The sequence below is a fragment of the Staurois parvus genome, unplaced genomic scaffold (genome assembly GCF_062004578.1).
Source record: "Staurois parvus isolate SC_StPar_1 unplaced genomic scaffold, SC_StPar_1.0 ptg000669l, whole genome shotgun sequence".
Taxonomy (NCBI): domain Eukaryota; kingdom Metazoa; phylum Chordata; class Amphibia; order Anura; family Ranidae; genus Staurois; species Staurois parvus.
In genome coordinates, this window is record NW_028318465.1 from 1363956 (window position 1) to 1508134 (window position 144179).

At 41.8% G+C, this 144179-nt stretch overlaps 2 protein-coding genes across 2 annotated transcripts; both read right to left on the reverse strand.

The window, feature by feature from the left end:
• Positions 1–10480: 10480 nt before the first annotated feature.
• LOC149447809 (thiol S-methyltransferase TMT1A-like) lies at positions 10481–33568 on the reverse strand. Its single transcript, XM_089652023.1, has 4 exons — positions 33446–33568; positions 33262–33314; positions 18019–18214; positions 10481–10720 (listed from the first exon to the last, which is right to left on the reverse strand). Exons 1-4 carry the CDS (start codon positions 33566–33568, stop codon positions 10481–10483), a joined length of 612 nt encoding a protein of 203 aa, XP_089508149.1.
• A 21971-nt stretch (positions 33569–55539) lies between these two features.
• On the reverse strand, positions 55540–109086 carry LOC149447810 (thiol S-methyltransferase TMT1A-like). Its single transcript, XM_089652028.1, has 2 exons — positions 108542–109086; positions 55540–55858 (listed from the first exon to the last, which is right to left on the reverse strand). The coding sequence occupies exons 1-2, from the start codon at positions 109037–109039 to the stop codon at positions 55619–55621; spliced, it is 738 nt and encodes a 245-aa protein (XP_089508154.1). The 5' UTR covers positions 109040–109086; the 3' UTR covers positions 55540–55618.
• Between the last annotated feature and the right edge of the window lie 35093 nt (positions 109087–144179).

Consider the following 144179-nt stretch of genomic DNA (forward strand, 5'->3'; position numbering starts at 1 on the left):
GGAAGAGTTTACTCTGTATGTGGACCTGACAGTGGCACCCAGAGATGAGCAGAGGGAAGTAAAGCTGTTTTATTACTTGATTGGGGAAAAAGGCAGAGAACTAGCCGAGACCCTGCTCACAGACAGCATGGCACTGACAGACATACTGCAAGCATTTGATAAGCACGGTGACCCCAAAAAGAATGAGACGGTGGAGAGATACAAGTTCTTCTCAAGGAATCAGGAGATTGGGGACAGTGTGGACAGATATGTGACAGAGCTGAGGAGACTGGCTGCAACCTGTGGATTTGGGGACATCAGGGACTCCCTTATCCGAGACAGGATAGTGTGTGGCATCAGAGACTCTCACCTCAGAGAAAGATTACTGAGGGAGGAAGAGCTGGCGCTGGAGAAATGTATACAAATCTGCAGGGCTGCAGAGCTGACTAAAGACAGGCTGAAGATGATGGAGGGCACCAGTGATGCCTCAGTACATGCAGTATCTGTGAAAGGCAGAGCAAGGTCCAGGCTCCCTGTGAGCTCAGTCCAGTGTAAATACTGTGGCAAAAGACATGAAAGAGACAAAGAGAAATGTCTAGCGTATGGGGAGTCCTGCAGGACTTGTGGCAAGATGAACCACTTTTCAGCTGTGTGCAGATTCAAAACCAGCAAACAGTACAGACAAGTCCACACAGTGACCCAGGACACAGACGAGGACAGCACAGAGGGCATCACATGGCTGCAGCTGCAGTCTGCAACAGAGAACGTCAATGTAGTCAAACAGCCAGTAGCCAATGATGCAAAGCAGCTCTTTGCCATATTTATGGTGGATGAACAGCCCATAAGATTTCAGCTGGATTGTGGAGCAAGTTGCAATGTCATTCCATTTACTCTGCTTAACAAACAGGTTCCCATTGAGCCCACTGATAAGGTACTGGTCATGTACAACAAAAGTGTTCTGAAACCCATGGGAACATGCAAGCTAAAATTAAGAAATCCACGTAACAGAAAGAGCTACAGAGTGGAGTTTACTGTGTTGCACGAGGACGATCACATTCCTTTGCTGGGAGTTAAAGCAGTTCAGGCTATGGACTTAATAAAGGTGCAGTCCCATAACATCATGGCTCTGGAAGTTTCTGACAATACTCAAAATCCTACACAAAAGGCAGAATACATTTTGGATTTTCACCACATAAAAACAGAGTATGCTGATTTATTTGAAGGTGATGGGTGCCTGGAAGGTAAATACAAACTAGAAATTGATCACACAATACAGCCTACCAGACTGCCTACAAGAAGAGTACCTGTAGCCTTAATGCAACCGCTTAAAGAGGAACTGCAGGATTTGCACAGCAGAGGTATGATAGCACCAGTACAGGAAAGCACAGACTGGATAAGCAGTTTGGTGATAGTGAAAAAACCATCAGGCAAGTTAAGAATATGCATTGATCCTAAGCCACTGAACAAGGCCCTTAAAAGAAATCACTATCCAATGCCAACAATAGAAGATATTCTACCAGATCTATCAAAGGCTAAAATATTTTCGGTATGTGATGTGAAAAATGGGTTCTGGCACGTGGAACTGGATAAAGAATCAAGTTTATTAACAGCATTTTCTTCCCCATTTGGACGCTATAAGTGGCTTAGAATGCCAATGGGAGTAAGCCCAGCTCCAGAAGTGTTCCAACAAAAATTGATGCAAGCTTTGGAAGGACTGTCTGGAGTAAAAATAATAGCAGACGATATACTAATAGTTGGGGAAGGTGATGATCTAGAATCCGCAACAAAGGATCACGATAAAAAGATGATACAATTCTTAGACAGATGTAGAAAAAAACAAATCAAACTGAACCTGGAAAAATTCAAACTAAAAATGACAGAAGTACCATATATTGGACATCTTCTTACCTCAAATGGTGTTAAAGTCGATCCAGAGAAGGTGAGGGCGATACAGGACATGCCGACACCTACAGATATACGTGGAGTACAACGATTCCTGGGCATGGTGAATTATCTTTCCAAATTTTGCAAGCATTTATCAGACATGTGTGAGCCACTGAGACAGCTAACTCACAAAGACGTACTCTGGGAATGGACAGAAAGCCATGAAACTGCTTTTCAGTCAGTGAAAAATGCTATTGCAGACGCAGCAACGCTAAAATATTTTGATCCAGATCAAGCAGCGGTAGTACAATGTGATGCCTCAGAAACCGGCCTTGGAGCCACACTAATGCAGGATAAACAGCCAATCACATATGCAAGCAGAGCGTTAACTCTAACAGAGCAAGGATATGCTCAAATCGAGAAGGAACTACTAGCGGTAGTATTTGGGTTAGAGAAATTTCACCAGTACACCTACGGTCGACAAGTGGTGGTGCATTCAGATCACAAGCCTTTAGAAAGTATTACAAAGAAGCCACTACTGAATGTCCCAAAAAGACTGCAGCGTATGCTGTTAAGGCTTCAGAAATATGATTTTAACATTTGTTACTGTCCAGGGAAGGATTTACTGATTGCAGATGCCCTAAGCAGAGCTTACTTACCCATCACAAATTAAAAAGAAAAAGACATTGAAAGCATCAACATGTGTGAATATCTGTCTGTCTCAAAAGACAGACTGAAACAAATACAGACCTGCACAGCGGAAGATAAAACTCTACAGATCCTATCGACTGTCATCTTGAAGGGATGGCCAAAACACAAGCAGCATGCTCCAATGGAGGTTTCTCCATTTTTTCACATAAGAGATGAACTCTCTGTGCAGCATGGAATCATCTTTAAAGGAGAAAGAGCTGTCATACCAACATCCCTTAGAAGAGACATTATAGAAAGATTGCACTCGACTCACTTAGGTGTAGAAGGATGTCTACGTCGTGCACGAGAATATGTTTATTGGCCTGGAATGAATGACCACATAAAAAACTTTATAGCACAGTGTGAAATATGTGCATCGTGCAATGATAAGCAACTGAAAGAGACATTGCAACCACATACAATTCCAAACAGACCATGGTCAAAAGTAGGAACAGATCTGTTCACGTGGAACGACAAGGAATATCTGGTAACTGTGGACTATTTTTCCAACTTCTGGGAGATAGACTACTTACAGGACACAAGGGCCAAAACAGTAATTAAAAAACTCAAGGCCCATTTTGCCAGATATGGCATTCCGGATATTGTGTTCTCTGACAACGCCGCTCAATTTACATCGGAAGAATTCAAAAAATTCAGGGAGAGGTGGGAATTTGAGCACCAGACATCATCTCCTGGATATCCGCAGAGTAATGGTAAAGCTGAGTCAGCAGTAAAAACAGCCAAAAGACTCATGCAAAAGGCAAAACAGGCAGGTACAGAGATATACCTGTCTATACTGGACCACAGAAACACACCCACACAAGGCCTAGACACCAGTCCAGCACAGCGGCTTATGAGTAGACGTACAAGGACTCTCCTACCAACTGCAGGTCAACTACTAAAGCCAAAGCTTGTGGGCAATGTTAAAGCCAAACTAACGAAGAATCAAGATAGGCAAGCTTTCTATTATAATAAATCTGCAAAAGATCTGCCTGTTCTCCAGAGCAATGACAATGTACGGATTCAGCCAATAGGGAAATATGACAAACACTGGAAAAAAGCGAAGGTTGTACAGAAATTGGGACCACGGTCCTATGAAATTATAACAGAGGAAGGAAGAAGATGGAGGAGAAATCGGAGACATCTGAGACAAACACAAGAAGGAGATGATACAGGGCCCTGGGAACAGTATATGGACACTCAAAGCGATGAGACTATGAATACCAGCAACAAAGAAACAGGAACTGCTGAGGAGCATAGGGAGGTCTCTAGGCAGAGAGAGACAGTCCCAGAAAATAGACTGCCAGAATCAGAAGAAACCTCATATGTTACGCGAGCTGGCAGAACAATCAGAAAGCCGGCTCACCTCAAGGATTATATCTAATTTATAGCTATGTTCTACTTCACCATTTTGTGTTTGTTATATTTCATTGTTCTTTTATTTAAAAGAGAAAGGATGTAGCAATATGTTATATGCTGTGTATGGCCTCTAGGGGTCTCACTACTTAGATACTGGTACAACTGTGTTATTGCCTCTCTTTGGTTGTAGTTCTAGGGCAGACACATGTATAATGGCAGCTAGAAGCACCTAATAAAATGTCTCCTGTTAACTACAGTGTGTGAGCATCTGAGCAGGATCCACTAACAGAACAATGAGTACACTTTTTTAAGCTCTTAAATGGGACAGAGGATGGGAAGAGGACTGAAATCATATGTGGACCAACACAGCCAAAAGTTCCACCCAGGTACAAGTGGTGGTATGACTTATAAGGTACATCTTCACTGGTACCTAGTCCCTCTGACAATCTCTTACATGATCAAGACTGGTTCCCTCTTGTGCTTTAGACGTTTAGGCTGCCCATTTAGGCATATTTGGTGGGCTTGTCCAAGAGTGAAAAGAGTTTGATTTAATGTCTTGACTTGGTTGTAAAGATCTCTGTGACAGACCCAACAGGGACAGGGGCTTTTGGAGGGAACTAGGGGCTAGCCTTCTACCCACTAGCCCATAGATGAGACCGCAGATTTTGTCTGCTTCTCCCGGGCAGAGCATGGAAAAGAGCTCAGTTCAGCCTCTGATAACATGGAGAGCGCGGATCAGTCTGTGATGATGGATAATAACATGATGAACACTGAGAGGGTGGCTTAGATGAATTCTCGGCATAAAGACAATAAAGCTTCCCATCTGGAGTGGATGGAAAGGTGTAATATTATTCTTGGACAGGTTAATGGTCAGAGGAAATATGGTGGCTCTCTTGCAGACTGGGTTGGAGAAGCTCCTCCAGTTGGGACAGAAATATTTATCAACAATCTTCCTCAAAAAAAATCTATGAAGATAAATGGGACCATTTTGTTTTTCACATTTTCCGTGTCACGTGTAGGTGTGTCACATTTAGATCCCAGAGAGGATCAGATCACTTTGGATTCATCACAATATATATTTATGTAATTACAGTATTATGGTTTATATATTTTTTGATTTTGCATTATGCAATAGCTCTACACCAATATATTTATTTATGAAGATAAATCAATTTCACTTTTTCAGAGTGCTGGAACATTGTATGAGTTTTGTCCCATGATGACTTTTCTAGTGGACAGATTGTACAAATGAAATGCAAATACCTGAAAGACAGTATGTGCAAAGTACTTTGTATGTCCAGGGGTGTGGGCTTGTTGCCGGGCTGTCTAGAGTAGGCTCCTGGCTGGCTGTTGATTAGCTTACTGTTAATTAGATCACTGTCATTGTTATCTGCTAGCTGTTAATTAGATCACTGTTTGATTAGATCACAATTAGATGTTAGTCACTAGCTGTTGATTACCTTACTGTTAATTAGATCACTGTTAGCTGTTCATTAGATGTACTGATGCTGTTACTGTTTACAGTTTGCATTGTTTAGGATAATGTGATCAACCTCTTTCCTGATTCTGTGTGGTATACATTATGTGTGAACTGACAGTAAAGAGAGTTCCTTGTTGCACCTAAGCTAGTGTCCTCTAGTTCTTGGGAGCGGTGAGGAAGCATTTCTCTGACAGAAGCACCCAGTTGGGGTGCCAGGTGGTCCATCACAATCTCTATGAAATCCTTCTAAATGAATGAACCTGGGGAATGCTTCAACACCCAGTTCTAACTAATCTCTAAAAGGGAAATCACTGGAGATGTGCACAACGGAAAAAAGGTTTTCCTTCGGATTAGTTCATTAAGTTAATAATTTTGTTTTTTAGAATGATTCATTTTCGGAATTTGTTTTGTATATTCAGATACTGTAGTTATTTTTTAATCGATTTGAAAAATATTTGAATTTCGGGATATGGCTATATTTGTTCTTATTTATTCTATTCTGTTTTATTTTATTCTATTCTGTTTTATTCTCTTCTATTTTTTTCTATTGTATTCTATTTGATTCCATTTTATTATTTTCTATTCTGCTTTGTTCTATTCTATTCTGTTTTATTCTATTTTATTATTTAATATTGCATTTTATTTTCTATTCTATTATTTTTTGTTCTATTATATTCTATTCTGTTTTATTCTATTCTACTCATCAAAAACTCAGCGCACTGCAGGAAATATGCAGCAAAAATGCAAATGTGCTTTTGCAGCTTTTTTTTTAATAGAGCAGTGTGAAAACAATCTGCATAAGAATCATCATCTTATTTCACTTTTATACCTTACTACATTTATTGCAATATGTTTCCATTTAGAATTCAAATACATTTTTGAATTTGAATTCATTTGCAAATTTGGATAAAAGGGAAATCACTAGAGATGTGCATGACGGAAAAATAAGGTTTTGCTTCTGATTAGTTTGTTGAGTTAATAATTTGGTTTTTATAGAAAGATTGATTTTCGGTAATTGTTTTGAATATTCGGATTCTGTAGTTATTTTTGAATCGATTTAAATACTATTTGAATTTCAGGAGATGGCTGTATTTGTTCTATTTTACTCTATTCTGTTTTACTTTATTCTATTCTGTTATGTTCTATTCTATTCTCTTATATTATTTTATATTGTATTGTATACTAATTGATTCTATTCTGTTTTATTTTATTATATTCATTTTTATTCTATTCATTTTTATTCTATTCTATTCTTTTCTATTATATTCTGTTTGATTATATTCTATTCTTTTCTGTTGTATTCTATTCTATTGTGTTTTATTATATTCTGTTGTGCTCTCTTGCTTTATTCTATTTTATTCACTTTTATAACATTCTCTTCTCTTCTTTTCTTGTCTGTTTTAGTCTATTCTATTATTTTGTATCCTTTTTTTTTGTTCTATTCTATTTTTATTATATGCTATTTTTTAATTCTTCTCATGAAAAACACAACGCACCACAGCAAACACGCAGCAAAAAATGCATATGTGCTTTTGCCGCAGTTTTTCAATGGAGCAGTGTGAAAGCAGTCTAAGTAAGAATCATCATCTTATTTCACTTTTATACTCTACTGCATTTATTTCAATATGTTTCTATTCAGAATTCGAATTCATTTTCAGATTTGAATAATTTGTTATTTCATTAAGTTATTTTGGTTCGAGTTAATTTATTTTGGACTCATTAAAATCTGTTACTATTGTGATTCGGAAATTCAGATACATCCAAATAACAAAAATTTTGTCTGAATTCCGATTCGTAACAAAACAAATCACATAAGCCTAGAAATCACATGCATGGAAAACCTAGAGTGTCCCCTTTGTAGAAGAAAAGCATCAGGTTTCAAAAGCCATGAGCTTTGAAAAATTAACTGCTTTATTCTCCTAACCCCCCCCCCCCCCCCACTGTACTTTTGTCTTCCATAGGGGGTGAGGAAAGTCCAGACTGTATACCTTTCCTATCCCTTTCCCTCCCTAGTCCTACCCCATCCTCTTCCCTGAAACCAGCAGCAGACCCTCAGTCCACTTATCTCCTTTCTCTTACCCTAGGTTCACACCTATGCGTTTTCTGCAGTGTTTTGCAGAAACGCAGTGCAGTCCATTTAACATGATTTCCTATGGGCCATGTTCACACCTGTGTGTATTCAGCCGGTGCGTTTTTTGTAAAGAATCAGGGACTTTTTTTAACACAAACGTTGCATTTTTGGTTTATGTAGACTTCAATGGGAATGCTACAGAAAAGCATGTATTGCATTTTTGCTGCGTTTTGCATTTAATATCTGCCTAGCGACAAGAAGAAAAAAAAGAAAAACTCAAAACGCATCAAAAACGCAATGCAAAAATGCATCAAACACAAGCTGCATAGGTGTGAACCTAGACTAGGAGCATCTAATTTCTGCGATTATTAGGATCCTTTCACACGGGCGTTCTGTTTTTTTCATCAGTTAAGTCATGGTTTTTTCAAAGAAATAAATGGATCAGTTTACATCAGTTCTGCATCAGTTTCTCATCATTTTCTCATCCGTTTTTGCATCAGTTTTTGCATCCTTTACCAATGCAAAAACAGATGCAAAAATGGACCGAATGTCCGTTTACATCCATTTTTTGTCCGTTCCGTTTTTTTTTACGGAAGAAACACAGGGTTTTTTTCATTCAAAGAAATGGATGTTTACGGATACAGACATTAACAGATGTAAATAGAGGATCATCCGTTTACATCCGCTAGTCCATAGAAATACATGGGTGTCCGACTTTCATCCATAAACGGACAGATGAAGAATGGACATGCGGAATGCCCGTGTGAAAGGGGCCTTACAGTGTAAGATTACTGTGTATAAGACAAAGTCCTCATGCTTTGTAGTATGGTTAGACATAATATATACGTGTGAATTTCTTCCCTGGAATTATAATGTTCTTTGAAAAAATCCAATGCAAAATTATTGCATGAAAACGTCTGTCAGTCACATGTGCAATAATTAAAACAGATATACATTTGTATGTGGGCACTCCTTCTCCTTAATATACTAACCTGTGCAAGTCTGAACCAGGAACAAAAATGATCTTAGAGTAAACAACAGTTTATTTTAGATAGCTGCTTTAGAACATCAGTAACATTTGCATTTTTACCAGTTTCTAGTGTCAAATGCTCAAAAACATAATTGTTTATTTGCTATACTTCCGTTTCAGATAGACTTGGAAAAGGTAAAAATCTATTGCTGCTGTCCATAATTTCACATCTCACTTCATATCCCTCAGACAGCAAGATAGGAAACAAGGTAAGTCCTCATGCACACTGGATGTTTTTACAGTGGCTGTTTTTGGCTTTTGACATTTTTTTCTACAGCTAGTAAACCCCCCAGCATGTTATCCTATGTGTCCATGCACACATAGACGGTAATCAACGTTTTTTGGCAGGGGCGTTTTTTGGCTGGAAAAAAAAAACAGGACTAGTGGGTTTCTAGAGGAGTTTTGTAGCTGTAAAAACGCTCTAACACTGCAAAACGTGGTAGAATGCTGCAAACTACCGTTTTTGGAATTTTTTTGACTAAAAAAAAATTAATTTTTTGGTCAAAGAAACTGCAAATGCTAAAAAATGCACATGCCTAAAAACACAGGAAAATGTGGCTAAACGCTAAAAAAACCCTGAAAAATGTTTTTAATGTGACTTTACACAATTAACGTTACCAGTGTTATTAAAACGTCCAGTGTGCATGAGGACATAGCAGTCACCAGCAACTGGGGCAGGACAACACAGACAAACATAATAAGCGAACATAGATTTTAACCCTTCCCCATTTCATTAAAACATATGGCTTGTTGCAGTTTGTTCCCCCATTGGAGAGATTTTCTATCACTTCCTGTCTCATCAGGATGGGAGCGGAACATTCCCCAGTGGCACCAGAGCATAGTGAAAACTTAACAGGTCTTCTATGCCTTCCCCTCTTTATATTTTTATGACGGGCTTTTTCACTTTTACATTTGAAAAGGTGTTTGCAAGTGTATTGGAACTCACTTTTGGATATTTTGGGCATAGCAGTGTTTTAACATTTAATCCAGTATATTAAAATGCAAGCAAAAAAGCATCTGAGTGCATATTAAAACATATTACAGCAAGCTAAAACCAGGGGCAGACTGACCATTTGGAAACTCGGGCACTGCCCGAGGGCCTGGGGTCAGTAGGGGGCCCCATGAGATGCCCCTGGTACCTTTTTCATAGGCTTTTTTGAGTTTGGGCAAGGACACAGGGGCCCCATGATCCCCTATTGCCCGGGGGCCCCATGAGTTGTCAGTCCGCCCCTGGCTAAAACACATATAAAATAAGTGAAAGTCTCTCTAAAAACATATATGGTGATGTGTGTATTCTGCAATATAAAAATGGGCCTGAAGAAGAGGTCAATTTTTACTTAGTTGCTGCATCCCTTCCGAATGTGGAGCCATGTATAAGGCTAGGTTCACACCTATGCAGTTTGGGTTTGACCCGTTTCTGCATTGCGTTTTGCATTGCGTTTTTGCACCTGAGTTTTTGATGCGTTTTTGCCCCGTTTTGAGTTTTTTTCCATTTTTAAAAAAATTTTCTTGTTGCTAGGCAGATTTAAAATGCAAAACACATCAAAAACTTATAAAACAAAGCAGCAAAAACACACTACATGCTTTTCTGCAGCGTTTTCATTGAAGTCTATAGAACCAAACACGTAATTTTTTGCGTTAAAAAAAGTCCCTTACCCTTTCCAAAAAACGCATCGGGTGAAAATGCGGAAATGTGAACATGTCCCATAGGAAATCATGTTAAATGGATTGTAGCGCGTTTCTGCAAAATGCATAGGTGTAAACCTAGAGCAGGGGTAGGAAACCTGCGGCTCTCCAGCTGTTGTGGAACTACATTTCCCATGAGGCATTGCAACATTACAAAACTGACAGTTACAGCTATGACTTGCAGAGGCATGATGGAATTTGTAGTCCTGCAACAGCTGGAGAGCCGCAGGTTGCCTACCCCTGACCTAGGGTAAAGCTCTTGCCTGACTTCAACTCCATTAAAAATGTGCTTTATATGACTTTATTTGACAGCATATCCAATAATATGAGGGTTAACAAGTTTCAAAAACGTAGGGGCATATATATGGCGTAGGTTCAGCTCTGAAAAGTTGGCATCTTCCAGGTCCTTCCATGTGGTTTTCCGTATATTGCAACCATCCACAATCAGCTGCCAGGTTGGATTCATGACCTTCTGAAAAAAACTTGTCCAACTGGACTCATCTGTGGAGGCTACGTGTTCAATGAAGTAGAAAGCTCCACCCTGGAAAATGAGAGGTGAGATTATATTTATATGAATGTAGAAAAGCTAACCTGACACATTGCAATCATCCTGTTTTGCATTCTTCATATTAACCTCTTCATGATGGAGGGCAAAACAAATCTTAATGCCTGAACACAGTTTTGCAACTGTGACCTATGTTTGTAAAACTGTATATATCATAGCAACTACTTAGTGTACCCAGGTGAATTATACCTTGTTTTTTTTTAGGGCAAACAGGGCTATCATTTGGTGGTAAATGGTAATAGAAATCTGTTTTTTTATTATCAAAGGAAAACTGGCACAAAATATAATTTTTTTTATTTAGCAGTATATTTCTTGCTATTACCACAACCTATCATGAAAGAACAACTCAAAAGAAACTCTCCTGCTCCTGATGATCGTAGCAATAACAATTATGTGTATGTTATTTGCTGTTTGGACCCTTAGTATGGCCCAGAAATAAACAATCATACCTAAAAGGCACAGACTCTGACACTAACTGGCACTGATACTATATTAGAAATACTGATTTTTTTACCCCCAACTAAAATACACTAATCATGACTTTTGACCCTGATGCTAACCCTGACACCGATCTAGATCAAACCCTGACGTAGTTATTTCATGTTTATTTATAAACAGACTTTTTGGTTTAAACCGAGAGAGAGGGAAAGAGAGAGAAAAAGAGTGAGCAAGAGGGAAAGAAAAAAAGAGAGAAAGGAAGGAGAGAAACAGGAGACAGAGAGAAAGAGATACGTATAGAAAGAAAGAAGGAAGGAGGGAAAGAAAGAGGGAAGGAAGGAGGGAAACAGGAGACAGAGAGAGCGAAAAAAAGATGTATAGAAAGAGAAATAAAAAAAAAAGAGGGAAAGAAGGAAAGAGGGGGAAAAAAAGAAGGAAGGAGGGAAATAGGAGACAGAGGGAGAGAGAGACATATAGGAGGGAAAGAAAGGAGGGAAAGAAAGGAGAGAAACAGGAGACAGAGAGAGAAAGAGAGACGTATAGAAAGAAGGAAGGAGAGAAAGAGGGAAAGGAGGCAGGGAGAGAGAGAGAAAGAAAAAGACGTATAGAAGGAGGGTAAGAAAGAAAGGAAGGAGAGAAAAAGAAGACAGAGAAAGAAAGATGTATAGAAAGAGGAAAGGAGGGAAAGAGGGTAAAAAATGAAGGAGAAAAAGAAATAGAAAGGAGAGAGAAAGAAAGGAGAGAAAAGGGAGACAGAGGAAGAAAGAAAGAGAAACAGGAGACAGCAAGAGAGAGAAAGAGAGAAAAAATTAGAGAAGCAGGAGAAAGAGAAAGAAAGGAGACAAACAGGAGACAGAGAGAGGAAGAAAGAGAAAGAAAAGAGAGAAACAGGAGACAGCGAGAGAGAGAAAGTGAGAACTATCAAAAAGAGAGAGAAAAAAGAGAGCAAGAAAAAGATGAGATGAGGGAGGGGGCCACTGGAGGAGATGAGGGTGGGCCGCTGGAGGAGATGAAGGAGGGGGCCACTGGAGGACCAAGAGAGAGAGAAAGAAAGAGAGACATATAGAAGGAGGGAAAGAAAGAGGGGAAGAAGGAGGGAAAGAGAGGGGAAGAAGGAGGGAAAGAAAGAAAGGAGAGAAACAGGAGACAGAGAGAGACATATAGAAAGAAGGAAGGAGAGAAAGAAGGAAAGAGGGAAAGAGAGGGGAAAAAAGGAAAGAGGGAAAGAAAGAAGGAAGGAATGAGGAAAAAAGGAGACAGAGAAAGAGGGAAAGAAAAAGAGACATATAGAAGGAGGGTAAGAAAGGAAGGAGAGAAACAGGAGACAGAGAGAGTGAAAGGAAGAGAGAGAAAGGAAGAGACATATAGAAAGAGAGGAGGGAAAGAAGGAAGGAGAGAAACAGGAGACAGAGAGGAAGAAAGAAAGGAGAGAAACAGGAGACAGCAAGAGAGAGAACTATAAAAAAGAAAAAAATTAGAGAAACGGGAGACAGAGAGAGAGGAAGAAAGAGAGAGAAAGGAGAGAGAAAGAAAGGAGAGAAACAGACAGCGAGAGAAAGAGAGAGAGAACTATCAAAAAGGAAAAAAGAAAAAAAGAAAGAGATGACATAAGGGGGGGACCCGCTGGAGGAGATGAGGGATTGGGCCGCTGAAGGAGATGGAGGGGTCTGTTGAAGGAGATGGAGGGGGCTACTGGAGGAGATGAGAGAGGGGCCCGCTGGAGGAGATGAGGGAGGAGGGGTGGCCACGGGGGGGAGCATATAGGAGCCAACCTAATGCAGGAGATTGATAGCAGAGGCAGCTAGCCTCACATAGAGGAAGCGAGAAATGCACGGTCCTCTATGTGCTGCCCAGCCACCTCTCCTATGCAGGCAGCCCCGGCCTACCGGGCAAATACCTGCCAAGTTCCTTCAAAAACTATGTGCAAGTGTATCTAGAATTGATGCTGTTTCGAAGGCACCACTGCATCCGAAGCTTTGCATTGCACTTGGTGATGTAAGGCTTAGATGCTGCTGCTCGGCCATGGAAACCCATTCCATGAAGCTCTCTATGCACTGTTGTTGTGCTAATCTGAAGGCCACATGAAGTTTGGATGTCTTTAGCTATTGACTCTGCAGACAGTTGGCAACTTCTGCGCACTGTGCACTTCAGCATGCGCTGTCCCCGCTCTGTCATGTTACGTGGTCTTCCACTTTGTGGCTAAGTTGCTGTTGTTCCCAGTTGCTTCCACTTTGTTATAATATCACTAACAGTTGACTGTGGAATATTTAGTAGCAAGGAAATTGCACAGCTGGCAACCTATCACGGTACCATGCTTGAATTTACTGAGCTCCTGAGAGCAACCCATTCTTTCACAAATGTTTGTAGAAGCAGTCTGCATGCCTAGGTGCTGAATGGGTTGTTTTAACAATATACAGTACTTTTGTTTTAACACGTAATGGTTCACATACTGTACACTTTAACCACTTGCGTACATATACTGTGGTTGGGAGGCACCTGCAGGCAAAATCATGTACATGTACATCATTTAGCTTGCTCTGGACACATTTGATTGCGGATCCCGGTACTTGGGATCCAGTGATCATGTGATTGCTTTGAGGTCACAGTATCAGTGTCAACAAAGCTGTGTTCATTCATAACAACTGTGTTTCCTAGGTTTTGATTGGCCCACAGCTGTCACATGGTACCTGGGCCAGTCACACTGTACCATGTGATTAGCTGTAGCCAAACACAGATCACTAGTGATCACGGCTGTCATGAATGTAACCTATTCATGACAGTTGAAAAATTTGCTGTTACTATGATCTTCATTGGTAAAGTGGTATAAAGAACAAAAAATCCACAATCACCCCCTCAGAAAAAATAATAGTAAAAAAATAGTAAAAAATGGAAAACAAAATGTTAAAAGAAAAAAAAATATATATTTTTTTAAACATACTGTCACCAGTCAGTGTCCCTGATTACCACCACATATGGCATATCATGAGGCTGTACTGCACTGATGACATTATGTAAAAAAAAATTGTGAAAAAATGTTTTTATTCAATTCATTTTCAAAAAAATTGTGACAAAAAATTACAACTTAAAAAACTTGCCATGCCTCCTACTAAATACCTTAGGCTGTGTACTTTCCAAAAGTGGGTAATTTGAGGGGAATTTGTACTGTCCTATCATTTTAGGGCCTGAGGCTGTCCGTACATCAGAACTGATCAATTTTCAAATATACTGTATATACCAGGGGTAGGCAACCTGCGGCTCTCCAGCTGTTGCAGAACTACAAGTTCCATCATGGCGCTGCAAGTCATACCTGTAACTGTCAGTTTTGTAATGTTGCAATGCCTCATGGGAAATGTAGTTCCACGACAGCTAGAGAGCCGCAGGTTGCCTACCCCTGGTATACAGTTGTGGCCAAAATTATTCAACCCCCAATGCTGTAAAGGGGTTTAGGGACTATAGTGTACATTTGGAATTGTATTCAGAATCAAATCCTACAAGGACGTTGTAACTACCCAAATGCAACTAAAATGACATCAATTGTTTATGTAATACAGTAGTAAATGGTTCTTATGTGGTTTCTTCATTGCCACAATTATTCAACCCCTTAAAGACTACCACTCTGAAGAACAGAGGTTCATACAGGTGCTTTCCATCAGGTATTGAAAACACCTGTGGATGTCACCGAGCAGCAATCAAGCATAATAAGCACCAATTAGGCAGCTTTAAAATGACTGTGATACTCAGCTCCTTCTAGACATTTACTGGTGTGGTTACAAACATGGTGAAGGCAAGAGAATGGTCCAGGAAGACAAGAGAAGAGGTGATTTCTCTTCACAGGAAGGGCAATGGCTATAAGAAGATTGCAAAGATGTTAAACATACCAAGAGACACCTTAGGAAGCATCATTCGCAAATTCAAGGCAAAGGGCACTGTTGAAACGCTACCTGGTCGTGGCAGAAAGAAGATGCTGACTTCGACTGCTGTGCGCTACCTGAAGCGTAGAGTGGAGAGAAGTCCCCGTGTGACTGCTGAGGAACTGAGAAAAGATTTGTCAGATGTGGGTACAGAAGTTTCAGCCCAGACAATAAGACGCACACTGCGTAATGAAGGCCTCCGTGCCAGAACTCCCAGGCGTACCCCCTTGCTGTCTCCAAAGAATAAGAAGAGTCGACTGCAGTATGCCAAAAGCCATGTGGACAAACCACAAAAGTTGTGGGATAGTGTTCTGTGGACTGATGAAACAAAATTAGAACTGTTTGGGCCCATGGATCAACGCTATGTTTGGAGGAGGAAGAACAAGGCCTATGATGAAAAGAACACCTTGCCTACTGTGAAGCATGGTGGAGGGTCAATCATGCTTTGGGGCTGTTTTGCTTCTGCAGGTACAGGGAAGCTTCAGCGTGTGCAAGGTACCATGAATTCTCTTCAGTACCAGGAGATATTGGATGGAAACGTGATGCAGTCCGTCACACACCTGAGGCTTGGGAGACGTTGGACCTTTCAACAGGACAATGATCCCAAGCATACCTCCAAGTCCACTAGAGCATGGTTGCAGAGGAAAGGCTGGAACATTTTGGAGTGGCCATCGCAGTCACCAGACTTAAATCCGATTGAGAACCTCTGGTGGGACTTAAAGAAAGCAGTTGCAGTGCGCAAGCCTAAGAATGTGACTGAACTGGAGGCCTTTGCCCATGAAGAATGGGCGAAGATACCCGTAGATCGCTGCAAGACACTTGTGTCAAGCTATGCTTCACGTTTAAAAGCTGTTATAACTGTAAAAGGATGCTGTACTAAGTACTAAGATTGAATGTCACTTGGGGGTTGAATAAAACTGATAATGCTGTGAGCACAGAAAAGACATTTGTGGTTATTTCATTATAACTGTTATGTTATATTTGTCTGACCTACAAGTGCCTCTTTAATGTAAATGTAAGCAAGATGACTGAATGATCAAAAGCAATGTCAAACTGGCCAAAACACTCAATTTCAGTGGGGGTTGAATAATTTTGGCCACAACTGTATACCATAGGTTGTAGATGCTATAACATGCAAACCAATTAGTATACACTTATTGGGATTTTTTTTACCAAAGACATTTTGGACTAAATTTATGATGAGATTTGATTTTATTGGATATGTTTTATAACAGAAAGTTGAAAGAATAATTTTTTTTCAAAACTTTCAGGGTTTTTTTTGTTTATATCAGAAAACATAAAAAAAACCCAGTGGTGATAAAATACCACCAAAAGAAAGCTCTATTTGTGTAAAAAAAAAATGATAAAAATGTCCTTTTTGTACAGTATTATATGACTGCGCAATTGCCAGTTAAAGTAATGCAGTGCTGAATAGCAAACAAAATGCTCTGTTCATATAAGGGGGTAAAATCTGCTGGAGCTCAAGTGGTTATTATGTCCAGTTTTCATAAATGTAGTCATATGGTTAAAATAAAGATACTTATTCTGGTGTAATAGCGATTGTTAATCAAGCCTACTGTCTCTTCTGGATACCTAAGCTGTTCAAGCCTAGTTTTGTTCTATCAAGAGCGATATAACTGGGAGCCTGAAGGGCACTCTGGATTGCAAGTAAGTGGCAAACATACACCCACATCTTGTTAAATGACAGTCAACCTAACTATACTGTAGATACATGTTAATCTGTTGGTTATTTCTTTGATATCTCCCTCTTTTTTTTGTAGTTTGTGACCCCAATAATTTTTATTTGGTTTGGCTCCCCACGTTTGTTTTGGCAAAGTTCTGGATCCCTGCAGATGTGGTTCCCAAATCTGTCAACCTGGGTGCAATAACAAAAATGTTAGGGTTCTGTTTTAGGGGTTATAACCCACAAAATGCACACAGTGAAGTTAGAATTTGCTGTATAACCTCAAAGGATAGTGTGACTACAATAACACAAATTTCCACTTTGTATTTATTCCACTTTAATTTTGCAATAAAACCATACCAGCAACAAAGCCAAAACTGAACTGTCATTTATAGCACAGGATGACCTGACCATATTCAGTGCAGAATGTTCTGTATCAGTAACACTATAACAATGTTTCCTGTTTCTGCCATTCTAAAGTTAAAGCAAATAAATGGTAATCTGTAATCCCATCCATAGTATGTCCACATTCATAGCCGTGCAGTGTGATAACTAAGCTGGCCATACATGGGTAGTTATTAGGGTTGAACCAATGATCGTTTTTGACTCTACTGGGGATAAATATTGAAGGAGCAGAATGGAAAAGTTTTCTCAAACTATAGAAATTCGTACAGTGTGTGTGGTTTTCATTAAGGAAATTCTAAAATTCAAATACAGGTGTACCTCGGTTTACCTATTTAATTCGTTCTGCGGGACCTTTCATATTGCAAAAAATTTGTAAACGTAAATGTGGTTTGCCATAGGAATGCATTGAAAACCAATCAATCCATTCTGGAGGTCAGAAAAAAGTAAAAAAAAAGGCTTTTATCTGTTCAAAACTCTTTTTAAAGTGCACTATAAAGTGCACTTTAAAGACATAGTACTGTACAGGGACATGATTAAAAATTAATTTGTAAATGCATTGAAAACCAATTAATCCATTCTGGAGGTCAGAAAAAGTAAAACGTTTTTATTTGTTTAAAACTTTTTTTACTTTACTGTAGAAACGGAGCTTAAATATTTACTGGGGAATTTCCTGTTCTAAGATCAACAAAAACATGCAATTCCTTGTGACAAAAAAAATTGTGAAATTAAATCTAAAGCAAGCAGGGTGTTGCCTATAGCAACCAGTCAAGTATTAATGATATTGTGTATCCTGTGCTAGATTGATAATTGCTGGAATGTGATAATAAAAAACTCACCGGCCTGAGGACTCTCTGCACCTCCTTCAGTACTGCTGGCGTGTTTGGCACAAAACAAGTCAACAGGGTACATACAACCACATCCATTGAGGCATCAGCCACTGATGTCATGTTGTCCACTGATGCAACCAGAAATCCTTCATATTTTAGGTGGTCGTTCTCTACTTGGCTTTTGCTGAGAAATTTTTGGAAGTTTGGGTTATGATTAGAGATGAGCGAATTATTCAAAAATTCGATTCGGCCGATTCGCCGAATTTCAGGAAGTAATTCGATTTGATGCGAATTAATTCGCTACGAAGTTAACTTATAAAAAGGGTTTCTAGGCTTCAGAAAGCCTTTAAATTAGTGCAGAACACTGTACCTTTAATTTAAATGCCCTTGGAGATGAGGAAGGAGAAGGAGAAGGAGAAGGATGAGAAGAAGGAGAAGGAGAAGGATGAGAAGAAGGAGAAGGAGAAGGATGAGAAGAAGGAGAAGGATGAGAAGAAGGAGAAGGATGAGAAGAAGGAGAAGGAGAAGGATGAGAAGAAGGAGAAGGATGAGGAGAAGGATGAGAAGAAGGAGAAGGATGAGAAGAAGGAGAAGGAGAAGGAGAAGGATGAGAAGAAGGAGAAGGATGAGAAGAAGGAGAAGGAGAAGGAGAAGGATGAGAAGAAGGAGAAGGAGAAGGATGAGAAGATGGAGAAGGAGAAGGATGAGAAGATGGAGAAGGAGAAGGATGAGAAGAAGAAGGATGAGAAGAAGGAGAAGGATGAGAAGAAGGATGAGAAGAAGGAGAAGGATGAGAAGAAGGAGAAGGATGAGAAGAAGGATGAGAAGAAGGAGAAGGATGAGAAGAAGGAGAAGGAGAAGGATGAGAAGAAGGAGAAGGAGAAGGATGAGAAGAAGGAGAAGGAGAAGGATGAGAAGAAGGAGAAGGATGAGAAGAAGGAGAAGGATGAGAAGAAGGAGAAGGAGAAGGATGAGAAGAAGGAGAAGGATGAGAAGAAGGATGAGAAGAAGGAGAAGGATGAGAAGAAGGATGAGAAGAAGGAGAAGGATGAGAAGAAGGACAAGGATGAGAAGAAGGATGAGAAGAAGGAGAAGGATGAGGAGAAGGATGAGAAGAAGGATGAGAAGAAGGAGAAGGATGAGAAGAAGGAGAAGGAGAAGGATGAGAAGAAGGAGAAGGAGAAGGATGAGAAGAAGGAGAAGGATGAGAAGAAGGAGAAGGATGAGAAGAAGGAGAAGGATGAGAAGAAGGATGAGAAGAAGGATGAGAAGAAGGATGAGAAGAAGGAGAAGGATGAGAAGAAGGATGAGAAGAAGGAGAACCGCTGTATGGAGTGAATGTCACAGAACTGTCAGAAATAGCCTATTTCTGACAGTTCTGTGACATTCACTCCATACAGCGGTTGAAACATTGTATCTATTTGTTTCCATAAATGGAACCATTTATGGAAACAAATAGATACAATGTTTCAACCGCTGTATGGAGGGAATGTCACAGAACTGTCAGAAATAGGCTATTTCTGACAGTTCTGTGACATTCACTCCATACAGCGGTTGAAACATTGTATCTATTTGTTTCCATAAATGGAACCATTTATGGAAACAAATAGATACAATGTTTCAACCGCTGTATGGAGGGAATGTCACAGAACTGTCAGAAATAGGCTATTTCTGACAGTTCTGTGACATTCCCTCCATACAGCGGGTGTGAATAGGCATGCCATCCAATTTGGCAAATCGCAATACGCTTTGTGTACCAATTTTGGTGTGTTGGTAACTTCACCTAGAAAGCCGCAGCAGGTGGCATGAAGGGGTTGCGGTCGTGATGCGGTGCAGCGCTTGCACAGAAAACACTGCAAATTTCACATCGCATCTGTGTGAAACCAGAATGTGCCAATATGTGGCTTGACAAAGTACAGTGGTCAGTGCAGATTATTTTCAATCCATGTTTTTTGACACTTTTCATTCACTGGTTTAACTCAGGTGATCGTTAATCACAATTATCTCCGGAGATCACATGCAGCCCCTCAACCATCTACACATATCTCTGGAAATCTATACAGATCTCCTTGAAAAAATGTCTCCTCTCTTCTTCGGAAAACAATTGTCCTCCACCTCATAAACAGGGGGACAGAGAAGACTTCTCCTTGATAACTAAAATCAGATTAATTATCTGTGCTTAATAAACATACACCAATACTGCAAATGCATTGTACTGTCCAAGGCATTGCACACTAACGCATTGCACACTAGAAATGTCAAATGCGTTAGTGTGTACAGTGCATGAGTGTAAAATGCTTTAGTGCACACTGCAGTGTACAACGCATTGCACACTGTAATACACTGTACAATGTAATACCGTGTACACCCACACATTGTAGACTGTAATGCACTGTACACTGTCATGCAGGATGGAGCAACGCATTGCACACTGTGATACCGTGTACACCCACACATTGTAGACTGTAATACACTGTACAATGTAATACCGTGTACACCCACACATTGTAGACTGTAATGCACTGTACACTATCATGCAGGATGGAGCTACGCATTGCACACTGTGATACCGTGTACACCCACACATTGTAGACTGTGATGCACTGTACACTGTCATGCAGGATAGAGAACGCATTGCACACTGTGATAACGTGTACACCCACACATTGTAGACTGTGATGCACTGTACACTGTCATGCAGAATCCAGCAACGCATTGCACACTGTAATACCATGTACACCAACACATTGTAGAATGTAATGCATTATACGCAGTATACATGTCCAGATATTCAAAGATTAGCCATGAAGGCCTAGCTGGTTTCCTATTTGGCGACCGCAGATAGCCGAATAACGCTACACTACATCCAGGCAGCTCTGGGAGGGCGTCATATGACATCCTGGCAGAACGCGCTCTCCATGATTGCTGTGTCCTAAGGACACAGCTGATCACGTCATATGGTAAAAGCCAATCACAGCGGCTTTTTACCATGTGATCAGCCACGTCCAATGACACGCTGATCACAGGGAAATGCATTTGCCGGGTCTTGGCTGCACTTTCCTCACACTGTCAGAATGTTTGGAAAGTACTGCCAAGAACCAGCAGTTATCAGAGCAGGGGTCGGCCCCGATGATCAGTGCCCACCAGTGCCACCCAACAGTTCCGCCCACCTGTGGCCAGCAGTGCCACCCACCAGTGCTGCCTCATCAACGCACATCAGTGTTGCTAAATTACCGGTTTACCAAATGTTATAATATAAACAGACTTTTATTCATTATGAGCTATTTTGTTGTTTATCGAGCAAAAAGTAAAACACACAGCAGCAAGTCAATACCACCCAAAGAAAGCTCTATTTGTCTGAAAAAAATTATCTAAATTTAAGATGGGTACAATGTGGCATGACCGCACAATTGTCATTCAAAGGGTAACAGTGCAGAAAGATGAAAATTGGCCAGGACAGGAAGGGGGTAGGAGTACCCAGTAGGCAAGTGGTTAATATCATTGACCCATCAATACCCAGGAGCTAATGTACAGATAAGTAGCATGTGCACCAAGTGAGATTCTGCAAGGCCCCACCCAAAAAAATTGCAATTACCTGTCCCTCACATGTTATTAACATATTTGCAATGGCCACACTTACTTTACATATAAGAATCATCTCCTCAGTTGAAAACTGTGCTCTCGCCATGTCCAAATGCCACTAGAGTTCTCAAAATATACAACACACAGCAAACCGCCAACCACTCCTCATCCACTGACACTCCCCACAACCACTTGCAGGTGCGCGCGCACGTGATGACGGACTTCTGGGAGGACAGCCGCTCGTGCGCCATGGGGTACACCTGTTTGGCGCTTATTCGTATGCGATCGCGTAATTTTGTACCCTATCGCGCATTTGTATGCGCGGCTATGATAGCTTTCGTGAATGTGTGTTACTTAGTGATTTGTTTAACCTTGGCTAATATATATTGGTTTCCAAAGGCCAAAACTCAACACAGTGTGGACTATTTTATAACTGTAAATCGAATTGTAGAACACCTGTAGCTGGCTGCACAGTGAATGTGACGTATTCATTGGTACATAATATTGTGGTGCAAACTGGTTCTTTTTTTTTTGTTTTGTTTTTGAAAAAGCCAGTTTGCAGCCACTTGTATATTCACACTCTTATATAATCTACTCAAATGTAGCTTGTAAGTATACAAAGTAACTATTAAGGTTGGTCATATATTGAACATAAAATAAACACAAAAACAACAGTCCAACATTTATTAATCAAATATATCTTCATTTATTTGGTCAGCAGGAACAAGTAGGTACAGTCAATATCTTGGTGAGTCACAAAAAGAATAGCATTGATGTGGCGAAAATAAAACACTCCTGCTCATAAGAGCTTACAATCTAAAGATACTTCTAGTGAACTGTGTGTGCTCAGGTTATAGCAGGAAACAAAGGGGAAGATGAATCAAGTAACATTTTCATGCACATAAGATTTACTTACACAATCACTTAGTATGAAGATCCATTCACAAAAAAAGTCTACACATCAAAATATAAAGAAAACAAAGCATGTGAAAAAAACCCCTCCCACCTCTACAAATCCCCTACACATACATTTGTCAGCAGGTTTGTCAGAAAAATGCATTGGAGTCTAAATAAGCAAGCAAAATTAAAACAAGAGCAGATTTTAAACAAAACGATTGACATGTGTGAGGCTTTCAATGCAAAGAGAAAAAACAATCATTGTGCAATAACACACAAACACTTTACAAGGCCAAAAATATGCAAACATTTCCAGCCCACTTCCAAACACAGCCTGAGTGGTGTCTGGGGCAATTCAGCACAAAATCTCTTCTTCCCCCAAACCACACCATGCAAGAACTTTAGTCACAAACCACACGGCCTAGTAACAGGCCAAATTACTCACTACTGCACATCTTTATATAAGCTAGGTTGTATTTGGAGCGCCAAACAAGGCCCCACCCCCAATGAAGCCACACCCACCACTGACCTTAAGTTGGTCAGTGAAAGTGTTTTCACCTGATGAATCCTCTTCCTACCTGCATTAACCCTTGGTATACAGGCCCCACAAATCAGAAAGAAATATACAGTGAAATGTACGTGTGCAGCATACCACAGAACATTGAGCAGGGATGTGAAAGGGAACCCCAATTGGAACCTTTATTGCTACTATGGTCACAATTCCCTCCAGATTCTCGCATGAGTTAAGACCGTCACATGACCACATCTTGTATGCAATACTGAAAATGACAAATCGATTTGACTAGTATGGTGAATTTCCCATCAATTGGCAAAACACTCCAGAAATCAAACATCACCAAACATTACACTCTGGGCAAAGCTGATTTACAAATCATGCAACTTACAGTAAAGTTGACCATTTCAATGCAATTTTCAAAGACATCTGACACAGATCTCTATGCAAATTGCCACTAAAGTAGAACATGTACTACTTAAGAAATCAGTGTTTGAAACGCACCCATATGGTCGCTCTAATACAGTGTTTCTCAACTCCAGTCCTCATGGACCCCCAACAGGTCATGTTTTCAGGATTTCCCTCAGATGAAACAGCTGTGGTAATTACTAAGGCAGTGAAACTGATCAAATCACCTGTGCAAAATAATGGAAATCCTGAAAACATGACCTGTTGGGGGTCCATGAGGACTGGAGTTGAGAAACACTGCTCTAATAGCAGACAATAGGGTGCGACTTTGCAGACGATTTACAACTTGCATGTTGTGCAAATCACATGCCAAGTCCCACTCAATGTGCACGCTATTGGAGCGTTCATATTGTTGTGGTTCAAACTTGGTTGGAGCCGCAAGTAATAATAGAGTAATGAATACACTACTTTTCATGCAATTTGCTGAGAGATCGGTGTCGGATGTCTTGCAAATTGCACTTGAAATCACCATGTACCCCGACTTTGAAATCATGCAACTTCTATGCAAGTGACATGATGTGACTGTGGTGTCAATAACACCACCTAGAAATCTGCTTTAATGTGACCCGGTGGCCCCCAGTCACATTGTTTGGGATTGCCATGCAATTGGCATGACAGGCGACTTGCAAATCGTAGACTAAGTCGCACCCTATTGGCCACTGTAGGCTCTGTTCACATCCAATTGGATTGTGAACTCGTGCAACTTCACTGTAAGTTGGGCAATTACCGCATCGGATTAGATGTGACAGTGGTGTTGGCCCCCAGTAACATTGTGTGCAATTTGCCATGCAAAGAGCAAGCTGCTGGCCATGCCAATCACATGACAAGTCACATCCAGGGTGTGCAATTTTAGGTGCGATTTGTGCATTGACATCGTACCTGATATTGGATATAATGAATGTGAATGTGAGTGTATTAACATACGCCATTTGTTGCAGCGAGAGTTCAAAGGTATTTGAGAATTGTGGCCATTTATTAGCAATTTAACATCTAGACTCAAATAGAAATCGCAATGCTACACACAATTGAAAACACAACTAGTTAGTAATTCTCTAGAAAACACAGTAAAATTGGCAACTTAAAGAGTAATTTTCAATTGCATATAGTGTGAGCGAAGCAGGAAAATCAACAAAGGAAATAAATCTTTTAAGGCGTGCGGTACCTGCCTGCTGGGATAAGGGTCTGCTATGCATTTGGGGGAAAAATGCACGCCAGGATTTGTGACAAGTTTGATGTGTGGATTCACCAACCAAGTCTTTTCTCTCTCGCTCACTCTTCTGAATGTCTCTCTTTATCACTCTTCAGTATGTATATCTCACTCACTCTTCTTCGTCTCACTGGCTCGCTCTTCTCTCTCTCTGTCAGCTCTTTGCTTGCCAAATCCTTCTCAAAAGTGGGTGGAGTGTAAACCATCATTATCAAATCTATTAGTGCTCCAGGCCCTTACCTTATCCCATTGTATGACATTCACATAAGGTGCAGCTTTGAAGGTGTTTCAACAGACAAGGCCTCATTCTAATTCACATTTTAGGAATCATTTAGACAGAAAGCAAAGATGTTGCCAGAACATCTATTTGAAGACAGCCACACACGGAGATCATGCTACTTCCTTGCTGTGGTTGGGATTCAAACCGACAACCCTAGAGTTGTGAGGCAGTAGTGCTAACCACTAATCCACGGAGCTACATTGCTAATCCAGCCTGTATTTCTGTGCTGTGAATCAATCCTAGGTCCCTGGGCAAGGTCAGTGTAACTACCAGATATCTCCAATGTGACACAAATGTTGTGCTATGTTGCCAATTCAGATGTATGTTGGTTCTATGTATCCCAATACAAAGGATTGCAATACTAATACAGGCGTACCTCGGTTTACCAACGCCTCAGGGAACATCATATTTGGGGTACAAATGCCAAACCATTTCAGTTCATTGTTCTGTTTACAAATGTTTGAATAATTTGGTATGGGCATGTGGCCTGGTATGGTTCAGGAGGGGGGGGGGGCGCTCGCTCGCCCCCCCCCCCCCCCTTTCCTGACCTGCCGGGCTGCATGCTCAGATAAGTATGTGTTATGGATTTTGGGGGGTACCCCATGCTGTTTTTTATTTAATTTCAGCGTGGAGTTACCCCTTAACATCCATACAAGACCCGAAGGGCTTAGTATGGATGGGAGGGAATACCCCACACCGGTTATTTAAAACACTGTTTATAAATCCCTGCAATACTTTGACATTCAACTGTCAGTGGGGAACTCCGCCGACAGCTGAAACATGAGCGCTGCATTGGTTTTCACTACTAAAACGCCGCATGAGTTGATAACATATCATGCGGGATTGTAGGAGCGACAGCCATGTGTTAATGTTTCAGCTGTCAGCGGGGTTCCCCACTGACAGCTGAATGTAAAATAATTCCCTTTATTGCAGAAATAATTTAAAAAAAAAGCGTGGGGTCCCCCCTCCCATCTGTACCAAGCCCTTCGGATCTGGTATGGATATTAAGGGGGAACTCCACGCTGAAATTTAAAAAAAAACAGCGTGGGTCCCCCTCAATATCCATACCAGACCCTTATCCGAGCATGCAGCCCGGCAGGTCAGAAAAGGGGGGGGACCCTGTACTGTGTTTTTTTTACACCACACTTTTTTTTTTTGTGAAGGAGTCTGCGGGAGCATGTACCGCAGACTCCTTCACGTAGGGGGGGGGGCGGGATCTGGGGGCCCCCTTGTTAAAGGGGGCTTCCAGATTCTGATAAGCCCCCTGCCCGCAGACCCCCACAACCACCGGCCAGGGTTGTGGGGAAGAGGCCCTTGTCCTCATCAACATGGGGACAAGGTGCTTTGGGGGGGGAGCCCCCCCTGCCCCAAAGCACCCCCCCATGTTGAGGGCATGTGGCCTGGTATGGTTCAGGTTTTCTGACCTGCCGGGCTGCATGCTCGGATAAGGGTCTGGTATGGATATTGAGGGGGACCCACGCTGTTTTTTTTTTAAATTTCAGCGTGGAGTTCCCCCTTAATATCCATACCAGACCTGAAGGGCTTGGTAAGGATGAGAGGGGGGACCCACGCTGTTTTTTTTTTTTTTTTTTTTTTTTTTTATTGCGGACCTTTATTTTTACATTCAGCTGTCAAAATAAATATTATCTAGACCTTTGAAATAAGTAAAATCATTACAGAAATAATTATAAAGTATAAGAAACAAAAATAGAATCACTAGAACTAAGGAAATCTAGTTAGATTACATGAAGATATGCCGAGTGCTGTTTATTAAACACAATAGTCACGACCGAGTGTCGGCTGTCAGAGGAATCCACAGTAAGATTCACTATTAGTCAGTGGCTAAAAAGCAAACGCCCATGGCAGAAGTCTAAAATGTGTTCTGCACATGCTCAGTTGTATCTGCCAAAGACACTGCACGGGCGTCTAGATTTTTACTGTGTCGATTTCCTTCAAAAAAATGATTTTTAACACATTCTTAATTTTTTTTGAAATAGCAGATATTGTTTAAAGTGAAGTCCTGATATTTGGCAAAGCAAATTTCTAAGTGAACATGTCTCTGCAGTGATTTTTCATGGTGTTAGACTTGCTTCTTAGCAAGTCTGCTTTGTGAGTCTGATTTCGGGCGTGTGTCTTTTTGTGAATTAGATTGGACATCTGCTTATGGGCTCTGGTCAATAGTGAATTAGGTTGCAGGGTAAAAAATAGACAGACGCCCATGAAAATTGGGCTTAAGCCCATGAATATGCGCCCATGCCCAATAGTGAATCAGGGCCTTGGTGTCATCTGTTGCCAGGGTTGTGACAGGGGGGGCCTGGTTCTGCGTATAAAGAGAGAGGCAAGTGCGTGCAGGGATGATGATAGTAAGTTGTTGTAGGCAGATGTGGCCAGGTCTGGGCAGGACAGGGGTGCAATTTTATCATAAAGGCACTCAGTAGCAGAGTAAAGAAGGGAAGGGCTGAGGTGGTGGAGATTTCTACGGGTAACTGTTTGCTGGTTGGAGGCATGGAAGGTAGGAGACTGGGAGACTGTAAAGCTAATAAGTTGTGATCAGAGAGAGGAAAAGGGGTGTTAGAGAAGTTATAGGGAGTACAAAGGTGGTATAATACAAGGTCGAAGGTGTTGCCATTAGAATGGGTGGTGGTTTTTGTCCATTGTGTTAGGTTAAAAGTGGAGGTTAGGTTGAGTGGTTGAGGTGGCTGAGGTGTTAACATTGACTGGGATGTTAAGGTCACCGAGGATGATGGCAGGCACCTCCAGAGGAGAGAAAGTATGGTAGCCATGCAGAGAAGTCATCAAGAAAGCGTGAAACTGGGCCAGGAGGCCGGTAGATGACTGCGATCCTCAGACAAACAGGATAAAAGAGGAATACAGTGCACTTCAAAAGAGCAGAGGGACAGAGAGGGAACTATAGGGAGAACCTGGAACATGCTTTGTGGGGAAAGAAGTCTGACTCTGCACCCCTTTTGTCCACTGGGTCTGGACGAGTGAGTCCACAGGAGGCCACCATGTGAGAGTGCAGCTGAAGAGACAGTTGGATTCCTGGAACCAAATTTCGGTAATAGCAAGTAGGTTGAGAGAGTGGAAGAGGAAGAGTTCATTGATAGTAGAAGGTTTCTTAGAGATTGAGCAGGCATTCCAGAGGGCACATAAGAGGGAGGGGCTGGCACGTGGAAGCAAGGGAATTGAGATAAGAGAGTGAGGGTTGCGGCTTCTGCCAGAGAAGGGAGACTGTTGCATCTGTGGGTGGAAGTTTGATGGTGGAGGGTCAGGGTTTGAGGCGATGTCTTTGGAAGTTAGTAGTAGTCGGAGGGTGAGGAAGGTGAGGTGGTTGTGGGATTTATATGAGGGCAAATTCTGCAGTGATTTTGGACTGGTGACATTCTTTGAGCTAAGAGAGAGCAGGAGATAAGTACAATGATATTGAGAGGGCAAAAGTGAGGGTGAAATGTACAGGTTGTGTGGTGGGGAGGAGGGGTAAAGAAGAGAGAGTTTGAAGAGAGAAGGCATTATAGCAAAAAAGAAAGTAAAAGCATATTGGAGAGTGAGGAGAAACAACAAGGGAAGGCTGAGGGAAAGAGATAAGAGAGGAAAGAGCACTTGCAGACTACTGAAGGTGGAGCACTAATGTTTGTACTTGCCTTAGTTAAGGTGCTGTGTTGAAAGTGCCGTATTGAAAGTGCCGCAATGGCACTTTGCGCAAGGAATGTCTAGCCGGTCCCCTCTCCAGCCATCTCAAGGACTGTACTGAATTTATACTTGGATGGACGTTAAGCAATTTTTCAATTAAGAACTAATAAATGACACATGGAGGAGGTTTTCTGCCCTTAACAAATTGCAAGCAGGATAGACACAGGATAAGGCAAGGTGTTTGATCTCAGCTAAGGCACTGTGAGAGTAAGTTAATGTAATAAACAGACAAGTACAGACAGCAGTTACAATAAGTCTTACAAAGCAGATGATTTCAGTCATGCAAAATAGCTTAGCGTTTGAGAAAGGAGTGGAGTCAGTGGTTACCTGGAGGAGCAGAGGAGAAATTAGAGGATGTTGAGATGTTTCCTTGTTCCCTTGTTCAAAGTACCAAGCACTTGACGCTGGAATGGCACTTTGCGCAATAAATGTCCAGCCTGTCCCCTTGCCATCCATCCCAAGGACTGTACTGTGATGTATTGTATTATAGTTAGGTTGCTGGTTTGGTTTTGCTTCAGTGTCATCTTTATTTTCACTTTTTTCTCATGGTTTGTTGGTGTTGGCTTGGTGTTGAGTGCATTAACCTCTTTACGCTGACACCTCCCATCCCTTTAAGGGGTCTCTGATGTCAGTAGTTGGGGCGGGATTTATGATCATGTGACCACCATGATTGACTGTCACAGCGGTCACATGATCGGAAAGCTTCCGATCACAAGTAGCGATTAGGAGCTTTCCTTTAGGCAGTGGTAATGCTCTGCACAGTTTGTTTACATTTTGGTATGCAAATTTGTGGCCTCTAGGCATCAAGGCCCAGCCTCTGAGAGGTGGCATATTTGCATACCCTCAGCGCCAAGGAGTTAATAAACTTTTTTTAATCTTACTCAGTTACAGTGAACCGGTCATCCCTGCTGCATCTGGATACCTGCACTTGTATCCCTTACACCCTGTCCCTAGCTGGCAGAATACAAGTCTAACCATGTAAAAAAATGAAGTGTTATACTTACCTATCTTGTGGGTGCTCAGTTAAAGTGTCTCTAAACCCACAACAGTAAAATCAGTCTGTATATTCATAAAGCATGCTTGGTATACTCACTGTAGAACCTAAGGGGTTATTCCTCTGCATTGTGTAAAAATGCTGTTTGATCCTGTCTTCTTTGATCCTCCCCTTCTATTGTCTCCCTCTTATCTCCTGATAAGACGTATTGTGTGGAGACACTGCACATGCTCAGTTTGGTGTGTTGGTGTGTATTGCTAGAGAGGTTTTTTTTTTTTCCCTTGGGAGAGTGCATGTGATCAGCACAGGGCCAATCATCTGTCAAGACAGAGGTCAGGGGTCCTGCATCCTCCTAGAGAAAACTCCTCCTACAAGCTGTAAGCAGTGCTCTGCTGAACACTGATAGGAGTCACAAGACTGCTCTTACTGCTGATGAGAAAAGGTAATTAGCAGTTCATATTTACTAAAATAATTGCATTTCCATGTTGTGTGTACTGTGGGAGACCAGATATAGTGAATGCAGGGTCCTGGGTTTAGTAACACTTTAAATCTTCACTGTCTTCATGAGCTCTGAGTGACAATGCTATCCATTGCTTTTGGCAAATGCCAGATAGCTTGTCTCTTGCTGGTAGCTTTGTTTAACCCTGCCAACCCCACGACAGGGTACAGTATTTATAATGTGGTGGTGATAGGAGCCACAGGGTGCAGGGGGAGACTTGCTTTGCAGCACAGAGACAATGCTTATGTAGCACTACCCCCACAAGAGCCACTGAATTAGATGGGTCCTCTGTTCTTTACCTTGACCTTCCCAAGGTCCTCAGCTCCTCTGACACGCTAGGGTAAATATAAAAGCATGTAAATACAGTAAAGGCCGGTGCACACTACAAAAATGCACTCCGGATGCATTCTGGATACGTTTTTGCTTACAGTTCACGCCAAACACGGTTCCTGTGCAGTTTTGAAGCAGTTTGCTATGTTCCAGTATGGTTCTGTGCAGAAAAAATGCAACATGTTCTACTTTTTTTTTCCTTCATCAGAAACTGACTGGAACTGACTGCACTAGTGTGAACTAGGGCCATTGGAATACATGGAAAACACTGCGCATGCGTTTTTCATGCAGAAAAAAAGCGCAATGAGGGCATCTAGTGTGAACTAGCCCTGAAGCATGACAAATAATACCTATTACTCACTAGTAGTGCAATATCAAAAGCAGGCACCAAGCCAGTTAGCAAAGGTAATCTTAATGTATTATCACTCAGTAAAGTTGATAACCAAGCAAATACAAATAAAGTGGCAATTGTGGTAACACACTTTAGCATGCAAAACTGCAATGGCCATTAAGGCCAGTAAAGGCTAAGCATAAAATGACACGTCACGCCCAAGTCAGCATAAACAGGAGCAACACCACCTGAACTGCAACAGTAAGCAGGGAATTGCTGGGACTATACTGCCAGTGTACATTGATGGTGACTATGCTAGGCCTAAACCAACCGGGTAAGCACTGTCTATAGAAATTAAGGAAATGGGAGAAGGGAATAAAGGGGTCTTGCAGGATGGTTTTATGGGAGGGCAGTTCTTTATGTTGTTCTTCTGCCAGCTATCCTTGGAGCCCTTTAAGAAGCATTTGTGCACTTAAGTGTTAGTAAACCAGCATGTGGTGAAAGTGCAGTAAAGATACAGTAAAGGTGCGATATAGATACAGTAAAGGTGAGGTATAGTTTCAGTATTGGTGCAGTATACTTTTTTTTTTTTTTATATTAACAATTATTATTGGTTTTCACGGAAATATACAAACATCACGTTTGAAAGAAATATAACAGGAAAAGGTACATCGATGGTAGAGAACTGCATTGGTACAGGACATATAATGTCACAAAATAACAGTGTAGAGGTTAAGACCGTACGTTTTGGACAGGTAAAGAAGAAATAAAGGTATCCCATGGGTTCCATACTGCCTCAAACACAGCAATTGAACAAGTATGTAGGGCAGTCAAATATTCCATCTGTCTTACATCAGCAATAATTTTAAACAAAATCAGCATCGAAGGGGGTATAGAGGATAGTCAACACATAGGAATGCTTCTCCTGGCCACGGTCAGAACATGCACGGAGAGTTTCCTGGATGATTTGGGTAGGCCCAGGAATGGTAGGCTTAGTAAAAAATATAAAGGTTCGAAGGGGTGAGAGGTATGCAATAGCAATTGTAACAAGGATAGAACCTCTTCCCAAAAAGGAGTAATGGATCTGCATGTCCAAAAAATATGGTAGAGAGAGCCAAAGTCCTTACCACAGTGCCAGCAGGCAGAAGCAGCATTCGGGTTATAATCATGGAGAACTTCAGGCATTTTATACCACAACATCATAATCTTGTATGTATTTTCCTTAAAGACCACACAAACAGAAGATCTAGGTGCGTTTTCCCAAATTTTCTTCCACATTATCAGATCAATGTCACATTGTATAAACTGGGACCACTTGCGCATGTAAAGATGAGTGTCATTAGATAAGGGGGAAGCATCCATAAGGAGTCTATAAGTATTAGAAATAATACCCCTTTGGTGTGGACCCTGTATACATAGACGTTCAAAGGGAGTAGGCTTCCTAAGGATCAATGAGGGTGATAGGGTAGAAAAAAAGTGGCGTATCTGAAGATAGACATATAAGTGTTGAGATGGTAGGAGGGCTTTTTTCTGGAGATGCGAGAATGAATGTAGCTTCCGAGTCACCGGGTGCACCAAGTGACGCAGTTGGAAAAGGTTGGCTGCGACCCAAGGGGACACCCGGGACACGGCCGTACTATCCGGGAGATTGGGGTTGTAAAGGATATTGGTCAGTGGAGAACAGTCAGAGGCCAGTTCAAATTTAGCCTTACATTTCTGCCAAACAGTCAGGGAAAAATGCATGGGACCAAGGAAGAGATGACGAAAAGATGAGACATCCACTGCCGAGGTCGACCAAAGGCGGGAGCAAGGATGGGTCAGAGATAACTGCAAGGATTCAATCTCAGTCCATATATTGGGAGGATAGTGAGTGGACCATGACGTGAGAAAACGAAGAGGAGTAGCATAGTTATTATATCCGTTGCACCTAAGCCCCCTCTAGAACGCAGAGAAAGTAGTACAGAACGTGCGATTCTATGCTGTTTGTTGTGCCAAATGAAATCTAAAAGGGATTTCTGGAGGGAATGAAATTTGGACATAGGGGCGGGAACAGGGAGGGTCACGATAAAATATAGGAGTTTAGGCAACAGTCATTTTTAGTACATTGATGCGTCCAAGGAAAGAAATGGGTAGGGAATCGCAGAATTTCAAAAAGCAGGAAATAAGTGCAGTATACTTTAATGTCATGCCTCCAGTAACTCAGTCCCTACTAGTAGTATGAACAATGGGCAGTGAGCCCTCTCACCAGTCCCTGCAGTGCAGCTAATAGCTTGCATTGTAGACGAGGATGCCCTCAGTCTCTCGGCAGAATGCCTCTGGTGATCAGTGGTGGGAAGTAAAATGGGAGAGGATGCTCCATTCTCCCTGAGGCAACAGTGCAGATGTGATCTCTGGGGTCTGTGCTTCGCTAACCTGCGTGTCTCCACCCCCAGGTCTCAGTTTCTGGTTGTGGTCACTCACCTTGTGGATGATCCGTGTGCACCAGGACAAATGTGCACATCTTGGCTCTTGTGCTGCAAAGAGAAAAAGGCTTCCAGTCTAGGCACTCTCCAGTTTCAGTAAGTGTTAAAGGAGGCAAACAGGAGTGCAGGACACATCATTGAAGGATCACATACTAGCCTTTCTATGAAGTAGAAATACTTACCTTGGAGGATTTTCTACTACAAGCTTGGTTTATTTCAGTTCTGGTGAGTGCATAGTGGTGGAGGATTTCACGGATGTCTTCTTTTCCACATTGGGATTTCACTTCACTATGACTGCGATTCATACTAATTGTGGGTGCAGTTTTAATACTATGGAGCACTTTATGCACTGATGGACATTTGACTGAGGACTTTTATATATATTTACTTTGGCCTTTAAAGTATTTTTTATTTATTTATTACATTTTTTATTATTGCACATTTATATTGTTTTTGGTGTGTAACAACACACAGTGGTTGCAAAAGTATTAGATTGCATATGAATTGTATGATTTTTAGTCACATAGCTCAGCACTTTTATTTGCTTAGTCTGGTAAAAGCTGTTCCACCACTCCCCTTCCTCCTCAATGTCCTATGGGAACTGTATTGTAAAGATCCATAAATCCCATTCTGTGACTGATGTTTAAGACTAAAATTCCCATGATCTTTAGTGTTCTATATAGGTTTTCCTGGCTATAGTTCTCCCTCTGCTGACTGGAGGTACAATACAACATGTCTCCTTCATGTTTTTGTTGTCCAGCACTTGGCTACACTTACACACAATTGTAAATGACTTATACTCTGAGATGTAAACAGCTTTTCTACTAGAAATTGTTAATTTTTAAAACTATCTTTTAATGAGAGCTTTCTTTTGAGTTTAGAAACTGTACAGATTTGCATGTATTGGGACAAATAATGCAACAGAGTTGATATACTAAAACTGTAGAGTGCAAAATCTGGTGCAGCTGTGCATGGTAGCCAATCATCTTCTAATTTCGGCTTGTTTTATTAAGCTTTGACAAAAACCTGCAAGTTGATTGATTTCTGTGCAAAGCTGAACCAGATTTTGCAATGCCCAGTTTTAGTTATGCAACCCCAATATGTTTTGTGCATTCTGGTATGCTAAAAAGACTCAGGCTTTACCCATTCAAGGAAAAGTGACAGATTTTGTTTACAACTCATCATCCTACCATCTTATACTTACCTTTTCATTGCTCCTCTGAACTGTTAATCTGTGGTCCTAGTGCTAACCTCAGTGTCAGATGAAGTTTACAAAAGCTTAATGACTTCACTCTCATTGTTGATATAGAGTGTTTACCCTGTTAATTTAATGCTCATACCCAAGAGCTACATCCTGGAAGGTCACATGCTCTGCCATTATAATATTAATTAAAAAATAAATAAATAAAGACTTTACTTTCAAGCAGCACAACTCGGTTTTATGATATAACTAAATTGGGTTTCTGGATTAGAAAGATAGTGACCTTTTCACAGGTTTATGATTGCTAAATTTCAGAATGACTTTGTTTCCTATTGTGCGCATTTGATACTCACACAGTAAATGCAAATGTAATCTAAATAATCTAATGTTACATAGTTACATAGTCTGGTTTAAAAAAGACACCATCTAGTTCAACCAATGAAAGGGAAAAAATGTATACAGTCCTACTTACACAATCCTATTCCCACAGTTCATCCAGAGGAAAGCAAAAAGCCCAATAAAGCTTGATCCAATTTGCTCCATTAGTGGAAAAAAATTCTTCCTGATCCCTCAAGAGGCAATTGGATATTCCCTGGATCAACTTTACCTATAAATATTAATATCCAATATTAATATCCAATTATATTGTGTATATATAGGAAAGAATCCAGGACATTTTTAAAACAATCTACTGAGCTGGCCAGAACCAGCTCTTGAGGGAGTCTATTCCACATTTTCACAGCTCTTACTGTAAAGAACCCTTTCCGTGTTTGGAGATTACATCTCTTTTCCTCCAGACCTAAAGAGTGCCCCCTTGTCCTCGGTGTAGAGTTATTCACTTTAAGGTCATCACAGAGTTCACTATATGGACCACTTATGTATTTATAAATTTTGATCATATCCCCCCTTAATCCCCTCTTCTCAAGAGAGAATAAATTCAGTTCCTCTAATCTTTCCTTATAGCTGAGCACCTCCATGCCTCTTATCAGTTTGGTTGCCCTTCTCTGTACTTTATCCAGTTCCTTGATAACCTTTTTGTGAATTGGTGCCCAAAACTGAACTGCATATTCCAGATTAGGTATAACTAATGATTTGTACAGAGGTAATATGATATCTCTCTCTCTGGAGTCTATACCTCTTTTAATACAAGAGAAGATTTTGCTCGCTTTGGAAACCGCAGCTTGGCATTGCATGCCATTATTAAGCTTGTGATCTACCAGAACCCCCAGATCCTTCTCCATCATTGATTCCCCCAGTTGTACTCCCCCTAGTATGTATGATGCATGTGTACTTTTAGCCCCCAAGTGCATAACCTTACATTTATCAATATTAAACCTCATTTGCCACATAGTTGTCCAATTAAACAGTGCATTGAGGTCAGCTTGTAAGATGAGGACATCCTATAAGGATGTTATTCCACTGCACAGCTTGGTGTCATCTGCAAAGACTAAAATGGTATTTTTAATCCCAGACCCTATATCATTTATAAATATATTAAAAAGTAAGGGGTCCCAACACTGATTCTTGGGGTACACCACTGACAACCCTAGACCATTCAGAGTATGAATTATTAATGACTACTCTCTGACTACGATCTTTTAGCCAGTTTTCTATCCATTTGCATACAGATTTTTCCAAGCCCGTAGACTTTACCTCACATATTAGCTGTGTGTGGGGAACTGTGTCAAACGCTTTTGCAAAATCCAAGTATACCACGTCCACCGCCATCCCTCTGTCCAAGGTTTTGCTCAACTCATAAAAAGAAATCAGATTTGTTTGACAACTTCTGTCTCTCATGAATCCATGCTGTCTGTTGCTTGCTTAAAATATTTTTTCCAGCAAGACCTCATCTATTTGGTCTTTTTATTAAACTCTCCAGTATCTTCCCAACTATAGAAGTTAAACTAACAGGTCTATAATTACTTGGTAAAGACTTTGATCCCTTCTTAAATACAGACACCACATTGGCCTTATGCCAATCCAGTGGTACTATGCCAGTCATTAAAGAGTCTTTAAATATTAGAAACAATGGCTTTGAAATGACAGAGCTCAATTCTGACCCAGGTGCTTTATTCACCTTTATTCTGTCTAAATATTTCTGGACCATATAAATTTTGAGCCATTTAAAATATATATAAAAAGGTATATTGCTGCACCTCCCAATCAAACATCAATAAAGATTAATATAACTTATTAATGTTTATTCACTGTCTGTGATATATGGACTTTTAAAAATATTTTATATTATGTGTGGTTTATTACTTATAGAGATGTGATTACTGGTTTGAATAATTGACTGGGAGGTGCAGCAATATACTTTTTATATATGTTTATTTGTATTGGTTGTGGGAACACCATTTCATTGCTAGCAGCTACTCTAAGCACATACACTTATGGTTCATTAACCACTTCCCGTCCGGCCCATGTATATAAACGGCTGGACAGAAGCAGTGCAGGGGCAGGTGGCTGTTTATAAATGTCCTCCCCGCTTCCCTGCTTGTGCGAGCTCCCTGGGAGCACGCAGCACGCAGGTATTTATTACATACCTTCTTCAGCTCTGTGTATACAAAGGAACATGGGGGAGCTCATGTCCATAATCGGCATGGTATTGACACAGCTCCAGATGATCCACAATGGCTCAAAATTATATAGTGAATGTATCCCGCGCCTCTATTAGAATCAGTACATAATCATATATATTAATTCAATCCAATATGCATATCAATAAAATATTAATATGTTATTAAACACTTCAAGTCTGGACATTTTTACCCCCTTCCTGTCCAGGCCAGTTTTCAGCTTTCAGTGATATCACACTTTGACAATTGCGCGGTCACGCAACACTGTACCCATATGAATTGTTTAGCATTTTTTTTGAGACAGAAGAAAACTTTATTTTGGTGGTATTTATTTACCACTGGGATTTTTTTTTTGCTATATAAATGAAAAAGTCCATAAATGTTTTTTGTATAAAATTTTGCAAATAAATAATCTTTCTTCATAAATCTTGGCCAAAATTTATTCGGTTGTCTTTTTAGTAAAAAAAAAAAAACCCAAATTAGTTTATAACCAAAAATTATAATTTAAAAACTTTTTTACATTTTTATTTTTTTTATATTATTTATGTTTTTTTAACCACTTGAGCCCCAGAGGATTTACCCCCCTTAATGACCAGGCCTTTTTTTGCTGTTTGGCGCTGCACTAATTCAAATGATAATTGCGCGGTCATGCAATGCTGTACCCAAACAAAATTTACGTCCTTTTCTTCACACAAATGGAGCTTTCTTTTGGTGGTATTTGATCACCTGTGCGCTTTTTATTTTCGGCGCTATAAACAAAAAAAACACGAAAATCTTGAAAAAAAAACAATTTTTTCTACTTTCAGCTATAAAAAATATATCGTAAACTCAAAGTTAGTCATAAATTGCAGCCAAAATGTATTCTGCTACATGTTTTTGGTAAAAAAAATCCCAATAAGTGTATATTGATTGCTTTGTGTGAACGTTATAGCGTCTACAAACTATGGTATAGATACTGTAATTTATGCCTTTTTTTGCTATACAGCGCTGCACTAATTCAAATGATAATTGCGCGGTCATGCAATGCTGTACCCAATCGAAATTTACGTCCTTTTTTTCACACAAATAGAGCTTTCTTTTGGTGGTATTTGATCACCTGTGCGCTTTTTATTTTTGGCGCTATAAACAAAAAAACACGAAAATCTTGAAAAAAAAACAATTTTTTCTACTTTCAGCTATAAAAAATATATCGTAAACTCAAAGTTAGTCATAAATTTCAGCCAAAATGTATTCTGCTACATGTTTTTGGTAAAAAAAATCCCAATAAGTGTATATTGATTGCTTTGTGTGAACATTATAGCGTCTACAAACTATGGTATAGATACTGTAATTTATGCCTTTTTTTGCTATACAGCGCTGCACTAATTCAAATGATAATTGCGCGGTCATGCAATGCTGTACCCAATCGAAATTTACGTCCTTTTTTTCACACAAATAGAGCTTTCTTTTGGTGGTATTTGATCACCTGTGCGCTTTTTATTTTTGGCGCTATAAACAAAAAAACACGAAAATCTTGAAAAAAAAACAATTTTTTCTACTTTCAGCTATAAAAAATATATCGTAAACTCAAAGTTAGTCATAAATTTCAGCCAAAATGTATTCTGCTACATGTTTTTGGTAAAAAAAATCCCAATAAGTGTATATTGATTGCTTTGTGTGAACGTTATAGCGTCTACAAACTATGGTATAGATACTGTAATTTATGCCTTTTTTTGCTATACAGCGCTGCACTAATTCAAATGATAATTGCGCGGTCATGCAATGCTGTACCCAATCGAAATTTACGTCCTTTTTTTCACACAAATAGAGCTTTCTTTTGGTGGTATTTGATCACCTGTGCGCTTTTTATTTTTGGCGCTATAAACAAAAAAACACGAAAATCTTGAAAAAAAAACAATTTTTCTACTTTCAGCTATAAAAAATATATCGTAAACTCAAAGTTAGTCATAAATTTAAGCCAAAATGTATTCTGCTACATGTTTTTGGTAAAAAAAATCCCAATAAGTGTATATTGATTGCTTTGTGTGAACGTTATAGCGTCTACAAACTATGGTATAGATAATTTGAAATTTACACAGCTTTTACTTTCTGACCGCCCATCACATCTCTTGAGGTGCTAAAATACCAGGATAGAACAAACACCCCCAAATGACCCCTTTTTGGAAAGCAGACACCCTAAGCTATCTGCTGAGAGACATATTGTGTCCATGGAAGATTTATTTTTTTTCCACAAGTTTCTGGAAAATGACAAAAACTTTTTTTTTGTTTTTTTTTTTACACAAAATTGTCATTTAAATGATTTATTTCTTGCACAAGCCATGGGTATATGTGGAATTATACCCCAAAATACATTCTGCTACTTCTACCGAGTATGAGGATACCACACATGTGACACTTTTTGGGAGCCTAGCCACATACAGGAGCCTGAAATCCAATGAGCACTTTGAAAGCCTGAAAGTGCGTAACTTCTTCATTTCACTTCCCCACTACCTATCACAGTTTTGGAGGCCCTGACATGCCAGGATAGCACCAAACCCCCCCAAATGACCCCTTTTTAGAAAGTAGACACTCCAAGGAATTTAAAAAGAGGCATGGTAAGTATTTTGCAGATCTAATTTTTTCTCACAAGGTTTTGAAATATAAAAAAGAAAAGAAAAAATATATTTTTATTTTCTTTCTTCATTTTCCAAAAACTTGTGGTAAAAAAATAAATTCTTCTATTGATTCAACATGCCTCTCAGCAAATAGTTTGGGGTGTCTACTTTCCAAAAAGGGGTCATTTTGAGGGGTGGGGGCATTTTATGCCCAGCATTAGAGGTTTAGGCCACACATCACTCACTCTTCTAACCACCTGAAGACCAAGCCTTTTCTGACACTTTTTGTTCACATTAAAAAAATCTGTATTTTTGCTAGGAAATTAAAGTGAACCCCCAAACATTATATATTTTCTTAGAGCAGACACCCTAGTAAATAAAATGGTGGGTGGTGCAATTTTTTATCTCACATATTACTTACACAGCGATTTTTCAAACGCAATTTTTTTGAAAAATATACACTTTTTTAATTTTAATGCACAAAATTACAATATATTGGCCAATTATTTGGTATGATATAAAAGATGATGCTATGCTGAGTAAATAGATACCAAACATGACATGCTTTAAAATTACGCATGCCCTGTGCAATGGCGACAAACTGCATACATTTTTAATTTCTATAGGCAACGCTTTAAAAGCCTTTACAAGCTACCATTTTAGATTTACAGAGGAGGTCTAGAGCTATAATTACTGCCCTTGTTCTGACGTTCGTGGCGATACCTCACATGCATGGTGCAATTGCTGTTTCCATACTGGGAAAGGGTCAACGCTCACGACCGCAGGTGTGCGCGTGCGCGGATGGGCGAGGGTCCTTTTTTTTTTTCTTTTTTTTTTTTTTCTTTTTTTCTGATTTATTTAATTATTTTTACACTGTCCCTTTAATTTATTTATTTTTTAATCACTTTTAATGCTATCTCAGGGAGGGGGAGGGGGGGCATTTTCTCCCGCTGCTTGTAAAGGCAATTCTGCAGCTAATTAACCACTAGGAATGCTTTTACATGAAAGCCCATTGCCGGCTGAAAAAAATAAAACCAGGATGATGCCTGCAGCTGCAGGCATCACCCTGGTATAACCATTCAAAGTCCAGTGATGTACCAATACGTCACTGGTCCTTGTTGGGTGTATATGCTATGTTCTTTTTTTCTTTATGCAGCCTGTGGGCTGAATGAAAAAAAAGAGAAGAAATCTCTGCCAGAAAAAGTGCGTGGTATGCCCACCATTAGAAACCTCCCTCAATCCACCCACTTCTAATGGTGGGCACATATGAAATGTGCCAACAAATATAAAATATATATGCCGAAGCATGGGGGCCATCCACCCACTGGCCACCCCAGGCCCCCATGCTTTGGCATACATTCTCTTTTTTTTAACTGCGGATGAAAAATCTCATCCGACAGCACTGCACACACCTACTTATGTCTATTCTGAAAGCAAGACCCTGTTGCTGTCATAATAAACAGGTCAGTGCTGCAGTTTGACGTTCCTGCAAAGAAATCAACAATGGTTAACAATAAAACATAAACTCAATAAAACAACTTTATAAGGAAAAGTGTGTGGTGGTATGCCCACCATTAGAAACCTCCCTCAATCCACCCACTTCTAATGGTGGGCACACATGAAATGTGCCAACAAATATAAAATATATATGCCGAAGCATAGGGGCCATCCACCCACTGGCCACCCCAGGCCCCCATGCTTTGGCATATATTCTCTTTTTTTTAACTGCGGATGAAAAATCTCATCCAACAGCACTGCACACACCTACTTATGTCTATTCTGAAAGCAAGACCCTGTTGCTGTCAGAATAAACAGGTCAGTGCTGCAGTTTGACGTTCCTGCAAAGAAATCAACAATGGTTAACAATAAAACATAAACTCAATAAAACAACTTTATAAGGAAAAGTGTGTGGTGGTATGCCCACCATTAGAAACCTCCCTCAATCCACCCACTTCTAATGGTGGGCACATATGAAATGTGCCAACAAATATAAAATATATATGCCGAAGCATAGGGGCCATCCACCCACTGGCCACCCCAGGCCCCCATGCTTTGGCATATATTCTGTTTTTTATAACTGCGGATGAAAAATCTCATCCAACAGCGCTGCCCACTCTGACTTATGTCTATTCTGAGAGCAAGTTCCTGTTGCTGTCAGAATAAACAGGTCAACGCTGCAGCTGAAAGCATTCCTGCAAACAGAAATGGTTAACAATAAAACAACAATAAACCAGTGAAAGTCGAACAATCACAAAAATGACAACAACAAAAAAAACTATAACTATTTTTGGTTTTTATATTTTTTTATTTTTTTGGGGGGTATTTGTACTTTTATTTATTTTTTTTATTTTTTTAACTTTTTTTTTCCAAACTTCAAACATTTAAACAGCTGGTAGGGTCTCTCCAAATGCGATAGCCAGTTTCCTGACTACCTAACATCTTTTGAGACCCTGTGTAAATGTGCCCTGATCTGTGCCGTGCTGTACCCTATACTAATAGTTCACTAGTGTATGGTAGAGGCGGAAGCAGGGCTTGATGCAGAGGCCAGGTTGGCCAGGACAGGAGGGACAACAATAGCGGCTGTCACGCCTAATTCCACGTTTGCTGCAGACACGACATCTTTTTTGGGGTCTTCTTTGGGTTGGGGTACCAGGAATGGTATCGAGAAAATGTCTCTCATGCAGACGGCTAACTGCATCTGGGAGAGGGATTTGGGGCGCAGCACCTTCTGGATACAAAAGGGCCCTGATGTTCTCTAACTGGAAATTTAGGTATGATCCACTATGTCCAGTTGCTTTATAGAGAACAAAAGCATTATATAGAGCCAATTGAAATAAATAAACTGACACTTTTATGTACCAGCGTTTGGATTTTCGGGAAACTAAATACGGCTGCATCATCTGGTCATTGAAGTCCACCCCTCCCATGTTAAGGTTATAATCGTGGACACAGAGGGGCTTCTCAACAACACCAGCTGCCGTGGTAATTTGGACGGTCGTATCTGCGTGAATGGAAGACAGGAGGTAAACATCCCGTTTGTCCTTCCACTTCACTGCGAGCAATTCTTCATTTCTCAAGCAGGCTTTTTCCCCCTTTTTAAGACGGGTATTTACAAGCCGTTGGGGGAAGCCTCGGCGATTAGATCGCACAGTGCCACATGTGCAAATTCCCAAATTGAACAAATGTCTAAATAGTGGCACGCTTGAATAAAAATTGTCCACGTATAAGTGGTACCCCATATGGAAATAGGATGACGCCAAGTCCCAAACTATCTTGCCACTGCTCCCCATGTAGTCTGGGCATCCGGGGGGCTCCAAGTAACTATCTTTTCCCTCGTAAATCCGAAACTTACATGTATAGCCTGTTGCCCTCTCACAGGTCTTATACATCTTGATCCCATATCTGGCACGCTTGCTGGGGAGATATTGTTTGATTACAAGGCGGCCAGAATATTGAATGAGGGACTCATCGATGCAGATGTTTTTCTGGGGAGTATACACATCTGCAAATTTTTGGTTAAAGTGATTTACGAGGGGCCGAATTTTGTGGAGCCGGTCAAATTCAGGGTCACCCTGAGGACGACTGAGTGAGTTGTCGTAGAAGTGCATAAAACGCCTTATCGTCTCATATCTATGCCTGGCCATGGCAGCAGAGAACACGGACATGTGAACAAGAGGGTCGGTGGACCAATACAACCGCAATTGATTTTTATCATTAATGCCCATGTTGAGGGTTAGGCCCAAAAAAACTTTAAATTCGGAAACCGTAATGGGTTTCCATGCGAATGGTCTGGCAAGGTTTGAATTTGGGTTGGCGGCGATAAATTGGCGTGCATATAAATTGCTTTGATCCACAATCAATGCATAAAGATCTTCTGTGAAAAACAGCTCAAAAAAATTAAGGGGAGTATTTAAATTTGCTGTTTCCACCTGAATTCCGGGTTGGGCAGTGAATGGGGGAAGTACGGGTGCTGCAGAATTTGTGGGCTGCCAATCGGGATTTGCAAGCACATCCGGAAGGACACTAGGGGCTCTACGGGCCTGTCTGCGAATTCTTGGTGGCCGCGGGACACTACTTGTGCTCGCCACCGCACCAGCTTGTACTGCACTTATGGTACTCGCCATGTCACCAAGTGATACTGCAGTGCTGGTATGCCTACGACCAGGACGTACTAGGCCGCTGGTGCTCGCCAGTTCACCAAAAGATACTGCGGCACTAGTACTGGCACTCTGCTGCATATGAGAGTCATCATGCATTTGTACCACCTCAGCAACCTGTGAATGGGATCGGGTACGCCTGACCTTAGCAGGGACCACTTCCTCGTCGTCTGAGCTAGCTGTCAGGGTGCTGCTGCTGTCTATAGGTTCGTATTCTGAGCCTGGTTCTGCCAGTGAGTTTTCCCCTTCGCTCTCACTTGACATGCTCAGAATCCTATAGGCCTCTTCACTAGTGTACCTTTGCTTAGACATTTTGGCCACTAAATTTACAGGTACCTAGTGCGACTCACGGGAAAAAGAGCGCCTGGCTGTCAGGGACTGCTTGAACCGCTACAAAAAATTTACCGACAAGTGCTAACAGATATCAGGCCTGATTCTGTGAACACTGCGGTTTTGTGTGTAATATGTATCAAGTGACAGTTATCTACTGACACTGCACTTGCCGGGGGAGAAGGGGGGGCGTAGGGGCTAAACGCAGGTGCTGGCAGGTGTTGGGGCTGATCCCGCTAACACTGCGTTTTTGGGGATACTAAAGTAATGTGAATGCTGGTATAGCGCTGATCTGATCAAAGATATTGATCCAATCAGACACTATACTAGCAATGAAGGTTTAGCGTGCAAGTAAGCGTGTTCCTGGCAATCAAGGGGTCAAATGTGATTATTTGTGTACTAGCGGGCAAACTGGTGCTATCTGGGAGGGGCGCTAAAACTATCGGAAGTCACCAGTACCAAGTCACCAGTACCAATACAGTGATCAGTAAAAATCTGTTCACTGTAATCAATGACACTGGTGACAGGGCAGTGAAGGGGTTAACTGGGGGGGGGGGCGATCAAGGGGTTAAATGGGATTACTGATGTACTGGCGGGTAAACTGGCGCTATCTGGGAGGGGCGCTAACACTATTGGAAGTCGCCAGCGACACTGATACAGTGATCAGTAAAAATTGGTTCACTGATCAGTGACACTGGTGACAGGGCAGTGAAGGGGTCAACTCAGGGGGGGGGGGGGGGCGCGATCAAGGGGTTAGACGGGACTACTGGTGTATTAGCGGGCAATCTGGCGCTATCTGGGAGGGGCGCTAACACTAACGGAAGTCGCCTGCGACACTGATACAGTGATCAGTAAAAATTGGTTCACTGATCAGTGACACTGGTGACAGGGCAGTGAAGGGGTCAACTCAGGGAGGGGGGGGGCGATCAAGGGGTTAGACGGGACTACTGGTGTATTAGCGGGCAATCTGGCGCTATCTGGGAGGGGCGCTAACACTAACGGAAGTCGCCAGCGACACTGATACAGTGATCAGTAAAAATTGGTTCACTGATCAGTGACACTGGTGAGAGGGCAGTGAAGGGGTCAACTCAGGGGGGGGGGGCGATCAAGGGGTTAGACGGGACTACTGGTGTATTAGTGGGCAATCTGGCGCTATATGGGAGGGGCGCTAACACTATCGGAAGTCGCCAGCGACACTGATACAGTGATCAGTAAAAATCGCTTCACTGATCAGTGACACTGGTGACAGGGCAGTTAAGGGGTTAACTGGGGGGGTGGGGGGGGAATTAAGGGGTTAAATGGCTTTATTGGTGTACTGGGGGGCAAACTGGCGCTATCTGGGAGGGGCGCTAGCACTATTGGAAGTCGCCAGCGACACTGATACAGTGATCAATAAAAATCGCTTCACTGATCAGTGACACTGGTGACAGGGCAGTGAAGGGTTAACTGGGGGGGGGGGGCAATCAGGGGGTTAAATGTGTCCTAGACTGTGTTCTAACTGTCAGTGTGCTGTTTTACTCACGTTTAAATGTCTCTTCTTCTCTGTCTGGAACGGAATGTGTCCAGGCAGAGAAGAATGACATCATATCCTGCCCTGTGTAAATATCAACACAGGACAGGATAGGACAGGGACCGATCATCCGATTTCAGCCAGAAATCACTGGCTGAAATCGAATGATTGATCCCTCCTGGATCGAATCGGATCACCCGCGGGTCGGCGGGAGCGCGCGCGCGCGCCCCCTGCCGGCGAAAGTGTCGGGAGCGCGGAACCCGTTTTTAAACGTGGTTTTGCGCTCCACTGCCGCCCTGCACACGTATATACACAGTGGCAGGGCGGCAAGCGGTTAACATACTGTCACCACAGCAGTACAGTGTCACCATAGTGACACTGTACTACTTGTGGGGGGTGATGAAGTTTTTTTTTTTTTTACAATGATTGCTTTTATACCCATAAAGGCTGTGAAAGAAATCATTTCTCCTTCTCTCTGGCTGCATTCTTGCAGCCATTGAGAAATACTTTGTGAGCCATGATTGGTCACAGCTTGTCACATGGTACAAGGCTTTTGTGAATAGCATTGTACCATGTGACCTCTGTGATCATTCACAGATTTCACACGTAGTAAGCAATGATGTCAGAGGTGACATCTTGTTTACTACTATTCATGTGATCACTGATTGGCCAGTCAGTGATCACATGATCGGGACCTCACACACTTTTTTGTTTTTGACAAAATTTTTTTCTCCCCTCTATGCCAGGAGTTAGAGTGACTGATCACTGTGATAGCCAATCAGAAGCTATCACAGCAATCATGTGACCCAGGATCGGGAGTCCCGGGTCCCGATCGTTAGAACGAGACACGAGGCTCTCAGTGACACCCTGGTCTTTGTGCTGGGAGTGAGCTGTGTGGCGCGCTCCCAGCAGAAAGACAGGTATGCAAATTCCTGCTCCACGGAAAAAAGCCCAATTCTGTGAGGCCACATATTTGTGTGACATCGGCGTGAAGGGGTTGATGAGCAGCGAGGAAGATCAAGTGAGATGCAATTTATATTATATATTGTTACCTTCCGAGGATATTGTAGATGTTGGGCATGCTGCTTATTTAATAAATTGATTTTAGCGGTATCACTCTATGAGCTCTCTTTTATTTCCTTTCCTTGTGATGGAGTTCATGATTTAGAGGATGTCCTACCATCAGCCTTTAATTGCCGAGGAGCTAAGTGATTGAGGAGCCTTATAACGTTTGATGCTCACCACAAGCGTGATTGCCTATGAAGTTTAGATGGGCCACGACATCTGGTGAGTGCCACTGAATAGGGGGAGGCCTTTTCTTTGGAGCACATGGTGACACAGTGAAGTTTTATGCACATGTTGAAGTAATCGTATTTGATCACATGGTGATTTAGTGGATCAGAAGGACTTTTCATTTAACCACATACAGTGGGGCAAAAAAGTATTTAGTCAGCCACCAATTGTGCAAGTTCTCCCACTTAAAAAGATGAGAGAGGCCTGTAACTGGCATCATAGGTAGACCTCAACTATGAGAGACAAAATGAGAAAAAAAAATCCAGACAATCACATTGGCTGATTTGGAAATAATTTATTTGCAAATTATGGTGGAAAATAAGTATTTGGTCAATATCAAAAGTTCATCTCAATACTTTGTTATATATCCTTTGTTGACAATGAAAGAGGTCAAACGTTTCCTGTAAGTCTTCACAAGGTTGGCACACACTGTTGCTGGTATGTTGGCCCATTCCTCCATGCAGATCTCCTCTAGAGCAGTGATGTTTTGGGGCTGTCGCTGGGCAACACGGACTTTCAACTCCCTCCAAAGGTTTTCTATGGGGTTGAGATCTGGAGACTGGCTAGGCCACTCCAGGACCTTGAAATGCTTCTTACGAAACCACTCCTTCGTTGCCCGGGCGGTATGTTTGGGATCATTGTCATGTTGGAAGACCCAGCCACGTTTCATCTTCAATGCCCTTGCTGGTGGAAGGAGGTTTGCACTCAAAATCTCACGATACATGGCCCCATTCATTCTGTCCTGTACATGGATCAGTCGTCCTGGTCCCTTTGCAGAGAAACAGTTCCAAAGCATGATGTTGCCACCCCCATGCTTCACAGTAGGTATGGTGTTCTTTGGATGCAACTCAGCATTCTCTCTCCTCCAAACACGACAAGTTGTGTTTCTACCAAACAGTTCTATTTTGGTTTCATCTGACCATATGACATTCTCCCAATCCTCTTCTTCATCATCCAAATGCTCTCTAGCAAACTTCAGACGGGCCCGGACATGTACTGGCTTAAGCAGGGGCACACGTCTGGCACTGCAGGATCTGAGTCTCTGGTGGCGTAGTGTGTTACTGATGGTAGCCTTTGTTACGTTGGTCTCAGCTCTCTGCAGGTCATTCACTAGGTCCCCCCCGTGTGGTCCTGGGATTTTTGCTCACCGCTCTTGTGATCATTTTGACCCCACGGGGTGAGATCTTGCGTGGAGCCCCAGATCGAGGGAGATTATCAGTGGTCTTGTATGTCTTCCATTTTCTAATTATTGCTCCCACAGTTGATTTGTTCACACCAAGCTGCTTGCCTATTGCAGATTCAGTCTTCCCAGCCTGGTGCAGGTCTACAATTTTGTTTCTGGTGTCCTTCGACAGCTCTTTGGTCTTCACCATAGTGGAGTTTGGAGTGTGACTGTTTGAGGTTGTGGACAGGTGTCTGTTATACTGATAACAAGTTCAAACAGGTGCCATTGATACAGGTAATGAGTGCAGGACAGAGGAGCCTCTTAAAGAAGAAGGTACAGGTCTGTGAGAGCCAGAAATCTTGCTTGTTTGTAGGTGACCAAATACTTATTTTCCACCATAATTTGCAAATAAATTCTTTCCAAATCAGCCAATGTGATTGTCTGGATTTTTTTTTTCATTTTGTCTCTCATAGTTGAGGTCTACCTATGATGCCAATTACAGGTCTCTCTCATCTTTTTAAGTGGGAGAACTTGCACAATTGGTGGCTGACTAAATACTTTTTTGCCCCACTGTATTTTATATAACTTTTTTTGGTGGACTTATTTTGAAGCATTTATGTGTTTGATGAATTGGACTTTCACTAATGCAATTTTATAGAATTTTTATATATTTATATGTTATAGCACAATTTGTTATTGTATATTAATCTATGTCACTGTGGTATACTTTGTGTTGTGCTGCTTTCACTGGTCAATTCAAAGATTAATTTATTATTGATACCCTCTGCAGATTAGAACTGCAGTGTGTTTTGAATGTGGTGCAGGAAAAGTGCATGGAACTCAGGTTTCCCACAATGTGTTCTGGTGTGAAAGGGGCCTCAGGGTGGTATCAATAGTAAAAGAATTGCTGCACTTTCAGCGTAGATCCTTTATTTGCCCTGCAGCTTGTACAAGTAGGTAAAATAGATGCAATGTCTTACAGAGATTAGTGTGTTTGAAACTACTCCTGGCATGTGTGTGCAGCCTGCTGTAGTGGTGAGAAAGCTGCTTACAAGTGTAACGGCACGTCTAGAAGACTAACCACAGAATGGTTATTCCGTCCAATAAAGGTAGCAAAGAACAGCTTTCTTGATACCCCCAAATGTAATGGTTCGTGTTGGGCTGCCCCCAAATATAATTTGTCTCATTTCCCCCCATGGTCACATACTCTGTCCTTCACTACCCCTATTTTCACTGGCCTTTTTATTAGGATAACATAAATATTACATGACCTGTTTCCTGCAGTTCTTCTATTTACCTCCATAGCACCTGTTGCTGTAAATCTCTCTGATAGGAACTTCCATTGCCTGTGCATAATCTGGATTACAGCAGTCTATGCTAAAGAGGCCTCTGAGGCTACATTTTGAATAATACAGAGCAGAGGTAAAAGGTAACAGTAGTACTGTCACTCAGCCAAGTACAGGATATATTTAGGGAAGCGTCAATGTCCATTCACAGCTTTGTAATGAGGGACCTCTCTGATTAGCACACTATGCATTTAAAGTGGCACTGAAGCCAAAGCCGAAGATTGTTTACATGCAGTTTACCAATTCCTAGATGTTGATGGTTGCATTGGTTTTCTTTTATTAAGCATTTTCCTTATATTTTTCCTGGTTATCCTGCCATGACGTTTGTTATTTTTGAACTTCCTTTAACAGGCCAAGCTGTCCAGACAATGTGGCAGTTAGAAGGTTGAGACAAACCATTTAACACTGACACTACCAATGCTCAGCTTGTATTCATTTATGTAAAACATTTATCCAAAAGGAATTTTCCTAAAGTGCATTCTAGTGTATGCCACCTTTTTTTTTGCATTTGTTTTCTTGTCCGTATGTGTATGTGACCTATGGAAATAATCCTTATACGTGATGTTAATATGTGATCTGTAACACCAGACAAGACAGTGTCTTGTGTTTCATAAATACAGAATTAAAAAAAATATGAAGTAAATTAGCTAGCCTTGTATTTGGAGCCAAGGGGGTCCAATCAATGTTTATTGGCATGGTCAGCTCCTGAGAATAGAGCCTCAGTTTGCCTCTGGGAGTCTGCCTTATTTGTTATGAAAATTATTTTTTACTAAGAGTCAGAGAACAGACATGCCCCAACTGCCATGTAACCTTTCTTGGGCTCCTATTTAGAAAGGAAACTACTTTGACCTGAACATAAAAGAACTAATCTACAGTAAATACATTGATGCAATAATATTGTTCTAATGAATGTATAAATGAAGTCTGCAAACAGTATTTGCTTTTTTTTACCTGCTGCTAGCACTCTTGCAACACAGACACTCATTGTGTTACAGTATTGGAAGGTGGCAACTGTTCATTGGATTAATTGTGTGTTAATGCCAAGAAGCATTGGGGTTAACTGTGTGCAGTGGTTTGCCAGCTGGAGGCTAGGTCATGTCTTGTTAAAGGGGTTTATAAGCATAGAACCTAGTGCCAGTTGAGGTTGGAGACCATGGAAAATAAGAAACTTCCATAGGCGGTATGATGTGGACACACACCGCTGAGTGTAGATTACCCAAGATGGTGCCTGGAGTTATGGAAAAAATGGCAAAAAGACTGTCACTGTGAACAACATGATTACTGTGAAGTGGGTTCTGCCTGTTATTACAAAATGGATTGTTTCCCATAAAGTTATAATGAAACTGTTATTTCTGTGCCTGGAGGTGTTGAATATTTAAATGTGTAAGATCTATATACACGTGTCATGAAGAAATGCTCAGGTAAACAAGTTTCTTTGTTCTACAAAATCTGGTCTAGTGACTTAATGAAGATACAGTAAGCTTGAGTGTGCCATCATAGTGTGTGTACTGAGGGGATAGAAGTGGGACAGAATAAGTGTGATTTAAGTGCATGTGTAACATCAATGTACAGAAGGAAGAGCAGCCAGTTTGAGATGGGGGTGGTGGTGGCCAGTGATAGAGGATTCCAGTCAGAATAGTGGTTTGGTGTATGTCCTTCTCAGCAGTAGGACTATTCTAGGGCCACTGTGGTAAGGACCTTTCCTAGGGACAGAGCCTGGACCAGACCATGAAACAAGAATAGCCTTGATTGTAATGGTGTTCCCCTTTTAAACCTATGGATTGGAGCAAGACAAGTGTCCTGTGCTAAAGAACTGGTGGAGAGTATTTGGTATTCTGCACTGTTAACCTCAATATGCTCTGTAGTCTGTTGCCAGGATGGGTAGTAGCAGACCCATTTCACAACACACACAACACTCAACATAACCATAGAAAGTAAACTAATTGTAAAGAGGACAATGTCTCCTTCTCCATGTTTCTATAGTTCAGCATCTGGCTACACTTACAAAACATTGTCAATAGCTTATACTCTGAGATGTAAACAGCTTTTCTATATGTAAAAGTGGCGCATTTTTAGAACTACCTGAATTTGGTGCACGGGTTGCTGTCAGAACAAAAAGTGTCGCAAATTCCTCATGAATGTGGAACAATACACAAACAATAGGGACTGATGCCAGAAAAGTTGCATAGCAGCTTTATTGAATTCCCCCCAATGTGTTTTGTACGTTCTGGTATGCTAAGTGGTATTTCAAGGAAAAGTGACAGATTTTGTTTACAACTCACCATTCTACCCTTTTAGGCTCCATGCACACTGGAAGTTTTAATAACGCTGGTAACGTTAGCTGTGTAAAGTCATGTTAAAAACATGAGTTTTTCAGTGTTTTTTTACCGTTTTGGTATTAGTGTTTAGCAGCGTTTTGCCACGCTTGCATTTTTCTACTAAAAAAAATTTTTGGGGGTCAAAATTGTCCAAAAACACTGGTTTGCTGCAATTTAGTGTGTTTTTACTGCATTTTTTTAGGGTTAGAGTTTTTACAGCTAAACCCAGAACTAAGAAACCCACTACTTCCGGGGTTTTTTTCCAGCCAAAAAATGCCCCTACCAAAAAATGTTGATTACAGTCTATGTGTGCATGGGCACATAGAATAACATGCTGGGGGGTTTACTGGCTGTAGAAAAACCATCAAAAGCAGCAGCTGTAAATACGGCCAGTGTGCCTGAGGACTTATACGAACCTTCTCTTTGCTCCTCTAAACTGTTAATCTGTGGTCCTAGTGCTACGTAAGCTCAGTGTCAGATGAAGCTTACACAAGGTTAATGACTTGTTGATATAGAGTGTTTACCCAGGTGATTTAATGCTCATACCTAAGAGCTGTATCCTGGAAGGTCACATGCTCTACCATAATGATAAAAAAATAAACAGTATTTTAAAGCAGCACAACTGGGCTTTATGATAATAGCACATTGGGTTTGTGGATTAAAAGTTTGATTACTAAAATTCAGAATGACTTTGTTTTCTCTTGTGAGCTTTTGACACTTGCCCAGTAAATGCAAATGTCATCCAATAATCCAAACAAAAAAAAATTAATCAGTGACGCCATGATCCCTCATGCAGCCATGCAGTGACACATCACTAGTAATAGTAATCTATTGCTAGCTGTAAGAACCCAGGAATAGGCAACTATTGCAGGAATCTGTTGCTGGATCAGCTCTGTCCTAGCCTCTAGACTGAGGAAATGGCATGACATCATTGCTTCTGTAAACACATTGTGGAGGAACTGGGGTTGATTTAATAAAACTGGAGAGTACAAAATCTGGTACTCTTTTAATTAAGCTTTGACAAGAAAAATCTGGAAACTGCAACAGATTTTGCACTCTCCAGTTTTAGTACACCAACCCCATTGTGTTTACTTTGTTTTTATGATTTGAAAGAACTGTAAACAGATGGCTGATGATTACCATGTTTTCCCTTCTGAATGAACACTGTGGGATGTGTAGACAGCATTTCCTGTGTTCATGCAGGGGATCTCTGAGCATGAGACTTGTCACTGGCTGAGTGATGGGAAGGGGTGGGGATCAGAGAACATGGTGGTGGAGACTTGCAGGGGGGAGAGGATATATGCAGGGAAAGAGCAGCCCAGAACATAAGAATGCTGGAGGTGAGGAGACTGCACAGCTTTTCACATGCCCAATCACATCACATGTCCAAGAGAGGGAGGGACTGAAAGAGGGAGTGGATTGCTAGAGTTGTATCCACCCCCTCTACTTTCAAACAGAGAAAAGACCGATCCTTCCTGACAGTTCAAGTACTGCACAAACTAGAGTACAGAGAAAGAAAGAAATATCATGGAAGCGTGAGAGTAACATGTGCTACTTATTTTTGCATTCCTATACTTCTCCTTTAACTTTCCATTAAGGCAATACTAAACACACACTGGGGGCTATTTACTAAACCTGGAGCATGCAAAATCTGGCACAATAATGTATAGAAAACAATAGCCTGTCTGCAGGGAAACAGGGGCAGGAAGAGCTTCTAGTCCTCTTCTACTGGTCACATGTTCAAAATAAACAGCCTTTGGAATAAAAAGTAAAAATAAATAATTAATATCAATAAACTGTTTTAAATTGCCATACATACAGTATACAGGTGAAACTCGAAAAATTAGAATATCGTGCAAAAGTTCATTTATTTCAGTAATGCAACTTAAAAGGTGAAACTAATATATGAGATAGGCTCATTACATCCAAAGCAAGATAGTTCAAGCCGTGATTTGTCATAATTGTGATGATTATGGCTTACAGCTCATGAAAACCCCAAATCCACAATCTCAGAAAATTAGAATATTATATGCAATCATTAAAACAAGGATTGTACATAGAACAATATCGGACCTCTGAAAAGTATAAGCATGCATATGTACTCAGTACTTGGTTTGGGCCCCTTTTGCAGCAATTACTGCCTCAATGCGGCGTGGCATGGAAGATATCAGCCTGTGGCACTGATGAGGTGTTATGGAAGACCAGGATGCTTCAATAGTGGCCTTCAGCTCTTCTGCATTGTTCGGTCTCATGTCTCTCATCTTTCTCTTGGCAATGCCCCATAGATTCTCTATGGGGTTCAGGTCAGGCGAGTTTGCTGGCCAGTCAAGCACAGTAATCCCACGGTCATTGAACCAGGTTTTGGTGCTTTTGGCAGTGTGGGCAGGTGCCAAGTCCTGCTGGAAAATGAAGTCAGCATCCCCATAAAGCTCATCTGTGGAAGGAAGCATGAAGTGCTGCAAAATCTCCTGGTAGACGGCTGCGTTGACCCTGGACTTAATGAAGCACGGTGGACCAACACCAGCAGATGACATGGCTCTCCAAATCAACACAGACTGTGGAAACTACACTCTGGACTTCAAGCATCTTGCAGTGTGTGCCTCTCCATTCTTCCTCCATACTCTGGGTTCTTGGTTTCCAAATGAGATGCAAAAGTTGCTCTCATCAGAAAAGAGGACTTTGGACCACTGAGCAACAGACCAGGTCTGTTTTTCTTTAGCCCAGGTAAGACGCTTCTGATGTTATTTGTTGTTCAGGAGCGGCTTTACAAGAGGAATACGACATTTGAAGCTCATGTCCAAGATCCGATTGTGTGTGGTGGCTCTTGATGCACTGACTCCAGCCTCAGTCCACTCCTTGTGAAAGTCCCCAACACTTTTGAATGGCCTTTTCCTGACAATCCTTTTCAGGCTGCGGTCATCCCTGCTGCTTGTGCACCTTTTTGCAATTAACTTTTGAGGCTTTCCCTCCTTATGGAGGGTGTCAATGATGGTTTTCTGCACAACTGTCAGGTCAGCAGTCGTTCCCGTGATTGTGATTCCTACTGAACCAGACTGAGAGACCATTTAAAGGCTCAGGAACCCTTTGCAGGTGTTATGGCCTAATTAGCTGATTAGAGTGGGACACTTTGAACCTAGAATATTGCACCTTTTCACAATATTCTCATTTTCTGAGATTGTGGATTTGGGGTTTTCATGAGCTGTAAGCCATAATCATCACAAATATGACAAATCGCGGCTTGAACTATCTTGCTTTGCATATAATGAGTCTATCTCATATATTTGTTTCACCTTTTAAGTTGCATTACTGAAATAAATGAACTTTTGCACGATATTCTAATTTTTTGAGTTTCACCTGTATATATTTTGAATCAAATCTTTATTAGGTTTTGGCAATAACATGATGTTGGCGGATTTCTGCAGTCTCAGGCTGTGTCACACCCCTCCAACCTGTGTCTTAGAATAACAGGGAGTTGATGCCTCATTGTGTTTTGCTGATTAGTGGGCATGATGGAGGAGGGAGGGAGTGGGCTGTCATTCATTCCTGTGTATATGCCCACATGTGTGACTGTATAGTCACATGGGCTGCTCAGATGTAATGTGCTCAGGGTAATAATACACTGAAAACTGAACATGTGCGATAGCTGCTAACACACTGCTCTGCAAAATACCTGACTACAATGGGAACATGGAAAGGAGGGGGAGAGAGTGAACAGCAGAATCAACCAGGTTTTTTACAGAATACGGAAAACGAATCTCATAGTGACTGAGTGAGTATAAACAGTATGTAATACAGAATTTATTGATAGTTTTTAATGATGTGGGTTTCATGACACTTTAATAAAATAATGAAGTATATGAATTTATTTTACAGCATATCCAATAATATGAGGACTGTTAAGTTTCATAGATGTAGGAGGATATATATGGCTCAGATTCAACTCTGAGAAGTTGGCATCTTCCAGGTCTTTCCATGTGGTCTTCCGCATGTTGCAGCCATCGAAAATTAGCTTCCAGGTTGGATTCATGACCTTCTGGAAAAAACTTGTCCAGCTGGACTCGTCTGTGGAGGCAACGTGTTCAATGAAGTAGAAAGCTCCACCCTGGAAAGTGAGAGGAAAACTTTAATTTACATTTTCAGCAGTGCTTATTATATATTAGTACATTTTTCGATTAAAAGGGGAAACAAAATCAATCTAAATACCAATGTATTTACTTAATATTGCATAATATCAATGCCAAACATTAAGCATCGGTTCATACCAGGAATCGCACAGAATTCTCAGTGGGCTAAAATCACACTGCACTGCATCAAACGTAGTGCATGGAAACTCACTGCAAGCATGCGATACACCATGTGATCCGGTGCAGGCAAATATGCTGCATTTGCGACCTGTGTTTGGGGTGTCATTAAGTTAATATTGATACCCACTGCAAATTGCAGTTTCTTGTACTGCGTTCTGGTGTGAACGGGGCCTCAAGGTGGTCCCAATAAACTTTCAGTGTAGAACCTTTATCTGTCCTGCAACTACAAGTAGGTAAAATGGATGCAATGTCTTGCCGAGAATAGTGTTTTTGAAACCGCTCCTGGCATGTATTTCAAAACAGGGCTGTCTTAATGCACGGGCCAATCTGAGCACTGCCCAGGGGTTCTAGATTCATGGGGGGTCCATGCAGTTCTTCCCCACCCCGCATTCTCTGCCACACTTCACGGGGTTTAAAGCGAAGCTCCAGTCAAAGCTAAAAAGTATAAAAGGCAGCACCTACAAAAACTGTAGCTGCTGCCATTTAAAAAACAACCACAGTGTACTCACCGCAGATGGTTTCACTGGCTGTCCTCGCTCTCTGGGGCCGGAATCTTATGTGCGGGCACTCAGCTGTGGCAGCTTGTGGGCAGCTCTGCTCCTTGTAATTGGTCCCATAGTCTTCTGGAACCATTTACAAGGAGGAGGACAACTTCCACTTCTGATTGCCTAGGCGATCGCATGCAACGGAAATGGGAGAGGGTACCTGTCAAAATCAGGCACCTGCTCCCCAAAAGTTCCTCATGGGGAGTGGGAGACCAGTACTTAAAGCAGAACTTCCCTTTTTGGGTGGAACTCCACTTTAAGGAAGAACCCCCCCAAGGCAGGGCATTTGATGCTTGTGTGGGCGGAATGTGTACTGATGCAATTAGATGAGATGAATAGGAGAGGAGGACAGCAGGTATTGAAGCAGTACAGATCCCACCCACACAAGCAGCAGCCGTGGTAAGATTGTGATCAGATCATGGGGGCTGCTAGGGGGTGGGCTGGACCCCCCCCAGAGTTCAGTTGCAGCCCCCAAAAGCCCTCCACCACTCCTGGGGCAGTGCTGGCAGTCTTCCATCTCTTCAAGGTACACAGCTTGAGCACAGCACTAAGAGCTCCTCCCTATCTGATTCCATTACACAAAGGTACAGTGTGCACAGCATATAGCTGGCTACTACAAATGAGCTATTGTTCTGAGTTCTGACCATGGAATTTCACAGGTCAGAACTAACCACAGTAGCCAGCTATACACTATGTAGATTGTGGCTATGTAAAAGGGAATCAGATTTCAGCTCCAGTGTGTGCTGTGTCGGAAGCCGGAGATCTTAGTGCTGTGTTCAGGCTGTGTACAGTGCAGTTTTGAAAACTGAATTCAACATTTTGGAATCCAAAATATGTTTTATCCAAATATTCTCTTATTCAACATGTTTGTTATGATTAAGTCTCATCTAATGATTACTTAAATCCTGATGTCAAGGACACTCACACCACATACTGTATACGCAATGTTCCTTTATATCCCATTTTTTTAATCTCAAAAGGTTGAGTGTTAGGTTGTGGTATCAAACACTCCGACTACAGCTAATATTTTACATTATTTCTACAGGCTGAAGGGACATGGGCAAATAAAAGGACTGCACTGAACGTTATTTTAAAAAGGAAACAAATTTTAAAAATTAGAAAATAAATATAACTTTGGGTGACATTCTAGTGATTTTACAGTTAATAATCAGCAACTTGGTCACACAGCAGGCCCTTCCATATGTTTGCAGTCACATACTACGCTATATACTAAAACTGGAAAGTACAAAATCTTGTGCAGTTCCGCATAGAAACCAATCAGCTTCCAGTTATTATTGCCAAAACTTAATTGAGCAAGCTGAAGTTAGAAGCTGATCGGCTACCATGCACTACTGCACCAGATTCTGAACACACCAGTTTTAGTAAATCTACCCCTATAGCACATTGGGAGCCCCAGACTGAAACACTGACTCTCCGTACATGCCTCCCGCACTGAGCACACCTTTAAAGAAGGTCAAGCAAACCAATATTTACACATTTAAAATGCAGCCCTTCTTAAGAAACACGTCCAAAAACAAATTTTGATAGTAAATTCCACCTTGGTGCTATAATATTGCTGTATCAAGTAATGTCCCAATATTGTAACCACCATCATACAGCTAAACAACATACTTACCAGATATTCAAACCCCTAATAAAAAGAGGTCAGTGATCACTTACTGTGGGTACTCCCAGGGCATGGAACCCTGTACATTTAATACCCATTACAGGTACATATGCATCATATCTGTCTCCAGGACTAAATCAGGCCACTCCATGCAAGTGTGGACTAATCAGTCTAAAACAGGTGGATACAGGGAAACAGTCCTCAAACAGCACCTTCTGGGCTCCCGTGGAAAATATGAGGTTTTATGGAAGAAAAGTTAGAGGTAGTAAATATTATTTTGAGCATTATTTAAAAAGAAAATAAAGAAATCCCCAAAGTTTAATCATTGTTATATTAGTATACTATGGGATCCCTTAGGAGTAATTGGTCAAAGAACACACACTTTGTATTAGGACTTTCTTGGAAATCAGTTTAAATTAAGTAACAGATGTACACCATTACAACATTTTGCTGATAATTACTGTACGTACATAGAGAGTTCAGAGAACAGTTTATTAATCAACATCCTAGAGATTGGAATTATGGATCTAATAGCTTCTCCAACTGTAAGAGGTACTTCTTGGACCAGGAGGGCAACACACTTATAAAAAGAATGTTAAAATAAATAGAGGACCTAGACTGTAGTGTAAAAGGTCTGAAAAGAAGAGGGAAGTAAGAACATCAGAAATATTTCCAGCAAACACAAATGGTCCTGCGCTTGGAGATGGACTCGATGCAGGCTACAACCACATTAAGAATGTCCTGGAACATGCACACCGTGCTGCCCTCAATAGACCGGGGAAATCTAAATATACTGAATGAGGAAACAAACAAAGGGTGCACAGGCCTAGTGCATTACCATAAAAAATGTTTAAGAAATAAAGTAGGTGTTGTACTCAAACGACAATAAAGTCAAGGCACATCATAAAAGAACAGCTGGGTCAACACTGCGGTGAGTAACAGTTCGCAATAGGGAGTGTAGGCATCCAATAGGCTGACGCGTTTCGAGGACTTGCCTCTTCCTCAGAGCCCCAGGGACTTTATTGTCGTTTGTGAGTACAACACCTAGTTTATTTCTTATTAAACATTTTTTATGGTAATGCACTAGGCCTGTGCGCCCTCTGTTTGTTCTTTCATCAGAAATATTTCATCTCAATAATGTAGGTCAAAATAAAAACAATTTACACCGCAATGAAAGTTAAACCGTTTGTAACTTTATATACTGTATGTACAGAAATACACTCACCGGCCACTTTATTAGGTACTTTGCTAGTGACAAGAAAAAATCCCCCACACCATTACACCACCAGCCTGAACTGTTGATACAAGGCAGGCTGGATCCATGCTTTCATGTTATTTTTACCAAATTCTGACCTTACCATCTGAATTTCTCAGCACCCAGTCTGCCCATTCTCATCTGATACCTGACATCAAGAAGGCATTTTTGTCCACACAACTGCCACTCACTGGATATTTCCATTCTCTGTAAGCCCTAGAGGTGGTTGTATGTGAAAATTCCAGTAGATCAGCATTTATTGAAATACTCCAGACCATGTCATCTGGCACCAACAACCATTCCCTGTTCAAAGTCACTTTCGTCCCCTTTCTTCTCCATTCTGATGCTCAGCTTGAACTTCAGCAAGCCGTCTTCACCACCTCTAAATGCCTAAATGCATTGAGTTGCTGGCATGTGATTGGCTGATTAGCAATTTGTGTTACCAAACAGTTGAACAGGTGTACCTAACAAATTGGCTGGTGAGAGTATATTAGATTAACTTAAAGAAATGTTTTTTCTAACCTTATCATAAATAGTGGTTTTAAATAGCAGCAATCGTGAGGATGCAAGTCATACTTCCTTGAGACATGCATTTTTTTTCCACCCCTTAAATATTGGGAATCAGTACGTCACAACTTTTACAAATGTGGTTTTAGGAGAATTTGAATGATTAAATTTGAAACTAAATGAGGAAGACCCTTTTATTAAAAAAGCTATGAAGGATCTTTCTGCAAGGAAAGACCTCATAATCCATCCCCAATTTTGCACTGAATCACAATTAATTTTGGTTTCAAGATGAATTTTATTTACAAAGTAGTGGTTTAGTCATGGACGCAAAGTACAAGGCAAGCAGGGCTAACCTATTTATGGGTAAGTGGGAAGAGGATGTTGTGTTCAAACATCCCTGACCAAATCTGATTTTGTAAAATATACTGTGAACAATAGAATTGTGTGCAAGGGGTTTAATTTGCAAAAACGAGCTGAAATTCTGATAACCTTCCTGATTACTTTGAGCAAGTAGCGTTAATAAAGGTAAATGGAAAATGAATAAAGTAAAGTGGATTTGAATAAAGAAATATCCCATTTCAGGAACCTTAGTAGAGCAGATTTATCTCATAAATGTGAGATCATTAAACAGGGTGAAATGTACTTTGCCTTTGTTACTACGTTTTCCACACTATATTATGATGTAGGGAAGATCTTTAACTAACGTAAGTCAAGCCTACAAAAAAGCAAGCTTTTGGCCAAAGCTTTACCTGAGCATCCACCTATAACTTACAGGCTTTTTTCTAATTGAAGGAATCTCTAGGTACAAAATGTAGTCTAAAGGCCAAGTAATTAAATTTTTTTCAATTTGAAAGGATTCTATTCTTGTAAGAAGTGTACTGTTGTAGTGTAAACAGAACTTACTTGCAGAAAGTCACTCATTTTACATCACTGGCAACTGGTAAAGATGATCTGATTATTATGTTACATGTTGTTCATGCTGTGTTATCTCCTTCAGAGTCTGTGTGGTCTGCAGTATGTTATTTGGACCACGTGGACAAGGCAGGTACACTTGAGGAACATATTGGTAAGAATAAAAAGCGCTGAGATCTCACAGCCTGTTTTGTACTTCACCATTGATAAGTTTAATCTGAATTAGGAAGGTTAAAACAAAAATATTAACTTACAGACTAAAGAGCTCTACACCTTTTTGGAATTACTGTAATGTGGAATGCGATATTAATTATTTTATTAATAACACCTGACAAATGTATCATTGAATTGATCATATCTTAAAGTGGTTCTAAAGGTTTTCTACCTTCATACATTTGATCAACGATATAAACTACCAAGGCTACCCAGTTCAACTTGTAAGCCAGCCCCAGTCTAACAATGGCTATAACACAAGGAACATGGATAGGTATAACTTATCAAAGAGGGGGATAAGAAAGCCAGTTCAATTTGCCAGCCAGCCAACAACCAAATTAACCTGTTCTAACAATATGCGTTTAAAAACAGGGGTTTTAGTTAGCACACATTTGCAAATACATACGTAAGCCACAGAGCCACATCATGGCACCCCGACATATGGAAATTGTCCTGAGTACCCCTTTACCGGAGCCTCATTCATGTCTATGTCTTGCACAGAAACATTCTGCTTTGAATCTGCTGGCTGAAGGTTTTAATCAGATTAGTGAAGGGTAATAAGGAGTTCTCATATGAGGAATTTTAATACTAAAGACCCATTCTTTTGTAATGGCTTTCCTTTCTATTAAGTGTAATGACATACTTGGGAGCTCATCTGGGATTCCTCTGTTCTACAATCAAGTCACCAAGACAATGCGCCAGTGACTGCCAAAATGGACCCTGCTACTGCAAACCAATGGTGTGAGGAGGAAAAGAGCCACCGGGAGTCAAGTGTGCTGCTCAACATCCCTGAAGAAGCCTTGACTGAGGAGCAGATCTGCCAAGCTGTGCAGGCACTAGTTCCTATTCAGAAGATGTGTGTGGTAGGTTTGCAACCAGATCAAGGGACCTCTCACACCTATGTCTTACTATAGTGGAGAAAATAGTTCCCTGTTTGCCTCCATTGGGTCAGTTTACAGCTGATTTCTGATGAGGCTCGCCCAATTCTGGGGAATGTGTCAGATATGAACCCAGAAAGTTCAAGTCAAGCAGCCCTGCCAAAAGAAGCTACCTTACTGAAGTCCAAGGACTGGACCAGAATTTATTGCATCCTTGGGAGATTTTGTGGTGAAATGCCAAAAGAACATCCCGATAAACACTTGGACTGGGTATTAAAAACTGACAGACTTCTTGGGAAAGCAGCTGGTGCCCACTGGGGAAGAGAATGAAACCTGGATGGAGCAAGCCATGCAGGCCCTGGAAGAGTGGGATATGCCAGAAGCCCAAAAGAAATAGCGCATCAGTGAGAGCCCTACCAATAAGCAAGTGAATCAAGGGGTTTGCATTTGCGGAGGAGTGGGTCACTACTGACGCAGTTGCAGAAGTCCGCCAAAGAAAGTCAGTGCCTGAAAGCTGGCAGGAAACCTCAAAGGGCCAAAGTGAAGGAATAAACTGGGTGCCCATCCACAATAGCCAGCTCCAAAGTCAAAACCGCAAATGGGCCACAGTGGAAGCCCAAACCTCTGCAAAAGGTCCCTACTGTTACTTATAAGGGACCATACAACCAGCTCTCCTTAACCTCAGGTGTCCGGCTTCCCTGCCAAGCCGGCCAAGCTAGTGGGATCTTCACCAATTGTGCCAGTCCAAGTAGAAGGAATCTATGCAGAGGCCCTTCTGGACATAGAGGGACAAGTGACTCTGCTATACTGAGACTTTTATGACAGACACCTCAAGCATCTTTCCCTACAGAAATTGGAGGTATTAGAAATATGGGGCCTTGGAACTCAAAATTTCCCATATGATGGATACTTACCAGTCAAGTTGACTTTTGATCCTTTCACAGCTGGGCAGTCAGACATTCGATACACTATCTGCTGTATGCCCTCAGCCACCAAGGGCAAACAAGAGTTCTCTAATAGTAGGGACCAACACTGACCTTGTCAGGTGAATACTCAGTCCTCTTGTCTCAACCCCATGTTGCTAGAGTACCAGCGCCTAATTCAAGAACAGAAACCCCCAACTGAAGAAGTGGGGAAAATATGGTGATTAGACAGAAGTGAGAAGATACTACAGCATGGAGAGGTTGCATGTCTACAAACTTCAGTCAAATTCAATTGGGACCAACCAGGGCCGTTTCTTGTCCTTGAAGCCAACTCTCAGGGAGAGGACACAGGGGTGGACGTGATCCCAGAAGTAGTATCAACTAGGGCTTTGCAACGATGCCATGGGAAGATTCCAGTCATTGTCTACAACCTCATGGACTCATCAGTGATATTGCTGCTAGGATAAGTGAATCCAGCCACCACAGTCTCCCCATCTGATTTGGTGGGAGAGTAAAGGGTCAGATTCCCATAGAGGAGTTCTACCCACAAAACACTCCATTTCCACCAAAGTGGAAAGAAAGCATCAAAGCCCAGCTTCTGAGATGGCAGGATATGTTTTCAAAGAGTGAGTTCGATATAGGATGTGCAAAGAGTGCCCAACACCGAATTCACCTTCAGAAAAACAAGCTATTCAGGGAGAGCCTGACAGATCCCAATGAGGGACCTGGAAGATCTACGTGAGCAACTGGCAGAGCTGGAGGGCAGGCATCATTTGGGAATCTCTGAGCCCTTATACCTCCCCCATAGTGGTGGTGTGGAAGAAGAATGGTTCCCTGAGGTTGTGCATCGATTACCAGACACTGAACTGGAGAACTATCCCTGACCAATATACCACTCCAAGAATAGAAGATGCCTTACAGAACCTGTCGGGAGTGAAGTTGTTCAGCGTATTGGACTTAAAAGTAGATACTATCCAATACCCATGCACCCTGAAGACAGAGCAAAAACAGCTTTCATCACCCCCTTAGGGTTCCTTGAGTTTGACAGGATGTCTCAAGGTCTGTCCAGTGCTCTAGCAACATTCTAGAGAGTGATGGAGAAGACCATGAGAGACATGAACCAGATTGAAGTGTTGGTGTACCTGGATGTTATCATGATCTTCAGCAAAACCCTTGAAGAACATGAAGAGCATCTGGAGAAGATTCTGAAGAGACTCCATGATGAGGGGTTGAATTGTCTCTATCAAACTGTCAGTTTTATCATTCTTCAGTTATTTACCTTGGACATGTTGTCTCCATGTGGCTACTGATCCCCAGAAGCTAGAAGCTGTCGCCTCCTGGCCAAGACCTACCAATGTGACTGAGCCTAGGTCATTCCTGGGGTTTTGCTCATACTGCAGAGGGTTTGTTGAGGGATGTGCTAAAATAGCTCTGCCCCTCATCCTTGAAGAATGAAGATGATGACGATGACCCATATTTGGTGAGGTTGAACAAAGACACCAGTTCATCCAGTTCAACCTGCGTGTGTGTGTGATCATGTCATAAACATTGCTCGTATCCCTGGATATTGTGATTTCCAGATACCTGTCCAAGAGTTTTTTAAAACTATTATTGTTTGCTATGGAAGTGAGTTTCATATCCTTACTGCCCTGATAATGAAAAACCCTTTACGCAGTTTAAGGGTAAACCATTTTTCTTCCAAACTCATTGAGTGGCCCTGTTTTTTATTACACTGCCTGAGATTGAATAGTTTATTTCCTATACTAGAATCACCACTAAGATACTTGTATATCGCTATCATATGCCCTCTCAAGCGTCTCTTCTCCAGGGAGAATAAATTTAGCGTTTACAATCATTCCTCATAACTGAGGTCCTACATTATTTGCCCTTGTTTGGACTCTCTCCAGTTCCTGCACCTCCCTCCGAGGATTGGTGACCAGAACTGGACAGCATACTCCAACTGTGGCTGAACCAGAGTTTTGTAAAGTGGCAGGATCATAGTTTTATCTCTTGAATAAATTCCCTTTTTAATGCACGCTAATATCTTGTTAGCTTTGCTTGCTGCAGCTTGGCATTGCATGCCATTGCTGAGCCTGTCACCTACTAGGACCCACAGATCTTTTTTTTTTCCATCCTAGATTCCCCCAGAGGTTCTTCCCCTATCAAGTCATTTGTGTTCATATTTTTAGCCCCCAAGTGCTTTACTTTACATTTTTCAACATTAAACTTCATTTGCCATGTAATTGCCCACCCTATTATTTTATTGAGGTCTTTTTGTAAAGTTTCTCTATATATCATTAGCAAATACTGAGATTGAGCTCTTTATACCAACCTCTATATCATGTATGAAAAAGTTAAACAGAAGTGGACCCAGGACAGAGCCTTGTGGTACCCCACTTACCATGTAAAGGTGGGGGGGTTCTGTGAAGAGAACTGACATGCAAGTAAGGTTGTAAAGAGGACTGGAGCACAAGGAAGGGAAGCTGTGCAGTGAACTGAGGTGCAAGGAAGGGGGGTTGTAAAGGGGACTGGAGTGCAAGGAAGGGAGGAACTGTGAAGGGGACTGTGATGTAAGTGAGGAGGGGCTGTAAAGAGGACTGGTGTGCAAAAAAATGGTTGTGAAGAGGACTTCAGTGCAAGGAAGGGGGGCTGTTAAGGGGTCTGGGGTGCAAGGAAGTGGGGATGTGAAGTGGACTGGGGAGCAAGGAAGGGGTTGTGAGGACTTTGTTGCAAGGAAGGGGGGGGTGTGAAGGGGGCTGAGATGTAAGTAAGGTGGGGCTGTAAAGAGGACTAGGGTGCAAAAACCGGTGGCTGTGAAGGGGACTGGGATACAAGGAAGGGGGAGCTGTGAAGGGGACTGAGATGCGAGTAAGCAAGTAAGGGGGCTGTAAATGGGACTGGGGTGCAAGGAAGGGGTGATGTGATGGGGACTGGGATTTAAGTAAGGAGGCTGTGATGTTAGGGGGTGACAGAGGACACTGAAGTAAAGGTGGGGGGGGTTGTGATGTGAAGGGGAGACAAAGGACAATTAAGTAAAGGAGGCACTGTGATGTAATATGGGGGGATTTGAATGCAAAGGGGGGCTGTGATGTAAAGCAGGCACTGTAGTGTAAAGAAGGGACTGTATTGTAAAGAGGTTGCTGTGATGTAAAGAGGGGGTTCAGCAATTTTAAAGGTAGTACTGTGGTATAAATGGGGGACTGTGATACGAAGAGGGCTGTGATGTAAAGGGGAAACTGTAATGTAAGTGGGTGGGGCTATGATCTGAGGAACCCGAGTTATAGCACAAACATGAGACTCGAACCTCTGCTGGATGAAAGTTTTAATGACTGGACCTCCATGAATTTTAATTCTATATCCCTGCCTTAGGTGAAAGTTTGGAGGAAGTAATTCTAACTTCTCAAAAAAGTAATTGAATGCCGACCCTTCCCACTACAGATATAGTGGAGGGTGACTCGAATTCACCCCTGGCACATCTAGGTGGGCCACCTTTTATATCAGGTGTTTGTGTGCAAGACAACCTCAACTGTTATGACAAATGATGGGTGGTTCCCTTGCCAGGTTCATATATATACTTGCAAATTGATTGTTCTCCTATATGTATTAACCTGCTTTGCCTCCCAATGTATTTTGAGAGTTTGCACCAGGCTATGGACAATATAGGCAAATGTACTTTATCTCTCCTTTGGGGACCAAAGGTTATTTGGTGGAGAGAGTGTCTATCCAGGCAGCCAGTTCCCCCTTCCTCCTTACTGCTGATTGGTTTGTTGTTGTTTCTAGGAGAAAGTGGGAAGAGAGAACCAGATGTTTCCAGAAAAAGGATACTCCTTAGAGTTTGACAGAAGAGTGATGTGACAGGAGTGTGACAGGATCGTGTCAAGGAAACTCCACTGAAGAGAGAAAGAGCCTGGTCATTGCAGCCCACAGCCATGTGAGGGACAGCCAGAGGCTACAGAGCGTGACCTGAGTACTGAGGGAAATGACTATCAGGTAAGTGGGTGCTGCAGCAACCACTGGCTGGAGACCAGATATGTCACCAGCAACCCAAGGATCTTCAAAAACTGTCCAATGCTTTGTTTGATAATCACACTACAGAAAAAGCAGCAAATTTCAGGACTACTCCGTAAAATATTACAAATAATTAAGCTGACCAATTAATTAATCCTGGAATTCATTGCTCTACGCAGATAGTCTTTTAAGCACAATACAATTGTGTAAAAGTATGGACTATGACACTAGCAAAATAAATTAAAGATTTATTTTACAATAAGTTACTTAGCAAACACCATTAACAATCATGTTGATAGTATGACACAGATACCAAAATTATATTCACAATGAATTACCTCAATTTACCTTGCTAAAACATATGTATTTTTAATTGTAATAGTAAGCGCAATATCAAGTACACCAGCAAAAACTATTGCAATATTATTTAAACAGATAAGAATCATCAAATTATAGTACACTGTTAGTTACTCTCAGAAGCAGATGAAATGGATCACTGGGGATGAATGGATGACCTTAAGATGGCTGCCAACCAAACCCTCAAAATGGCCGATGGGTGAAGATGAATGCTAAGCATCAATAGTGGACAAGAATTGGTGATCAGGAATCGTGATGAGCCCCCGGAGATGGATGATGTGTGTCTAGAGATGGATCTTGAATGTCCTGTCTCTCTGAGCTTGAGTTTGCAAAGTGCGGATATAAAAAATGGCAAAAATAAAACAAAATAGAAAACAAACCCTTTTCACCTTGGGTGTCTAACTGCAAACACAGGAACCCAACTACTTGTCCTGGAACAGCCTACCACTGCCCAGGCACCTGACTGTCACACAGTATGAATCAGAGTCCTTATTCACACAGACTTAGTCTCGCCACACAGAGAAGTTGTTGCTCCCCAGTCTGTCCTACACAGCGTATTCAAAAATGGAGCCCCCTCCCTAAGCAGCCTGGGAGTTTTATGGAGCCCAAAGCACTTTATCTGCTTCAACTGAGCTCACTAACCCAAGCATGCTCACTACCCAGCATAAAAAAGGAAAAGAGTTTGTTTACTGCATGAATCTGGAGCAAATATATCTCTGATCTTGGACACAAACAATAGTTTTTCCTGGCTTTCTGTCACATTATATACAGTATATATCTACAGTATATATATCTAGATCTATCTACATATATTCCTCCAAGCGGGTGGTGGCATTATTTGTGATTTTTAATTTTTGGTATATTAACCTTTAAACGTGAAACCTTGGCTACAGGGATGGAATAATTTATAAAGCGATATATGTTAAAATATTAATTATACACCTAAAAATAATCTATACAAACTTTAAACTATTTCCATCTTGCTTCTAGGAATGCATAGATCATGCAACACACAATTCTTATGATTAAGATTACAGTCAAACAAAAATATGGTAATATTATCTGAATCATGATTGAATACTTGTGGATAGTATAATGTCTGATATATTCATGTTGTAGATTGAAACAATGATGAAACCTTTTATGGTCCTTTCAAAAGTGTCCCAACAGTGTCAACTGTTTTGATTTATAAAATATTGAAAAGTTATATTCATTTCTCTTTTATTTCCAAGACACTTAGAGAGAGGTTCTAGCAATTGAGAAATCCTAAATCATCAGCCAAAAAGTCAAAGAGGAACAATAGAAGTCTCTTGTTATTAAAATGAGTACACATAAATGTTGACTCTTAGGCACCTGGATACACAAATGGTGTCTCCTTCATAATAACACTTGTAAGTTTCTGCAAGTCTTGTAAACACGAAAAAGGAGTTTCATGTAACTTTCACGTCTTGTCCAAATGTCTGAAACCATTTCAGTGTACCCAGGATAATTGCTTTTCCAGGGTTATTTACTTATTAAACTCAACTCAGCAGTATCTCCTTGTTTTGACAAACAATTCCTAGAGGAATACTTTTACCACTAAGACTAGGAAATTCACATGACACTGGATCTTAGCCTATCTGAAATCTTCCCGTTCCTTTAACAAACTTGTTTCATAGTTCAAAATCAGAGAAATCATATATCGTAATTTAATTCGCAGAGGCTCTGACACCGTACATAGCACATCCAACATCTGATATAATCAGAAAAAAACAGTAGTTATATAGATGTCATGTTCCTTGATGTAGCCCATAAACAAATTTAATTACAATTGTAGTGGCAGTTGAGCTACCCATGGCAGTGCCCTGGATTTGAGCGTATGTCTTCCCCTCAAACACAAAGAAATTATTCTCAAGTAAAAATCTTAGGCATTCGAGAAGATATTCGCTTGGGAGACTCTCCACTATAGAACCAGTTACAGAATGTTTAAATGCCAAAAGACCTGCTGAATTAGTTATTCAAGTGTATAAGGATAATGTATTCATTGTTGCAAGTCTGCAGTTTTCACTGAATATGGGGAACCTCCCAAGCTTATCCAAAACATTGTTTGTGTGTTTAATATGTATGCTGGTAGATTTTTTTACCAGACACTGTAAAAGTAAGTCAACCAGTTGAGCCAGTGGCTGAGTGATAGACCCAGATCCAAATATAATGGGCATGAACTTTAGAGGTGTGGTGTCCTTGCATATTTCAGATAGTCCATAGGTTACCGGGCACCTTGCATGTTTATTCTACAGAAACTCAGCTGTCTTGCTGATTATCTAACCATTCGATTGGCTGATATTAGTCAAAGTTGTTAGTCCATTCTTGGTGCTTTGCAAAGGGTCCTTAGATAGTTGCACATAATTTACAAAGTCAACTAGAATGGTGAGCATGCCTTTTTATAGTCAGCATTGTCCCATTGGCTTTTCTTCTTTTTTTCTTTGTAATTATCTACCAGTCCATTTTTATTCCTTTGCTTGATCTGACCAATGGGCTGTGAAACTAGTTGATAATAAAGATATATATATCCTCACAGTCACCACTCTGTGTTGGATATTATAACGCTCCCAAGTGCCACGTCCTATTCAAACTATTGGGAAGGAAAGAGGGCCATAGTGTGGACTTTATAGGCACTACAATATTATTAGTTAAAATTAGGGATGCACCGAAATTTTGGCCACCGAAACATATCGCCCAAAAATAGCCCTATTGGCATTCTGCCAATAGGAAAAATTTAGCCGATACAGGTGCCGATACAAGGGACTATGTGTACTGTAGATGTGAGGGGGAGGCGGCGGAGAAAGGCAGGAGAGGAGCAGTGTATACAGCAACTGGTTGTCACTATGGCCTTGATTCACTGAGATGTGAGTGTATTAGCAGAGACTGACCATTCAGGCAGACTCCGGTCAATCAATCAGTGGTCTGACCAGCGTCTAGCAAGCTCATTAACGAGCGTCTACTGACTACTTTGCCATTAGTGAATGTGGTATCCCGTCTGGCACATTTTTAGGTGCAATACCGGATATATTCGCTAGATGGCGCACAAGCGCGGGCTTTATTAACATTGGCGTCTTTCTGATAGAAAATTCTAATACAGCTGTACTATTACATTCTGAAAATTCTCTTTTGCTATTTTTTTTTGGCTGTTTCTCCAAAATGATCAGGAAAGTATTGCATTTACTAATGAATGTCATACATTTTATTTTCAAATTTTTCACACTTATATCTCAAATAATTTATATACTTCTAATTTCCCAATATAGTTATATATCTTCATTCTCTTTAATCACATAACTATTCTATGTTAAAGACAAGTGCAGCGCTATAAATGCATGTGATCAATAATGAACGCATGTAAAAACCAAAAAGTGCAAAGAATTGCAATAATGATGTAAACTGGTAAATCGTGCTAAAATAAGTTCATAGAATCATTCCTGAATAATGGAATGTCCTTCGTGTGAGAGTACCAACTCAGAGAGTGCCTATGAATGGCACGTGTGGTCTCTCCGTGACGGACAGTAGTGCATGAACTCGTGAAAGGTAAACCACCCTTGGGACTGGTCTACACTCACCAGAAAAAAAGTATTAATGTGAATGGGTTATACACATCGCACATCTGGGGGTGCAGCGGTATGCTGGCAGCTATGGGTTAGTCATCCAGCTCCATCCATCCATCCATCAGGGTGGGTGCCCAAATGGTCCTGGGGAGGAATTAGCTCAGCCACAGGAGCCAGAAAGGTGCTCAATAGTGTAGTACACTGTCACAGGGGTGGATGACCTTTCACGAGTTCATGCACTACTGTTCGTGGTTATATTTATCTTGTGTAATACCATTTTACTAGTCTATATCATTTGACCAGCGCTCGCTTTATCATTTTTAAACAATGTAACTATTCTACATTATAGCTCAAACTGTGTTTCCCACAGTGGTTTAGTGGTTAGAGCTCAGAACTTACAGCACTTGGGTCATGGGTTCTAATCCCAGTCTTGGCAACATCCCAAAAAAATGGAGATCAATTTTCTGGGTTGTGGCAGGAATATTGATCAATCAATTATGATTTTGCCTAGTGACTAGAAAGTGGATGAATGTTACTTGCGTACTGTTCTTCTGCCAATTAGGTCATGTGCAAGTTTCATGCCGTGTATATTTCATTGTAACTTTTTTCTCTTTTAAATCTGTCTCCTTATACAACTTGACCCCCTCTCCCACCCCATCATCACCTGTCCCATATGCAAATCTATGGATCACCGCCCCACTCTTTAACTATCTATTTACTGATCAAGTGAATGTGTCTCATTTTCTATCAGCTACAGCTCAGATCTCACATTATTATACAATTGCTGATTGTATCTCACCACTAGTCTGATTGAATTCACAATTCCTGGTCAGTCCTGTTCCCTGACCTCTAATAACCTTTAGGGCCAGTTCACACTACATGTGTTTCAGTTGCTTTTTCAGCATCACAAACGCACAGAAAGAAGGTTATATGGTTGTCAATGTCATAGTTCACATCAGCGCTGCATTGTTTCTGCACAGAACTGTACTGGAACACATTGAAACGTCCTTGAATGTACTAAAACGCACATGTCCCTAACTACATTGAATACAAAGAAAATAGAAAAAAATAAGTGGAAGGGATACAAAAATGCAATGTAAACATATCCAAAACGCATCCAAAATGTACTGGAACACACTAAACATGCATGCCAAAAGGGCATGAAAAAAACCCATCAGGAACACATCTAGACTGTTTCTATAGTGTGAACCAGCCCTTAGGACTTGTTCACACCATTGGTGGTGCAGAAACGCATACAAGAACACACATTTTCCAGCACAGCAAAGAAATGCAATGCCCTATGTAGATGTGCGCAGGTACCATGATGAAAACGTTGTTGCACCTACACACGTCTATTAAAAACAGCCCCATTCACAGCCACAAATACGCATGGCACCACACTACTGTGCGGTTAGGTGCGACACACTTGGAAAATAACATAAAAATAAGCCAACATGGCTAAAACATATCTTGAAAATATGGGGACTCCGTCGACAGTCCGTTCACGAACGAGAAGCAATTCTGCACCCTAAAACCAACATAGAGGAAAGGGATGGTCAAATTGCTGTGCTGCTTCCAAACCACCTCTGGCATGCCAGGGTCATTATGCAGGTCCTAGATGCCAGTTCTTGCCTGCGGCCACAAAATATCCACTGGCCACGAGTGAAGGTGAGTGGAGGACGTGAAGGTGGATTTCTACCAGCTTCAACCGCAAGCAGTACCACTCCTGAAAAATGAGAGCAAATAATCATTGACACGTCATCATGACAGTCAATTCTCAGTGCAGGCTATCTAGAGTGTCTTTCCTTTTTAACCATTTCAAGAGTTTAAGGAAACATTCTTGGAGCATCTACTGTGTTTGGAAAGGCCAAAGGTCCCCCCTCCCCCAGGCACACTAATGCTTATGCAGGCCATAGACGGGGAGAAAAACAGCCGATTTTTCTTTTAAAAAATGAAAAATCGGTTGTTCAAGCGGCCGACGTTACCAGCAATGGTAAAAAAAAAATCGGCCGATTTTCATCCCGTCTACAGCCGGCAAAAAGTGTCCCTGCAGAGAGCTCCGCTATTTCTTTGACAGTTCTTTGACATTTATAGCGGTTGCAACAATGTATTTGTATCCATTTCGGATACAGATGTTTTTATTCGGAAACAAATAGATACAATGTTGCAACCGCTGTAAATGTCAAGGAACTGTCAAAGAAATAGCGGAGCTCTCTGCAGGGACACTTTTTGCCATACTGGAATTCCTCTCATTTTTCATCCTTCTTCTTCCTCTTCTTCTTCCTCTTCTTCTTCATCATCATCCTCTTCTTCCTCTTCATCATCTTCTTCTTCTTCTTCATCATCATCCTCTTCTTCATCATCTTCATCATCATCATCCTCTTCTTCTTTTTCTTCTTTTTGTCTTCCTCTTGCAGGTCACTGCTCATGTGCAGATTTTTTATCAGTAAAAAAATCAGCCGATTTGCCCATCATTGCCGCGAAAAACGGCCGATCGGCAAATTCGGCCGTTTTTTTCCAACTTTACCGAAAAAAAAAAATCTGCCAAAATACCGAAAAACGGCCGAACAAATAGCCCACTAACGATCCGAAAATCGGCCGATTTTATTTTCGGCCGAAAAATCGGCCAATTTTCGACCCATCTATGGCCTGCATAAGATATGGCGTGGCCCTAGGGTCAATGTGTGTTTAGAATACTTCCAAAATGCACATACAAAAACACTACATCCAAATGCATGTTGCATTTCTATAGCATGTTAAACAGAAGAAAAATGCACTTACATAATGTTAACATGCGCAAGTAAAAATAGACAAAATCCACATCCTTTTATTCTGGCTTCACATACATGCATTGTGGTCTAACACCGCACTCCTGGGCAAATCACATGCAATTTGTGTGCGTTGCAATTAGAGACAAACATTTTGCACACCTCAAATTGCACCGCATCCGGGCCAAAAATGTGCAGGACCCTTTTTCAGGGTATGCACATGGGTGTGAATAGGCATGCCATCCAATTAGGCAAATCGCAATACGCTTTGTGTACCAATATTGGTGTGTTGGTAACTTCACCTAGAAAGCTGCAGCAGGTGGCATGAAGGGGTTGCGGTTGTGATGCGGTGCAGCGCTTGCACAGAAAACACTGCAAATTTCACATCGCATCTGTGTGACACCAGAATGTGCCAATATGTGGCTTGACAAAGCACAGTGGTCAGTGCAGATTATTTTCAATCCATGTTTTTTTACACTTTTCATTCACTGGTTTAACTCAGGTGATCATTAATCACAATTATCTCCGGAGATCACATGCAGCCCCTCAACCATCTACACATATCTCTGGAAATCTATACAGATCTCCTTGAAAAAATGTCTCCTCTCCTCTTCAGAAAACAATTGTCCTCCACCTCATAAACAGGGGGACAGAGAAGACTTCTCCTTGATAACTAAAATCAGATTAATTATCTGTGCTTAATAAACATACACCAATACTGCAAATGCATTGTACTGTCCAAGGCATTGCACACGAACGCATTGCACACTAGAAATGTCAAATGCGTTAGTGTGTACAGTGCATGAGTGTAAAATGCTTTAGTGCACACTGCAGTGTACAACGCATTGCACACTGTAATACACTGTACAATGTAATACCGTGTACACCCACACATTGTAGACTGTAATACCGTGTACACCCACACATTGTAGACTGTAATGCACTGTACACTGTCATGCAGGATGGAGCAACGCATTGCACACTGTGATACCGTGTACACCCACACATTGTAGACTGTAATGCACTGTACACTGTCATGCAGGCTGGAGCTACGCATTGCACACTGTGATACGCTGTCCACTGTCATGCAGAATCCAGCAACGCATTGCACACTGTAATACCATGTACACCAACACATTGTAGAATGTAATGCATTATACGCAGTATACATGTCCAGATATTCAAAGATTAGCCATGAAGGCCTAGCTGGTTACCTATTTGGCGACCGCAGATAGCCGAATAACGCTACACTGCATCCAGGCAGCTCTGGGAGGGTGTCATATGACATCCTGGCAGAACGCGCTCTCCGTGATTGCTGTGTCCTAAGGACACAGCTGATCACGTGATGTGGTAAAGACCAATCACAGCGGCTTTTTACCATGTGATCAGCCATGTCCAATGACACGCTGATCACCGGGAAATGCATTTGCCGGGTCTTGGCTGCACTTTCATCACGCTGTCAGAATGTGTGGAAAGTACTGCCGAGAACCAGCAGTTATCAAAGCAGGGGTCGGCCCCGATGATCAGTGCCCACCAGTGCCACCCAACAGTTCCGCCCACCTGTGGCCAGCAATGCCGCCTCATCAACGCACATCAGTGTTGCTAAATTACCAGTTTACCAAATGTTATAATATAAACAGACTTTTATTCATTATGAGCTATTTTGTGGTTTATCGAGCAAAAAGTAAAACTCACAGCAGCAAGTCAATACCACCCAAAGAAAGCTCTATTTGTCTGAAAAAACTGATACAAATTTAAGATGGGTACAATGTGGCATGACCGCACAATTGTCATTCAAAGGATAACAGTGCAGAAAGATGAAAATTGGCCAGGACAGGAAGGGGGTAGGAGTACCCAGTAGGCAAGTGGTTAATATAATTGACCCATCAATACCCAGGAGCTAATGTACAGATAAGTAGCATGTGCACCAAGTGAGATTCTGCTAGGCCCCACCCACAAAATTACAATTACTTGTCCCTCACATGTTCTAAACATATTTGCAATGGCCACAGTTACTTTACATATAAGGATCATCTCCTCAGTTGAGAACTGTGCTCTCGCCATGTCCAAATGCCAATAAAGTTATCAAAATTTTCAACCAACACAAAACCTCCAACCACTTCTCATCCACTTACACTCCCCACAACCACTTCCGGGTGCGTGCGCACCAGATGACGGACTTCCAGGAGGATAGCTGCTCGTGCGCCATGGGGGACACCTGTTTGGGGTTTATTTGTGCACGATCGCGCATATCTATGCACGATCGCTCATTTCTATGCACGGCTATGATAGCTTTCGCGAATGTGTGTTTTAGTGATTTTTTTTCTTTTTAAACCTTGGCCAATATATCTTTGTTGCCAAAGGCCAAAAATCAACATACAGTGGGGACTATTTTATTACTGTAAATCAAATTGTAGAAAACCTGTAGCTGGCTGCACAGTGAATGTGACATATTCATTAGTACATAATATTGTGGTGCAAGCAGGTTTTTTATTTTTTGTGTTTGGTTTTGAAAAAGCCAGTTTGCACCCACTTGCATATTCACGCTCTTACAAGCTACATTTGAGCAGATTATATAAGTATACAAAGTAACTATTAAGGTTGTTCATATATTGAACATAAAATAAACACAAAAACATCGGTGAAACATTTATTGATCAAATATATCTTCATTTATTTGGTCAGCAGGAACAAGTAGGTACAGTCAATATCTTGGTGAGTCACAAAAATAGGATTGATGTGGCAAAAAGAAAACACTCCTGCTCATAAGAGCTTACAATCTAAAGATACTTCTAATGAACTGTGTGTGCTCAGGTTATAGCAGGAAACAAAGGGGAAGATGAATCAAGTAACATTTTTGTGCACATAAGGTTTACTTACACAATCATTTAGTATAAAGATCCATTCACAAAAAAAGTCTACACATCAAAATATAAAGAAAACAAGACATATGTGAAAAAACCCTCCCACCTCTACAAATCCCCTCCCACCTCTATAAACCCCCTACACATACATTTGTCAGCAGGTTTGTAAGAAAAATGCATTTGAGTCTAAATAAGCAAGCAAAATTAAAACAAGAGCAGATTTTAAACAAAACGATTGACATGTGTGAGGCTTTCAATGCAAAGAGAAAAAACACAATCATTGTGCAATAACACACAAACACACTTTACAAGGCCAAAAATATGCAAACATTTCCAGCCCACTTCCAAACACAGCCTGAGTGGTGTCTGGGGCAATTCAGCACAAAATCTCTTCTTCCCCCAAACCACTACAAGCAAGGACTTAGTCACAAACCACCCGGCCTAGTAACAGGCCAAATCACTCCCTACTGCACATCTTTATATAAGCTAGGTTGTATTTGGAGCGCCAAACAAGGCCCCACCCCCAATGAAGCCACACCCACCACTGACCTTAGTTTGGTCAGTGAAAGTGTTTTCACCTGATGAATCCGCTTCCTACCTGCATTAACCCTTGGTATACAGGCCCCACAAATCAGAAAGATATATACAGTGAAATGTACGTGTGCAGCATACAACAGAACATTGAGCAGGGATGTGAAAGGGAACCCCAATTGGAACCTTTATTGCTACTATGGTCACAATTCCCTCCAGATTCTCGCATGAGTTAAGACAGTCACATGACCACATCTTGTATGCAATACTGAAAATGACAAATCGATTTGACTAGTATGGTGAATTTCCCATCAATTGGTAAAACACTCCAGAAATCAAACATCACCTAACATTACACTCTGGGCAAAGCTGATTTACAAATCATGCAACTTACAGTAAAGTTGACCATTTCAATGCAATTTTCAAGACATCTGACACAGATCTCTATGCAAATTGCCACTAAAGTAGTACATGTACTACTATAGAAATCAGTGTTTGAAACGCACCCATGTGGTCACTCTAATAGCAGACAATAGGGTGCGACTTTGCAGACGATTTACAGCTTGCATGTTGTGCAAATCACATGCCAAGTCCCACTCAATGAGCACGCTATTGGAGCGTTCATATTGTTGTGGTTCAAACTTGGTAGGAGCCGCAAGTAATAATAGAGTAATGAATACACTACTTTTCATGCAATTTGCTGAGAGATCGATGTCGAATGTCTTGCAAATTGCACTTGAAATCACCATGTACCCCGACTTTGAAATCATGCAACTTCTATGCAAGTCACATGATGTGACTGTGGTGTCAATAACACCACTTAGAAATCTGCTTTAATGTGACCGGGTAGCCCCCAGTAACATTGTTTGCGATTGCCATGCAATTGGCATGACAGGCGACTTGCAAATCGTAGACCAAGTCGCACCCTATTGGCCACTGTAGGCTCTGTTCACATCCAATTGGATTGTGAACTCGTGCAACTTCACTGTAAGTTGGACAATTGCCGCATCGGATTAGATGTGACAGTGGTGTTGGCCCCCAGTAACATTGGGTGCAATTTGCCATGCAAAGAGCAAGCTGCTGGCCATGCCAATCACATGACAAGTCACATCCAGGGTGTGCAATTTCAGGTGCGATTTGTGCATTGACATCGTACCTGATATTGGATATAATGAATGTGAGTGTATTAACATACACCATTTGTTGCAGCGAGAGTTCAAAGGTATTTGAGAATTGTGGCCATTTATTAGCAATTTAACATCTAGACTCAAATAGAAATCGCAATGCTACACACAATTGAAAACACAACTAGTTAGTAATTCTCTAGAAAACACATTAAAATTGGCAACTTAAAGAGTAATTTTCAATTGCATATAGTGTGAGCGAAGCAGGAAAATCAACAAAGGAAATAAATCTTTGAAGGTGTGCGGTACCTGCCTGCTGGGATAAGGGTCTGCTATGCATTTGGGGGAAAAATGCACGCCAGGATTTGTGACAAGTTTGATGTGTGGATTCACCAACCAAGTCTTTTCTCTCTCGTTCACTCTTCTGAATGTCTCTCTTTATCACTCTTCAGTATGTATCTCTTGCTCACTCTTCTTTGTCTCACTGGCTCGCTCTTCTCTCTCGCTCACTCTTCTGAATGTCTCTCTTTATCACTCTTCATATGTATCTCTCGCTCACTCTTCTTCGTCTCACTCTTCTCTCTCTCTGTCAGCTCTTTGCTTGCCAAATCCTTCACAAAAGTGGGTGGAGTGTAAACCATCATTATCAAATCTATTAGTGATTCAGGCCCTTATCTTATCCCATTGTATGACATTCACATAAGGTGCAGCTTTGAAGGTGTTTCAACAGACAAGGCCTCATTCTAATTCACATTTTAGGGATCATTTAGACAGAAAGCAAAGATGTTGCCAGAATATGTATGTGAAGACAGCCACACACGGAGATCATGCTACTACCTCGCCGGGGTTGGGATTCAAACCGACAACCCTAGACTTATGAGACAGTAGTGCTAACCACTAATCCACGGAGCTACATTGCTAACCCAGCCTGTATTTCTGTGCTGTGAATCAATCCTAGGTCCCTGGGCATGGTCAGTATAACTAGCCAGATATCTCCAATGTGACACAAATGTTGTGCTATGTTGCCAATTCAGATGTATGTTGGTTCTATGTATCCCAATACAAAGGATTGCAATACTAATACAGGCGTACCTCGGTTTACCAACGCCTCAGGGAACGTCATATTTGGGGTACAAATGTCAAACCATTTCAATTAATTGGTCTGTTTACAAATGTTTGAATAATTTGGTATGGGCATGTGGCCTGGTATGGTTCAGGAGGGGGGGAGGCACTCGCTCGTCGTCGTCCCCCCCTTTCCTGACCTGCCGGGCTGCATGCTCGGATAAGTATGTGTTATGGATTTAGGGGGGTACCCCATGCTGTTTTTTATTTAATTTCAGCGTGGAGTTACCCCTTAACATCCATACGAGACCCGAAGGGCTTAGTATGGATGGGAGGGGGGACCCCACGCCAGTTATTTAAAGAACTGTTTATAAATCACTGCAATACTTTGACATTCAACTGTCAGTGGGGAAATCCGCCGACAGCTGAAACATGAGTGCTGCATTGGTTTTCATTACTAAAATGCTGCATGAGTTGATAACATAACTCATGCGGGATTGTAGGAGCGACAGCCATGAGTTAATGTTTCATCTGTCAGCGGGGTTCCCCACTGACAGCTGAATGTAAAATAATTCCCTTTATTGCATAAATAATAAAAAAAAAAGCGTGGGGTCCCCCCTCCCATCTGTACCAAGCCCTTCGGATCTGGTATGGATATTAAGGGGGAACTCCACGCTGAAATTAAAAATAAAAACAGCGTGGGTCCCCCTCAATATCCATACCGACCCTTATCCGAGCATGCAGCCCGGCAGGTCAGGAAAGGGGGGGGGACGAGCGAGCGCCCCCCCCCCTCCTGAACCATACCAGGCCACATGCCCTCAACATGGGGGGGGGTGCTTTGGGGCAGGGGGGGCTCCCCCCCCCCAAAGCACCTTGTCCCCATGTTGATGAGGACAAGGGCCTCTTCCCCACAACCCTGGCCGGTGGTTGTGGGGGTCTGCGGGCGGGGGGCTTATCAGAATCTGGAAGCCCCCTTTAACAAGGGGGCCCCCAGATCCCGGCCCCCCCCCTACGTGAAGGAGTCTGCGGTAGATGCTCCCGCAGACTCCTTCACAAAAAAAAAAAGTGTGGTGTAAAAAAAAAACAGTACAGGGTCTTTGACAAGTCCTTTATTAAAACAATGTCCCCCGAAGTAGATCCAACGTCAATCGCGGCGGCGACCCGAAAAAAGGAAAAAAAAAAAAAAGGTTCCGCTCCCGTCCGAGGCTTCCAGCCTAGTGAAGAAAAGCCTAGCTGACAGTTCTTATATAGGTATGGGCGGGGCCAGCCGGGAACAGCAAGCATGTGACATGGGGCGGGTCACTGGGATGATGTCCCCGGCTGGCTCCGCCCATACCTATATAAGAACTGTCAGCTAGGCTTTTCTTCACTAGGCTGGAAGCCTCGGACGGGAGCGGAACCTTTTTTTTTTTTTCCTTTTTTCGGGTCGCCGCCGCCGCGATTGACGTTGGATCTACTTCGGGGGACATTGTTTTAATAAAGGACTTGTCAAAGACCCTGTACTGTGTTTTTTTTACACCACACTTAGTTTTTTTGTGAATGAGTCTGTGGACCGTGTACCGCAGAATCATTCACGTAGGGGGGGGGGACCGGGATCTGGGGGCCCCCTTGTTAAAGGGGGCTTCCAGATTCTGATAAGCCCCCCGCCTGCAGACCCCCACAACCACCGGCCAGGGTTGTGGGGAAGAGGCCCTTGTCCTCATCAACATGGGGACAAGGTGCTTTGGGGGGGGAGCCCCCCCTGCCCCAAAGCACCCCCCCCATGTTGAGGGCATGTGGCCTGGTATGGTTCAGGAGGGGGGGGGCGCTCGCTCGTCCCCCCCCTTTCCTGACCTGCCGGGCTGCATGCTCGGATAAAGGTCTGGTATGGATATTGAGGGGGACCCACGCTGTTTTTTTTTTTAAATTTCAGCATGGAGTTCCCCCTTAATATCCATACCAGACCTGAAGGGCTTGGTATGGATGAGAGGGGGGACCCACACTGTTTTTTTTTTATTTTTTTTATTGCGGACCTTTATTTTTACATTCAGCTTTCAAAAAAAATAATATCTAGACCTTCAAAATAAGTAAAATCATAACAGAAATAATTATAAAGGATAAGAAACAAAAATATAATCACTAAAACGAAGGAAATCTAATTAGATTACATGAAGATATGCTTAATGCTGTTTATTAAACACAGTAGTCGCGAGCGAGTGCCGGCTGTCAGAGGAATCCACAATCAGATTCACTATTAGTCAGTGGCTAAAAAGCAAACGCCCATGGCAGAGGACTAAAAGGTGTTCTGCACATGCTCAGTTCTATCTGCCAAAGACACTGCACGGGCATCTAGATTTTTACTGTGTCGATTTCCTTGAAAAAAACGATTTTTAACACATTCTTAATTTTTTTGGAAATAGCAGATATTGTTTAAAGTGAAGTCCTGATATTTGGTAAAGCAAATTTCTAAGTGAACATGTCTCTACAGTGATTTTTCATGGTGTTAGACGTGCTTCTTAGCAAGTCTGCTTTTGTGAGTCTGATTCCGGGCGTGTGTCTTTTTGTGAATTAGATTGGGCGTCTGCTTATGGGCTCTGCTCACTAGTGAATTAGGTTGCAGGGTCAAAAATGGACGGACGCCCATGAAAATTGGGCTTAAGCCCATAAATATGCGCCCACGCCCAATAGTGAATCAGGGCCTATATGTCAGTGTCAGTTTTTAAATGTAATTACCAGCTTTTTTTTTCTTCACTATAGCTCAGAGAATTAGTTGTCACTTTCCCCCCCCCAGCTAAAAGATTAGTTTATTTCCCCGAGTTAAAAGAAACAATGTTTCCTTTTAGTTTCTTTCCCCAGATAAAAGAAGCAAAGTTCTCAATTCTGTGAGTTATAGTGAAGAAAAAAAAAGCCGGCAATTGCATTTAAAAATCGGCACCGACATATAGATTGTAAGCTCCACGAGCAGGGCCCTCACATTCCTTCTGTACTGAAATGTATTGTAATGTCTCCCTTATATTGTAAAGTGCTGTGCAAACTGTTGGCGCTATATAAATCCTGTATAATAATAATAGTGATATAGTGACAGCCAGTGAGGGAGCCTCTCTGTATACACTGCTACCTCACTGTATACACTGCTCCTCTCCCCACCCCCTTCCCACTGCAAAGAGAACCTATCACTCATATGCTATCACATAGGGGACTATTGGTCCCCTATGTGATAGCAATAAAATCATAACCTAAATAAAATAAAAATATACATGAAAGTAGAAAAAAAAATTGGAGCCTTCCCACCACCACATACATAGACATTTTGGTTTCGGTTTGGTTTTCGGCCACATGCATTCTGAATTTTCAGTATCAGTTTTGGCAACAGAATTTTCACTTCGGTGCAGCACTAGTTAAAATTCTTGCTTTATTGAAAATACATAGACAGACATACAACAATTATTAAAATGCTCTGCATAGAGTATACTTCCCCAACGAAGTTGTGCACTCAGTACAGTTACAAATCATGTAGGCACAAATAATATTGATACATACGCAATAAGAATATACCATAACCTGGTAAGGGTTTGAGAACTCCCATATGGCCACAAACAATCCTAGGACATCTACTACATCAATCCATTTTTTGCACAATATCAGCTCACAACCTATAGTGCCTTCCACTCAATCACAGACTGTTTTTTTACCGGTCAACCCCTCACAAATATTCACACAACAGGCGACTCTGAATTCTTTTGTAACACTCATACACAGCCACCAATACATCCACCCCTGGTCAGAACACCAGAATTAAGTGTTGTTAATCTTACTTCCTACTGTTTCACCAAGTATGAATTGGAGGTCCTCAAGTACAGTCTCAGTTTCTGTCCTACTGCACAAATGGATCTGTATGAAACCATTAATGACTTAAGTGCAAATCCCAGAATTTCCCAGATCTTATGGTTAATACCAACATCTGGACTTATTTAACAGCAACTATTAGTGAGTTTAAACGTATGAACTGGACATCTACTATGAGCAATCTCAATAGGAAACAACAGGAGGCTATTGCCAAACTTCAACATTATGCAGATTTAATCATAAAACCCTCCGATAAAGGAGGAAATATTGTTTTGATGACCAAAGCACAATTCGAACAAACGTGTTACAACATATTACGTAATAAAGACTGGTACCGTCCCATATCTAACAGATTTGTAAGTCAGATGAATATAGACTATAAGGATCTGAACAATATGGCCTATATGGAGGCATTAATTGATAAAGACACTTATAACTTCCTTAACCCACAACATCCTCGTGATTCTACGTTTTTATGCGTTACTGAAAATTCCCAAAAATCCTATAACTCCACTGGTACGACCTATCGTATCAGGAATAGGGTCCTTAACTGAAAATGCCAGCAGATTCTTTAATTTTTTTCTTATGCCCCATGTTGTACGATTGCCATCATATATCAAGGATACTTTTGATTTTTAAAAACACATTGAAGGACTGTCGGTGCCTGCTGGCGCCCTGCTGGTGACCATGGATGTGGAGGCCCTATACTCCAGCATCCCTCATGAGCAGGGTGTCAAGACTGCACGGACATTCCTCTTTGAACAGAAACGTTCTAAATGGGAATTCAATGAATTCCTACTCAAACTCTTATTTTTCATTTTGACACAATACTGGTGTTTGTTCAAGGGGTCCCATTACCTTCAGGTACAGGGCGTGGTCATGGGCACTTGCTGTGCCTCGGCTTACTCCAACTTGTACCTGGTAGAATGGGAACGTGATATCTTCTCTGATGAAACTTTGAGCACTTATCTTGAATATGCGCTGTTCTGGTATAGATATATTGATGACATTTTCATGATCTGGACAGATATCGCTGATTCATTACACACTGTTTTGGATAAGTTGAATACCAACCACTATAATCTTAAATTTATGCTTAATTATCATGTGTCTGCCATCACACTTTTGGATCTATGAATTTACAAAGATTGCAATGATTGTTTAGTAACTACATTGTATTGCAAAACTACAGCGGGAAACACAATTTTGCACGCAGCAAGTTCTCAGCCTCCGGCTTTAGTGTGAAGTATTCAATTTGCACAATATGTCTGCATTATATGCAACTGCACCCATGACAGAGATTTTAAAATCCAAGCCAATCAACTACTTGAACGTCTCCTGTTAAGGGGATATTCAAAGTCATTACTACACAAGGCTTACAATCGAGCCTTAAGACAATCTAGGGCTTCTCTTTTATATAGATCCAACAGGTTTGATGACTCTCAACATCAGGTTAAATTTATTACGAGATTTTCATCTCAACATCAGGCTCTATTTGGATTGTTACAGAATCACTGGCATTTATTGGAGGACCTGGTGGTGAGAAAATATGTGAACAATCACCCCCAAATTGTCTATAGGAAAGCTACATCCTTACCAAACTGGCTCACCAAAAGCCATTGAACTTCCAATTTTGCCCACATTAAAGCTCACACTGCAGGAATGCACAAATGTAACCACTGTAATCTTTGTCCCTTTATTCAAGCTGGTCAAGCATTTATTCTACCTAATGGAGAAGTTTTTCATCCTAAATTTCATGCAGACTGTAATACCGAGGGCGTGATATACCTTATGACCTGCAACTGTGGGGTCTTCTATGTGGGCAAAACTATTAGGAAGTTACGTTCCAGAATTAATGACCATATTTACTATTCCACCAATGGCAAAATGGTCACTCCAGTCAATAGACACCTAGACCTATATCATAGATTTGACACCATGATGGTCTCATTTATGGTATTAGAAGTCATCCAGAAAGGCCCTAGGGGTGGAAATTGGGATAAGCGTATATTGCAAAAAGAGGTACTCTGGATTGAACAGTTAAATGCCACATCTCCGCCAGGTATTAATGAAACCTTGTCCTATAAAACTTTTCTCTAAATCATTTAAATTGCGGTCCAGGCCCTTAAGTACAATTATAACTGTCCAAATATTGTTAATCGATCTAGTTATATGTATTATTATATGTAGACATTGTATAACTTTACTGATTCTTATTTTCTTGTTCAAACATTTTATTGTTTTAAAGTACAACAACATAAGTTATAAGTAAGCAAATGGGATATTAGAGGTGTACAGTAAATGAACAGGTAAGGTTCCCATTATACTAGTCAGGCAGCACTAACAAGAGTGAACAACAAATATCAAATAGAGCCTAACATGAAGGAAAGGAGGAGGGGGGAGAGGAAGGGAGGGATAGGGTGTACGGCACCAAGGAAGGGGATACTGAAAATAGCCAAATAACCTCAGTATCAACAAAGGACGGTTCCCATAAAGCAAAAAACATAGATTATGGGTTGAGAAGGGACTCGTCAAAGTTGGGCGGGAGGAAATGCTCCACCCATGGGTTCCAAATCTTTTTAAACTTGGGGATGGAAACCAGGATAGTGGCTTCAATTTTTGCGTGGATCATCGCCTGAGTGACCCTAGTCATGACTGCAGTCGTATTCAGTAAGGGTGATTTCCAGGCTTTAGCGATAACCTGTTTGGCCGCAGTGGTGACTTGCAGAATAAGCTTAAAATTTGCCTTTGTGATGTCTGGTGGCCGGTGATTGAGAAGCGCGACTAGAGGACTTGGTTGGAGGGTTGTGGCGCTGAGTGCAGACAGTGTTCTGAATACCTCAGCCCAAAAAGTTCGGACGATTGGGCAATCCCACCAAATATGAAAAAATGTTCCTAGGTCTGCGCAGCCTCTGAAACAAACTGGGGGATAATCAGGGGTAAATTTCGCAATTCTGGTTGGGACAAGATACCAGCGGGTCAGGACTTTGTAATTGGTCTCCAGGGCCACAACATTTTGCGAGGACTCCTTGGTATTGTTCCAAATGAGGTCCCAATCTGACGGGTCGATTTGCCGGCCTAAATCAGCTTCCCATTTATCGGTATATGAGGGTAATGGAGAAACGGATGGGGTTGTAAAAAGGGAGTATAGATAGGACATGAGACCTCGTCTATGAGGGTCTCGGTGACATGCTCGCTCAAAAGGAGACAGTGAGGAAATTGGGTTGGCAGCCAATGTGTACGGAGCAAAGAAATGTTTCAACTGCAAATATCTAAATAATTCAGAGGTGGGGAGGTTATGGGACTCACATAGAGAGGTAAAAGATTTAAATTGATTCCTGAGTACAAAATGACGGGTCTGGGTGAGACTAGCCGTTGCCCATTGAGTAAAGATGTGCGGTGCGGACCAGGCCGGGGGAAAGGCTGCATTTACGAAGATAGGAAAGGAGGGGGTTATGGGGAGATTGTAGCAGGTAACGAGATTTCAGTTTGTCCCAAAGGGACAAAAAATGCATAGTAATGGGATTCTCAATCGTGCGGCGGTCAATGCGTCTCAACCAAAGAGGGTTTGCTATAGAAAAGGGGTCGCACTCGATGGATTCGAGAATGACCCACTGCGGGATTTCGTAGGTAGCGTGATATTTTGGTAGTTGTGCCATACGCGCCGCTTGGTAGTATTTGCTGATCTCAGGGAGACCCAGACCGCCATGCAGTTTAGATCGGTATAGAGTACTGCGGGGGACACAGGGGCGGACTTTGCCCCAAACGTAGGAAGAAATACGGCGCTGCAGAACTCGCAGGTAATGAGTGGGTACAGAAATAGGGAGAACTCTGAAAAGATAAAGGATTTTGGGAAGGATCGACATCTTCACGACCGCTATTCTGCCCAGCCAAGCTAGAGGAAGGGAGGACCATTTAGTCATAAGTGCCGTTAGATGGGCCAGCATAGGGATGTAGTTAGCGTTATAGAGACCTGAGATATGCGGGGTGAATTTTATACCCAAAAAGGGGATGGAGTCTTGCGACCATGAGAATGGCAAGATCTGTTTGAGGTGGGCAAGTTCGTTAGGTGGTAGCGAGATATTAAGCGCCCATGATTTCTGGGGGTTAATTTGAAGGCCAGAGAGCGCGCCAAACCTATCAAGAAGACGAAGTAGAGTAGGCGTAGATGTTAAGGGAGAAGTGAGAAAAAGTAGGACGTCATCAGCAAACAAGCACAGTTTATGTGAGGTGCCTCCTATCTCAAGCCCTCAGACATCAGGATCGGTTCTAATCAATAGTGCGAGTGGTTCTATGGCTAGTGCAAAAAGCAAGGGGGAAAGGGGACAACCTTGCCTGGTGCCACATAAAATCGGGAAATGGGCAGACCGATGTCCTAGATATTTAATTCTGGCCGAGGGGCCCTGGTAGAGAGAAAATATCCAGGTTAAGAAATGTGGGCCAAAGCCCCAACGGCGCAGGATGTAATGTAAGTATGACCATGAGACTGTGTCAAACGCCTTCCGAATGTCTAAGGACAAAAAGCATGTGGAAATATTGCGGGATTTAGCTAAATGTGCTAATAGGGATGCACGTCGAACGTTGTCTCCTGCTTGCCTAGTTGGTATGAAACCAACCTGATCGTTGTGGATTAGGGAACCAATACATGCGTTGAGGCGAGTTGATAGGATTTTGGCTAGCAGTTTAACATCTACATTAAGGAGGGAAATTGGTCTGTAATTAGACCATTGCGTGTCATCTGAGTTTGGCTTCGGTATCATAGAGATGTTGGCTTGCACAGTATCTGGGCTAAAGATATGATTCGAGAGTATGGCATTAAAGGCGTTCGTCATGACAGGCGTGAGAATGGGGGCAAACTTTTTATAGTACGTGGCTGAAAAGCCGTCAGGTCCTGGGCGTTTGCGGGGCTTCAAGAAATTTATAGCATTTGTGACTTCGACTGTGGTGATGGGTCGCTCTAGCGTAGCAAGATGCTCACCAGCCAATTTTGGAAAAGGAAGGGAACCAAAAAGGGCATCGGCCTGGGAAGAGTCAAAGGGAGCGGAGGCAGAGTAGAGACTCGAGAGGTGTTTGTGGAAAATTCGTAGAATCCGTTCCGGGTTGCTGGTGAAATTTGCCGATGAGGTCCGCAACCTTATAGGCTTGACGGTGTGGTCTAGTTTACGGAGAGAGAGAGCAAGAAAAGTGTCGGGCTTATTGGCTTTAGTGTAAAATATGTGTCGTGACCTGCGGATGGAGAGCTCGGCTTGGTCCGTAAGGAAGAGATCTAGGGCTAGTTAGCTGGGGTGGGGGATGCTTGAAAGGCACTATGGGATTGGTCGTACTCTTGTTCAAGGAGGAGGCGTTTCTGCCTCCTTTCTCTACTCAGGAAGGAGGCTTTACTAATGCAGAATCCGCGGATTACTGGTTTATGCGCTTCCCACAATAGGAGGGGGGAAATCCCGGGGGTTTGATTTAGGGAGAGATACTCTTTAAGGGCAGCAGCAATCTCTGTGCAGTGGGCTGGGTTAGCCAGCAGGCGTTCGGTGATGGACCAGGAGGGATCAGCGGGAGAAGGGGCTAGAGAAGCAACGGTGGTGATCACAGTAAAAAGTGTACTGGCGTTTAGTAGGATTGGATTCCCTCCATGAGTCGACCATTGAGTGCTGATGCAGAATGGATTTAAAGGAGTGTTTGGGGATATGTGGAGTGTGAGATTGTGGGGATTTATCTAGAAAAGGGTATAGTGTACAGTTGGAGCCTCCGCAGACTATAAGCGTGCCTCGTTTATGATGAGCAATAACCGAGAAGAGATGAGAAAGGAATGGCAAAGGACCCTGGTTTAGAGCATAGTATGTGGCAATAGTGACCTCAAAATCCAGCAATTGCCCTACAAGTAGAAGATAACGACCTTCCGGATCTTTAACAGTAGCAGAGGTGGCGTAGACCTGTGGGTAGCAGGGGCCAAAAAATTTAGGAGTGGAGGTAGGAGTGAAATGTGTCTCCTGCAGGCAGACTATGTGGGCCTTATAGGACGCAAAAGAACGAAAGACTTTGTTGCGCTTCTGCGGGACATTAAGGCCCTGAACATTCAGGGTAAGGATATTCAGGGAACCCATGGTTGGAGGAAGCGGTGATTTGGTAAATATTGGAGTCCCTTCAGGAGAGCCATCTTGCGAATTGAACTAGGGGAAAGTATGCGGTTGTAGAAACTGGATAATAACAAGGGGCCGTACAGAAAAGTAAGGGTTGAGGTGGGGAGGGGTAAGGGTGGTCTAGGGTAGGTAAAGAGGGCCATAAAGAGGCTGGAAGAAAAAGAAAAGGAGAACGGTCCCCGGGGGTACCCGGAATCCGGGTGGTTCGGGGAGCGGTTGTAGCCCGAGTGGTGTAAAAAAAAACGGGACACCAAAGGGGCAAGTGGAGAGTGCACAGGTGCGTGGGCAGCAAGTAAGACAGCATGTAGACATATAAATACTTGAGCGATCCTGGAAAGAGAGAAAACATCAAACATAATGGGCAGGAAGCCCGGGGTGCCCCGGTGCCGGCGACCCCGACCCACCCGGCACAGCCTCTAAAAGACCGGAACCGGGCGATCCGAGCCGCCTGGGCCGGGGGTCCAATAGGCAAGGTAGAGGCCCAACAGTAGCCCCAACTTAGCAAACAATAAGGCAGGTAACACCCCAACGCAAGACATATCTAGGATGGCCTGTATCCTGAGCTGGTCGAAAGAAACAGGTATGAAAAAAACAAAAAACAAAAAAAAAACCAAATAAAGCCCAGCAAACAGGAATAAGGATACAGGTGTGCAATATAAACCGTCAGATGGGGGGGCCGATTGATTAGACTCAGCAAGTAGCGACTACAGGGGTGGCCACGGACCACCACACGAAGAGCCGGTGGGAGGACTAGAAGTGGTCAACAGGATTCAGTCCATAGAGTCTTGTGGTGAGGGAGCAGGAGATGAAAATCGACCGCGTTTGTGTACATTCAGGTGACCATTAGGGATCGACGGAGGCTGTAGTTTCTTCGGAGAGCACGACGCCGTTCGCCTTCTGGAAGTCTCTGGCGGTGTTGCGGGGGGGTGTAGCTGGAGGTTCCGTAGCGTGTCCAGGAGTTCGTCCGTGGTCTTGCATACGTGGTCCCGGGCTTGGTATCTGAACCGCACAGCAAAGGGAAAGCACCATTTATATGGTATATTATGCTGCTGAAGCACTTGCAGGTGCGGTTTCATGGCTCTGCGCTTGGTGATAGTAGTGGGGCAGAGGTCCTGAAATAGTTGATAGGCATGACCTTGAAACAGGAGGGACTCCGAATTGCGGGCGGCTTGAAGTAGTTGCTCTCTTGTGCGGAAAAAATGGAGTTTAGCTATGATATCTCGCAGCGGGCCGTCAGTGCGTTTAGGAGCTAGTGCCCTGTGAACCCTGTCCATCTCAAAGCGTTCTATTGGAATAGCAGGGGCGAGCTCTTGGAATAGCGCAGTAACTGTAGAGTGGACATCAATGATCGACTCAGGGAGGCCGCGAATACGTACATTGGAGCATCTGGCCCGGTTCTCAAAGTCCTCTAGACACGTCTGAAGTGTAAGGTGTTCGTCCCGCAGCAGGTCAATTTCGTCCCCCTGCGTTTGAAGTGTTGCGTCAAAGTCATCCACCCTCTGCTCCAGGTCTGCAGTGCGTTGCCCCAGCTCGCGGATTTCCCTGGACAGCTGGTCAGTAATGCGGTCAGAGGTCTGTTTCAGGGCCTTGTGCAACATTTTTTCAGAGTGGGTCAGAAGGTCAGAGGCAGTAAGGTCAGGTGTCGTGGTAGTCATGGGGGTCTCAGATTCATCTGCAGACTCACCCTCCGAAGAGCATGGCTGGCTCGGTTGCTCTGGCTGTAGGACTGCAAGCCTGGAGGATGCTGGCTAGGCATTGTAGTTCCCCGACGCGGCGGCCATCTTGGATGAGGCTCGAGCTAGGGCCTCCTTTATGGGCTTGCGTGGCGGCGCCACCTGGTGTTTATGACCCCCCCTGACCATTATTGCAGGTGGCCGGGGGGTTATACTGATGATCGGGGCCGCTCGTGGAGCAGTGCGAGCCCGGATCGCGCGGCGGTGAGGCTGTCTTACCCGCGGCACGGAGGAGCCTCAGGGAGACATGTCCCGTACCGCCGGCCGCGCATGCGCACTCAGCTACTGATTCTTATTTTAATTTATCTCATTTAATTTTGGTCTGTTGCTACTGTTAGTAACCCATACAATGTCAGGTAATCGATTGCTAGAAATTATTTGAGCATTACTGCTGATATGGACACATATGCTATTTGTTGTATTGCCGTATGGATTTATTGACTGGATTCTGGATTGTTGTTATTGTATGACTCTTGGAATATCTCTCATGTTAATTTATTGCTTTATGACCTTATGGTATCCACGGGCGTTTTTGTGTGGGGGCCCAGGCCTCCTAGGGGGACTTGGTAGTGGGGGGAGGGTCGGCACTCCTGCTGATGGCCTTTTTAGTTGGTGGGCGGCCAGTGGCGCCGTGACTGAGCATCACCCCTCCCAGTTAGCTGGGATTGGGGCTCTGTTTTGCGATGCTTCCCAGCCATTTTTGTGCGCAGTGGTGGTTGGCAGTGGCCACTAGTGTCGCCGGCCTGCACACGCCCACTGCCATTGTTGTGGTAGGGTCGTGGCGTGGTGCTGTCCCGTGATGTCACGTGCAGCCCTGCGGCTTCGCGGGTGTCCCGCACTGGGATCCCTTAAGTTGAGACGGCTTGTGGTGGTCTTTTAGGCTACAGCGTTGGGACAGCATGGGTGTTCTTAGACAGGCCCTGGTTTGCGAGGTGGCTTTAGAGGCCTCAATAATTGCTGGTTCTGGGACCTTTTATGGTTGGTAAATCATACTTAATGGTATAGTTACACTGGAGCTTCTTTGATTATAAACAACTGAAAAATGAGAACTCTGTGTCCCTGGTTGGACTGTGTTTATGGGACAATGATTAGTTATCATGGCTTGTTACAGATGGAACTCTGAATGACCCTATTTGATCATCTTAACGCAATTATTGTGCCACTTTCTGAAGTATCTTTGTCCTTTATGGCTCACCGTCCTTATTCATAGGTAGGATTGTATATTCTGTTTTACCTTTCCTTCCTGCATATTAGATGCCACTAATGTTATTATGTGACAATTTAATGGTGAAGCACTTTTCTGCCCTTTGGTTATGTCCTTTTTTTTAGGGAACCCTCCCATACATCATACTTGTTGACTACCAGTGGGTTCTGTACATATCTTGTTTGGACCAGAACTGGATATGTGATTATACCTTTTATATTATACCAACACACCGTTGATTTATTCCTTATGTGCCTTAATTGGCCTGGAATTGATGATACTAATTGTACGAAGGTTAGTTTAAACCTTATATTTACTTACTCCTAACTGTTATCCTGGAGGTTTTTATCATGTCTCTTTAACAGTTGTATTCATATCTTATACGTTAGGAAGCCTTTTGAGGGGCTGTCGTTTGCTTTATTTGTTGGGATCCCCCCATTGACTGGCTCTGGTTGGGAGGGCCCCAGATCCTCCTCCCTAACCCCCACTCTGATGCCTGTGGATCAAGGTATATCCAATTTATCTAATTGATCTGTATAATGAATACTGGTTAACATAATATGTTTACAAACTTATATCACTTTCTTTATGTAGAAATCGAACTCCTGAAGAAGCAATATCATCGCAAAACATGTCGAGTTATTATAGCTATTGTCAGGGTCCTGTCCACGGCAGAAGTTCTGGAAGATCTGGCATTTCTGTCAGTACCCTGCATGGCCGCAAAAGCATGCATCAGCCTCAGTTTGGTGCCAGACGGCCTTTATAAGGAGGCTCATCACTTCTTCAAGTTGCTAGATGATCTCTAGCTTCCCGTGCCTGTTTCCTGTGATTGTGACCTGTGATTTCCTGATACGGACACAGCGTTCTCCTGGACCTGTCTACTCTGATTTACCCCTGATCTGACCTCGGCATGGCTTACGGATACTCTCTCTCTCGCTCCTCTGTGTATGACCTCGGCTATCCCATCTGACTACGTCTGCTCTGATTCCCACCTGGTACCTGACCTTGACTTGAACAGACTACCCAGTAAACATCTCCGCCCCTCTTCCTCTCCTGCCGGGGATGGTATTTTCTTTGTAGAAAAGGATTGGTCTCTCAGACCTTACATTGACTACAGAGAACTTAATAAAATTACCATTAAAAACCGGTATCCTCTCCTTCTGGTGCCCGAGTTGTTTCAGAGATTTTGAACAGCCCAAGTGTTCACTAAATTGGACTTACAGGGGGCCTACAATTTAGTCCGTATAAGAGAGGACGATGAGTGGAAGACCACCTTCAGAACACGCTTCAGACATTTTGAGTACCTAGTGATGCCGTTTGGGCTATGTAATGTGCCCCTGCTACGTTTCAACACTTTGTGAATGACATCTTTAGCGTACCTTGACCTTTTTGTGATTGTCTACCTGGATGATATCCTAATTTTCTCTACATCACTGGAACTCCATCGTGATCATGTGAGGAAAGTGCTAAACAATCTAAGGATGCATGGCTTGTACGCCAAGGCGGAGAAGTGTGAGTTTGAGAAGCAGTCATTCCAGTTCCTGGGGCTCATAATTTCCACCGAGGGAATCTCCATGGACCCTCAGAAAGTATCTGCTATCCTGGATTGGCCTGCACCTTCAGACAGGAAAGGGGTCCAAAGGTTCGTGGGTTTCGCCAACTTCTATCGGAAATTTATTAAGGGCTTTTCCACAGTCATTGTCCCTATTACTCAACTCACCCACCAGCATACACGTTTTTGCTGGAGCCAGGAAGCTCAAAAAGCGTTTGAGCAATTAAAAGATCAGTTCACCTCCGCTCCTGTGTTACAGCATCCAGAGCCAACACTCCCCTTCATCCTGGAGGTGGACACATCTGAAGTTGCTACAGGAGCCATAATCTCCCAGCGCCAGGGCCCAAAGGCTCTGCTTCACCCAATAGCCTTTTGTTCTAGAAGACTGAGCCAATCCGAAAGGAACTATGATGTGGGTGATAGGGAACTATTAGCAATTAAGATAGCCTTCGAAGAATGGAGATATCTCTTGGAAGGAGCCAGCCACCCAATTATGATTTTCACAGATCATAAAAATCTGGAGTATCTAAGGTCCGCCAAGCGCCTAAGACCTCAACAGGCTAGATGGGCTTTATATTTCTCCAGGTTTAACTTCCACATAACCTACCGCCCAGGATCCAAGAACGGGAAGGCAGATGCCCTTTCCCGCATGTTCCCGGACCCAGAGGAGCCTTCTCCCCCCAACACCATTTTGTCGACCCAAAATTGTTTGCTGATCCAACCCAGCCTAAAGTCTTTGATCAAGCAAGCCTCTGCACTATGTCCTGAACCTGAACAAGATTCCCTTAGAAGGCAGGATAGTCTTCTTTGGCACAAGGATAATCTTTGTATCCCAAGAAGTGAGGTCTCAAGATTTCAGGGCTTTCCATGACCATCAACTGGCTGGACACTTTGGAGCCCGTAAGACAATGGAACTAATCCAGTGATCCTTCTGGTGGCCCAACTTGAATCATGACTGTAGAGCCTATGTGAAGTTGTGCTCAGTGTGTCTGTGGAACAAGGGAGACAAAGCCAAGGCCTGGGGGTTGCTGAGGCCCCTGCCCATTCCTGATCGTCCCTGGGAGATGGTCACAATGGACTTCATTGTGGATTTGCCGCCCTCAGAGGGGTTTAATACCATTCTGGTAGTAGTGGATTGGCTATCAAAGATTGCACACTTTTTACCAATGGTGGGTACTCCATCCGCACCAGAGACTGCATGAACCTTCATTAAAGAGATTGTCAGGTTACATGGTCTGCCCAGTTATTTCGTCTCAGACCGAGGGGTGCAGTTTACATCCAGGTTCTGGAGAGCCCTCTGCAAGGCCCTGAAGGTGGAACTCTGCTTATCGTCCGCCTACCACCCCCAGAGTAATGGGCAAATGGAGCGAATGAACCAGACTTTGGAGCAATATTTACGGTGCTTCTCTTCTTTTTCTCAGGATGACTGGGCATCCCTACTCCCATTGGCAGAATTTGCCTACAACAATTCAGTCCATTCTGCTACAAACCAGTCGCCAAATATGGATTCAACCCTTCCTTCATACCTGACACCATTTCTGAAGCTTCGGTACCCCCAGTACAGGACAGACTCTTAATGCTACAGAACAACTGTAAAGTCCTCCGAGAGTCTATACTGAAATCCCAGGCTGATTATAAGAAACAGGAAACTGAGAAGAAACCCTACTCTGAAGATTGGAGACAAAGTTTGGCTATCAACTGCCAATCTAAAACTCCCGTGGTTGGGTCCAAGGTACATTGGCCTTTTCCGGATCAAGAGGGAAATCAATCCAGTGGCATTTGAGCTGTTCCTTCTGGAATCATACAAGATCCACCTAGTTTTCCATGTCTCCCTACTCAAGCCAGCTGTTCCTGATCCTTTTCCAGGGAGAGTAGAACCAACTCCTCCACCAATAACAGTTGGGGAGGAGATGGAATACGAGGTTGAAGCAATTGTGGACTGCAGAAGGCGGGGAAGACAAATCCAGTACCTGGTCAGATGGAAGGGGTACCCACCTGAAGAAAGTTCCTGGGAACCAAAGGGCAATGTACATGCCCCCAGACCTCTCCAAGAATTTTGTTCCAGGTATCTTGAAAAGATGACCCAGGTGGGCATCCAGAGGCTGCCCTTTGGGGGGGCACTGTCAAGGTCCTGTCCACGGCAGAAGTTCTGGAAGATCTGGAATTTCTGCCAGAAGCACGCATCAGCCTCAGTTTGGTGCCAGACGGCCTTTATAAGGAGGCTCATCACTTCCTCAAGTTGCTGGATGATCTCTAGCTCTCTGTGCCTGTTTCCTGGGATTGTGACCTGTGATTTCCTGATACCGACTCGGCGTGCTCCTGGACCTGTCTACTCTGATTTACCCATGATCTGACCTTGGCTTGGCTTACGGATACTCTCTCTCTTGCTCCTCTGTGTATGACCTCGGCTATCCCATCTGAATACGTCTGCTCTGATTCCCATCTGGTACCTGACCTTGGCTTGAACCGACTATCCAGTAAACATCTAAATCCCGGAAAGACTTGCATACCACGCACAGGCGCCTCCTGTCTGCAGACCTATCTCCGTGCACCAGCTGTGCTTCTGAGTGGACCACCAACCAGCACTCCTACAGGCGACTGACTCCCACTGTCACTCTCAGGGGAGTCTGGAACTTAGCTGCAAGGGAAGCCCTCTCTCCAATGGCCTCCATCACCAGGTACGTGATAGCTATTGATATCAGAATATCTGTTCTCAAACCCTTTATCGGGTTATGGTATATTCTTATTGTGGATGTATCAATATTATTTGTACCTACATGATTTGTAACTGTACTGAGTGCACAACTCCATTGGGGAAGTAGACTCTATGCAGAGGATTTTAATGCGTCTATGTATGTTCAATGTATGTATGATTTTGTACGTCTATGTATGTTCAATAAAGCAAAAATTTTAACTAATACTGTTGTAGTGCCTATAAAGTCCACTCTGTGAAACACAGGCCATGCATCCACAAATGTGCGGCTTCATTGAAGGTTTGTGCTCTTACCTTCTGTTGTTGCTTGGGAAACAAACACTGTGGGACTGTGTTTACCCACACCATTCGGGGTTGCATCTGACTGATTCACCAGATCGCTATACCCTCTGTTAACATGTTGATTTTAACAATTAGGGGCTCTTAACAATCGTGTAATATTTCTGAGCCACAGGGTATTATTGCCATACTGTGGACTTCTATTGACCATTGAACTGCATTTCCCAGAGGGAGATTGCCAGGGGGAGGGGAAAAGTTGCATTTTCTCAGGCTACTCAGGACACAGCTAGGTGTGAGGGAGCCCAGAGAGTGCACATCACTGTCCAGATGTGCTGATAGCCAGAGACACCTGGGTACAGAGCAGAGAGTGGACTAATCTCTGTGTGTGACCGGATGGTGAGCTGTAATATCACTGTGACTGGTGAGTTGTTACTCTGGGGATTTACTATCTGCTGCTAGAGAGACTGAGCCCTCTAGTAGCCTTATTGCACCTGCATGCTATACTAGAACTATTCTCATGCGCACCAATGGTACTATTGGGCTCCAATGATAGCCAGCTGAAGAGTTAGGATTAAATTCTGCCCCTTTATAGCTGCTACACAGAGACTTATACTTATTGCCTATGCTAAGAGGTACCTTTTATGGGACATTGCACCATATCCTAGCCATCCTCCTAAAGTGCAATCTAGAGTAGTTATAATATTTTTAGTCACATTGCAGTTAATGCGTATATGCACTGTTTATTGCTGACTTTACTGATTCATGAGTTAACTCCAGTCTACTGGTACAGAACTCTGTTACCTTGGCTCAGTGATCATGCTGTCTAGCAGATATGTCTGAATCTACCTTCTGTATGCTAATTTATGCTCATACCACCGTTTACTCGAACCTGTACCAATACATTGAGTTCATTTACCACTAAACAGACTTGTGTCTATGTCTTTATACTAATTTACAGTTTAGTTAAAGGTATCTATACTTGTGTTCCTTAAAGTGTGTGCAGTAACTTTCACTCAGCCAGGTCTCAAGAAATGAGATTGGCAATCAGAACATTAGAATTTATACATGAATTTTTTGATTTCCAGTACAAACAAATTTACCCAGAACACAACGCAGGAAACATAAGTATCAAACAATTAATTTATTAGAACACAGATGTAAATCTACACTACTCTTCCAAAAGTGTCATAGATGTGGGGAGGGTAGAAAGTGGAACAGCAATGTGGCAGAAATAGTCTTTCCCATACCCTTCTTATTTAGTGAGTAACCACTTTAGTTAGGCTTCACACCCACTGTGTGCAAACCTATATTTATCACATGCTTCACATTATGTGGTAATTATTGTCCTTAGAAGCATATACAAAAATCAGGAAGAAGGAAGAACAGAGCAAAGAAAGAAGAAGCAACTGTAAAGAAAGAAGTTGGGAGGAAAAAGTACACCCTATGTGGCCAATATATGGGTCATGTGATTCATCTCAAGAGGAATCCAAAAGGTGTTTAATCCAGGGATTCTAGATCTTTTCAAAGAAAGACAACTTATCATGCAAAATTACAGAAAGACATTCTTTTACCATAATCCATGATAGCTCGGTCTTCAATAGATCAAGTGGAATCATGGGGGATTTCCATGACCTAGCAGCAGAGATTCTGGCTGCTACAAAGATGAATGCCGTTAGTCTTTGTGTGTCCCAGTGAGAGTAAATAAAACTATACAAGCGGATCCAAAACCTCTTCACTTTCGGGCAGGTCCTTCATGTCTGAAACACTGTGCCTTCCAGGCCACATTCCCTATAGCACAATAGGGAGGCTCCTGGGACACAAGATGCTATTCTCACCAGTACCAAGTACCACCTCCGGAAAACCTTATAGTTCGCCTCAATTAATGAGGTATTCATGTATGTTTTAGATATGTACTATGCCATCATACACCAATCCTCCACTTCCAACGTCTCACCCATGTCTTGTTACCAATTTTCCATGTAGAACAGCTTAGCTGAACTGAAGTCAACATGTTATAAAGTTTAGATATGTGGCCGCTGTGCTTGTCGAAGTTGTTACATAAATGCTTCATTGGAGTGGAGGAATTCAAATCAGAAGTGCGTTTTAGAGCAGTTAAGTGCACTATCTGAGAATACTGATACATTTCCATGTCAGGAAGCTGATCTTTTTCTTGTAAGACAAGACACCTTTATGGCCACACATATCTGCAATGCATAACAGGCCTTTGTTGATCCACCAGACAAAATTGTGAGGATTGAGACCCAGGGTGAAGGCTGGGTTTTCAAAGGGTTTATAAATGTCAAATATATACTGTAAATCATAATTTGTAGACTCTATAATTGTCCCACAGTCTAAATAATATACACTGATTTGTAGCAGAATACATGCCTAAATATAGGCCTACAGGTTTTTTAAAAAAATGCAGTCTTTTTTCTTTTATATAGTAGAAATAAAAAAAAAAGGGGTAATTAGAGTGATTGTAAACATATATTATTAAAATTAAAATAACAGACATTTTATACTTACTTGTTCTGTGCACAGAGCATCTCAGAACCTCCTTTTCTGGGTCCCCTGCTGGTGCTTTAGGCTCTTCCTCTTCTCCAAGTGCCCCCACAGCAAGCCACTTGCTATGGGGGCACTTGTGTGGGCTTGATCCTAATTCGGGCTGTATGTGTTTATAGATAAACACAGCGTGACTTGGCCCTGCCCCCACTCCCTCCCCACTGGATTTGACTAACAGCAGCAGTAAAGTCCATGAATGCAGAAAGAGAGAGAAGAGCGGGGCTGGTGGTGGGGACAGTGGTGCGGTAGCTTGAGAGCAGTGTCAAGTAAGTGTTTGGGAGAGGGGAGGAACAGATAGTGGAAAGTTTTTGCATTAATGCATAGAATGCATTAAGGTAAAATACTTTCTGCCTTTAGAACCGCTTTAAATACTACGAAAATAAAGCTCTTTCTCAAAATAATAGTATAAAATGTATTTGGGTACAGTGTTGCATGACTGATTACCAGCCAAAGTATCACAGTACTGAAAAATGGCCTTAGTAGAAAAAGTGGTTAATATGCTGGTCTTAAAGTGGGTAAACGCCATGTTTTTTCTTTGTAAGACTACATTCACATGTTTACTTTGGTTCTCCAGGGCATTGTCCAGCACCCCCATTCTATTGGTTTGGCATTCCCTTACCTATAATCCTAGAAAATGACCATTATTGCTTTTAACATTTGACTCTAATTAACTTTAGTCATTTTTACAAATCTACCTCAAACCACAGCCAGTTATCTTTGGCTCATCAATAAAGACTACAGAACTGAGTAGTAAAGTCAATTCATTCAACAATTCTGGCTCTGTACTCCCTAAAGTGATACTATACAATATTCTTATTCTCCAAATAAAATGTATACACATCCACTACTTAATGGCCCTGTAGTTTTTTACATAAAATTGTTTCTTAACCACTTCAATACCGGGCACTTTTATACCCTTCCTGCCCAGGCCAATTTTCAGGTTTCAGCGCTCTCACACTTTGAATGAAAATTGCGCAATCATGCTACACTATACCCAAACTAAATTTTTATCATTTTGTTCACACAACTAGAGCTTTCTTTTGGTGGTATTTAATCACCACTGGGGTTTTTATTTTTTGCTAAATTAACAAAAAAAGACCGAAAATTTTGAAAAATGTTATAAAAGTTGTAAATTGATAATTGTTCTTCATACATTTAGGTCAAGATGTATTCTACTACATTTCTGCAGGGAAAATAATCCAAATCAGTATTTATTATTTAGGCTGTAGGAAAGTTATAGACTTCACAAACTATGGGATACAGTATATCTGAATATTGATCAATCCTGAAGTAGTGACAGCCAATCTAATTTCTTGAGGTCCAAGAATGTTAGAACAGTACAGATATCCCCCAAATGACCCCTTTTTGCAAAGTAGACAGTCCGATCTATTTCATACATGTATTTCATGTATTTCAGAGGCATGGCGAGTTTTTTGAAGTTGTAATTTTTTTGTTATTTTTTGGAAAATGAAGAAATTAAACAGTTATTTTCACAATTATTTTTTTCATACGGTCACCAGTGCAGTACAGCATCATCGTATAACTGGTGTGGCGGTGATCAGGGACACTGACTGGTGACAGTACAAAAAAAAAGTATGATTTTTACATTTTTTAAAAAATATTTTCTATTTTTTTTATTTGTTATTACATTGTTTTCTCTTTATTAAGATTCTTTATCATATTACACTATGACAAAAGTAGTATAATGTTACCATAGTAACATTGTACTACTTTAGGGAAGTGATCAGTATTTTTTTTTTTACACAATTAGATTGCTTATAGCAAAGAATTTATTTGCTATAAGCAAGCATTTAACTGAATGAAATCAATTCATTCAGGCTTTTTTGTTGTGATTAGCTGTGATTGGCCATGTATAATCACATGACACAGATGGGCTGTGAATAGCCCAGCCTGTGCATGTGATTGCTATGACCATTCACAGCTAGACACACTTGTATACAATGGATGGCATGAAAGGAAGCCATCTATTTACAACTGTCATGTGACCTGTTGTGATTGGTCACAGTAAGTCACATGGTACTGGCAACGGGGCTGGTACACAGATCTGTCATCGGCCATGTCCAAGGTACACGGCCGATGACAGATGTTGTCACAGCATGGCCCTGTGGGCACACGCAAAGCGCGATCCGGGAAGGACGTCATATGACGCCCTCCCGGATCGACAAGAGGCCTATAGTAAAATGACGGCTGGGCCGGAAATGGTTAAACAGTTTTTTTTTACCTCATTGCAACATCATCCGTGAATTCCTGAACCTCTTCTTTCCCCTCTCACTTCCCTTTGTTTGGAATGAACATAGCATGTTAATTGCAGCCATATGCACTGCTCTATGCACACTATCATTTTCATTGTCCATAGTCCATGAACAAACATAGTCACCTTCTAATAGAAAGTTGGTCCATTGCATGGATTTGGAGACATGGAAGGGACTGACAGCATAAGAAGATATGTTTTTTGAATTAAGAATACATACTTGAATAAAATGTTATTTTAAAACCAGAGTTTAGTATCGCGTTCATTTAAACATGCTGATGTTATGGTTACATACAAAGAGGGGTACAACTAGAAGCCAAAGCACCACTCTGCACTAAAGGTAAGTGTGACGGGAGTGACTTTTGGGGGTGGGGGGACCGCTTGGTCAGCTCATGTTCCCCTCATTATGTTTAACCCACCCTGTGCCTGTTAAGGGGTACAGGGTGTGAATGTGAATGTCCCAGTATTGTGTATAGTGTGTGTTCCTTTGTCTAGTCCACATGGCTGTTCATTGTCTGTTTGCCATGTGCTACCCCCCATTGTGCTGTGTCTTCCTGTCCAGCCAACTATTATGGGATGTACTGTTTGTGCATTGGTGTGGGGGTTGGTCAATATCCTTTGCCATGTGTTTCATCCCATTGTTCTGTGTCTTGGGTTGGTTGGGGTGGTTCCCTGTAGCCCTTCCCACTGATAGGGCGGGCTGATGATGTATTTCCTGTTCCTGGTTGTGTTTCCCCGCCCTCTGTATATATTCTGTGTTTTGTGTTAAAATAAAGAGTTGGCTTTCTGCTTTAAGAGCTGGGTGCTGTCTATTTTCCTGAGGGATTTCAAGGGCGTGGTCCGTGGATGGTGTTCGGACAGGGGAAGCTGCAGGATAACGGAATATACCCAAGTGCGGTCAGGTACCGGTTCCGTTACATTGGTGGCAAGCGGTGGGATTGTGCTTCCAGCTGTAAACACATCCAAACCACCACCGGGATTCAAGAGCAGGAAAAGACATCAGTCACCCCAGTGGAGATATGGACCTGGCATCAGAGTTCCCAGGGCTGCTGCAGATCATTCTTGCAACATACCCCAGGACTGTGTCTACGGATCAGTACCTGGAGCTCAGGCAGCAGATTTGGGAGGTGCTTTGGAGAGGAGCCGTCCAGGCTGCTGGTATGGACAAAGGCAAGTGCTACCCAACCCCAGGGGAACGGGCCAGGGACCATCGGAAGTCACGGATGCCATTCCTGGGAGAGCAACCCCAGGAGCAATGAGTGGCTGAGTTGGACAGATTGGTCCAGCAGGAGATAGAACTGGACAATCGATATCGAGCTCTGCGGTGGTACGCAGAGCAGGAATATTTAGGGGTGTCAACAGAGTGCTCTCCTGAGGGACTTGACTTTGGTGGGCCTGGATTGCTGTGGGAGAGCCTTACAGACCTTATTGTGTTTGGTGATAGAGGAGAACCTACTCTGAAGGAGTTACGAGAAGGCAGAGAGGCTATGTTCGGTCTCACAGGGGTCTCAGAACTTAAACCAGATCTGGAATACCTGCTGAAGAAAGAACTGGATCTAGAAAGGGCATACAGGCAGCTGCTAGGACATGTTCGGCAGCATGCCCAAGAGTCATCAGTGGAAATTCCAGAGACTGGGGATCTGGTAGACCTCTCAGCTGAGGAGGAACCAGCTGTAGACCTGGCAACAGGGCCAAACAGCACTGAACTCTGCCCAGCACTGGTAATGTCTCCTGAGTTCCCTGAACAGGAGATGGTGAGCCCCGATCCCCAAACCCCAGTTCCAGAGGCTGGGGATTTGATTGATTTTTTTTCTGAGGAGGAACCAGCCGGGGAGCTGCCAGCTGAAGTGCTGACAACCGGACAGAGGGTCCAGGACCTCTGCCCCATGCCTGTGGTAGTTTCAGAGGCCCAGGGTGAGAAGGGAGAGGAGGTTGTTGTCCTCTCTCCCCCACAGTCAGCCAGAGTGGAGGAAACTGTTTTCCCTCCCAAGCCAGGATCTGTGCACCAGGGGGACAGTGACAGTGGAATTCCATCCCAGCAGCAGATCCACAGTCTGGGAGGGGAGGAAGCCGGCCTCCCTCCCCTACGGTTAGCCGGAGCAGATGTGGGGTCCCCAGCAGAAGTGCTGGCAACAGGGCAGAGCGCCGCTGGCCTCTGCCTAGCAACTACAGCCACCATCTGGATACCCCAGGGATGCTGGGCAGTTGGCCCAGATCCCCCACAGAAGGATGAAGGCGGCCCAGCCACCCTGTCTTCTTTCCAGCGGCTGAGAGGATTTCCGGGAGAAGGACCAGTCCGTACTTCTCCCCAGCGGCAGGTATGTTCTACGGGAGAGGCAGAGGTTGGCTGGGTGAGTAACGCTTGGTGTGGGACAATATGCATGGGGTACTGTGCGGGTGCTGGCATTGAGAGACTGGAGGTGCAGAGTAACTTCAGAGTACATCCGTCTGGGATCTACTCCTGCGTTACTCTCCTGCCGAAAGGGGAGATATGTGACGGGAGTGACTTTTGGGGGTGGGGGGACCGCTTGGTCAGCTCATGTTCCCCTCATTATGTTTAACCCACCCTGTGCCTGTTAAGGGGTACAGGGTGTGAATGTGAATGTCCCAGTATTGTGTATAGTGTGTGTTCCTTTGTCTAGGCCACATGGCTGTCCATTGTCTGTTTGCCATGTGCTACCCCCCATTGTGCTGTGTCTTCCTGTCCAGCCAACTATTATGGGATGTACTGTTTGTGTATTGGTGTGGGAGTAGTATTGGTGTGGGGGTTGGTCAATATCCTTTGCCATGTGTTTCATCCCATTGTTCTGTGTCTTGGGTTGGTTGGGGTGGTTCCCTGTAGCCCTTCCCACTGATAGGGCGGGCTGATGATGTATTTCCTGTTCCTGGTTGTGTTTCCCCGCCCTCTGTATATATTCTGTGTTTTGTGTTAAAATAAAGAGTTGGCTTTCTGCTTTAAGAGCTGGGTGCTGTCTATTTTCCTGAGGGATTTCAAGGGCGTGGTCCGTGGATGGTGTTCGGACAGGGGAAGCTGCAGGATAACGGAATATACCCAAGTGCGGTCGGGTACCGGTTCCGTTACAGTAAGTTACAAACTTACACGCTCATTTTGCGAAAGGACAGCAGACCCAATGAGATATATGCTTTTCTTTGTTGGCTACTTGCTTTATAAATTCCATTTTTTGTAAGTGTGTGGTCCCAAATAATGGTTTCTCATTTGTTTTGGCATTCCAGGTTTCAGGTCTGAACCCTACAGATGTGGTTTCCACGTCTGTCAATTAAAGAACCAGAAAAAGTGTTGGAATCTGTAAAGAATATTTAGTATCTGTAACAAAAGTTTAACCCTTTTGCTGCAAGGCCCCGTGATTCACTTTTAAACTCATGTGGACAGACCATTTTTGCAACTTTTCCATTGTTTTTATATTTTTCCCTGACTTCTTTAACCACCTACCGTTCGCCATATAAGGTAATGACAGGCACAAGACGGTTCTCTGGTTCTGGGGGGACGTCATATGATGTCATCCCACTCTAACCCCCCCCGGAGCGCGCAACGCGGCAATCAGTAGTGCGCTGTGTCCCTGGGACACAGCGGATCACCGATCAACGGAAAGAGCCGAAGACGTCGGCTCTGTCATTGGATCAGCTGTGTCCAATCACAGCTGATCACATGTAAATAAGGAAATGCCAGCCTTTCGGCAAATGCTGTCATGCTGACAGCTCGTGAGGAGAGGAGAGCAGGTAATCGGCATTACTCAGATGGGACATGTACACAGATCATCAGGGCACTGATGATAAGTGTGCCTTGATGATTAGTGTAGCCCCTATCAGTGCCACCTTTCCGTGTTCATCAATGCCACCTGTCAGTGCACATCAGTGCCACATATCAGTGCCTACCAGTGCATATCAATGCCACATACCAGTGCCCATCAGAGCTGCCTTTCAGTGCCACCTATCAGTGCCAGTCAGTGTCGCCTATCAGTGCTGCCAATCAGTACCACCTATCAGTGCCAGTCAGTGTCGTCTATCAGTGCGCATCAGTGCTGCCTATCAGTGCCTATTAGTGCTGCCTATCCGTGCCACCTAACAGTGCCAGTCAGTGCCACCTATCTGTGCCAGTCAGTGCCACCTATCAGTGTCATATATGAGTACTGCCTTTCAGTGCCCATCAGTGATGTCTGTCAATGCCCATCAGTGCCACCTACCAGTGCCTCCTCATCAGTGCCTCCTCATCAGAGCCGCCTATCGGAGCCCATCACTGCAGCCTCATTAGCCCACATCAGTGAAGGAGAAATATCACTTATTTACAAAATTTTATAACAGAAACTAAGAAAAAACATTTTTTTTCAAGATTTTCAGTGACCGCACAATTGACATTCAAAGTGTGACAGCACTGAAAGCTGAAAATTGTCCTGGGCAGGAAGGGGGTATAAGTGCCCTGTAGGCAAGTAGTTAAGAGTTTTTAAAAGCCCCCACAAACCATACATTTTTTGAAAGCACATGACCAGTAAAATATAAAGGAGGTGCTACTGATTTTTAAAGGACCCTTGATATTTGCGCAAATGTTTATCAAAGCAATATTTTAGTTGAAAAATACACTAAAATCATTATTAGCAAATAAAAACACAGCAACATTTACAAAAATTACTGCTAAATTTCTACTAAACATAAAAGCTAAACCTGTGTTGAGTTCATAACAAATATTTGTAAATTTTAAATTGCACTTTTTTAGTGAAATGGTGAAAATCGAAGGCATGCAAACCTGTAAACAATCAAATTTTGCTAAAAATCTGTAGGTTTTCATTTTTACTTATAGCTTTCAGAGTTTGTAAGACACCCTAAACCATACATTTTCTTAAAGCATAAAACCAGGAGAATAAAAAGAAACTGCTGCTGATTTTTTAGGCCCCCAAATAATTGCACAAATCTTTATCAAATTGCTATTTTCAACACAAAAACACTGAATCCTTCACACATAAACACAACAACTTACAGAATTCCTACTAAAGCCTCATTCGCATGTGGTGTACTAGTGCGTATGCTCATGGAGGGCTGTGTTTACATAGAGGGATGCACAAGTGTTCTGTGCATCCCTGTGCATGTGGTCCTATTCATGTCAATTGGGATGCAGCAGCTGCAAGGACAAAGCCGCTGCTCCCCATCTGCCATTCACCCACATGGTGTTCAGGGACATACACCCACACGGTTGTCAAGTTGGGAGCAGTGTCCATGCAGTCGCTGTGTTCCAATTGAAATGAATGGGGATGCATGGAACACCTGTGCAGCTAAACACGGCCTCGCTGTTGTATGCCCTATGTGAACAAGGCCTTAGACCTTAGGGTCAGCAAAAATAGGAAATAGGCAACGGAAGGGGGTGCTTACATACTGTGATGTTTTGCTTCACGCCTGTGGCAAAGTTGACCTGACTAATAACCAGGGGCGGACTGACAACTCATGGGGCCCCCGAGCAATAGGGGATCATGGGGCCCCTGTGTGCTTGCCCAAACTCAAAAAAGCCTATGAAAAAGGTACCAGAGGCATCTCATGGGGCCCCCTACTGACCCCGGACCCTCGGGCAGTGCCCGAGTTTCCAAATGGTCCGTCCGCCCTTGCTTATAACACTACATATTCAAGTCAATGGGGAAGCTCCCCTAATGCCCCACAATCACGTGCAATGCAAGCGGTTGCGAAGCATTTGTCCATAAAAATGGGGTTAAAATGGGCTCACTGTGTTCATTCATGCTCACTGTGTTCATTCTGGAAAGGAAGAGGGCAGGTAAACACATGTTTGAGTTCCTCCACTCTTCATCCTGACATCGATCTCTTGCCCCAGCAACAGCTGCAGCCAGCGGGGGGAGGAGGGAGAAGCTGCATGGAGGTGCTGCCAGGGATTGGTGAGAGGGGTCCACAGAAGGGTGGGCACAGCGTCAGGGGGAAATTATTTAGATATTTTTAGCCCCTGTGGCACCCCTGCAGCACCAGAAGCCGGAAGGAGGGCAGAGGAGGGAAGCCAGCAACTGCATGGAAGCTACAGGAGATCGTGGTTAGCAGGGGAAATAATCTGTGCTGTGGGAGATAGGTGAAGAAGAGGAAAGGGACAGTAAGGGGGAAGGGGGGGCATTTTAGCAGCCAGGCAGAGATGTGGAGAGGCAGCAAGAAGCTGGTGAAAAAGGGGCAGAGAAGCAGTGGGGGTGGTTCACATTTTAGGTAAATAGCTCTGATTAGTGGCTTGTTAGCCTAGAGCTATTGGTTTATTCAGCAGAGTCTGCTGAACAGTTTTGCTATAAGCTCATAACTACTGAAGTAACCATGTGCTTATAGAAGACGGAGAAATGTCAGGTTCATACAGCATATGGACCTGGCCTGCTGGAAGCTGTGCTGTAGGTCTGTATGCCATATGGAACTGGCCTGCTAGAAGCTGTGCTGTAGGTCTGTATGCCATATGGACCTGGCCGGCAGTGAAAGATTTAATGTAATACAAATAATGCTGACCTGTAACCCTAACTGTAGTTTTTAGCTGTGTGCTTTGCTGTTGCAGCAAAGCGTTCCAGATACCTGAGAAAACAGACTTGAACTTGAATAAAATAATAATCCTGTAGAGCAGCCTTTCTCAACCATGATTCCATGGAACCCTAGGGCTGCCGCAGAGGTAGCTAGGGCTTCCTTGAGCAATAAGAAATGTCTACCTTTTAATATTAAAAATAGTAAAAAATGGTCTTTTTAGCTATTTGTAACAGAAGATTCTTCTCAGTGGCCACAAATGTAAAGATTCTTTCCAATGGCCATTACACTAATGCACTGTAAGATGTAGATATAATAATTATTAGTAGCGTTTCCCTGAGACCATAAAGTTATTTCAAGGGTTCCTCCATGGTTAAACGGTTGAGCTTAGCAATCTTTGCAGGAAGACAGCAGAAGTTACTATAATAGAGGAGCTGGAAAGTGCACCTGGGTGTTTATTGTTCAGAGTTCAACAAAGCCTATAGCAACCAATCAATTATTACCATTTGCTTTCCAACTTGTGCTACATTGAGAGCTGCTGTAATCTTAAAACTCACCGGCCTGAGGACTCTCTGCACCTCTTTCAGTACTGCTGGTGTGCTTGGCACAGAACAAGTCAACAGGGTACATACAACCACATCCATTGAGGCATCAGCCACTGACGTCATGTTGTCCACTGATGCCAACAAAAATCCATCATATTTTAGGTGGTCATTGTCTGCTTGGCTTTTTCTGAAAAATTTTTGAAAGTTTGGGTTAAGATCCAGGCAGGTCACTTTGCATCCACTGGGGTAGAATCTGAAGTTGGCACCTGTGCCACAACCGACCTCTAGAAGCCTGAGCTCTTTAGAGGAGCCTGCAAAGTCAGATAGGTTGCTAAATAGCCGCTTTTTATAGTTTTCCATCACCTTGTTATATGACACAGAGATTCTGGATACAAACAAGGGAAATATTTTCTTTACTATGAAACCCCAGATTCCAAGGTAGTAAAGGATATAGAAAGGAAGCATTAAAATAGCCATTATGAGCTGTAAAATAAAAATAATTGCAGACATATTAAAGGATTGTGGATGCAGCAGCAGGCAGTGTTTAGACAGAATGATTTCAGGCCAGCTTCAGCTCTGTATTCCTAGATATGCTAAATAGATCCACCCCTCTGAGCTATGGAGGGAGAGGAGTGATGCACAATGCTAACACTGTGGAAAGCTCTATTCAGCAGTCATGCAGTTGTAACATTGTACAGGGTTTCTAGCAGTCAACAAAAAAATCCAGAGATAGCATTTGTCAGGTTAACAAGTGGTCCTGCATGGCTCAGGCTAAGGTTCCAAACCACACACAGTACCCAGAATGTTTTAGTTGCAGAAACAAGCAGACGATATATCATGGATCTTCAATATAAAGCAGCCAAAGAACAGCAAATGATCATATTTTCCTGTGGTGTCTTTAAGGTAAACCTTTTCGAATTCAAGAGGATTAAAAGGATCATACACTGATACCAGCCTCCTAATTTTTAGAGATGGGAATGAGAGACAACTTTTAGCATTGTATGTAGGCAAAGGACAGACCCCTGCCAAACTCCCAGTTATACAGACTGTGAAGAATTATTATGCAAAAAAAATATTGGTCAAACCCATATTTTTTATAATGACTTGATCCTTACACTGGCTTTTCAGAATACCTAATGCAATGATGTATAGGGTAGACGATAGTTTTAGTGCAGCAAATCCCCTTTGGTAGGTAAATAATGCATCTGATCAAAAAAAGGGATGGCTAAGGCTGAAAGAAGGACAGATGGAAGAGACCTTTCAAATGAAGGAGAGTTGGGGGCTTATGCAATACTGTAGCTGAGTGCTGAGAGGTCCCTTTAGCTTTTTCCCCAATATTCCCTGTGTTTCCGGACATGCCCAGGGAAGATAAATGTATCTGCTTCACTTCCCAAAAACTCAGAAAGCACACACCTGATGAAGCAAAGGTAGTTGGGCAAGTGATCAACAGCCACATGTGAGGCCCTTCACTGTCAGAACTGTGGATACATGGATAGCTGCCCAATGGCATGCAGCTTATCTGGAAGATTGTGAAGCCCCCCCCCCCCCCAATTAATACCAGTGTGCTTTAGTTCTTGTGAGGTATCACTTCATCCTTAGGTTTTTGGATCCCTCCTGCTATTCACCTGTGTTACCAGAACTACCCTGATCTTCACTGAGAGGGACACTGTCAGAGAGGATAATTGTGTGTAGCTTTGTTCTGCACATTTTTACTGAAGTAGTAATTCTTAGCTGGACTCTCTGGACTATTCTATGCAGCCACAAGTTACCCTAGTTGAGTCACAAAGATATAGCTGGGAAGAGTCCATGTTTTTGCAGCTTTCATAATTCTGTAGTGTATGCATGCTCTTCACCATTCTGACCCTATTTGCCTTATTGAATCAACTTTTTAACTGTATAGTAAAATGCAAGCTGCAGACATTCTCTGATCATTTAGCCAATTGTCCATTCTATTGACATACTTACCTATTTTGCAGAATGAAACCATGTTCTCGGGTAACGCTTGCAATATAGACAAAGTAACTTAGTCCATAACACCACAATGTAAAAACTGCAAAACAACATTCTCGTAGCAAAGTGTTAAAGCCACTCCTCAAACAAAACAGCACATACTCAGAAAACCCTAGCTGGGGATGATCAGGTGTGCTGTGCCTTGTAGTCCCACACTGTTTGAGGTGCCTGTAAGGTAATACTGCTCTAAAGCTGTCAATGGGGCATAACGAGTAGGAGCTCTAATCTTCCATGAAAAGCCCCAGCCACAGATGCTCTGGTGGATAGTGGACCATGTACTGCTTGACTGTAATCAAAAAGGGGGCCTCTCCTAACCCGATAACATCACCCTAAGCCTAGTCTGATGCGTTCAATTGGAGAATGCCATTCTTTGTCAAGGATGACTATTGGCAGGTGAAGCAATCCTATTAGAAGTAGAAGGTTTTCTACAGGAGGCTTGGCAAGGGGTCAGGACAGCCCTGAAGAGTAAGATAGAAAACATAGAAAAGTGACAGCAGAAAAGGAATGGTCCATCAAGTATGCCCATTTTTTTTTGTGTGTGTTTTTTTGGGAAGGGGGGGGGTTTGTTTTTGTTTTAGTTTTTTTTGTGTTTGTGTCAAGAAAGGCTTGCCCATAACGCAGGTGAAGATTTGCAGGGCACAAATATGCGCACGTGCAGAACAGTGACGGGCTGGACAGATGTGCATATTCATGGACATAGGTGCGCACATGCGCACTCGCACATCCAGGTGCACACCTGTCACTAATTCTGGCACCAAAAGCGCTATTTAATCTGGCTACAGTATTATCTCTTTGCCGTTTGGTCTTTAGCTCCTGAGTGTGAATCCTGAACCTTGTACATGACTCCTGATACTGAACCAGCTTGTTCCTGACCTCCGCTTGTCTGCTGCCTGCCCTGACCCCCAGCTTGTCTTGGATTACTCTTCTGCCTCTTGCTCTTTTCTGATTGAACTTCTGCTGCTGACCTGGCCTGTGACCCGACTACGCTACCTCCTGCCGTTTATGTCTGATCTGCCCGACTGTTTCCGACCTGGCTTGTCTGACCTAGCATCCTCATCCTGCTCCCCAGCGATCCATCCTTCCAGCATCTGAAACCTGCTCCTCGCTACTAACCTCCAGCTTTCTGAGGTTCATGCAAGGATATCTGGCATCGGTCTGTCCTGCTGCTTCCCCTGTCTGCCGGCTACTGCTGAAACACTGTCTGCTGGACTGATCACAGGCACTTATACCTCGCCGTGCTCCTTCGGCCACTGCCCCACTATCAGTAGCCCTCGAGCTGTACCGGAGGCCTGCCTCTTCACATCAGGCTCACTATCCAGGTACGTGACAGTTTGTTTTTTTTGGGGGATTGTTAACTTTTTTGTCTGAGTATAGATCTATGCTTTTCTCAAGCATGTTTGAAGCTATTTACTGTTGACTGGCTCACTACTTCTGCTTAATGTTCCAAGCATCAACTCTTTCAGTAAAATAGTACTTTCTGATATTAGTTTTGAACTTTCCTTCAGTTAGTTTAAAGTCATGTCCCCGTGTTCTTGATTTTGTTTTTGTGTTGAAAATACTGCCCTCCTGAATCTTATTCACCCCCCTGATGTATTTAAAGGTTTCAATCATGTCTCCCCTTTCCCATATTTCCTCCAAACTGTACATGTTAAGTTCCTGAAGTCGCTCTTGATATGTTTTATCCCCCAGACCTTTCACCATTTTTGTTACCCATCCTTGGACTCATTCTTATCAATATATTTTTGTAAGTGAGGTCTCTAGAACTGGACACAGCATTCTAAATGAAGTCTAACTAAAGATCTATATAAGGGAATCATGATCTCCTTCCTCCTGCTGGTGACCCCTCTAGTGATACATCCTAGAATTCTATTTGCTTTCCCCACTGCCTGGCCACACTGTTTCCTCATTTTGTAATCATCTGAAATAAGTACCCCCAAGTCCTTTTCCTCTGAAGTGCTGGCCAACACTGTACCCCTAATGTTGTACTCTCTCTTTTTCCCTAGGTGCATTATTTTACATTTAGAAACATTGAAATATAATTTCATATCAAATGCCTTGCTGAGGTCAAGATATGCTATGTCCACAACACCACCCTGGTCCAAAACATTGGTAATATAGTAAAAAACAATCCAATCAGATTAGTCTGACATGATCTGCCCTCGGTAAAGCCATGCTGCTTTGGGTCCAACAAGTTGTGTGTTTCTAAATGATCAATGATCCTTCTTTTCAGGAGTGATTCCATTAACTTGACTACAACCGATGTTAAACTCACTGGCCTGTAATTGCCAACTTCTACTTTGCTGCCCTTCTTGTGGATAGGTACAATATTAGCTATCTGCCAGTCCTGGGAAACTTCTCCTTTTAGAAGAGATTGATTAAAAAGATCAGTTAACAACTATACCTCAAAGTTCTTTTAGAACTCTGGGAGGAATACCACAAGGGCCCATTGCTTTTTTAATCTTAGACCGAGCCAGTTCCTCTGCTACCTTTCCGGAAATCCAGAAAATGAGCCATCATTACTGAAACCAATATGTTTTCCCAACTTATTATTCTTAGTATAATTTATTTCTGCAAAGACTGAACAAAAGTAAGTGTTTAAGTGGTTTGCTATATCCAGGTCTCCCTCAAAATAAGTGTTGTGCCCAGTTTTCATCTTAGTGATCCCATTGTATTTTTTCTGTCTCTGATGTACCTAAAAAATGTTTTATCTCCTTTCCTAATAGATTTAGCTATTTCCTCTTCTTTCTGTCTTTTGCAGTGCTGATAATGTGTTTGGCTCCTTTTGTCTATTCTTATACTCTTCTCTGTCAGCTACACCTCCTGTTTCCTTGAATCTCCTATATGCTGATTTTTTTCCATTTACTATCCTACTTATCTCTTTAATGAACCAATTTGGTTTTTATTTCCTTTAATTCTTACCAACTTTCCTGACATATAATCTAGTTGCCTCCAGGATGGTAGACTTTAACAGTGCCCACTGATTATTTATTCCTGTCGTTTTACTCCAACTTTTCAATTTATTTTTAGAAATTCACCCATTTCAGCAAAATACGTCTTTTTGAAATCTAAAACTTTTCTTTTTGTATGATTTTTCAGTTCTTATTTTAATATCAAACCAAAGACATTGGTGATCACTGGAACCCAAATTTTCTCCCACCTCAACATAAGACAGTCGATCCCCATTTGTCAGTACTAGTTCTAGAATATGATCACCTCGGGTTGGACTTTTTACTAAGTGTTTTAGAGAAAGCCCATTCAGTGCTTCCATTACATCCCTGTTCTTGCTTGTAATAGCAGTTTGAGAATTCCAATTAATATCTAGCATGTTGAAGTCACCAATCAAAACCTCCTTCATTGCCATTTGAGTTATCTCGTCAATCAAAAAGTTATCATAATCTTCAGTCTGTCCTAGGGGTTTATATAATACACCAATTCTAAGGGAAGATCCGTCTCTGGTTGGAAGGTAGAACCAGAGGGTTATGAGTATTTGTTTTTTGAATTGATGTTAGCCTTATGCTATTTTTGACATATATAGCAACTCCACCTCCCCTCTTCCCTACTCTCGTACCCTACCCTGCCTTTTCTGTGTAGTGTATAGCGTGGTATAGGTATTTCCCAGTCATCTGAATCCTTGAACCACATCTCTGTAATTGCAACAGTTGTCCCTAGACATAAGAGCTAGGCATAAATGTTGCACTGCATCTGAGCACCACAAACCAAAAAAACGATTTAATTAATTTGTACCTTCAAAGCAAGCCCACACATCCAACCATGTCTCCATGCTTTATTTTGCTGAGAAATCACTGAGTAATTCAGCCTGCTCAGCTGCAGGGAGAGTTCTGGTGGAAGATGGAAAGGAAGTTAGGTTGGAGAGCAGGAGCGAGGAAACACACAGACCACACTCAGTACCAGGCACCTATAGATTCATTATTGATCTGTGACAGGTATATGAATTGGACTCAAGGACCAGCAATTTTAAGGCTGCATTTAGAATGCTTAAAAGGTGTCAATGACACCCTTTATGAATTCCCCCCATTATGTTATATAATTTCAATGCTGCTTACACCTAGGCATGATGCAGTCAGTGTAAGTAGGCTTTACTACAATAATGTATGTGTTTGTGTATTTTCACTTCACTAATACGTGCCCTATTGTTGGTTATAAGTAACTTTCCAGCAGATCTGGTAACTTTCATGTGGATTGGTAGAATGTCCAGTCACACGTAACTGCGTTAAATTATTTGTTCTCCAGAAGTAAGAGAAACAGGATGTTTCAGGTAAAAGTTGGTAAAACCAGAATGGGTCAAACAAGTTTTCTGTACACACTGGGGTTGATCTACTAAAGGCAAACAGAATGTTCACTTTGTAAGGGAAGTTGTACTTTGCAAGAGAATTTCCCCCAGAGCTTAGTGAATGAGGTAAAGCTCTGCTGACTTCAATCATCCAATCACCCTATTTTCCTTTAATAAATCAACCCACTGGATTAAGACATTTGAAGCGCTTATTTTGATTTTTATCAAAGTTAAAGCATTGCTCTATTTGTTGACATCACCCCATGCTTACAGCAGAAGTAAAGTCCCACAAACAAAAGAAAATCCAGGTAGTAGAATTTTTCAGCAGAAGAGACATGACAATTCTGTTTTCCCAAAACACCATTTCCCTGGCTCCTGGTATTTTTTCTGTTCTGTTTACATGTTGAGAATAGAGCTGGGTGCCAGAGGCCATGAACAGTAATTCCTGTGAATATGTGCAGGAGTTACACCATCAGTGGCCATCCAGTGGTATAAGAGGATTGCTGAGGCATCAGACATGGTGGTGGGGAAATGGGGATGAGCAACAGTGACCGAAGCCTGGACCCTTCATCGCTTGAGGACAGCACAGCAGGAGGTAGGTGTGACATCATGTCAAAAGCACATCCCTGCCAATGTAGCTGTAATTCTGCTTTACAGGACATTTGCACCCTTGTGAAATTGCCCTCTAATAAATTACCCCACCCCCTGGAGTTGGTACTACCAGGACAAACACCTACTTTCCTCCTCAAATTGTGATCTTCACTGAGCTGCCCTGCTCATAGTATTAAAGGCTTTCTCCTGAAAATGGCCGCAAATCCATTCATGTACTATATATGGAAAATTCATACTTTGAGCAACTGCTGGAATTCGCCATGAGTACAGCTTTAGGAGAAAATGGGGCTCTGGACTGCAGTACAGTATGAAGTGGCAGTTTTCAGTAGAAAAACTGTGCGGCTACAAGTGGGACTGTACAGTGAACTTCTCTAGATTGAGGAGGACGGTAAGTGGGATGCGGTCAGTGCACTGGGGGAATTTATTAAAACACAATTGTACAAAGGTACAGTTGTCCTTTATAAATATGCAAGCTAGTATTAAAGTATATGCAAATCCATCACTAAAATCTAATGTAAGTTTGAATATGCTGTAATTCCTAATCTTTTAAAATCTGCAGGTTTCATTAAAATGATATCTGGTGATCCTGTCTTTGGCACTTTCTGTTATTGGACAGCAATAAAAAGTAATTGGCAAAGAGCTAAGATTACATTGCTGATGTTGTCAAGTTTAAAGATAAATTGCTCCACAGTGCTCATACATACAGATGTGAATGAGGACTTTAAAGTGCCTTTACTGCTTGCTCAGAATATTTAAATACTTTAGCGTGCATAGTCTGAGCACGGGTTCACTCTAAGTTTGTCATACATATAATCACATTAAGCTGACTTTAAAAAAAACACACAACTTATATTCTGCCATGACTGTTTGTTTGTTTTTTAAGCTGTTTATTTCTGTTTTCCAACACACACATAGTTTTTGATAAAAAGTTTTAAGTATAAATGATGCCAGTGATGTGGAAGAATCCTTTGTTTAAAGCATCGCTTCTTTCTGTTGCATAAAAGAATAAGCCTGAACATAGTTCTTGAATGGGTAGAAATATATATGCTTAAGGCAACTATCCCACCTGGTTTAAATGATGCAATCAGTTTTTTTTCTTTTCTATATCTAGACTGACCTACCTTGGCCATCCCCATTGGTGGGATCCACACCCTTTACTGACCTGTAATATTTCATTCACGTTGACATCAAACTGATAATGTCCAATCTCTACCAGTCTATACATTTAAATACTTGCATAATTCATATTGTTATGATTACTTATTAGTCATAATGTGTGATACATTGTTTGAACTTGTGTAATTTTATTGGATGTTGTACACCTCTATGTATTGATATAGGATCCAGCCCCCCACCCCCCTTTTTCACATTTTATTTCTCAACATTTTTCTACATCCTACATCTATTATTTTTCTTTTTGCTAATTATTGGGCGTCTCTGTGTGTGCTGTCGGCCCATGTCCACTTCCATCACTTTTAAGTTTTTTTATACCTTTGGTTGTTGTCCCCTTGTGTTTTGTTATCTAGCTTGACACTGCTTAATTTTCAATATGGTCCAGTCTCTTGATGTGCCCAGTGAGTCTATTGTTTTTGTGGTTTGGCCTTGTGTTGCCTTTTGGGTTGTTCCCACTGGGGTGTGCTGCAGAGTGGGCTCCCCTTCCTTGTTTGGATGACTTGGATGGGTCCTGAAGAAGCTGGAGTACCCGTGAAAAGCATAGACCTACATCATAGGACGCATAACACTTTCAGGAAAAATTATTTCTGTATTGAATTTTAACTTTTGTATGTAACTAATGAAATAAACATTTTGTAATTTTATACACGTTTTAGTTGCTATATGTCAATTTATTTGTGAATGCCAGAGGTATATTTAAAGTCTCATTTATTATTTACCCGAACATTTTCCAGTATATGGAAAGATACCCTGGTAGTTTATTTTTGGGTTTTACACCTTACCCCTTCTATTCTACCCTTATGGATAAGCCAGAACATAGTTCTTGAATGGGTATAAATATATATTACATACAGTGGTGTATTTATTCCGCTCTAGACAACACTAAAATCAGGTGCTCTCCCCCCCCCCCCCGAAATTTGGGATTTTAAAAGTAATCCATGCTAGTATTTGTAGCATGTAGTAAAAATGATGGAATAATTTGATGTGTATTTGACTTTGCAACTATAGCACATGCATCTTTGAGTGTCCAATATGCAATGTTGTTGTCATTTTTAGCCAACGTATTGAAGGCTCAGAGAGATAAATGCTGTGCTGGTTAGTCTAATGATCCTCCCTGTCCAGCCCATGTATTTCTAAAGTAAATTTTCCTTGCATGTGTAGTATTTAATTTTGCCACTAGGTGTCTCCCAAGTGTTTCTCATATTCATTCAATAACTTGGACTTCTTTTTATATAGTTACAATGCAATACACAACAAGGATCTGCATACAATGCAATTGGCAGAACTATTTGTAGACTGAAATAATACCTCTTTATATGTGGTTATCAGTTTTCTTAACCTAGTCTTATCTACAGTCTATCATATTGTCAACCTTTTAAGATGTAAAAAAGTTACATACCAGTTAGTACCAATGTTTTTTTTTTTCTTACCTCTATGACACCTCTTATCAAAGTGCTTCTAAAGGCTGTGGGGGCACCTGGCAGGAGGGAGGGGTCAGGGGAGCCTGCGGGGGACCCGAGAAGAGGAGGATCTGGGCTGCTCTGTGCAAAACCACTGCATACAGCATGTAAGTATAGACATGTTTGTTATTTTTTTCTTTAACTGCCTCAGCTCTGCCCCATAGCAGAAATACTGCTACAGGGCGGCAGCTGTGTGCAAAATCAAGGAGGCTCGCGCCGCTATTCACAGCCGGGGCTGTCAATCACCGGGTCCCCGCCAATAATTACTCACCAGTGATTGCCGAGGATCTCCAAGAGGGGGAGAACTGTTAGTTACCTAGGGAGATTGAAAGTACAGTAAAAGAAAATCCCACATTTTTGGTGGACATCAGAGTAATAGAGGGGAAATCTTCCTATGGGGGCACTAGTTCTGGTAACCCTGGTGTCAAGCCATGATTCCTTCCCTTTGGAGGGATTTACTCTCACTTCCTGTTTTGGCTATGGGATAGGAAGTAAAGGAAAATCTATGGGACACAGATGGCACAGATGACACAAAAAGAAGAGTTTATAACCCTCCTTTACTCTATCCAAAATGATTTAAAAAATGTAGATTTAATAAAAGGATGATGATAAAATAAAGCTTTGCCTGTAGTTACACTTTAAGCCCAAAGATGATGTATAAGTATATATACCTTTTATTATTTGTAAGCAGTGTTCATTTTGATGTTAAATTTCAAGTTAATTTTTGCCAATAGTCGTTTGACTAAAATGCCATTTAGTCATATAAATTGTTCTAGTTTTAATCAACTAACTCTCCAGTACATTTTAGTCGACTAACATCTAATGGGTTTAGTTAAATTTATGCTATATTGAAGCATTTCTATGGAATGTCCAAAATCATTATATACTCCTGGAGTAAAAATCTAATAGCATATTATTTACGGTATGTTTTGAAAATGCACTACAGACACAGATTTAGACATTGTGATATATACTCAGTGGTAATTTTGACGTCAAATTTCGATTTAGTTTTAGTCATAGTCTTTTGACTAAAATGCCATTTTAGTTTTAGTCATATTTTAGTCATCTGAATTGTTTTGGTTTAATCATATTTTAGTCGACTAAAATAGTGTTAATTTCATCAACGATATTTTAGTTGACGAAATGAACACTGCTTGTAAGCAGGGGTTAGCACTCCTTTAAGGGAAACCCCACCAACCATCACCACCACAATGTGGGTTAGGCGAATCTATTCTTTTATAAGCTTGGGCCGGAAGAACTAGGAGTGAGAGGTTAATAAGAAATGGTAGCCATCAGAGAACCATTATGTAGCTTGCAGTCTAGTGTTAGTGTATGCCCTTTGGGGTAGGTTTGGAATAGGCCCAAGGAGAGAACCCATCTCAGAGAACCTACAGCAGAGGAAAGTGGGAGTACTGTTTAGCATCCCTGTGTTAAACTTGAATTTGAACATGTTGACGGGGGCCACCCTGTAAACCATACACCTAAGGGGGAAACATGCAGCACAGTGACCCACCTATTACACAGAGCTTCAGGCTTATGAGTCTGCCCTCTGCCAAGCTCTACTTCTACAGGTGCGCAGATGCAGGCAAGAGGCCATACTACTTAGCTCCTTTCTTCCCCAGAGCTTACTCTTACACAGGCCTGCGATTCTCTTGTGGTCCAGGTAAGAGCTCCCAAAATCCATCCGAACACTGCGGCCCCTGTGACACAGGGGCCCAAGTCCCATCTCTCACTACCAGCAGGGTGACTCTGTTTCTCCAACCACAACCAGCTCTGAGGCCAACCAGTTTGCACCAGAAGCTTTACAGTTACTATCAATCCACTGTAACTGAATTTGTTCTTCTTCATACACCGTGGAACAGTAATGTGTAACTACATATGATACACTGCCCAGATTACAGCCGAGACAATAACATAAGCTGGTTCTTTGCTTGAAGCGTTACTTGTAAAAGTATTTAAAAAGTTAAACAGTCTATATGTTGGCAGAATACAGGGTGTGTCCCATTAATATATCCAAGCATGATATTAGATGCAGAACATCAATTAACAGTTCCAAATCCTGGGGTAAAGTTGAATGTGCTGATGTGTGTTAGAAGCAGTCCCACTATACAATCAGTTGTAGGAGTGCTCACTCAGTGTCCCATTGAGAATCAGTCCCAGGCCTTAGGCCTCCTACACTTCATATCTTCCTCCTTAAGCTCCAGTGAGAAGCTCTCCCACACTAAACAGGCATTTTTCTCTGTTGCTGTTGGCATCCAAAGAGCGTGAATGAACTCCACCTCCCAATTATAAAGGAGGAGGACAGGCCAATGGCTACCAGCACTCCAACTAGGGGAGTGACTAGAGCTAAAGGGGAACTCTTATTTCCACCTGCTTACATCCCCCCCTCCAAGTAATATTAAAGGTAATTTTTTTAACAAACAAACATGGTATACTTACCTGCTCTGTGCAATGGTTTTGCACAGAGCAGCCCCGATCCTCCTCTTCTGGCAGTTGTCCACTGCTAGCATGCTTGGCTCCTCCCCCTTGCTGAGTGCCCCCATAGCAAGCGTCCTGTGTGGCTCTCCCTGCAGCACCTGAAAGCTGTTGGGAGGAAGAGGAGGAAAAACCTGCTGTCAGCTGCTGCAGGGAAAGTCATACAGGGGGATTAGTTCCAGCAACTGTCCCCCTGCTACACTGATCAACCCCTCCCTCCATGATCCGAGTTGCTCTGCTGCCTGGAACCCCCTACTGAACTGATAGGGTGCAGGCCCTGTACAGTAGGCCTGGCTGTATACCTTTATCAGCGGCCCTGGATAGAAGTCCCAAATCAGCACAGGAGGACTCATTTGGGAATGCTTTACCAATCCCACGACTTTGCATAGGTTCAATTGATGATTCACAGCCTTCAAAGATATCCAGGGTTAGAAATTCTTGTCCTCTTCCACAGAGGGACACACAACCTTCACAGCATCCTGGCACAGGGTAGACGCAGAACTGTCCAGACACTTCGGCTTTGATTCAAGTGACTTCACATCAGCACCCAAGAGTAAAAGATGAAATGGCCTAGTCTGTTGGTCCTACCAGGACATCCTCAACCCCTTTGTCTTTGAAGGACATGTCCCGAACTTCCGGCACCATAGCAGCCTCCAGCACCTTCTTGGTCTCCTGCCTCAGCTCAGACTCAAAGAGAGGACTGGTAGGACTGTGTTGGGATTCTCTATCTGGCATGGTGCCATCCAACAAGGAAGCATAGGGCACTAGGTTAAACATCCCTCCACAGGTGTTCTAGACAGGTCATGGACCACATCTCTGGAAAAATGTCACACAGGTAACTTCTATACTCCTTACAGCATGCCCATAGTACAGCATCCAAAGATACAGACACACACATCCCGCACATCCCAGATCTTGTGGGCTGAAACTGGAGGCTGGTTTCTACAAGCAACTCAGACACTGGTCACTCCATATAGGTCCCCATGTGTTTAAGCTACATGTGCTTCAACACCACAGCTTTTATAATACGCCACCTCTTGTTTCATGATTTGTCAATCAGCCATTCTCAGATTGAATCCTCAAGATAGTCACACCCTTTTAATGTTGTTTCATCCATTACAGAGGATCCTGTTGACTATGCCAAGTTGTGGGTGGGACCACCCTGCATACCATATACATAAGGGAAAAACATGCAGCAGATTGGCCCACCCAATACACAGAGCCTCAGGCGCATGAGATCTTCTTTCTGTCAGGCTCTACTTCTACAGGTGACATATGCAGTCAAGAGGCCACTGTCTCTTCTCATGCCCGGTTCACCACTACTTAGCCCCTTTCTTGCCCAGAGACCAAACTTTAGGTGCCCATGTGCACAGGGGCCCAAGTCACCTGGCATGTGCTACCTGAGGGGGCCATCTCTCACTGCTAGGAAGGTGACTCCAACCACCACCAGCTCTGAATCTGTTCTTCTTTACACAAACTGTTGAAAAGTAAAGTGTAACTACACATGATACATGGCCTGGATATTAGTACCAGAGAAAGTAACAAAACAAGTTGGTTCTTTGCTTGAAATTTTACTTGTAAAAGTATTTAAACGTGTAACAGTCTATATATTAGCAGAATACAGGGTGTGTCCCATTAACTTATCTAAACATGGTGTTATATGTGGAACATCAACTGACAGTTTTAAATCCTGGAGTAACATTGAATATGTGTATTAGAAGCAGGCCTGCTGTACACTAAGTTTCAGGAGGGGTGCTGTGGTTTACTCACTCAGTGTCCTATTGAGAACCAATCTCAGGCCTCATCCACACCATATCCTCCTCCCCAAGCTCCAGGGAGAAGTTCTCCCACACTAAACAGGTATTGTTATTTTTTTCTGCTGGCATCACAAGAGAGTGAATGAACTCCACCTCCCAAATATAAAGACAGAGAGCAGGGCAATGCTTACTAGCCAACCAACTAAGGGGTGGGGAGTGACATGGGAGCCAGAGGTAGCAGCTCACTGCCGTAATGTTCATGCCAAACATAATGGCTCTGGTGTAAATTTTGGGTGGGGGCTACACAAATTTTTTTTAATTCTTGTTGTAGGATGTACTATAGCAAATGCAACTGTTAGAAAGAAAAGAAAATTGCACACAGACCCCTCCAAACATCTCCCAAAATACAAGATAGACTCTTGGAGGGGTCTGTGTGCTGTTTTTTTTTTTAAGCTGCAATGAAATGTCATTTGCTGGCAATTTTACACACTTTTGTTTCCTTTATAAATGCCAGTGCTGCTGCAACACTTTCTATAAATCACAGAAATGTGCTTTTAAAAAAAATTACATATACTGGTCGAATGGAATTTTTGTTCATTTTTGCTACAAGTTCCCCAGGCCAGTTCCCACCCTCTTGCTATTTTTTTTACTGCCCAATAGCACAGAAAATTAGTATTTTAAGGTGAAATATTTGGTTCCCATTGATTTCATTGGGGTTTGTGTTCAGCATCCAAACATATTTAAAGTTTGCCGAACCCTGCTTGAACCAAACTCAGGGCAGTTTGGCTCACCCCTATTACTTAGACTGTCTGTAAGCTCCAGACAACTACTATTAAGCCATCATAACATTGCCATGGAGACCTTTAGCAGTCATATAAGCTGGCAGTAAACTGAACAAAATTTGGTCACTTAAGTGGACCAGCTAAATTTTGATAAGTGTGTTGCTATCCCTGCTCTACAGCAGTCAGTCGTTTCATCAGTTTTTGTTGAAAGGTCATGTAGAAAAGTTGCAACAGATGCAGCCACTCAGCCACTGATTGCCTCTCATGGCTGCAAGTGCTGCTGTAAGAGTACAATATCCCAGAAAGGGGGATATCTCCATCCAATAACCATGTGTAGCACCCTTCTAGTTAGATAAGGGGAGATAGACTCCATATTGTTAGTTAGGGCTGAGTAGCAGCCTCGGAGTGATAGCTAGCAGGGGCCAACTTTGGAGCAGAGCTGAGAGTCAGAATTTTTATAGCAGATGCTATTTCTGCTTCGTTTGTCCATTAAAATGTCTTGGCAGCTACTATGTGTGTAAAGAGTTAAAGGCAGAGTTAAATTGGTTCTAAAGGCAGAAGGTTTTTTTGGGTGCAGCCCCCTCTTATACTTACCTGTCTCCCTCTTGATCCTGCGATGTGCATGAGAGCAGCAGCTCTCTGGGGTCTCCCTCTCTTCATTGGCTTACACAGCAGTGGGAGCCATTGGCTTCTGCTGCTGTCAATCACAGCCGGTGAGACAATGTTAGAGCTTGCTCTGTGTGTGAATGAACAATGTCCAGGAGTGTGGCTCAGGAGGGAGCCTGCTCACATGCCCCCATAGCAAGAGGCTTGCTATTGGGGGTCACTTGACAGAGGGGAGGAGCCAAGACTGCCAATGGAGGACCCAAAAAAAAGAGGATTGGGGCTGCTCTGTGCAAAATCATTGCACAAGGCAAGTAAGTATAACATGTTTGTTTTTTTAATTACAACTTTTAGAATCACTTTAATTGACCCCAGTGATAATTACTTTCAGTTGGCTGGCACTTAGATTGTTGCCCTATGAGCTGCATAATCTCTGTGCAGGGTTAGGCTGAGAATGCCATCACATTAATCCTGTATGTATTGATAATAAAAAACAATATAAAATGTATTAATCTAAGAATCCAGTTGAAACCATTCAGAGCTCATATTTCTGTCATCTAACTTAAATAAATTGAAATCCAATTTGTTGGTTTGAATTTGTGAACTGTGCAATTCAGCACCACTCCCTGCACTGCCCACTTGAATAAGACAATATACAATATATTCAGATAAAATGAGCATTACATGGAATTTATACAGTTAAACATAAAACAGCACTATTGAAATTAAGAACAGACGGATGAAGTGGGTGGGTGTCACTGGGGTTGAGAACATTGCTTTGCATTGGCACAGTAATATTTTTATTTTTTGATAAAGTTAAAATGTCACTTGGAGGGATGCATGGAAAAGAGAAACTAAATACCTGTCAAAGTTACTGAAGAGAGCTAATAGAAATACAAGACCAACAACATTTATATATTGCAGACAGATCTACTTTACTGTGCACATTCTCTAAAGTCACCACATTTACCTCCTTATGAGGGTTTGTTCCAAAACAAAAATTAGCATTTCAGATTTAATAAACGGCAGCTGGTTGCGTTACACATTTATTGTTATATCTGTCAGGGGCTCCAGCAGAGAGATCTGTGTACTTATGTTCTCTTGTCAAGCCAAATGCCGTAGCCAGTGCAAACAGCTCTTGTTTTCTTTTTTAGATTTTCATTTTTTTACATTACAGAAAAAGCAACAGGCAGAATAAAACTCTCAATGTTGCAACAGATGTTCAGCCTGACAACTCATTTCATATAGAACTTATATAGTGAGAGTTATAAGAACCGAGTGGGTTATTCAACATATCAATGTTCATCCTTAACTGTGTGTCAGCGTTTGTGGACTGACACTTTAACCCTTTTAAGCAAAACCCTTTTAACAAGTTGCAGTCCAGTAACCCAGAAATGGAACACATGAGTTTGGTCTAACATTGGATTCAGCTCTAGAAAAACATCCTCAATGCCCACCCCTCCCTATACCAACTATCAGATACTACCCCCCACCCACTGGCTGCTCAACATTGATTAGTTAAAATCCATAAACCTTCTTTTACTTACCTATGTCAACTGTACTGGATGATTTACAGTGTCTGGTCTGGTACCAGAACATGGGATTGGAAATTGCACTTCAAGGAAGCAAAAGTCTTGTTGCCACTTCTCTTGTAATTATAACACTGGTAGAATACTTCAAGACCCTGTAAGGACTTCTTGAGGACCCTGTGTGGAAGACTTCTAAATGCCAATGAGCAGCATCCATGTTAATAAGAAGTAAAGTGGGAATTGCAAAACACTGCAATCCAGTATGTCATATGAATGCATGTTTTAACAAAGGGATTAGCTCGGGGCAGGTGGAGTATGTAGGGAAAAGTATTGTTTTTAAACTGTTAATGAACTTTAAAATGATGTTGTTTCTATGATTTTTGCATTGATGCAGAATATTTATTTACACAAATTATCTTGTTGAAGCAACAATAACTTCAAAAACCTCTTTGTGATACTGGATTCTTGTTTTCTCCTACTCATTGCCTTGAGGAGAGGGTGCCTAGGAAATATTACAGACTGCAGAGATTGATATTGGCATGTGGATACTGTCGCCGTGTCTTTCCTTTATCAGTGAATCATCTAATGTGAGCCACATTTGGGATGTTTCTTTTTTGCTTTTTTCCCCCCTTTTTCTTTGTGTTTCCCCTTTCCCTCTCCCCCTGTCTGCTTCAGGATGCAATATGACTATGCGTTTATTGCAGGGCCTAAATTATGCAGTAAGCGGGGATCTGGCCATATGGGCGGATATTCATCTGGGACCTTTTTAACCGCTGTGTGGCCATTTATTACCACTCATGTTGACATGTGGGTTTGTGGAGAAAGTTTTCTTTTGGTGGTGTTATGTAATGATTATTACTTAACTAATGATGTGCAAATATATGCACATATGTATCTTCCAGCTAGGATACTGGACTTTTTTGTCAGATCATGATGCAGAAATGTTTAGACAGAATAAAGGTATATAAAGCACCTGGACTGGATGGTATACACCCACGGGTCCTTAAAAAATTGAGCTCTGTCATTTCAAAGCCATTGTTTCTAATATTTAGGGACTCTTTAATGACTGGCATAGTACCACTGGATTGGCATAAGGTCAATGTGGTGCCAATATTTAAAAAGGGATCAAAATCTTTACCAAGTAATTATAGACATGTTAGTTTAACTTCCATAGTTAGGAGGATACTTGAGAGTTTAATAAAAGACCACATAGATGAATTCTTGCTTGAAAAAAATATTACCCTTTATTACCAATAATAAATTATAGGGTGCCGCGCTCTGTTAAATATCTTAATCTATATATTAGCCAAAACTCTGTACATTATTCCAAGTATATGGTAGTCTGATATCTACATGTACTTCCACCATAAACGTGCATATATATAAATTATTCATGTAATCCAAATTAATGCAAAATAAAAAAATAATAATGGTGTAAGCATAAAAGTGAAAATTAAATAAATCAATGTAAACATAAAAGTGAGAAAGTCCAATCGTGATCTTTATCTAAGTAATAAATATATCAATATGTAAATCCAATGTGCACTTGTGCAAAATCAAACTGGGTAAAAGTTCAGCAGATAGCTGGTTTCAGTATACCCTCCTTGTGAACAGCCTGTGGTTGTATAGCTGGAGCACAGACAAACACACATGTGAAGGAAACAAAAGCAGCAAGGAGGTCTGATCCCAAGCTACTGGATTACCTGTTTTGAACCTTGTTTGGACCCTGACTCCGTTTTTTGCTCTTATCCTTGAGACATCTTCATGTGAGCAGGTGATCTGGCCCTTGGCTTCTAGGTACATCAAGACACACTTGGCTGGTCTCTTATGAAAACACAATGCAGTTGTGCTAAGGGGTGCATTCCAGATTTGTGACATCAGATGACAATGACATTCTGCTCACCAAAACTAACCGCAGACAGCAGTTCAGGAAATATAGAAAACTGGATTGAGGAGTACTGTGAGGAGGGAGAGATCCCTACATCCACACAGGCTCACAGTGCAGCTTCCTCTCTACACAACTCCAGCTATACAACCACAGGCTGTTCACAAGGAGAGTATACTGAAACCAGCTATCTGCTGAACTTTTACCCAGTTTGATTTTGCACAAGTGCACATTGGATTTACATATTGATATATTTTTTATATAGATAAAGATCACGATTGGACTTTCTCACTTTTTTGTTTATGTTGATTCATTTAATTTTCTCTTCTATGCTTACACCATTATTATTTATTTTTTTGCATTAATTTGGATTATATGAATAATTTATATATATGCATGTTTATGGTTGAAGTTCTTGTAGATATCAGACTACCATATACTTGGAATCATGTACAGAGTTTTGTCTAATATATAGATTAAGATATTTAACAGAGCACGGCACCCTATAATTTATTATTCATTTTGTTGGCACACATTTTGTGAGGGTGAGCAAGGGAGCCTGCGACGCAATAAATATCAATTGTTTATAATATATACTCCAGTGGCTCACAAGTAAACTCATAATACCCTTTATTACCACTCATGTTGACATGTGAGTTTGTGGAGAAAGTTTTCTTTTGGTAGTGTTATGTAATGATTATAATGACTTAACTAATGTATTGCAAATATTTGCACATATGTTTCTTCCAGCTAGGATACTGGACCTTTTTGTCTTCAACTCCTTTGGGGTCCTGAGGAAGCGAACAAGTGAAACACGTTGACCCCTTGAGTATTTGACGTCATGATATACAATGCTGTGATATATTGGGCTGATTAGCCAAAATACTGTTTTTATGGTAAATTTTGGGAAGATACGTTTCAATAAACATGTTTTATACAACAGTATGATGTTGTCTACTTTCTGTACCAGTCCCATTTGGTTTTTATGGTTCTTTATATGATAGATGAGGGATGAGGTACATTTGCAGTCTGATTTATATAATCATTTGAAAAGTCATAAAATAAAGGACGGTAACATTTAATTTAAGCTATGCTGTACTTAAAAAACAAATTAAGTCTGAACTTCAGGGAAGCAGCTAAATACACAGATGAGATACATATAAGAGAGATGTTTTACCTGAAATAAAATTATCTCCTAGATTGTAAGCTCCAAGGAGCAGGGCCCTCGAACCCCTCGTGTATCGCATTGTATTGCTATTGTACTGTCGCATGTCACATGTTCTGTCTCCCATTGTAATGTACAGTGCTGAGCGAACTGTTGGCACTTTATAAATACTGTATAATAATAATAATATTAATTTCAGAGCATTCAGTCGTGTAAATCTAGAGCTCACCCCCGCACTGACCCACTGATTTGGTCCCAAGGTTCTTTCCATAGAGGCAGAGGCAGCCAGGCATGCAGAAAGTGTCTCTTCAATGGACAGTCTAGGGGTATTTTTTTTATGATTTATTTTTATTTTTGGGGCAACTTGGATAGAGATAGGGAATTAGGGAATTGTACGGGATAATCCAGAACTACATCCAAACATGAGGACATGCTTTTTATAGCTGTCCTTTAGGTAAGGAGGTCTTCTGCCAAACTCAGAACAAAATCCTCTTGTGAGAGAGCAGTAGAGGACAGAGGTATGTACTCCTCAAGAGAGGAACTACTTGACATCCAGGTTAAAGAACAGTTTTTGCACGAGAACACTGAGGAGGCTGACAGTATGAATCTCTTAGGAAAGAAGCTACTTAGCCTAGGCTTAGCAAATTTTCTTTCACAAACTAGAGGGGACTGGTCGATTATGTACCCCTAAGGAGAGGAGGCCCAGAAATCCCAAAAGTGCACAGTCACAAAAGAGAAAATCCTAGGTCAGATCATGATGCAGAAATATTTAGACAGAATAAAGGTGTATAAAGCACCTGGACTGGATGGCATACACTCACGGGTCCTTAAAGAATTGAGCTCTGTCATTTCAAAGACATTGTTTCTAATTTTTTAGGGACTCTTTAATGACTGCATAGTACCACTGAATTGGCGTAAGGCCAATGTGGTGCCTATACTTAAAAAGGGAACAAAATCTTTACCAAGTAATTATAGACCTGTTAGTTTAACTTCCATTGTTGGGAAGATACTGGAGAGTTAAGACCACATAGATGAGTTATTGCTGGAAAAAAATATTTTAAGCAACAGACAGCATGGATTCATGAAAGACAGAAGTCAAACAATTCTGAGGTGAGCAAAACCTTGGACAGAGGGGTGGCGGTGGACGTGGTATACTTGGATTTTATAAAAGCGTTTGACACAGTTCCCCACACACAGCTAATGTGTAATGTAAAGTCTACAGGCTTGGAAAAATCAGTATGTAAATGGATAGAAAACTGGCTAAAAGATCATATTCAGAGAGTAGTGGTTAATGATTCATACTGTGAATGGTCTAGGATTGTTAGTGGTGTACTCCATGGTTCAGTGCTGGGACCCTTACTTTTTAAAATATTTAAAAATGATATAGGGTCTGGGAATAAAAATACTATTTCAGTCTTTACAGATGACACCAAGCTGTGCAGTGGAATAATGTCCTTACAGGATGTCTCCAACTTACAAGCCGACCTCAATGCACTGTTTAATTCGGCAACTATGTGGCAAATGAGGTTTAATGTTGATAAATGTAAAGTTATGCACTTGTGGGCTAAGAATATGCATGCATCATACATACTAGGGGGAGTACAACTGGGGGAATCAATGGTGGAGAAGGATCTGGGAGTTCCGGTAGAACATAAGCTTAAAAATGGCATGCAATTTTTTAAAGCGAACAAAATCCTCTCTTGTATTTAAAGAGGTATAGACTTCAGAGAGAGAGAAATCATTTTACCTCTGTACAAATCATTAGTAAGACCTCATCTGGAATATGCAGTTCAGTTTTGGGCACTAATTCAGAAAAATAACATTGGGGAACTGGAGAAAGTACAGAGAAGGGCAACCAAACTGATAAGAGGCATGGAGGAGATCAGCTATTAGGAAAGATTAGAGGAACTGAATTTATTCTCTCTTGAGAAGAGGAGATTAAGGAGGGGATATGATCAGCATGTATAAATACATCAGTGGTTCATATAGTGAACTCGGTGTAGAGTTATTCACACTTAGGTCATCACAGAGGACAAGGGGGCACTCTTTAAGTCTTGAGCAAAAAAGATTTATTCTCCAAATATGGAAAGGTTTCTTTGTCAGCACCTGTGGTAGTGAGCTCTTTGATCCACAACTTGGGGTTCCCCAGGGCGCGGAGTCTAAGCCCCAGCCTGCTTGTTCACCAGGGCCCCTGATGGTGGGGATGGACTTGCAGCAGGCTGGGACCAGGTTGCGGCCCCCAGGTACACCCAGCTGAGGCAGCGGAGACCACTAGCGGGAGAAGGGTACACAGGGAATCCAGTAGGCAAGCCGAGGTCAGGACAGGCGGAAAACTGTATGCAGTAATGTACATACAGTATACTGCGCTGAGCCAAGCTGGCTCAAAACAAATGTCCATATGACAGATTATTCTGTCAGCCCGCTGGACAGATTAATCTGTCAGCCCGCTGGATCAGTATACAGTATACTGAGCCAAGCTGTTTCAAAATGTACCGGTACGTCCCTACGGTAATCAGACTGCTGGATGTGTTTATGTACAGTAGCTGAGGCTACATACAGTATACGCTGGGCCAATCACGGCGAGCGATGTACTAATGAATACAAAGCCTGCTCGGATTGGCTGAGGTTGTGGCATCATCATCCCACCTCTCTGACTCAGCCAATCACAGCAGGCTTTGTATTCATTAGTAGAATACATCACTCGCCGTGATTGGCCCAGCGTATACTGTATGTAGCCGCAGCTACCGTACATAGACGCATTCAGCGGGATGATTACAGTAGGGACGTACCGGTACGTTTTGAAACCGCTTGGCTCAGCGCAGTATACTGTATATAACACACATCCAGCGGGCTGACAGATTAATCTGTCATAGGGACATTTGTTTTGAGCCAGCTTGGTTAGCACGGTATACTGTATGTACACTATTACCACACATCCAGCCAGCTTGACCCAAACAAACTCAAGGTTCACATTTTATACCCCGCGTATAAGACGACTCCCAATTTTTGGGGTATATTTTTAAGTATAAAAAGTAGTCTTATACGCCAGAAAATACTGTATTTTAAATTCCATTAAGGTTTGTTGAGAGTAAACTTGTAAAGATGGCAAGAGTAAATAGGAGACAACAGGACCATGAGGTAGCAAGCCAGCTAAAAAAAATCTGAAATAAAAATGAATTTCTGATTTACCAGTTAAAATAATTTTCCTGGCATACAGTACAAAACACTGTATTCATTTAATTACAACTGTGTTATATAAAGCTTCCTTCAGGTGACTGGACTGGCAAAATAGGCTCGGTAGTTGTTCTAACTAACATAGGGGAGCTAAACCTGGAAAATCAGGTGACTGGATCACAGAGGATTAAAAATAGGTAAATACACATTTATTTTAAATACAGGTTAGGCAGGATAGGTGTGTGTGTAAGGGGGGGGGGGGCATTTATAGTCAGGCTTTTCTTCCACTTTTTTGTACTTGTTTTTAGGTTTTCAATACCTTTGAAAAGGTGAGTAAATACTTAAACCCCAATGGCCAATCATAACATCATATAGCTACAAATCAGATTCAGAAGTAGTTTAAAAATTGGCCCAGCAGGACAATAGGATGGCAGATAAAGCACAGATAAAAATGAAAGGTCACCATAGCCTGTGATAACACCAAGAATAAGTGTATGTAAAGCCTACATGAGGTATGCAACAGATATACATATATAAATAAATACAGGTAAGTCTCAAAGAAAATAAACAAAGAACCCACCAAATGAAAATGATCACCTACATTGTGACTTAAATAAAAGGTGTAATAAAATGAGGAAAGTGCACCATATATCACAAATATAGGGGATTTAGCCTGGGTAGTGAACCAAATACAGTACAATGGTGATGCCAAAGATCAAGGTCTATGAGATAAAATGAGAACAAGTGAAAAGAAAAACTGTACACTAAAAGTAAATGTGAATATTTGAATGCAATAGATATTGCATACAGAATCTGAGATGCCCACCACTGAAGCAACTGAAGACAATATTAAACAATATAAACCAAAAAGTGCCCATCACCAACAGCATACATGCAAACACTCCATTATGATCTTAAATATGAGGGCTATGTGGTCCTTTATGGTGCAGGGTGGGCATCCCAAAGGACTACCCTCTAACTGCTCCCTCAATTTAGCCCGATGGGCCCCCTGAGCCCCTCCCAACGCCATGCAGATACTGCCCACGGTTTACAGCAGTCTTCCACCATCCACGTTCATAGGAAAGATGGCGTTGAGACCATATCCGGTGTTGCAGCATGATTACATCGTGCACACCGGAGTGCGCACGATGTGCCCTGGTGTGATGACACCATGCACACAGGACGTATGCAGATGCTATGGGCACAATATGCTGTTTTCTTGATAGGCTTTATGGGCCCTATTCTCACAGCTCCTGGGACAGACATCCTTGGTGTTTGTAAATGCTGCAATTCGTTAAACTACCTCTAAAGCTGATTTGTAAGTATGAAATGGCCATTGGGGTTTGAGTATTTTCCCACCCCGTCAAAGGATATGTTCATTATAGTCTATCATTATTATTTTTTAACTTAAAATTTGCTTTTTTATCCTGCACATATTTTTGACTGTATAACAAGGAATGAAGGTACATCATTTCATGTACCAGTTCACTACACTTATGTGGTAGCTCCACCAATGCCTACCACCCTCCTACTTTCCTAACTTGCCCTCTTTTCTTTTTTTTTTTTTTCTTTTCTGTACTCTCTTTGCCCCTACCCTACTCCTGCTTATGTGCCTATTTTTTTTTTTTTTTGCTTTTATAAAATTACACTATTCTTGTGACTACCTCTAATCCTCAATAAAAAGAGATTGAATTAAAAAAAACCTGCCTGCTGATCCCTACTGAAACTGCAGCCTAGTAAAAGTGCTTAAATCAAGTATAATATCTGTGAAATAAACATTTTTATTTGGATTTCTTGATTATAAACTTGTCTCTACTTTCCGATAAATTAAAGCCTACTAAATCAACTAACAAAGTGAGCACATACTGAATAATTTTCTGTATTTTTTTCAGTGAAATATTACCCTCTAATTTTGATTGCTTGATTAAAACCTGCCTGGTGCCCGCTCTTAAACTGCAGCCTACTAAAACTGCTTACATATGTCTGATATTCTCACAGAAATATTACACTGTTCTTTAATTACTTAATTAGAAACCTGCCTGGTTTCTTCCTTTGAAATTGCAGCCTTGTAAAAGCACATACATGCTATGCATATGTTTTTGGCTGTTGTCTATGAAGTAATAAACAGTAATTTTTACTTATCGTTTGTAATATATTTTGTCTATAATATATATCTATAATTTTGTTTATACTTAAACTTATTATTTCAAATACAATGTTTAGCTTTATGTTAATTAAACTGCATCAGTTAGTTGCTACTGACAGTCTCTTCCAGAGATTCCCTTATTGTCCCAGTACCTAACTGCATCCTTTGTAAACCACCCCCTAAAAATTTAAAAAAGACGATGCACCGAAAAGACCACACACCTTAACTTCAGGTTATTTACATGCATCTTCTCAATCACAAATTTCTCCTGTTACAGAAGGTATTGGGGCTGCCTGCTTCTAGCAGTTTGTGATCTACAGTGATTACATGAGCACAGTGCATTATAGAAATGGTCATTTATGTTTTCTGTCAGTAAGGACATTAGGGTGATCTACTACAGGCTCTCCTTGTGCTGAGTCCTTTTGTTGTTTACACTGACCTAATTCTGTTATGACAGCTGTCCAAACACATAGAAAGAAACCATAGTGAAACAGGGTGAAATTTGCAAAGATGTTTGGGGTCCCTGTATATATTAAAATAACTAATGTATTTTATAAGTACATTTATCTTTTCAGAAGTTTAAATTTGTAAGTTGAAAAACCTGGCCAAAGAAAATGCCTTATTAATCGAAATCAAGAAAAACCTTGTGACTACAAGCATTGCAGGTGTGCTGTAGTATGCAAATGGTTTGTACATGTTGGATGACCAGATACTGCTAAAAATTGTTTGTTCTGCTGCCCCAGGTGTGAAAGTGATATTGCTGTTACAAGATTTACAATGATTTATCTCTCTCCTAAAATGCTCCAACTTCTCGTTGGGTGCAGCAAACCTTAGAAGAAAAACAAAATATAAAGCTTTGCAAATTCTAAATAAGTTCAATTTCTACAACTATGCTTGTCTGTACTGCATACTGAGACTGCAATACACTGTGGCCTTCCAATTGGTATTGTCTTATAAAGTGTACAAACTTGCCATTGCCATCTGACTTCTTTCATGGAGTTGGGCCACATCTTCTTATATCTTCCTCTCAGGGCTTTTGTTCTAAAAAAAAATAGGTGCTTGTTTCTACCCCGTTACCCACCTCCCAGTACCGCTCCTTTTAGAGAATACAGAGTCAAGTATCATTTTGTGGTGCTAAATAATTAGGTATGGAATTTGTCAATGAAAACAAGAAAAGCAGAACAACAGATCCCTTGCAGCCAGCAACAATAGACACCCCCTCAGCAACAATAGATTCCTCCAGCAACAATTGACCCCCAAAACAAAATACCACCCAAGCAACAATAGACCCCCCGCAGCTACAACAGATCTCCCAGTAGCCAGCATAAATAGACTCTCCAGCAGCCAGCAACAATCAACAATAGACCACTACCTCAACAGTAGATCCATTCCAGCAACTATTGACCCCCATCAACAATAGATCACCCACTAGCAGCAATAGACCACCACACAAAAATAGATCCCCTTCAGTGACAATAGATCCACCAGCAACCATAACAATAGATCCTTCGGCACACCCAGCACTCCTTGCCATTATGTACATTTAGTGCTGGAGGTGCCGGAACTGCGTTCCCCAGCGTTCCTGCTGAACAAAAGCATTGCTTCCTCTTATTGGAGATGTCAGCCCATTAATGACAGGAGAGTTTGTAGAAGACCATAAAATTGCTATACACACATACACTGCAATAACAACATGTAAACTGATTGCTCGACCTAACAGACAATTTCCTCTGCCTCCTCAGAGGTCACATCAGCAATGAGAGTATAGAAAGCCAAAAGTAACAGTTACATGTTTGAAATGGATGATCATTATTGCAAAAAAACACATGCTAGAACTTACTGAAGACTTGGACCTGAGGTCAGTTAAAGTTAATCTCTAGCCAGAGTACCATAACCCCACTAAACTTTACACACCCAAACCCCTCTTGCCATGTCCCAAACTAGAATTAAAGCTGAATGAACCCCCCCAAAAATACTATATTGCAGCTTCTGTTAGCCTAACGCTACCCTATTCCCAGACTGATAAAGGCGTTTACGTTACTACTTCATCCAGAATGCAGGCACCCTAAGACAGGAAGTCTGTTATTTGCTAGGTCACCAGGTAAAATAAAGGAAAAAAAGCCTAAAAAAGAAAACTAAAGCAGGCACAACATCTAAGGATTGGTGAGCTGCAATAAATTACAGTTTTGGGGGGGTTTAGTATCGCTTTAACCCCTTCCTGCCGACCGTATGCATATATGCAGCCTCACAGAACTGGACTTTTTTCCATGGGGCCGCATATATGTGTAGCTTTCTTTGTGCTGGGAGTGCACCGCACAGCACGCTCCCAGCACAAAGACTGGGCTGTCAATGGGAGTGTCACCATTGTGATCGCTGCCTCTGATTGGCTGTCACAGTGATCAGCCACTGAGTATCCCATTCCTGTGTTTTTTTTCTCTTTGGATGGGATAGAAATACACTGTATCTCTCTCTCATTGCACAGATAAAGTAAACAAACGTGTAAAAAACAAAAATCAAATAAAAATAAACAAATAAATGATAGGTGCGTACTATTGTTTCTTGCCCTTACTATGGGTACAAACAACAAATAACATACACATATGAGGTATTGTTGCAATTGTCAGGAACAGGGGAATTTATTGTGGGTTGTTCTTTGATGGTAAGAAATATACAGATACATTTAAAAAAAAATGTTTTTTTTACTATTTGTGCCAGTTTTCTTTCGCTAGAAAAAAAAATCAGGAGATATTTGTTACCATTTACCACCAAAAGAAAGTCCAATTTGTCCTGAAAAAAAAACAAGGTATAATTCACCTAGATGCACAAAGTAATTGTGATGATGTGTATGATTTTACTAACACGTGTCAAAATTGCAAAACTGTGTTCAGTTGAGGATTGACACCTTTGGGGAGCGGGTACCCGAAATTGACAGGTACCCGCTCCCACTTTCGCTGCGATCACTAAGGCGATCGGAAGTGGAAATTGTCCTCCCCCCATCTCTCCCCGTAGTCCTCTGGGACACGTGACAGGTCCCAGAAGACTACGGGACCATTCATGAAGTGCAGCGCTACTCGGGCACCCGGCTGTGAAGCCACAAGCTGTCACAGCCAGGTGCCCATACCAAAGCTGCCAGTGCTGGGAACACAGGGCAGCTGGTGAAACTGGCTGCCGGGGGGGGGGGGGGGGGACACACCACAGGACCGAGGGTCAGGCAAGTGTCCGTTTTTGAAAAGTCAGTCGCTACAGTTTTTGTAGCTCCTGACTTCTATTTTTTTTTTTATTTTCACTGGAACTCTGCTTTAACCACTTGCTGTCCGCCTGCTGTTTATAAACGGCAGGGCGGTGGCACTCCAGGGGCAGGTTGCCGTTCATAAACGGCACCCGCCTTTTCTAGCTGTGCACGCTCCCTGGGAGCGCACATCATCGCACAGTGAAACACCAATCGTCTGTACGAGGTCCCGATCATGTGATCACTGATTGGCCAATTAGTAAGCACATGCAAAGTAGTAAGCAAGATGTCACTTGTGACATCATTGCTTACTACATGTGAAATCTGTGAATGATCACAGAGGTCACATGGTACAAGGCTATTCACAACAGCCTTGTACCATGTGACAAGGTGTGACCAATCACAGCTCACTCAGTATTTCTCAATGGCTGCAAGAATGCAGAGAGAAAGAGAAATGATTGCTTTTACATCCTATATGGGTGTAAAAGCAATCACTGTACACAAAAAAAAATCTTCATCACCCCCCAGAAGTAGTACAGTGTCAAGCATAAATAATAACATAAAAAAATAAAATAAAAATAAAAAAAAAAGTTTAAAAATTATAATTTTTGGTTATAAACTAATTTGGCTTATTTTTGTTTACTAAAAATATAACGGAATACATTTTGGTCAAGATTTATGATGAAAGATTATTTATTTGCAAAATTTAAAAAAAACACTTTTTCAAAATTTTTGGACTTTTTCATTTCCATAGCAAAAAAAAAAAAAATCCCAGCGGTGAATAAATACCACCAAAATAAAGCTTTATCTCTCTAAAAAAAATGGTAAAAAATTCATATGGGTACAGTATTGCATGACCGCGCAATTGTCATTCAAAGTGTGATACTGCTGAAAGCTGAAAATTGCCCTGGACAGGAAGGGGGTAAAAGTGTCCGGACAGGAAGTGGTTAAGATTTGTTTTTTAGTTACTAAGGAGTTAAAAAAACTCAAAAAACAAGATTTTATATGTGAATCTTCAATCACATGGCATGCCAGATCCCCAGTTTTATTTCTTCTGCAGTGGGTGTGGTGTCCTTTTTTAAGTACCACATCCCTCCCCAGTGATGTTGACACTTCCTGTTGGTTGAAAGAAGTGTCCATCATTAGGGTCCTCACAGGGTGACAAAGGTGAATACTTTACCAGCGGTGTGATGATCATGCATCACATTAGCAACAAGCAATGGCAACAAGAACGCAATGATCAGTAGCGAGACTGCAGCAGCGGTTCACTGACCTCCGCTACCATACTGTGAGAGGGGCCGCAGAAGGTCACATGACAGCAGACTCCAGACAGTTTTTTTTGTTACTGTAAATAGGTAGACTTTTAGATATATGCAGTATTTAGCTGGGTTCTTTAGTAAAATGTGTGCTTTAGCTTTTCCTCTATTCAGATGCTATTTTCCTGTGAGCTGGGTTCTGTGAAGAAAGTGACAATAACTTTACTTTCATTCATGTTACGAAAATGATTTTATATGACTACTGTTTAAACTAGCATTCATAATTAAAGTGGAACTTCACTCTCTCAGTCAACATAGACTATTTCTACTGCTGCTAGCATTAGTAAATAGATAGGAAAGTGGATCATATTTACTTGTTTTGTTCTTTTTATTTTTTTTTGCATTCCTTTATTTACTTCGGTTTCCTTGTCTAGGCAAATGATGTCATACATCCCAGGAACCTTCAAGAGGGGAGGCAGGGTTCTCAGCTGAGCCGATGCCTGAGCTAAAGCAGATGGATTCCAGGAAGTAGTTGCTGAAGGGAAATGTATGTCTTTTAGGTCTGTTATTTTGTTTTCCCCCCACTCCATTTTATATTTTGTACTAACATGTTGGTTAATTGTTTTGTATTATACCCAGAATGAGTTAATGAAAATATGCTATGTTAGGTTAGCCTTGGTAGAGACGGAGATAGTATCCAATTATTTCTTTGTATTAACAGCACCTGTTTCTGTTATGACATAATTAAAAGTCAAATACTTCTGTCCCATGGGAAAATAATTGTTGGATACTTGTAACTGATTTCAAGGCCTGAGAAAGTCATGTTCATAGCCTTGACAAGTATCTAGCGAGATTCTATTGTATGTAGTAGATAAGTGTTTTAAAACAATGTAGAAACTTTCTTTATTGTTGGGAAAATGAAACCCCGCTTCTCATTACTTTTTAGAATTGACGTCAATGTTGTCTTTTTGTATTCAGCCAATCAATTACTGACAACTCAGCTTTTTGATACTCTGTGCCCCCCACCTTTCTTTTTTCTGTTATATTAATTTTCTTCCCACTAATAAACTTGAGAGATTGATTTTACCTATCACTGTGTGTATGTGTATGTCTGTTGTTTTTCTCTTCTGAGATGAAGTCAATCTCCCCGACGCGTCCGTACCTGAAACCGACTATAAAGACTGATAGCCAGGGGCTATCGACAACCTTTCAGTTGCTACATGAATCATCTGCCTTTACTCAAGATGGCCGCTGCCAGAAATACCAGGAGGTGTATTTCAAAATGATTTCTCAGCAAAATAAAGTATTGAGACATGGATGGATGAGGGAGATTGTTTTGAATATTAAAAATGAATTATATAGCATTTTTGGTTTGTGGTACTCAGATGCAGTGCAGTTCCACTTTAAGTGTTTCTAGTTTCTAAGTTATTAGTTGTTTTTATGCTTGTCACTGCAGCAGACAAGGTATCAGTCAACGGTATGTAATGAAAAGGGAACAAAGTGAAGAAGGCAAAGTGACAGGGGGATTGCTTGTCTTTTTATTGAACATTTGTCATAAAAGCTGAAATAAGGGGAGACTATTTTTAACAAAAATAATACAGTCCTATTTTACTCAAAAATGACGGTAATTATCCTTTTGTGAGAGTCTAGTTTTACTTTAAATGTATTAATTGCAATTAGTGAATGTACCTGAATTTGATTTAATACTAGCCTCTTGCAATCCCCTGTACAGCATCACTGACTGTGGGAGAAGAGAGGCAGAGCTAGGAGCCAATCAGTGGCATCCAAATATGTTGAAAGGGGAAAAGAGGAGAATGAGCAGAGAGATGACCTTGTTAGTCTGAATCAGGGGCGGACAGACCATTCGAGTACTCAGGCACTGCCCGAGGGCCCGGGGTCAGTAGGGGGCCCCATGAAATGCCCCTGGTACCTTTTTATAGGCTTTTTTGGGTGTGCTTTGAGTGTGGGCAAGGACACAGGGGCCCCATGATCCCCTATTTCCTGGGGGTCCCATGAGTTATCAGTCCGCCCCTGGTCTGAATGAAGTCTAAATTAGTTGCAATCTGTATTAGGTCCTGTTTACGTCCGGCTAGTAGGATTTATGGTCATCAGGCTTACTAAAAGTTATCTGTTTTTCCAGGTTCTGCTTTGATGATGTTTACGACAGCAAATTAAAACATTAAACTCGAGAGCAAGCATTTATTATGTTACAGAGCATCAATTCTTAGATATGATGGCTCTATTACACTTTTTTTAGGTTTTCTTTTTGTTTTCACCTGTTGATCCTGTCAGCAAGTCTGTTGTTTTTCAACAAAACAAGCTATCCTGCAGACCAAGCAATTAGAGGGTTGACAGAAACCATTTAACACTGACAGGAATGCTTACTATGGTCAGCGCTAAGTTATTTATGTAAAATCTTTATCCCGAAAGCAAAAAAAACCTGTTGCTGTAAGTGCTTATAGTGTTAGCTGGAGTTTGGCTTCAGTGTGTTAGTGTATTTAAATCTGCTAGTACATCTAACACTACCCTCCCCCTGCTGCTGTACAAAGGTGACTCTGTGCTCCTTATTTCAGAGTGGAGGCGCTCTAATATAGGAGGTGTGTTACTGGCCCGATCACCAAGTGAAAAAAGCCTAAAAAAGAAAACAAATGCAGTCACCACATCTAATGCTTGGTACGCTGCAAAATGTCACATTTCTGGTTTTAGCTTTAATACTGCTTTAACCATTAAAAAATGTTATGTCCTACCAATTTTACGACACTACTAGTGTTCTGACTTACCAGAACTGATAATTGCAGTTTAAATTACTGATAAAAGTCTTTGTGGCAATGTTACAATGGCTTAAATGCTAAGTCTACAGAAAAAAAAATAAATGCACATATTTTTGCAGGAAAAAAAATTGGATTTATTTTTTCCTGCAGGAGCTTCAGTAGATCATGGGTGCAATGTGGGCTCCTGCAGACATGTCTTCCAGCCGGAGGACATGTCAGTGGACTATGAGAATGTTCATCAGTGCCCCTGCAGTCCATGAAAATGCAAGTCCGTCTGTCATTTATTCTTTCAGAGGAAAAGCTCTAAGCTTCTCTAAGGAAGCTTAGAGAAGAGACTGCAGGGGAATGTATCAACAGGAGGCAGAGCAACAGCAGAACACTGATTTTTCCAGTGATTAGCTGTGTGGATGGGTGTGCCAGCACAAGTCTGACTATTGGAGGACAAGCAGGCTGTACGCCCAGCACAGTCAGAAAACTAACCAAGCTGGGGTGGTTGTGATTCCATGCCTAGGGTGGTCAGTTTGATATGGGAAAGCAGGGGAACTGGCAACATCACCAGGTATTTCACACAAAGGAAGCAATACAAAGAGAACAGGATAGGTTTTCATACATGTACATGGTACATCAGGCATATGGAATGTTGGGGGGACATACCCTTTAATAAAAGTCCCTTGAAGCTTATAGACCCTCTGAGTAATGTTTGTTGAGCTGTAAAGTTCAGAACATTTGTAGTTTGGTTGTCCCCAGACCTCATTATCGTCACAATTACAGTATATCCAAGACTGACCTTAGACGAATGCAACCTAGGGATCCCCAACTTTTTCAGCAATAAGGAGAACAGCTTTTAGGGTACCTACAACCCTAATGCACCCCACCCCCCATTTCTGTTCTGTTATATACGGTACATCCAGTCCCCAATGGATAACAAACTGAGCTTAGGGCTGATAACTGGCATTCTTTGTGCTGAGGGAAGACTGAACAGTCAACTAACAAGCCTATAATTTTATTTCATATAATTGAAGCAGCAATGTACAAGTCTTTAGGGGTTTTTTTTCAGCAGTGAAATTAGGGGCAGCACAGTGGCTAAATGGTTAGCTTTTGCCTGGCAGTACTAGGGTCGTTGGTTCAAATCCCAACCAGGGCACCACCTGCCTGGAGTTTGCATGTTCTCCCTGTGCTTGTGTGGGTTTCCTCCCATACTTCGAAGACATGCTGGTAGGTTAATTGGATCCTGTATAAATTGGCCCTAGTATGTGTATGTATGAAAGTAAATTAGGGACCTTAGATTATACTCCCCTTTGAGGGTTAGGGACTGATGTGCATGTGCAATATATATATATATATATATATGTATAGCGCTGTGTAAATTTACGGCGCTATATAAGTGCCTGAAATAAATAAATTCATTAAATGGCCTACACCCCAAAGCTGGGTGAACACTGAATTTTTTTTTTAACCAATGGGTAGAGCAACAAAATAAAAGTCTTTGAAGTGTTAAAATGGTGTAACCTAATTTATTTTGGATTACCTATTTATTTCTACTATTTACTATTCTTTGCCATTTTGTTCTTTGCATCAGGACAGAAGTGTTAAGCTGGGAAAACAAATATAGAATTTCTGCATTTTTGTGGGGTTTTAGTTTTTACATTATGTCTCTTCACAGCTATTTTACTGCATTTTGTCCTAAAGAAAGAGTTTCTTGATTTAATGATTTTATTTGTATATATTGTACCTGCATTTTTAACAATGTATTATTAAGTTCTTGTAATATATAGAATTTAGGATAGACCCAGAGAGGAAGGCAGAAGGGTTATTTATGCATTAAACAGCAAATCTGTACAGAAATTAACCTGTCTGCTGCATTTCCTACTAATTCAGGTATTACACGTGTAATATAATGAACTATAATGATCTCCACAGCTTTCCTAACTACACAAAAGCCATGTTACTAGCAGTGTCAGCAAGTCAAATAGCACTGAGCACATCCATTAAAATTGTTACTGTGACATTATGGTCATACAACACTCTTAGGAAGTATTGCTCTGTCTGCAAAACATGCCTGGATATGTGTACCATTTTCTGTTATATGCAGAAAGTGGAAGACGCTGCAATGGATCACTTTTAACTCTTACTACTCTAAGAAATATTCTTGATTACGTACAGCAAGCAAAAGCACTGACAGTACATGACCTTTTTAAGAAATGTTTTTGAACACAGGACACTATGTAAGGAGTTAATTACAGGAATAAAATGGTAGCAGACAGAAATAATTAATTAAAAAATAAAAAATAAATAAATGTATTGCCCTTCCCCTAACCCCAGTATCATTTGGAGCATAACTGAACTCCATATCTTATACGAGGTGTGGCAATTTTCTTCCCGGAATGTCCACACTATGGTAGTGAGTCACACAGCCACACACTCAAGTACATTCTGACATGTTCTAACTTGTACTCTCCTGGGTCGCAGGCCAGTTGACATGGAAAATGAGTGACAAGAACCTGGAGCAGTGGATTAACAAATTTTGTGTGGAAATTGGCAACCGTGCATGTGATACTTTAGCTCTGTTGCAACCAGCTTATTGTGAACATTTCATGAAGAAATCAAGTGTTTTGGAATGGCATAGGCAGTTTAAAGAGGGGTGAGAAGATGTCCATGATGATGCAAGAAGTAGGCAGCCAGAGACGCAAAGGATGGATGCAAATGTAGAAAATGAAAAGTTTACGGGAATCTGGAGGTAAGGACCGAAACTCGTGCTTGACAAGTGGATTCTCCATCATACAATGCTCCTGCACATGATGCATTAAGTGTTCGCAAGTTCCTGGCCCAGAAAGCCCTTCTGAAACTTTACCATCCACCTTATTTCCCTGACTGAGCACCCTGTGATGTTTGGCTGTTTACAGTAATTAAAAAGTGCCTTAAAATGACACAGATTTGATAACATTCTAGACTTCCATTGTGCTGGGACAAAGATACTGCGCAGCATTCCAGAGAATGAATTCCAGGAATGTGTCCAGTAGTAGCAGGGTCATCTAGAAAAGTGGTTTATTTCACAAAGTGATTACTCTGAAGATGACAGCAGCTGCCATTGTATAGGTAAGCAAACATTTTTTACAGTGCATCTGGGAATTAGATGATCACACTTCGTAAGTCCAGAAATGCTGTAACACACAGCCCTGCAGTCCTGGTGTGTGTTGTACCCTTTTAACCTTTTCTCCACTAAGCACTAATGTTGGCCCACAGTCCCTGGTAAGTACCAACCCCCATTGAGCACCAATTTACCTATTTTACTCCCAGTGAGTGTGAGATGGGGAAACAGCTCTCATTGCTTG

Coding starts and splice junctions, on each gene's coding strand:
- LOC149447809 (XM_089652023.1), bottom strand. CDS start 33,568: ATGAATCGCAGTCATAGTGAAGTGAAATCCCAATGTGGAAAAGAAGAC. Junction 33,315..33,445: donor GTAGTAGAAAATCCTCCAAG/GTAAGTATTTCT, acceptor TTCTCTTTGCAG/CACAAGAGCCAAGATGTGCA. Junction 18,215..33,261: donor GCACACGGATCATCCACAAG/GTGAGTGACCAC, acceptor TAATCATAACCC/AAACTTCCAAAAATTTCTCA.
- LOC149447810 (XM_089652028.1), bottom strand. CDS start 109,039: ATGTCTGCAATTATTTTTATTTTACAGCTCATAATGGCTATTTTAATG. Junction 55,859..108,541: donor TGCAGAGAGTCCTCAGGCCG/GTGAGTTTTAAG, acceptor CTCACTTTCCAG/GGTGGAGCTTTCTACTTCAT.